We start from the raw sequence: 144,179 nt of genomic DNA on the forward strand, positions 1-144,179 counted from the left end.
ATGATATCTTGTACGATAAAAAAGGTAACTTCCCGTAAAAGGTACCTAGAGGCAACCTAAAATTTTATATAAGAAGAGGAGTTAGACAAGGGTACATTCCAATGAAAATCGTTCCCCCGAAGATTATGTTTCTTAAAAGTGAAATCGAGCAGGATACCAAGAAGCTAAATATGTCTTCTAGAAACTTCTTCAAAGGAAACAATATCTTCCCTTTGTGAAATTAAACACATTGAATCAAGGAATGAGACCTCCCTTATTTGACGTTTTGTGTTGTCGATGTCGTTAATAATCTATTTTCTTCATTATTAATTTTAGAATATGTAGGATAAGTTCTTCAATAATTGATATACAATTATATTATGTTATAGTATGTTCAAAGAGGGGAAGGGAGAGAAAATAATAGTAATAATACGCAAAATCAACCTTTCATATGTTTCATATTTGAATGTTTATTATTGTTTTATTTAAATTATGTTGTCTTTTTATGTGTTTTTAACCCTATTACAAAATGTTTATCATCTTTCAATTGTATTTTTTTTTTGTTACAGCGCGAGACCTATGATATTAATAAGTGTTTTCAACGAAACATGAAATTTACTGTTGTTCAGGGGAACACTCGTTCAATGAATGGAAGACTAACTTTTTTAACGTTGAACGCTAAAAATGGGAGTTTGACGTTCTGTTTCACTAATTCTCACGGCATCTACTCTTAAAATTGAAATCCCTTGCAGGATCAATGTTTCAACTCAATAACAATAAAAAATTAGTGCCTTTCAATAAGAACTTCAGAACTTCATAAGAAATTTCTTCTAAAATTAACGGTTGCCAAAACCCAACAGCAATTTTTATGTTTTGAAAAGTATGTCATCAGTTCATAAAATATAATAGTTATTATTATCTTTTATATGAAAATATAGCGTTTTAAATAAGTTAAAATGTTCACTTCATAACAATTGAATTCAAAGATCATAACATAGCAGTGGCATAATTTATATTTTGTTAATTGTGTCAAAAAGCTAAACATGAGTTACGGGGCTCTAAACATAAAAGGGAGCTCTATCTAGCTGTAGACCCGTAATAACATGTTTATTTAAATTGTTTTTTTTTTAAAATATAATTATGTAGATTTTTAAAAACTAGCAGTGAAATAATAAAGTTTTATGCAAAAGAATGTATCTCAGTTATTTAAATGAAAAAATTTATTATGTATGTTAAAAAAAAAACTTTTAAAATATTGAACTCGACCTGCAACAATTTTGAAAATCATGAATCCAGCCCAATCCGAGGGTCAAAAGTCAACCTTGCGTATTGATATTTAATACGGATAAGTTTTTAGAGTACTTAATTTAGGATTTTTTCATATTTACATTGTAAATTTTGAGCCTTCGAAAAATATGCTAGCCTCATTTTTCTCTTTCCGGAAATTCCATTAATTCAAAATCTGTCTAAAGCAAAAACAAAAACTTTTAAACTAGTACTGGAAAATAACTTATTTTTTACTCTAAATCCAGGGTACAAGATCCATCGTGCATGTACTAGAGGTACCTGTTCTTTGAGTTTATCCCTCCCCTAATATATATGGTTTTACAGTATTATCTTGGGTTTTATGGGTTTAGTTTAGAAAATGTATTGAATCTTGAGTTTTTCAAATATAATGTGCTGATGAAGAATAATTACTATGTTCTTTTACCACTAATATATTACAAATTAGTTATTTGATTCAAGCGTATATAGGAGATGCAGTTTTATGTTTTATATTACATACAAGTAGACTTTTTCAAATGAATATGGTTTAAAACGTTTGAAAATTCAATGAAACGTTTTGAAATTAAAGTGATACTATGGGCACAGTGCCATCACACGTTTCAGACATTTAGTGTTTGAAATCCTGTTAATATAAAACATTCGTGGATATTTCTAAATCGATTCATGTAATATATATAATTTTTCATCGACAGTATAAAAACTTGACAAATATGTCGAAAAATTGAAATAATTGAAGTAGTAATTGGTACAGACTTTTTTTTTTTTTTTTTTTTTTTGTAGACTTTTTCAAAAAAAAAATTGGGGAAAACCCAGTAGGTACATAAATAATTTAATTTAAAAAATATTGAATAATAAATGAAACTTTTAACTGATTTGAATTGAGTTATTAAAATTTTAACATCAGATTTTCTGAGGCTAAAATATTTTCGGACTTCAAATCTTTAAAAGTAGGACTATATCTTGCCCATTTATATAGTTATTTCAGCGAAGAAGTTGAACACTTAACTGGAACGAATGCTATGATGTTGCGTTAAAATTTTGCTGGAGTTTGGCTAATACCAAATGCTTATAAATCCTAACATATGAAATTAGCTTATGTTAAAATCTTTATTACCAATCAAACTTAAAAAATAAAAGGATGAATTCTCATTCGTAACTCCCTATTTGCACCAAATAAATCAAATTCAATTGATTTATTCACTTAATAAAATTCTAGCAAGCTAAAAATGTTTAGATAGTTCCAAATTCATTCAAACTATGTCTCTTCCTAAAATAAAAACTGATTATCAACTGTAAAATTTTATTAAAGTAAGCTTTTATAAAAGAATATACCTCAAATTATAAATTCCGTCAATTTATTTTTTCTACATTATGAATTGAACGCTGTACGGAAACCCATAAAATTGGAATGTTTACATGCCTCGTATTACTGAATTAAGACACATTTTAATATCTGTGGCCTGTTATATGATTTTTGGGAATGAAATAAATTACTGCTCGAACCCTTGACATTTAAAATAGCAATTGAAATTATTATATATCTATTTTATTATGCATTTTTGAAACAATTTACAGAAAATATAAAAGAGAATGCTTATCTCAAAGGTAGAAGTTAACACCACGATTACCTATTAATAGGGTTGTGGGAATCTTTTTTTGTGCAAGCGCGCCCACAAATACAACTTCAACTATCTGGTTCCTCTGTTTTCTTTCGGACATAAACAAACCTTTATTCATAAATAATAATTGATGGCCGATGGTTAATTTTGTACATACTTATAAGATGTCTAAATTATTATTTTTTTAACGTTACAACTTATCTGAAAATTTACTACATATAGAATCTTTCCTTCACCAAAATATAGCTTTACTTAGTACTATTTAATCAAAATAATATTATCCAGAAAATGTCTCAATGTTAGTTATAATTTATTGTATGATACAAATAGTATTAAATATTAATTGTCATAATATAAAACTTTGGTATGCGAGTATAGAGAAGCACAATTAAGATTATTTCATGATACAAATAAAACAGGTGAAGTATATATTAATGGAGAATAGTAGAAAGGCCGAAGAATTATCAAAATAGTCTAAATGATTTAGTATCAAGGGTATTAATTCAAATACAAAGTCATGTGGATTCAATGTATATCGAAGACGTATAAGCTGTAAGAGATTTTGGAACACGAGCCAAGAAAGATTGTGTAGACAGTCTGGTTTCCAATTTCTTCATAAGAATGTGAAAGGTTGCTTTCCAAAAAGCGTCGAATGCACAAGATGTGGTAAGATAGGCCACTATGCAAGAGTATACAGGTGTCTAAAAGAAAGCTCTATTTCGATCAACTCTATAAAAAATTTAAATTGAATAAATTACCCATGGATGTATTGAATGTCCATTGAAATTACTTCAAAAATATAATAGTTACATATGACAGTGGTGCAATTGTATCTGCCGCTGGATCAAGAGTTCTAAGTAAATATCGATTCCAACCCAATTAATGGAATATCGTTTAGAATATATCTTTAACTTAACTTATTTATTTATTTACACATGCAGGAAGAGGAATTGTTGTATATTATTAATATATAACATCCCTATAAATTATATTATTTTATAAATGTATATTATATTCTGTAAATTTATGAAAGACAAAATATATTGTTAGTTAGAGAACATACAACCCATCATTGCAGGAAGTGTACTCGTAACTTTTTTGTGACCACTGACCATAAAGGATGAATAAATAACTTTGGTACCACATCTAAAGAATAGAAATGAGGCAATTAAGTAACAAATTATTTTTAAAATATTACTATTATTTACGTGTTGACAATTAAATGATAACGAAACATTCATTCCGTTTGGTGATCAACAATTCCCTCAATTTCTTAGTACTTATTTTGGACCTCCTTTTCATATTGATGATATTCCTCATACTAAAGACTCTCTCAGCATCACAATTGACAATATTTTGTATACAAGGTTGTCACTTGTTGACACTTCCTTTAGTTTTCTGTAGCCAGGATTCTTTTGAAACACTTCTTTTAACTTGGTCTTGAATGGCTCATCCTTCAAATCTTGAGTCCGATTTTCTACTATGGTTAGGCTGGTAAGAAGAGATAATCTTTCCTCAAGTGGAGTTATTGCCAAAGGTTTTTGACAAAAAATTTCCTGTATCAATACGACTTCTTATCTTAAGGAATAATTATTAATTATTTCATGTGCTCTTCTGGTTGTTGCCAAATCATCATCAAGGCTGTTTAAATACTCTCTGAAGATGTCGAAGTGATGGTAGTAGTACTCCGATGTTAGAAACCTTTAAAAAAGGCACGTTCTCTTCGGCATGATGAGGATGCACGTGAGTGAGCAGTAAGGGGAAGTTGCTTTGCTGATGATTAGTACAATACTGAGGAAAAGTTGTTTAGGAGATGCAAGCGTACAAATGTGTTTTATTCCTTTTTTTATATAATCTCTTTCAACCAATCAAATTTGTTCTTTTTCAACGATTCCAACAACCCTACCTATTAAATCATGAGCAAAACAGAAGAAAGAGCACATGCAACAATCAGTTTTCTTATTATTATAAGGATTTTCTTTTTATAATCATGAATCACATAAGAAATAAATAAAGGAGGAAGGATCAAATAAAAAAATTACATAAATAAACATTTTAGTTTAAAATTATCTCCCTCAAAAAAAAAAAAAAAAAAAAAAAAAAAAAAGACAACAACTACCTAATCAGTATAAAAATTAATATACATGAAACACAACTAAATAAAATCCCTCAACATACAGAAGAATCAAGCAAGTATTTTAAAAAACTGAAACAATATCAAATAAGAATAAAGAAGTAGAAGGATCAATTCACCATTTAAAGTACCAACAGTCTCCATTGTAAGACTATTACTTTTAAAAGAGAAGGCAGCATACTTTACAATAGATTTTTGATTTTTTCAAAAAAATATTCTCTGAGATTATAACAGCGCTTTCTTCTTCAGCAACTAATGGTTCATAAAAAAATAGGGCCAGCCTAGATTTGAAACTGCTCTGTAAATTTTTTGTCGTCATAAAAAAATAGTAAGAATCTTTCTATTTTTTATCCGAAAATTTCGAGACATTTAAAATATTTCTAAAATTTGCACATATCACAGTAACATTACTCTTAAAATCTCTCGAATAAAATATTTTCAAATGCTATGGTGTAGCAGGTATGTGGTTCTTAGCAGTCTTAAAAAGCACAAGAAAAAATATACCCTCTCTAAAATACCGAACCAGGGTATTCTAGAAGGTCATGAAGAGTCCAAATAGATTTATGTATAGTCAGACTTTCTAGGCAGCTCTGATCCTACTATTGAAAAAATGTTTCTTTGCTTTTTTTTTGATGAATTACATCTATGGTAGTGTTTGACTCATACGTTGGTGTTCCATACCATCAATCACGATGAGCAGCATTCCATGAAGATGAGATTTTCTTAACTGATCCGTTTTATAAAATAGTACCCATCATCAGAATCATGTATAGGGGAGTACAACTATATATTGAGCTTAGAACAAGATAATTAATAATGAAAAATGACTCTATGATAATAATTATTATAATCCAAAATATTTCTGAAATCTGATGCGTCAAATAAAAAATGAGATCAAATTTAGATTATACATTTAAAAATAAATTATAACCTTGGCTTCAATTCATTGGTGCACATTTTTACACTGTTATTGTTCCTGTGAGTTAATGATTAATTAGTAGCATATATAAAGATTCAATTCTTGGACAAGTCTGAAACGGATTCAACCTAAAATTGTTTTTAATAAACACTATATATCTCTCTAAATAGAGGAGAGGAGGGATAAAATCATATGCAATTTCAATCCCATTTTCCGTATCCAACCTTAAAAAGTTCAGAAATATAAAAAAATGATTTATTAGACAAAACATTTGGAGTGTCATTGAATTCAATTTCAAAGGTCCTTGATGATAATATCATACACTCTGGAAATTATTTTTTAATGGCAAGTTCTGTGTGTATTCTATCTTTCTTCACATCGGCGTCTGCAGGATTAAATATATATGTTTATTTTTTATTAAAATTTAAATATATTAAACATAACACAAAAAAATATTTGTGAAATTGGAGAGATATATTTTAAGCCTGACACATTAAGGCCGTAAAAAGTTGATTTATTGATTTCTCGAGGAGGTAGTATAGAATAACCCATAATTGTGAAGATATTCGTTTGATTTTAATTTTAGCGGATACAAGAAATGGAACATTGGAAATGAAGATTTCTAAGACGACTTAAGGTGCTTGGGACTGAGCCTCTGATATTATTAGGAACGCCGTACAGTTGAGATAACTCATGTGGTTTCTTTATTCTCATGTGTTTGCTCTTCAAGGATCAAAACTAATGTTAATTTTTTTAGTATATCTTCTTCATCTCTACTTAAAATCCTTTTTGGCTCACCAAAACTCATAATATCGCATTTTTTAAAATTTCAATTCCACAAGGCATTCACTCACACTCTTTATATTATTCTCTTGTCTTCAAATTTTCTCTTTTATTTAAACTATAAAAAAATGATTATTTGCGTTTAAAGTTACAGAAAACTACTAAGAAGGATTTATGTATATTATGTCCGAGGAACAATAATAACTAGAAGGGGTAAGATTTTTGTTAAAAACATATTTACTCATATCATTATAATGCATTATTTACCTGCAAGTCTTTTTTTTTAAATAAAATTAAAAAAATAAAGCTATTATATGTAGAAAAGTATATTTGGAAGATAGAAAAATATTTAATGACAATGTAGTACATCCAAATTTACATCATTTAATAATGATATTCGACACTTTTTATTTATTCAGTAAAAAAAAAATACCTTACTCAATAACCTTAAAAATATAATGAAGATCAAAAAGTTATGAAAATCGAAAGTATCAATTCATGACAAATTTAGCTATTTGATGAAGTTTATTAATTGTATTGCTACTTAATTTAATAATAAATGTATAAAAAGATATATAGATACCTACAATCTACATGTATCTGTGTACGTATTGAGATTTTGTATAAGTGGCAAGAAATATCAATCGTATATGATGAAAAACCAATCTTTTTATATGTTGTACCTATACTTATATTTGATAAATTATTTCATTTTTTTCGAAAAGTAATTTTTGACTTATAACATGTATAATTAAGAACTTCCATCAAATCCCAAAATGTACATAGCATATACTTGTATGCGTATTGGAAAATGTACAAGCAATTTTATTGTGTTTAACCGAACCAAATAAAATTTGGTGTGTCAAATCAACTATTATTGAAAAACTGAAAAAGGAAGTTTCAGACCTGTGAATCAATCCAACTCTGAGTTTTGAGTTCTTTTTATTATATGTCGAGAAAATTGTATTTAAGACCTTTGCGTTTTGGATTGTAGATTGTAAAATTTTTATTCATAATATTTTACTTTAAATATCTCAAACATAATATTCTCTGATTTTGATTAAAATTTTATCAGAACAAGATAAAACAAATATCTTACTGTTGAAAAATAGAATATAGTAGATGATGGTCTATGGGCTTGGGAAATATGTGAAATTTCATTTTTTTATATTTAAATATAGTATTATTTCCAATTAAATGTCTTATGGAGGTGTAACGCTTATAAAGTTAAGCAAATCTTCTAATTTTAAAACAAATTCACGTTTAATATTCATTCTGATAAATTGTTATTGTTTTAATTTATTTGTTACCGATAACCAATAGTTTAATTAAAATATTGTTTGTTTTAATATAACAAAACCCATAAATAATCAAATAAAGTTACCATTTTAATGACTAAACAATTTTCAGCTTATCTTGCAGATTGATGATATTATGTAAGCATTACTCATTTATAAATTAGTAAACATAGAATTTTATTTATGTGAAAAAATTAAATATTTTATATTGCTTATAAGCGCCTTCAATCTTCAAATTATGGTTACTAAATTGTTGAGTTATTAGGTTGGTAGCTTAGTTTCACTGTTTATTTTTTTGTTTTATTGATACAGCAAATGGTTTCGTTAAAACATTGGTTTTGGTTAAGAAAATAATTTTACAAATAACCATTTATGTAAATGAATATTAGAAATGTATTGGTTTAATATCCCAAGATTTGTATAATTCTATAAGCATTACACCTCTAAAAACCATTAAATTTGAAATTTTATTTAAAATTTTATAGGTACGAACAAATTAAAGTTCTCATATCGTCCAAGTCCATCGATCTTCCAATCTATAGTTTTTTTTCTTTCTAAGGAGAAATATTGATTTTTCACTTGTTTTGATACAATTTTCTTTGTTCAAGCTAAGAGGATATGAAGTTTGAGATATTTAAGGCAAAAAATGTGGTCGACGTCAACCATATTGTTTATAACATAACTTACATATCTCAATAGTTATTAAATGATTTATTATATCCAACCATGTGTACATGTTTTATTAACTACAATCCTAAACACAAAGGTATTTATGCTTTCGATTTTGATGAAATTCATCATGAAAAGAATCTCAGAACTTAGAATTGGATTGAGTGACATATCTAACATTTTATTTGTGAGTTTCCCAAAAATCGATTATGTGACTAACCAAACTTTAATCAAATTGGACGAAATCATAAAATTGAGTGTAAATTTTCCATGAAATGACCCATATAAAATGATGAAAATTGTGTGTATTTTGGGCATGTTGAAAATGGAAAACAAAAATCAACATGTAACCCTGACAATTTGAAAAATGTTTTGGAGGAGATCAGCTTAGCTGTAATGACTTTTCATTAGATCAGCTACAATTAGCAGTGACAAGGAAAGAGGGGGAGAAAGACATAAACAAGACATTGCAAGAATTACTACGATTTCGATCCTCAATAATATTCAGAGTCCAACAAAAACTTACAATTATTACTCCGAAACATATCATCAAGGTTATTATCCATCTTTTATGACCCAACACGATTGTTCAATAAGGTTTTGAATATAATTGAAAGGGAGGTTCACTACTCAGGAGTTAAATAACAATGACAACAGCGGAGAAATATAAATTACATTCTTCAGACTACAAAAAAACAAAAAAATAAAATACGACAGCAAAAACATACACACGATTCAGATCACTACTCATATATATATTGGGGACCTGGGGCTAAAACATACAAAGTGGGAAAAATAAAAAAATATGTTTAATAACTTTTTAGGGGTAACAATTGATGAAGATTTTGTTTTTCAATTTTTTTTTGAGAAAATTCAATATTTTTTTTTATATTTCAGAAGCTATAATATGCTAGCTGCAATGTGCTATGAATATATTCACTACAAAACCATGCTATGTATCTTCAACAATCCTATCTGAAATGCAATGTTTTATTCATTCAGAGAAATTGTTACTATTTTACACTGATTATTAGCTACAGTGGTGTGGAGTCCATATTATTACCTTATAACAAATATTACTATAACAATGTTTTACTTCAATAGCTACATATACTAGTATACACTAACATTTTTAGTAGATTTAGTATTTTTTAGTTTAATAAAATAGCTTCATATCTTTAAAATATAAACTTTATTACACAATTCAAATCGAATAGCACATTTTAGCGCTAATTTTAAGATTTATTTCCGGAAAATATGTACTGGTTAATCTATTTTATAAATTTTTAATAAAAAACTTATAATTTAGTAATTAGATCATGTTAAAGATGATAGCAAAAATTTCATACTCCTAGCTTCAATATTGACAATGATATAGTTACCCAAATAATAAAAGTTAAATATCTCATTTCAAGTTTTTGTCCAGATAGTATGTTTTCGCACTGAGTCAAAGATATATACATAAAAAAAGAAAAAGAGAGAGCTATTGCAAAACTAATCTAATTAAAAAATATATATTAAAGTAGTTTTCATAAAAAAAAAAAAATAATAATACAATTAGTTATATGTTAAAAGTTGAATGAAGCTACTACAGAGACTCTAAGGAAAAAGGAGACGAATATATCAATGGAGAAACATTATCACATTGAATTCTGATAGGTTAAAAAATGTCATTTCTTGTTATCAAGGCTTAGTGAATGAAGGGCTGGTGGTAATTTTTTTTTTTTTTGAGAAGTGCTGAATATTTGTTTTAAATTTTCTGACTTTCCGACTTTAGTGTGAAGTTACTTTTTAATTTTTTCCAAAAAATAATAAAATAATATATATATATGTATTTTTTAAATATTTTATTCTTTTAATAATTTTCTAAAATAGGTCAAGCCTTTTTTGATTCCCTTTTCCTAGACTGTGTCAAAAAGTCCTTTTTAAAGAAGTTATATTTATTTTTTAAAAAAGGACTTAATTTTACTGTTTTTTTTACAGTAACTGCGTAAATCATCCAAAATTTCTGACTCAAATCATAAATATAATTTATATACATTTATTTGTTTCATAATTACTTTAACCGTCTTGTCTCCTTTCTCCTTAATGTGGGTTAACGAAAGTACTTACAAACTCATTCAGCACACATATTTCTCCCTTTTTATTATTATTATTGCACTTCACATCATAATATTTTTTGGAAAATTAAAATGTTACCACATAATAATAAAAAGGAAGAATAAATGCGTGCTAAATTGCGTGTAACCACTTTATTTGAACCCACCTTTAGAGTCTCTTTAGGTATTTACTAATATTATCATAGTTAATATCAATTGGTTATATGCTTCGTTTTTCTTTTTTTGTTGAACTGGGGTGAATATCAGTATCGATTGAGCAGTTAATTTCATGACTCTGAATCCTATTTCTTGGTGCAGAGGACGATTTGTGTTCTGTCATTACATCATGTGATGATGAAAATACGTCTGTTGTTGTTATTGCCGTCATTGTATTACTTGTAGCGATTAAGTCAGACACAAAAGAGGGAGGCGTGCAGCATGGACAATTCAACAGACCAGAAAGCCCTATTATAAATGAATTAAAATAACTAAAGGTAGAAGTATTTATCATTTTTAATTTTTACCATAAATACCGTGCAACCAGCGGTGTGAATTCGATCCAGCTCGATTCATGTAAGGAAGTATATAGTTGGATCTATCAGAACTATTTGAGTGATTTAACGTTACGTTATTATTAAAAGAAGAAGATGCAGCAACAGCTGCAGCCACTGCAAAAGAATGATCAATTGTGTCACGAGAATTCAAGATTGTATTTGGTTTTATATGTGCCAAAAGAGTTGATGCTGCATTTGTGAAGATACTGTTATTGTTAAGTGTTGAAGTATTTATTTTTGGTTCAAATGTACTTTCATGGTGCATTATTGAAGCCATAGAAAAAATATTTTTTGGAGATTGTACAGGACTTCTTGAAGATGTGAATATTGAATTTTGATTATTTCCATCACTATTTTAGTAAATTAAAATATAATCAGTAGGATATTAGATCAATTTAATAAATATATCTATAAAACAATTAATTTTGAAGTATTTTAATTATATATGAGTCTAGTATTTTTTATGTAAACATTTTAGCATGAAAAACCATTCTGAACGCAAAAATTCGTTTGACAATAAAAAATCTATAGGAGATTTTTATATTCAATAAATTTACCTACGATACTGTTTCATTATTTTAAATTTTGGATTCACCATTGTATCTCAGTTACAAAAATGGAGTGTGTTCATAATGTTATAATAAATATCCAATAAGTTATTTTCAGAAAACTTCTTAAATCCAGTAAAATATAGTTATGAATGTTAAAGTAAAATACTTAAATAAGTTAATTATATCTAACTTTTAATATATGTATTATTTTAAAATCAAAATCAAAGAGAATCATTCCAAATCTTCTCGAAGTAATATCAACAACATCTTCGTAGTGGAAAGTTACAAAATACTGATATAAATGCACATCATTAATATCTCATATTTATAGAGATATCACGATATATTTACACTTTAGATTACGAGTGTTAGAAGAGACAGATAACCTAAAATCAAACTTCGTACCCGACAAAATTAGAAGTTGTGAAGGTTCTAAGTATTTATTAACTCCTTAAATGTGGCTTTAGTATCAAAACAGTGTTTATATGACGGTGAGATACAACGATTTCCATTATTTTATCCACATTTCCGACAATTGGCCTTCCAGAACGTGGTGGATCTTTTACACCAAAATTACACGAATAGAATCAATGAAACCAAAATTACTCGTGATTGGCTGTTACAGTATCACAGCCATAAGCAATCGGACTAACCAAGGTAACTTGAAAGATAAGGTATGTCTATAACATACATGGGGCTCCTTTTCGAATTATTGTACCGTACCGACTGCTGGGCAAGCTAAATAGAAGGATTGCTTTTGTGATATCAGAGCTGATGTGAAAATTTATATAATATTAATATAAATAATGCATTTAATCGCAATCATAGTAATTAGATAAGATTATTATTATTAAAATTTCGTATATATCCATTTAAATAGTGACTGGTTATGGATTCCTCCAATAAATCTTGGATTTGTGCAGTTGATATTTGTGACTCACCTAATAATATGGGTTACCAGATTTCCTTTAGGAATGTTCAAAGGAGAAAGATTTGGAAAATAGCTTTGCCATCAAAAAGGTTACTTTGGAAAGAAAACCAGAATTTGTGCAAATCATTTTGAGGAAAGCAATAAGAAGCTAAAACCTATTTTCTCAAGGTGATGAAAGGAGGACTTGAAAAAATATTCACTAAGGTTCATATTAAACTCATTGTCCGCGGGAAGAATCTGGTAGATTGAATGAAGAGGATATTAGTCAGGGAATGGTACAAAAGTTCTCTCTTCAAGAGGTTACACATATATTTAGTCAAGCGGCCTTCTTCTGGCTCCTTGTGTATCAACTATAAAAAGGTAGATTCGAAATTTTAAAACAATATATCATTATTGAAATTGCATCTCAACAATTTGAATCAAAATTTAAATCCTAAAGTAGTATTTTATCTTTCAGCCATTTTATTTGATATAAATTATAGTTATAATTTATTGTTTGTTAATGACGTTTTGGCTTGAAATGTTTGAATTAAATATGATGTGCCTTGCAACGATCATCCTCAGAATCCTTTTGACAAAACTCTGATAGGAAATATTCAATTCCTAATATTTTAAAGCTAAATTAAGGTATATATTTTAAGACTTTTTGGTCATTATATCTTGAGGCCAAAGTAGACCGTAGTCCTAAAATCTGAGAGGCCATTGTATAAATTGGATTCCGCTACAGATACTTTTTTTTTTAGTATTCCACAAGTTAATTTTAAGTTAAGGACTCCTCTTGGACTTGATTTTATTATAAGGCATCCTATACTTAGCAACATAATTATTCGTCCTGGTCAATGAAGAGTTGCCTATCCATGCTGAAGAATAATATTTACTAACTCAAATAAATTTGCTTCAAATTCGAAATACATTTTTTTATTATAATAAATTAAACTTATTGCATTTAAAAATTAACAAACAGTACAAATTATTTAGAGCACTGAAGATATTCTGATAATAAAGCATTCTGCTTAATTGCTAGTTTCTTTTAATTCTTTTGATTTATTATATTGATATCCAATTCTTTTTATGTTCTCATCAATTTTATCGTTTACCTCAGAGAGGTTTTTTTTTTTGGTATAAAATTCAAAATTTTACATGCTATACTTGGAACATTTTTGTTAAAGTATGATTCTCTACACATTCTGCTTCGGCAATGCCTGAAGCATTAGTATCATGTTTAAATATATTCAAAAATACTATTGTTAGTTAAGTTGTTTGAGATGAAGTTATTTGATTGAATCTTTTAAATTTGAAAAAGTTTCAAAAACAATAACAAGTTAGAAATACAAGATTTAATGGACGGGTAAGTCCACCTCTATCAATCTATATCGGCCAAAGTATTTTTTTCCTCATAAGAGGTAAAATAGAACAAATCTACATGAAATTCTCATTTTTTATGAGTGAACATATTTTGCATTATTTGTAAGAAACTACTTGACATAATGAGTGACTTACATATTCCGAACAGAATAAATAATAGCTGCTTCTTTTGAGTTGTTAAGTCATTGCAAGAAAGTTATATTTTTTAATCGGTAAACAATGTTTACGGAAATTGCTTCTATAATTGCGTTTATTTTCTAATATCAAAGGAAAAACATATTTTTTACAGCTTCTAAAGGAATATCTATTTTAATAACATTCTTTAATCTTATGTTCTTTTCTGCATCTAAGTACTACCTTACGGTCAAATCTATGTTGGTGCCACATCTTCTTTTAAAAAGGCCAAATAGAGCTTCAATGGGGTCATAATTTATTTGTATTAAAAGAACATGGTTGAACTCGACCTCATTTAGTAAGTCTTGAGACATCAAATATAGTCAAGTTGATGTTTTTTAAAACTTCTTGCTTTGTCTCCGTGTCTTTCCCCTTCATCAAGCCAGCAAGATAAATCTTTTAAAAGGTGACCCGAAGAGAAACCCATGGTAATTGTTTTTTTCATTAATTTATCTTGGTAAATTCGTTCGTGGGGATCATGTATTATAATCATCTACTACGTCCAAATAATTCCAATAGTATTTTTCATTTATCGATGTGGTGTACCTCCTCTGTGAAGGATCTTTTGGAAGGAGGGATAATAGTTTTGTCAGGAAACAAAGTGCTTTTTTTAATGTTCATCCAAATGAGGATTGAGCCTTTGGATACCTATATTAAATTATTTTTTTCCATCTTCAACATTGATTTCAGTTGAATTTTTAGAAACAAAATCGGAAATAGACAAGGAATTCCAATAGGCATAATTCAAATACCTTTTATTTCAAGTTACCTAGAAACTATATATCTAATTTAATTAATTTTTTTTATTATTTCATTATTTTGATGATTTGGTAGAGATAAAAATTATGCCACGTGACTTATCAATATAAGAGGGACAATTATGTATAAAAGAATAATACAAATTGTAAATATTTACATTCGTCGTTTATGCTCTACTTGCCATATCTGCTGGGTTTTGAATATCCAACCATGCATTTTGCAAACAATTAGCTACATAATGTTTCCATCTTGCTTGATCAGACTGTAACCAAACACCATACTATACTCGAATCAGTCCATGTACGCAATTTTACTGGAAAAGGTATCAGATCTAAAAAATGCTGAACAATTTAGGATGCTAATAATGTGACCTCTAACTCTATCCTTATATACTAAATTGCTTTAAAGGTAACTAACAAAGAAATGGAACCCGATATAATCCGGATTCGAAACATGATAATTTGCTACAACCTTAAATATTTTATTCGTACCATTGCAAAATATTCAAAACTGGCTTTAATACTGTCATCAAAGTTTTCCCCAACATAATGTAGCACCCTTAAATTTTTCAAAGATAAATATAAATACAATTTGACAAAATTTCCGGACATCTCTTTGAGTAACAAAAAATGTCAATTGTATTCCCTTGTTGACCGAGATATATCATCTACTCCAGTATTTTGAGTAGAGCCTCATGAATTTTCAATTTAAGTGCTTTAACTGGTCTCAAAGCCTACCTTTGATGTCTTAAAGAGGGGTGGTCAGATTTGAAAGAGCTGATCAGTATTGAGCTCTCCCAACTCCAGAGTAACTTCCGAAGATACCCGCTAAAATTGATTTGAGATATTTTCTGATTATCCATTTTTTATTTGTTCCTGAAACTTTGCTAAGGACAAACAAGTTGAAAGGAATGATATAAATATCTTGGTAAAAATACTTAGTAATATACAATATTAAATGAATAATTCAAATCACACTTGATTTACATTAAATTGAAAAAAACCTATGCAATTTTGATGATTTCAAAAAATTTCTTGGATTAATATTTTTCGTATTGCTTTTCACAGGGGCGCACTTCTGAAATGAGAGTTTGATTATAGTCTAATAAAAAATGTAATTTGAGAATTATAGAATGAGAGACGATCGCGGGATAGAGATGTATCAAATAGGATTTGACCATGTACATGGCAGCTTCAACACCTTCAATCCAAACGATTGATTAATTTGCATTGGTCATTGAATCAAAATCGACAATCATCGATTGATTGAATGGATAGCCACTCTTCTTTAAACACTAATTATGTTTCTAATTGATCTATTAAGCGGTTGTAAATATTGTTGTTACAACAGTTCTAATAGCGGTTCGAGACATTTTTTAAAACATCCCCATAATTTAATGAATAAATTATTAATTAATCAACCCTTAATCACTACAATTTGTGGCAAATAATTAAATATTATATCATTTAAGATTCATGCACCTGGTGGGGACGAATAATTGGTGTACGCCGAATACACAACAGTAAAATATCTGCCAAGGTTGCAAATGAATTTGATCAACAAAATCCTTCTTGGTTTTTAATAAAGACACCTTAAGGATGATTAATTCTCAAAAACTAAGCCTTTAGCTTCAAAGCACATGTACATTCCTCTTCTGAAAGCAGAACAGGCCTTCTTGACAAAGCTGGTAGACATATTGTACCAGGTTGTACTAACTGAGGCCTTTACAGACACCAAATTTTGATGAAGTTTAGCAAAGGCAAACTTCAAGGGTGTTCAGGGTTGGTGAAGACACAGGCCAAACATAATTCGACCAAAACCCCTCTTAGCTCAGCTTCTTTTAGAGAACACGGCTCTCAGATTTCTTCGTGAATTTGTTCCACATCTTCAAATACCGTTCTACCCTCTTTTTGTGCTGTTCTGAGCTTAAAAATTTAATTATTGTCTTCGTAAGAGACTCGACGCTCAAGTCCTTGTCTAAAAGATTCCTCATTGTTTTAGGTGACATCCTATAGTCTCGAGCAAATTTGCATACACTTGTGGAAGGGTTGGTTTCAATTGATGTTTTCATTTCAGTAATTTTTGAAGGTGTTCTTTCTGTTCGAGGCTGTCCAGGGTCTGGGATATCCTTAAAATTAGGCCCCTTTTCGTCCAGTCTCTTCTTGATCCTGCATTTAGTGCTTCTGTGTAATCCAAATGTCCTTGTAATAATCTTGTTTTCCTCTTGGTCTACAGCCAAGATCCGCCCCCAAAGGAGACAGAATAAAAGAAAAAAATATTTTTTACGCAAAATTAATTAAAATTTCATCCCACCTCTTAACTTTCTGCGACAATTAATAACAAAGTTATAGTGCACCAAAGTCGTGCGCCATCTGCTCGTCCCACCAAGTAGCATAAATGAGAATCATAATTGATATGATGCTTAATGAAGCATTATCAAATATATTTCATATTATCTTCGGCAAAGTGTCCATTACGGTTAAGCAGTAATTTAGCAATGTGTCTCTTCGGCAATGTGTTCATTCTGTATACTGACTTTTGGCAATAAGGTTTTCGGCAAAGTTTCACAGTGTCATCGATGTACATATGCTTGGAACAGGTAACGAATTACTTGTACCTGCCCCACGAACTGAGAGTTAGTGACATGTGTTCTCACTATAATGAAAAAAATATATATCATAAGCCTTACAACATGCATGCATCTTGTTTAATGTCTATAAATTAGCCTTTCAACGTCGGGCGAAGAAGAATGTGAAGCTTGTGAAATGCTGAAATATGTACCTCATCAAATGGAAGACGATAAATGCTTGGATACATGTGAGACATGGAACAACAAAATGACACATTTGCAGCTGGTCGCAGTTGCACAGAAAGCCTACAAAACTGATGGAACCACTGAAAGTAAAGTTGTGAGATGTATTGAAATACAGAAAATATGTTACCACGTTTACCAGGCTTCAAGACAGCTAGTTTTACAAAGCATTTGTGTATTTTTACCATACCTTTCTCCAATTGAGATATGTTGCAAAGACACAAGACTGTCATTGTGCTTTGGAATTAAGCAAAGATTGGCAATAAACGCGAAGCTATTGCCTCCTCATTTGAGGTGGCATTTGATGGAGACGAAGACTGTTGTACTATCGGCAATTGTTCTGGAGAGTATAATAACTATTTACATGGCTGATTGCTACAGTCGATGATCCTGCTACCTACATCTGTTGAAACAGTCAGACTTAAATTTCTCAAGGGAGGACATAAATTAATGAGGGCATACAATTGTCACGCCAAAGTAGAGGGCGCTATGAAAAAGAAAGTGAATGTAAATCAAGGATTTCATAAAATTTGTAAATTCAACTTGAACAGAAACTATTACTCACACACATGCAGATTCCTAACAGTTTGATGAACAATAAAGTATGACTAAGCTGAAGAAAATCTGCCCTTTCAAGCTGGAAGACATTTGCATAGCCCAATTTAGTAGATACAGCAGGACTGTATTTTACTAGACTCATAACGAAGATACTAACTTTAAAGAGTATAGCTATTTGATGGCTAGGACTACCTCATCCAGGACTATGGGATATACAAAACCAAGAGGTGTTTCTACTTCAAAAAACAAAACATACTTCGAACCTATTGCCCTGGATATCTGACAATTACAAACAATCCTTAAATCTTTTGGGAATTATCTAAATGAAAATGATAACTAGTTTGTTTGCTTTAAAAACTGCTATGACTTTATTTTAGGAATACGTTTCTGTTATTTCTGTTCAATATGGCTGTGCATATAATTTTGTGTTGTATTTACATTTTTTTATAAATAGTACACAATATTTCGCATAAAATATATATAAATTTGTCTTTATCTATAAGTAATCATTGGAATCTTTAATTAAGCAAATACAGGACAAATATATATAATAGGAATAATCATATTGTGATTCAAGCTAAGATCTGCTCATATAGCCTACAAACTCCATTTTACAGTTTATTTCAGCTTAATGTATTATTATCTTTGAACAAGCTAGTGATCGGACAAAATATATAGATTGACTTAGTAGCTAATTAGTGGGGATATACTCAAGTTACTTTCTTTACTAATAAACAAGTTCATAATTGATTTAAAAACACTTTAAAACCCAAAATATTTCGTGACCTACAAAGCTTGGTTCGGGAAATTATCCTTTTTCTATAACATATACAAGATGAGGGATGTAAATATTGCCTAAAGTGAACTGAGCGTCAATTTAAAAAATATATATAAATGGTGGTAAGAGGAAAATGTGAATGTTCTAATTAATTATCCATCTCTATTTCGACAATTCTAATTTATCATCGGGCATGGAGCACCAGAGTTTACAGTAATTTCTATAAGTAATTGTGGGGCCTCTCAAAGTAACCATATTTCTTATGACATTTTCTGGGATTTTTAAGTTCACTTGAATTTAGCCAATGTTCACATCTTTATTCATGTTATGTTGTTATTTTATGCCTTGATAGATCTAAATAAAAGACAAAAAATATATTATAGTTTGTAGATACATGTTTCGCAAATAATCTTTATTTTTTTAAGGTTTTTATTACAGTATACTCCTAATATGATCGGAAGAATAGCATTACAAAAAACATAAATCAACATTGTAAGATAAATACAACAATAAAAATAATTAATTGATTAAATCACAACAAGGATATGATAATGGCAAGGTTAATAAAAATTCAAGGTTAGACCATCATGTAATTGGGATTACTAGAATGCTCAATTTGATGTTTGAATTGTGAATGAGAATGCAGCAAATCTTGCAGATTATTAATCCATCAATGCCTGCCTGCACAAAGTGAAACTATTAACTAGTCGGGGGAGAGTTAATTTTTCCAAGACTAAAAGATAGCTTTCATATAACTCCTTTGTTAGCATTATTAAAAATGGCAGGGGTATGAGATAGTCTTTGAATATGTATTGTAAATACATATTCAGTCTTATGAATGAAATTGATATCACTCATGGATGTGTTAGAGATGAGTCATTTTTTTGTTACGTATATTAAGGATACATCAGGTATCCTTCATATCGCAGAATACAATATTGATTTGAATTTAGTAGGAATAAATTAAGAAGTTACTGCAAAGTGGCTCGGAATAGAAAATGATAACTCCCACGGTTCCTTACTAGGTCTTTTATTTGACTATTCTTGCTCTATATCGAATTCATCAGTATACAACGATTCCATTATAAACCTTGAAGTGATGATCTACAAGATAAAAAGTGACTTTAACGATAATTTATGTAAAAGAGTATCCTAACAATGAATGATCCACCCATTAGAAGAGATGAGAGCTAATGAGTGAGACAAATATCTTCCTCCAAAGGCACGAGATCCCTGAATCCCTGAACATCAAGGTGTACTCCTAGGAATTACACTGAGACGATATTAATTCATTGAAACAATGAGTGGATAAACCAGACCTACCCAATCACTAAATTCAAATTCTTCCCTCTTATACGCATACCGTATTTTTATCCCAAGAGGTGTCGTGGCGATTCATATTCCTATTCACTAAAGAAAAAAAATCCTTCTTTGATGTAAACTTAGGTAATAATTTTCCATCGATAACATAATTTATCCCTACAAGTGGCAGCTCACTGATAAGTGAACTACTTTTTCTTTTACATACTCAACCGAATTGAACATTTGTTTTTGCGCATTAAAAAAAGGAGACTATATCTAAGACTAAAAGGAGTAACTATATCTAATGAAACGGCATGACAGCTAAGCTGCTCTCCTCCAAAACATTTTTCATATTTGTAGGGTTAAGATATTGATCTTCGGTTCCTTTTTTTAACATGCCCCTAATACTTACGATTAGCATAACTGGGAATTACTAGTGCTACCTGTATTGTATCAAGATACAATATTTAGGTATTGAATGATATTATTATGATATGTCAATACTTGAAACACCCGATTTATGTACAAAGACTGAAAATGGAAATGATCTTAACGATTTGTTAACGTATGAGTTTGATTATTGTCTATTGATATATCTGATAGTTGATAGCTATTGAACAAATATAATTGGGTGTCATGTCCTAACTATTAGATGCAGGAGTATTTTATTCAAATTATTGGGATTAATAGGAAAGTGAGAAAAGAGAAAAGTTGGAACTTTTGTCAAGACATATAATTTATGGTGATTCCAAGGGAGCATTCTCTGTATCCATTCATCCTTCGTCTTCCAAGGAATTCATATTTTCCAATTTGATATCCGTACAATTTGGAACAAGCCGTCTCATCTTCTCTTCAATTTCAAGTTACACTAAGTCAAGGGACTCTGTGTTTCTCAATCGCTAGATCTCATGTCCTTTAATGCAAGAAGTTTTTATTATGCAGATTTCCCTTAGCATCAAAATCTCTCATAGTTACTTATCACCTCACAAATCATCGCCTTTATGCTCATGAATACATCCATTGCCCCCATCTTCAATGGAACCATCACATACTTCTAGCACTAATATAAAAACTTGGAAGTTTCATAAAGCAACATAATAATGAGATTAAAGACCCAAATAGGAGCGGAAGAGTTCTCATCCTCTATCCACAGGTCCTTCATTGAAATTCTTTAGTCCGTCCCTCCTTCAGTCAACTTGATTAATTTGGATGCGCTTTTTATAGCGAAACTCTATATAGCGAGTTTTCTTTTACCTGGTTGTTTTGAACTTTACTGTTCTATTATAAATAGTAGTTATGTCGTATGTAGAAATTGAAAATAATTAGTCGATTCTCTATCATTCTCTATGGTCGAGTGAGCCCTTACTTCATATTAATTCTTAGAAGAAGATACTTAATTCAATGGACAACGGGCAATGACTTAGTGAACTTCTTGGATAGTATAGTGTAGGTGGGTGACCTATGTGGCTTTTTCAACTTGACAATGTAATCAGCATCAAAAACAATGGGGTATTGATCTATGAGGGGCATCTTCTTCATTACCTGGTTCTTAATATAACATGATGGATTAGAGAGGACAAGATCTAATGTGTTTCCTTTGATGTGTGTAGATTCAGTGATGTATTGGTGGGAGAAGGAGCCAAGGAAAGCCTGGATAAGTAGATTTGCTGAGTTTGGAATAAGGTGTCAGATTTGTCCAGTCAACTGCAGGAATATTGAAACCTCTGCACATTATGATTGAGTTATTAATTTCCTTGATGAAAGAAGAGAGCAAAAAGGTCATTTTTGTTATTAGAGTCGGGGGATCTATTAACACACATGTATTTCAAATTTTGAAGCAACACACTTGTGAATGAGTTTCAATTCTGCCCCAAAAATTCATATGTTATATCAAACAAAAATATCATTGAAGTGCTCCTTTAAGCTTATGCCTTGTATGTATATAATTTGAATTGCTGCTACAACATGGAAAATAAATTCAATCAGAAATTTGAAGGAATACTTGCTACATTTATTTTTTTTTTTTTTGCTCTAATTCGGAATGATTTCATATTTAGTGAGAATATGAAGTTTACGAATCATTCCTATCTTCGCTTTATTTTTATTAGATAATTTTTTGAAAAATATTAGTCATTTAAAAAAATACAATATTATTTCGTTAATTTTTCTCAAAAGTTATCAATTATATTAGAGAAGAAGTTGTGAATGTTATTTCAACAAATTGAAATAATAATAATTATTATTATAAGCATATTTTATTATCATTTACCTTTATTTATCCTTTATGATTTATTATTGAATATTCAAAATACATTTGATCCTATCACCACATCCAACAAAATTGAATAGGTAAATGATAAAAGGCTTCTTCTTGATAATAGATGGGACCTAAGATGTGAATAGCTAATTGATGACAACAGTGCTTTAATTGAACATTTAATTTCTATATTTTAAAGTGATATAAAGTGTAAAGCCTTTTTTAATCTACATTAAGAGCATGGCATTGACTTTGATCTTACACGTATCAAACATTTCAATCATAACCGATGAAGTGTCATTATGATCAAAGATGCAAAACCAAGTTAAATAGTTTAAAATTGATTTGTGTAACATATTAAATTCAAAACCTACATTGAATTATTCACTTCTTCGCTTAAATATAAATTGAAATACTTTTATTTAGAAAGAAAGAATAAATTAATTTTGATCCCTATTTTGTTTATTTTTAACTTGGAGTTGGTTATAACTTAGTATAATTAAAAGTAATTAACGTTTTTGTAATGGATTTTTAAAATCAAAGGGATTTATAATAACTACTTTATTAATACATGTATAACAGTAATGATCATTGTACAACTTGTTCTTCATTCCAATGATATTGAATATATTTGTTTGCCTCAATACACTATAAACCAAAATTACAAGCTGAAAGTAAATGTTAAAACTTGTAAAATTGAAGCACATGATATATTGAACAATTTTGTTAATTTATTGAATTAGAGTTCTTCGTTAATGATAGCATTACAATTTTTTGAAAAGCCCTGAACAAAAAAATATTTGTTAAGGATGGAAATATCATTAAAATCATCCTAAACTAATTCTCGTCGACAAGGCATCAAGTGGTTCAATTAGCACTGCTATTATCGATTAGCCTCAAAGTCCATTTTTTTATCCATATTGAAAAAGAAGTTTGAATTTCTTGACATTCTTTGGTTCATAGGGATGAACAGAAAGTTTTTAAAAAAGAGAGGGAAAATTCAAAATCAAAGTCCCAATATTAATATAATGCTTTTGATTCATAATTAACAAGAATGACCTCATTCGCTGTTCTTTATCATCAATTATATGTAATATAAAAATAAGTTTCTCAGCATTTGTTGGAGTAAGTAATCAAAAGTTAAAATGTAGTTTTTAAAAGCAGAAAAGATTTGAATCTTCTTTGTTCTTAAGAATTTATCTTCAAGCTTGACAGAAAAAAAAAATGCAAACGTTTAATTGAAGATGTACTGAAGTGAGATGCAAGGGAAGGATAAAGACAAAGCATGATTCTCAGGAAGGTGATCTACCAAGTGTTAAATGACCATTGTTATGCCCCAGCACCAAACAAGATTAAGGTCAAAAAATTGTACAACAGATGAAAATGTATACCCCCTACCCATTAGAAACTAAAAGGTCTATAATTTGTGAAGAGGTTCAAGAACTTGGCAAAGAAGCCTCAACAAGTATTGGAACCTACAAAAACCTTTCTCAAATAGTGAGACGCTTGAGAAAGGATAATATGGCTCCACCATCTTCTACGACGAGACATGGTTTTGTAGTTCTAATAGATTTTACTATCACCACTTCAGGGGAGCAAATTATATTATTTGATTCTGTAGTAGAAGATACAAATAGAATGTAAATCTTTGGAACATGTAAAATCTTGATACTAATGAATACATACCCTGATTGGTTCATTGATGGTACCTTTAAAGTTAGTCCCTCAATATTTTAATGACTATTTACGGTTCCTTTGTTGATAATAAACACTGTTATTCCATGCCTGTATAGACTCCTTCTTAACAAATCACAGGAGAGTTACAGGGAACTTTGGGAGGGACTACGGACAAATGCTACTTTAATCCTCCAATTCGATTAATGGACTTCGAACAAACAGCCATAGCATCTCAAGGAGCATTCCCTCATATAAAAATTGTTGGGTGTTTTTTTTTCATTTTTTTTCATTTCGCTTTCATTTTCGACAGTCGCTTCGAAGGCATATTGAAATTTCCGCCTAACGGATTAAATATATTAATGAGGAAGAGTTCATATTTTGACTAAATGCTTGCTTTTTTTTGGAAAATATAAATGAAGCATTCAATACCTTAACAAATGCATTGCCTGAAAATTTCACAGTCGTATCAGATTATTTTGAGGACACAAATATTGGTAGATGAATAGAGAGCACTCAAAAAATCCTTCAACATCTTCCATCACAATGGAACATGATGGAGAGAGTTAGTAACAGTCTACCAAGGACTAACAATTCGGTAGAGGCCTAACGCATGGCCTTTCAATCCTCTTTGCATTGTCAGCACCCAAATAAATGGAAATTAATAAAAAGTATAACTAAAGATAAGGGATGTACGAAGTAATTTTACAGCAAGTTCTTCCTGCCAAAACTCAATTGGCTAGAAAAACTTTTTTAATAAAATATGAATTTTGAATTAAGTATATAAATTCTTATTAAACTTTATTTTATTTGGTAAATATTTTAAATGTGAAACTTAATAATATATAATAGTCCTTATAAACTCAAAAAGTGTGCATTAACTAAGTCTACTGTATTAATGTCATATTTTATTAAGAGCGTTGCCAAGAAAACTTGAGTTATTAAACAGAAGACTGTCGTAGCTAATCCTTAATCCTTGAGCATGAGAATATGAAGAGGTATTATTACATTCCAAATTACAGCTTACATTATTGTACTTTTTCAGATATAATTCAAATATAAATATAATGAAGAAAAAAAAATCCAAGAAACTTGATTAGTACTACAGTAATAATAAAAAAAGAAGTGACATTTGTCATTTCAATATATCGATACAAATTTCAGGAATTACTCATTAAATCATATTTTGAACGTAAAAATTAAATTTTAAGGATATAAATAAAAAATGGCTGTTTTGTCAAACCCATTTTGTAAATAAAGTTATAACAAAAAGATTTACGTGAAGAAGAAGACAAATAAACTACTCGGAAATGAAATTTATCATGATGACTTGGCTTATGATTTGATATCTATGATAATTATGTTCATAGATAATCAAATACCAATGAATTGATAATATATTGTCTTTGATTGAATGATTAAAACAATTTTTAGGAGCTATTGTAGAATAAGGATTTCATTTCTGATTTCATTATTTGATTTGATTCATGTAACTCATTTGAAACATAAGCCTCCCTCATTCCTCACCACTATCACTCTAAGGAATTGCAAATGATCGTCTTGTTTGACTTTGACTTATATTGAACATAAGTCTCCCTCATTCTTCATCACTATGAGGAATTGCATGTGATCCTCTTATTTGACTTTGACTCTTATACTTCATTACAACGTCGAAGAACACCAAGGGGTTCAAATTTATCATTGCTTTTAGTAAAATTAAGACATTGTCGTGATTGTAAATTGGAATGCAGAGTCAAAGACTCAGAGGAGAGGTTCTTTTTGGAGTTATTGGATAACAAGTGATCCCCGAAACGGATGTACTTCAATTTACTATCAAAAATATTAATTCCTTAAATCCTGAAACATGGATTAGATGACGAGTATGGATAAAACCGACGACAAAGTTAAAAATATGTAGATGTTCATGTAAAAATATAATTTGAAAGTTTCTCATGAAATGACGGCATTAGTCATCATTGGTATTATTTGGTTCTAATATGAATTATTAAGTCCTCGTCAAACGATCTTAGCTGTAAAAAAAACCCACCCAAATAAATTTTGATATAAAAACTTCGCAATATCGAGCCTCGCTGAAAAAATCTTGGTTAAAAGCAAGTAGGTAAATCCCAATAGGTTCTGGAAATTATCCTCCAATTAGAATCGTAATATTAATTTGTTATATATTTTTTCTTTAAATGGCCGGCAACAATAATCTAGATTTTAATACTTTTATGATTAATTTTATTTCATTTACTTAGGAGTTTATTTTTAAATGAAATTTTAATGACCGTAAAAAGACAGAATTTTCAGAGCTCAAGTAAACCTTAGGATTCAAATTAATTGAGACACATATATAAAAGGATAACTGTACTTCCAACTGAAAACGGTTGTTCTCTCCTTGGGCTGATTGTATCTTTCATCCGTAAAAAAATTATGATAAAAAAAAACAAAAAAAAGTTTGGAAAAACATACCATACAACTTAATATTCACCCTTCTCCGGGATTTTCAAGACTAGAAAAAATACAGATCTGCGATAAACTCATTATTTTCAAATTTTATATCTTCTTAGATTCATGCTCTGTGCTTAATCCATAAAGGTGAAAATGGGTGGTCTAAAAAAAGTTATAAGGGGCGATATTGTTAATATTTTTTAATATTATGTGAATACTGATCTGTATTCATATGTTTAGAGATGTATTTATGTTATTAATCAAAAATCGTCTTGAAGACACTTTGGACGTTTTGGCTTGTATTTCGTAAAGCACTTCACTGACATAAAGTAAATGCATATGATAGCTATCGACTTATGCAACTACTTTAATTTAAAAAAAATTGTTATGTTAAAGAAAAGTATTTTTGAAATTTACAATATTTTCTGACCTTAAGATTAGAGTGATTTTATATGGGCTTGGATAATGCGAGAGTTTCAATTTTTTCATAAATAACGTTTTATAATAAACTGTTATATTTAATGGTTTTTAAAGGTGCGATGTTTATAAAGTTAAAAAGTATCTTCAATCTAAAAATTATTCTGCATAAATTGGTTAATAATTAAGAGGGTACTTTAGTTTGATTGATGTTTTTTATTTGATGACTTACACTTATAACTCCACAACAAATACTGAAAGTTACTCTTTTTATTTTACGCAGTTGGGATTATTTAATATTGTTCTATCTTCAAGAATAAAACAATAACAATTATATCTTGGGTAAATAAAAAAATCTTTTGATGTAGTAATTACAAAAAGAGCACGATCTTAAAATTTCATATTTTTTTAACCCCTGGAAGAGTTCATATATATATATATATATCTTAACTCTTATGTAGTGAAGTGTATATATTGTGATATATCTATAGAAATAATAGTCATCGTTCCCCTTAAGGCAGCCAAATATCCCAGCTTGAAAATTAAGTGTTGGATGTCACTGATGAATGAGAATATTATGAAAACGTATTGGGGTAGGAGACTTGGTCTAAGACAAGACTACAGAACATACTGCATTTAGATTTCTCCGAGAAGTTTAATAATTGGAATTTTTTGAAGGAAAAAGCCGTTTATATCATAGTATTAGTAATCGATATAACTGTACTATAATTAGTCGTTGAAGCAACAGATCCCTCTGTGGTTTGGAGTCGACTGCGAAGCGTACTTGGGGAAACCAAACTAGATTGACATAAAACAATAGTTGTTTTTCAGTGAAAGGACGGAAACAGCATTCAAGGTCATACTTAGGGATATGAATATGGGTAAAAGGAAGTTGAGACGAAAAAATCTCTACAAGAGAAGGTTATAATTTTCAAAATACGGAGGATTAAGTTTTAATAAGTTGTAAAAAATAGTTGTAAAGTGTATCCTGAACGAAGAGAGGAAGTTTGAAAAGGATAAATCTGGAGGGACAGTTTCTTAAATGTTTTGGCTATGACTAACATCGGCACAAGAAAACAGACTTTTCCAAATAAAAAAAGTATGTGCCTCTTTCCAAATGCATTGAAGAAATTATGAAAAAAGCGTCAGTGAGTAAAGGGTATGAATTATGAATTAATTACACACTTACAGTTATGCATTTTACCTCGTTAGTCAAATTAAATTCGAAGGAGTTGATAATTGATTATCCTGCGTTAATTATATGTGTTGTGATGAAATTGTTATTGAAGATCTAAATAATATGAAGAAAGGGTTCATGAAGATCATAATTGTAGTCAAAATGTCGATCAGAGTGAATGAAATTGATAATGTACATCTTATATCGGATTCCTTCGATAAACCATACACATTTCATGATGCAATTTATCGTTTCACCTTATAAGTATTTCAAATGTTTCTGAGAGAGGAGCTTCAATTTCCTTCACGAGAAATCAATTTCGTTAATATAAACCAAATAAAGTTTTTGGGTGAGGCTTCAGGAGTAATGGTCCGTTTTAGAGTTGTAGAAAATCTGACCTAATGGTATGCTAAAAAAAGAAATTGAAAATCAACATGGTAATCCTAATAATTGGAAAAATCTTTTGCAGAAGAACAGCTTAGTTATCATGACGTAATTATTAATAAATAGGCAAGCAGCAAAAAAATTAAGAAAGTAAACTAGTACTTATTTTTTTATTTTAGGATATAATAAAAATTTGCTAATTACCTTTCACTGTAATGTAATCTCTGTTCTATTAAAATACTTACAAACAATAGGTCTCAATCTAGTTACTGACAATCGTTTGATAGAATCAACAAGGGTAGATTTAAAGAAGGACATTTTAACAGTAATTTATCTACTAACCGATCCGTTTCATAGATATCCACGGAATCGAAGTCTGCTGACCTAACGGAAATACTAGGTAATTTGCATTAAACACTGGTTTCTTACAAAATAAAAATATGTAAGAAAATTTTGGATGTCTATTTAACCTCCTTCTACAGTCAGTTTACAAGAGAAACTAATGATAGGATGATATATCTCTCACTCCCTGATTCTCGAAGTTTTCCAATCTCCCCACAAATTAAGTTCCAGAAAATTCTTTGAATTAGTTGCTAACTCCCCTTCAAGTCTTTTAAAATTTGATCTGTGCAATAGATTTAGGGAAAGCGCTTCAGGATTTAGACAACACTTGGGTTGTAATTAGCATGTTTATTACGATAAACCAAATGGAATTGTCAACCTAAAAAAAGGAATATAAAGTTTTGTAAAATCCTTCAAACTAGTTTATATCAATTTATTAGAGATTTATCCGCAAGAAAGCACATAAAACATTGTCAAACATGCACAGAGTACGTATATCTAAGGTAATTTAAAATGACTTACAACGGCTAGCGTTCCTTTTTAAATTATTGTACCGTACTAACTACTGCTCAAGCTAAATAGAAAGATGCTTTGTGACGTCAGAGCCGGTATGAAAAGTATAAAACTAAACCACGAAGCGTTCTTATATGGATCTGCATCCACCCAGCCTTGCCCTTCCTAGGAGCGCATATGCTTGCCATTAGGAAGATATCCAATCCACACGACTTTTATACCTCTCTCCGACTTCATGTTGAAGCCTCTTTCTGCCAAACTCAATGGATCTCTCCTCCTTTAATGGAAGGATCCTGCATTGTGGAAATACGACAAGATCTGAGACCATTGCAATCATTTTCTTTATGCTAATAAATAGATACATTCCATTAGAAATTCTACGGAATGGTTGTAAACTTCTTAAATATGAAATAAGCCTCTCCCTAAAAAGACAGAATACTTGACTGAAACAGAGAGTGTTCTCATTCTCCATGCAGAGCTCATTTATTGAAATTTTTTGTCCATTCCTCTATATTTGAATTTTGTCTTCAACAAAAGTTCTAAAACTAACCTTCCGATATCCTATTATAAACCGATGCAAGTTTTGGCCATTTGCGTTATGAAGTGAAAAAATGTAAGTTTTACGGTTTTTGGTGGTACTTTGGGGGGGGTTAACTCAAATTTCCGACTGAATTTATCTGTGAGTCTTGTTTTTCTTTTATGTCCTGAAATAACACTATACATTAGCGTAAGTTTTGTCATGTACCTTATGGGTGAAATTAACAGTAAATTTAACTTTTTTGGGTGACTTTTTTTTTTGCGGGGGGTCAGACTGACAACCAAAAATTCAATGTTCTTGGTTACATAATTGATTTCAGGGGGGCAACCTTCTGTACCTTATGGGGTAAAATATTCCAAGGTAGGCTCTTGGACTATAAGGACAACAAAGATTGGAAATATGCGTGATGATGAAAATTGAACCAAGTTATAAAAAAAATTTCCTATTGAAATAAGATTAAATTCAAAATTTTAAAAAAAATATCGAATCATCAAAATTCTTAATTCTATTATTAATCTTAAGCTTAAAATAATACACCTATTTTTATATAGGTTTCCAGTTAAAAAATTGATATCACCACGGCCCTGACTAAGAAACGTAAGCTATCTTTGATAATAATTAAAAGTATAAATATAATAATTGAAATATATATCTTTTTACACTTATCAATAATTTTACTAGAATAAATAAAAAATAGGATCAAATAAAGGAAGTGTGTATTTATAGCTGAGGTATAAATTATGCTTAAGATTTTTAACCAAATACAGCATATTTTCAGTTGGAGATGTTTAGTACATCTTCCAAAAAGAGACTGCACAAACAAAATAATGTCTGGTCTATTTTTTATTTTTTCATGATTGACATAAAAATGTGATCAATTTTTCCAATTTTTGAATTCGATATCCCTAGAATTAATGAAATAAAAGTATGTGAAAAGTTTAAAAAAAAATTCAAATTCAAAGGTATCAATTAACTTTATCAGATGTGGCTCTACATTGTCCATTAAGTGATGCCAATATCTTCAGTATTTATTCGATTGCAAAGGAGTTATTCGAATAATAGTTCGAGAGAATGCTGGGAAGGGTTCCCCCCACAAGATACAGAAGGTTTCAGCCCTGTAATTATGTTCCCTAGAGCATTGAAATGAATTTTCTTAATGTCTCTACAATTCACTTGTTATTGTAGATGGTGCTCTGAGTTACACATAAGAGATGAAGGACTATACTGGGGATCTACAGCTAGGTGGATGGTATAAGGTATATACTTCACTTTAAACTTATGCCTCAGTGTTAAGTTTCAATCAGAGCCTTATAATAGGAGAGTCTACACATTCTACAGCTGATTCAGTAAACATTTTTAAAACCATAGTTTAAAAGAATAAAAGTCATTGCTTATTAATAAAAATAATTTTTCTGTCTGAAAAATAATTCCAGAGTATTTTTGATGTAGTGCAATAATTAGTAACCATTTATTGGTGTTTTTGAAACTAACCAAAAGTATGATACTTGATACTCCAGGAGGAGACATGATACAGGTTAGGAGAAGATATGGTACTGGGTAGGAGAAGATATGTTACAACAGGAGGAACTATGTAAAAACTGTAATTTATTATATTTAAACATTTATTTTACTTTTTATTACAGTTTGTCAGCTTTATATTTTATAGTTAACAAGTATGCTCACTCTTCCCTACTATATTACAGGAATTTTCAAAAATATAAAATATCCTAGTTAAACATATGTAAATCTGAACTAAATTATCATTAATTGCATATACATATAAATATATTTCATAGTATCTTTTAAAGTGAGAAATATTTATCGTATCATGAACCCCAGTTGTATATTTAATATTTATTTATATTACCAGCAATATATAAGCAATATAAATTTAATTAATTACTTACTTATTGGTTATAAATATATCTTTCTCTGTTTTTTTCAAATCGTCTAAAATGTTATGTGTTTTACCATTTTTTTCTTTGAGTCGTTCTGTTTTACGCCATTTTGCTCTTCGGTTTTGAAACCAAACCTTTAGTGATATTGGTAATAAATAAAATTGATCTAGAGTCTATAATTTTAGGAAATTAAACATAAACTCATTTGGGTTTGAAATTACATGAGGTTGACCTCTCATTTTAAAGCATTACCACACAAATATCATGCGTATGCACCCATTATATTTCTAAGAACTTTGTATAAGATATTCATCAAACCCCAAAAACTTTTCCTGTCAAAATAAAGAGGCTCTGTAATTTAATATATTTCTTGTTCGGCGGAGAGAAAATGCTACGTTATAAATTTATATACTTCCAAAAGTTTAATTTTCAAATTTTTTTTAATGCAATTTTTAATCCTAGAAACAAGACAGATATCAAATAAGAAAAACCTTTTTCATTTTGATGGATGGGTTGCTGAGACTTACAGATTATGATATGCTATTTAATAGAAGTAAATTGCCTTGCACGTATACGTGTACATGCATGGGAGATGTGGTCTCATCAGGTGGATTACAACATGTTTCATGAGTGTACATATATATTCGTATACCATTTAGGAAAGAATTAATAGACAACTTATTTTTAAGAAACTTTGCATACTATAATTTTCAAACCTCAACAATTCTATGTTTCTAAATAAAGATACCCTGTGATTTAAAATCTGTCTTGTCTGTAGCAGTAAAAACATCATCATAAATGAAATTTGTGGACCACAAAAATTGCTGAGATGGCGTTTTCTCTTCTTAAAACAAGATACAATTTAAATTACGGAGACACTTTATATTGAAAAGGAGAGCTATCCAGGTTTGAAAATTATAGTATGCAAAGTTTCTTAAAAATAAATTTGTACACGTGTAGTAGATGTAGTAACCGGCCTATAGTTAAACACTAACCTTGTAGAAAAAATAGATGAGTTTCCACATATATCGGACTTGTTCACGTAAATAACGTGTTTGGGAATGTTACATTTATTAATAAGGACTATACATATAATTATCTTAAAACTTCAACAATTTTCCCTTCCAAAATAAAGAGACTTTGTGATTTAAAAGTTGTCATGTTTGTAAAAGTGAAAATTATTTTCTTCCATACAAGAAAATTTTTTATATCACAGAACCTTTTTTTTTAAAAAGGACAAACATTGAGGTTTGATGATTATAGTATACAAAGTTCTGAGAATGATAATGTTATAAAATTTAAAAACTTTTTTTCCAGTATACATAAAATTTAGATCCATAAAATAAATTATTTTCATGTATTAAAAGAATCAAATACTACAAGAAAATTTAAAAAATGTCCTCTTATTATAACAATTGTACTAAATTTGACCACCATTATAATTTTTCTTCATAAAAAAATAATGACTACTACAATCAATCTTTTTAAACCTATGTAAAATAATTTAACATGTTTCCATATGTTGAGATACGTAAAGGAATATATAAGCAGTTTTACCTGTACTCTAGCTTCAGTAAGACATATTTTTATTGCTAAATCTTCACGTGTAAAAACATCAGGATAATGTGAAGAGGAAAATGCCTTTTCTAGCTCTTCTAATTGTTGTATGGAAAATGTTGTCCGATTTCGACGCTGTTTTCTTCTAAGAAATGAATCATCGTGCATATCAGTAATTGACCGATAGGCCATGGTATTGTCTATGAAATAAATAATTTATAAAGGAAAAATATTTTCATCACTAATCTTTATTTAAAAAAATATATTAGTAGTAAGGATTTGAATATTAGCTGAACTTCGGTGAACGTGAACTAAAAAAATAATTATATTTTCAGTAAAAGTAAAACATAAATACCCTTATTAATTATTCTTCCCTTTTTTTTAAATTCTAACGTATCAGCAAGCAAAGAGCAATTTAGTTTACAGTGATCTATGTTGTATGTTACCATATTTTTGTATAATACCATTTCAGGCTTAGTTTTTGCGCTCACCGCAGTTTATCACATATTATCACCTCTAATTATTAGAGATGTTTAAAATGTTTTAGTTCCAGCAAGCGTCAATTTCTCAGAAAGTATGTCAGGTGACAAATTCTCTAATATTACTCATTGAGTGTTTTTTGTAAATTATTCCTTAATACATTTCAGACTTAAAATTTCATCAGCAGATAATGAAAATATCTTTTCATATCTGATACGAATACTGCAGGCTTCAAGCATTTTGTATATATTAATATGAATAAATATCATACCCTCCGTGAGACTGCTTTTTTTTTGTGCTGTCTAAAATACAACACAATACAGTCGCCGATCTTCAGGTATTTTTCATATCTCTAGTCGTAATTAATTGAATCTGAGGTAATGTTGTCATGAGAAGAAATATATAAATATTCATTTTTACATAAATATAAAATTTTAGAATCCTCAATTTCTCAAACCGTGAGACAATTATCTAAGTACTTTAATTAAAGGAATAAAAAATATCATTTTGGAAACATAAGTTATTGTGATAATGTTTGATTTTGCTGTCCAATATACTATAAATTAGAGATATGATCCATTTTGTAATCATCTAAGCTAATTAAACAAAGTTTGTCTGTTGAGGAATCCTTTTTAATAATATCTTAGAGATACGGGACCTCTTGATGTTAGAAATAACAATGTAGCAAAGATCATGTGTAGCTGAAACTGAGCGCTTCATATTAAAAAGAAAAGAAAAATATAGTACATATCAATATAATTAAACAAAGTTTGTCTTAATTTTTGTCTGTTTATTGACGCCCAACAATTCCAAGTAACAGAGGTTACTCCCGTTAGTATTAAATCATTAGGAAGAGGTATAATTTGCCATTTCAAATGAAGCAATGTTGATTTTTATGCAATTTTGTTTCATTAAATTTTCATCTTGTGTATGTATGAAACTTAATTTTACTATTTAGTTAGGTTGATATAATTTTTTGGGAAAGTCCTTCATGTTTCACAAAACTTTGCATTATTCTTTCTTTTGATGTAAAGTAGTTGTGAAACAAATCCAGGTCGACAACTGGAAATTTCTGACCTTGGGCCTTATAATTGCTCATAGCAAATTTCAACTTCGTCGGAAACCGAAAAAATTAATCGGTGTATTTCAAAGAGACCAAGATACCTATAGGAGATGTGTGACTAAAACATATTATTATAGGTTCTAACTATCCTTCATTATTTTCTTAGTCTTTATGTTCTTCAATCCTATCTGTGAGGGGAGAAAATAAAAAGATAGCTAGGACTGAAAGACCGATATATCATTCTTTAGGACTGTTGAAAGGTAAAAAGGATTACAATCATTAAAAAAGACTAAAAGGGCTGGAAAAAAAGATTGATTAGGCAATCAGTCCCAGTACTGATCCAACACTATCTGTGGGTAAAAAAAGTAAATACTTTCTCTTGTAGTTCTTCTTCTTTATTTCCACAATCCAATTTTGATAATGTCCTTTTGAACATCTACATCTATTCCTCCAATTCTTCTCTTTTAAATATAATGTGCTGTGTGTCATTCACACTCATTGATACATTGTTATCTTATAGATCAAGTAGTCACACTGATCTAAGATATGAAGCGAACACTCAAAATGAGTCACCGACAAACAGATAAACTTTGCTTATATATATATATTAGGACTTCATTGATTACAATTGTATAAAATATTGAAATAATTTCCTGTTAATGTAACTCTAAAGTAGCATTCCTCAACACTTTTCATTGAGCACACCTTTGAAAGTGCCTAAAATCACAAGGGACTCCTGCATAAAGTATGATTAAAAATGACACTGCATAGTCTAAATATAAATGTCCTCTTATTTTGACGAGACAGTAATGCACGATTCATGATACGAACTGTAAATAATAAAACTAAAAAATATTAGCTTTAATCTTTCTAAAAAAACATGTTTAGAAGGTGTTTCACAACCTTGTTTTGCCGGCCAATTGATAGAGCAAAAGTACAGGATGCAGTTAAGTTAAAATTACAGGGGGAAGATACTCACACAAATAAACTTCAATTGAGAGAAAAAGGTATGCCGCCTACCATCAAAGAGAAACGTGAGCCTGATGCAACTTATGCAAATTCCGTATCTTGCTAAAGATGGATGAGAGGCAAACACGTAGCTTCTAGTCCTAAGTCACTCCCATTTCTTGTTTTTATTTTATTTTTATGTATTGTAGGCTCTAAAAACTCAATTCGCCAATATAATTTGTCGAGAAGGTAACTCAATAGACTCAGTGCTAATTGAAGCCACTGGGTACTCTTTTTTCTATCATATCCAAAACCTGTCTAATTCATGTTACCAGATCTCATTTTAATCTTCTTTGATATCCATCAAAACATCTTTTGTTGAATGTTACCTGTCCCTTGCTCTCTACTGTGCATTTGAGCTTCAAGGATCCAGTCAAATGGTGCATAACCCTCAGATGGAATATATTGATTAAATCAAATTTTCAGGTACTGGTCTGTGGGCTCAGAAAGTTTGCTGCTCTTTTTTTATCAATAATAATTTTATACTTTCAAAATTTTGACACGTCAGGGAGCAAAGAGATCTATTGTTGATTGTGATATCTGTCAGGAAATATGTCATCTCTCTAAGTTACCAAATTTTTATGAAATTTTCTCAGGCAAGCTTTTTACGATCACTCCTATTTAGCCAATATTCGCATCCCTAATTAAAAAGATGTTTATTGTTTAAAGACAGCATTCATTATAGTTGAAAATGTTTTAAATCCTAAATTATCTATACATAAAAAGATCTAGACTGGATGTTATCAGAGTTGTACCAATTGTTATATTCAAGTAAATTTGACATATAAACAGTTATGTAAATATGAGCTAAAATGCGGTTAGTGGGAATTTTAGAAGACCTTACAATCATTTTATCAATAGAGTCTGCTTTTAAATAGCCTCGGGTCATGGGAGGAATAGTAATAAGCCCGTCTTCTTCCAAATTTCTAGTAAGTATTAATCCTTGATTTTTTCTCTACTACCTCAGATTAAGGTTCCAAGATTCTACATTCGTAAAAAAAAATAAAAGGAAAAATTAACGTGATCCTTACAGAAATGGATTTGTTTTGGACTTGTAGTGAAGACTGTACATTTAATTATAGAATACCGCATCCACTTTCATCTATGTTAGTAAATGGATTCCTCACAACCAATTTCCTTCCCACTTGCTCGATACTTGAATCTTCTCGACCGATACTATGGATCCGTTTGAGTATCAGAAATACCAAAGTTTTTTTGTTTTTTTTCAATTTCCCTTCTTATAAGCTAAGTGCTGAAGGCCTCCTATGCAACATAAAAGGGGTTGTGTTGCCCCATATAAGTTTAACATAATTCCTTTAATAGTGGCAATTATATTCGCTGTAATAAAAATATACCGAATAAACGTTCAGGAAGGTCCCTATCTTTCCTGGCGGGGTAATTCTATATTGATCAAATTGCTCATAAAATTGACAACTTCCTCACAGCTAAAAATAGAAGAACCTCAGACAGTATGATTCTCCCAATGGAAGACATACCCTTCCAGTAAGTCTCAGTTGTATTTATACCACAAGTCACTATCAATGGAACATTTTTTAAAGATTTTGGGCTATTTTTGAGGTTTCACTCTTTTACGAGGCAGATGACTCCTACTAATAGATCAGTAATATTTCTGCTTGCTTATGCACAACAAACTGCACGAGATTCAGGAAAAGATTATAATTTATAAAAGTCCAAAGCTAGAGTATTTGTTGTTAGTTTTGAAGACTAATAGTTTTTATTAACTTAAACTTTTCAGATTAAAAGATCTTATCTTTTTTTTAAGCTTGACAAGTTAATATTTTGTATAAATTAACTATTTAATCTTTTTTTATAAAAATCTTTATTTTTTGCCGCCTTCAAGCCAAAATCTAGATCAAAATTAGAACAGTAATACAATCATTTAGAGGGATCCTATTTTTTAAATTTACAATTTAAGTTTGTTTAAACTATGTAATTAGTGGTAAGTCTCAGAAATGGTTCTAGGACACATTGCCAAGAACCTTATTACCAAAAGCCACTTTCCCAAATGGACAGTTTACAAAGGACCACTTTGCCGAATAAATTAATAAATATATTTGATGATATTCATGCTCCAATACTAGGTAATCATGATTTCTATTCATGTTACTCCAAAATTAAGATATAAAATGTTAAATTGTTATGTTTATTATCAAAACAGCTTTTGAATATCCTCATTATTAAATGAATCAATTAATTATTAATTAATAGACACTTAATTATTGTAATTTGGGACAAATAATTAATCATTTTATCTTTTTATTTTGGAGTAACATGAATAATGACAAATATATTTATCATAAGGCAAAGTGGTCCTTCAGCAAATTGTCACTTCGGCTAAGTGTCCGTTCGGCACAATATCCGTTCGACAAATTTTCTTTCGGCAATAAGGTTTCCAGTAATGTGTCTGCACACTATCAGAAACATACAACTAACTTAATAGTATAGATACATAACTTTGAATTAGTGTTACCCCCAACTCTAATATTCCAACTTTGCATCAACGTCCGGGACTGTAACTGTTTTGGCATCACGGAAGATCTTTGATATCCTAACCGGCGAACAAATATAGGTCACATTGTATGTAATATGTGTTTTCTTGTCTATTTATAAATCGATTATGTGTTTTCTATTAGACTCAAAATCATTTTTAGGACATTGACTGTCTTTTTATGAAAATCAGCTTCTCTAAATCTTCTTTCCCTGATGTACTCTATTTCTCTTATGTCTTTAAATGAGCAAAAGCTATGGAGCTAACATTAAAAGTAAAGACATACAACATCTTTATGATTGCTTAGAGTGAACTTTTAAAATGTTTTCATGTTAGCATTACATATCTAATATATCAATTTTACCTAGACAGCAGCAATTTCTAATTGAAAAATAATCTATAAAATTTCAAAAAAAGGAAAAAGCTAGGTACACCCATTGGATCCCATAGGTGAGGTCAAATAGTTGTAATGTAGTTGTTAGGGCAGAACTAAAAAAATGATGCCATTTTGAAAATATTTATAGTTTAACTTCATCTTAAAAATCTTACCTACATTTTGATACTAAATTTAATTATGTTTAAGGTTACCATTTTGTGCAGAAGTAAATTTAAAAAAAATAGAAATTCTGATCAGTTTTTTAATATGAAGAATTTCTTGTGTTCTATTTTATATCGAAAAAAAAAAAAGAACAACACTTTAATCCACGAAACAACTAAATCTCGGAAGGGACATAAAAGAAACAATTAGTTATATAAATTAGCTGAAACTTAAATTGTTTAATATCCCATAGTATGGGCTACAATTAAGTGCTTAAAATAAAATTTTAAATTTTTTGAAACTGAGAGTTATGTATTTAAAATAAAAATAAACCCATTTGTTCCCACACCCCATTTTATTACACCCTAAGCTAGAAAACGAAGTTTCCGTGGAGCTTTTACAATAATACAGTTTAGAATAACATTATATTTCCTATTGTACTAGAAATTGGGGTTGATTTGAAATGTTCCCTGTGGGTGTTTTGATGGGAAAAAATTTGCCAGGTATTAGGGAGTTTTTTTGAGGCCTTTCAATGAGTTCTTACCTCTTATATTAATTTCAAAAGTCTTGACTTCATTAGAATTTTTGTACTCATGCGTTCATTATCAACGTGAAAGTCTATTTATGCTGTAGTGAAGCTGAAGTCTTCTGCATTTTATGACTGTCATGTTGTTTTACCATTTTTTATTTATTTGAGTAAGAGATCTCATATTTTCATGCTCGATTAATTCCTCTAGTGTTCTATTCTTACATAATTATCAATGATATATTCTACCAATCGGTTCAGTGCTGAGTTCAAAAGGGATCACCGATATGAATATTCTGCAGATGATCATGGCTAGGCATTGCAGGTTATAAACCAACCCTAAGTCTTCGGGCAAGTGCATAAAAACTATTTTTTATTACTTCTAGAGGCTTGTTATCCTGCTGCATTCCTTTTTGTGTCTTATGTAAAATTTAAATCCCCGACGATAGTAAGGTATCTTATTAGTGTTGATTGTACCTATAAACTAAATGAAAATATCTTGGTTTGGCCCATAGTTAGCATGGCCTATAGTTTTTGGTTTTTGTTTTTTTTTGCCTAGTAAGTCGATTTCAATAATAACATAGTATTCATCATTATCAAGGCTAACGAGAGTTGAGTTAATAGCTTTTTTGTGTGTATTTTTGCTGTAAATATATAAGATATGTACCTGATACCAATCATAGCAATAATTTCTAGACATTATATATATTTACTAGTTTGAATACTTTTTCTTATTTTTCAGGTTGCTTTACATTGCAAAATACGATTTGATATTGTGTTTCTTCATCATTAAAATTATTTTCATATGAAGAAGACTACCTGTATCTTTTGATAATTTTTAACATTTGCGACTTTTGGCTCCTAGAGTACGAGCTCTCATGGAATTATGTTAGAAGAAAAGTGGACGGAGAAGGTGTTACGTGGTTGTAGGTGATTTTTTAAATATTTATATTCATGTATTCCGGTCATTTTAATAAAAAGAAGCGAATGAGATGAGTGTGTATTTGGAGTATTTATTATATGATGGTTGAAAGAAGCGACAAGTTATCACAACCATGACTACTTTTACAATTTTGGATGTAGTGTAGAGATTCGACAGGTCTGGAGATATTACGGTCTGGATTCGATAAGGAGAGTTCCTAAGAATATTCTACATATAGTTTTTCAGTATATGATCAACTGGGTGACAATGAGAAAAAGGAAGTAACTTAAATCTTCCGTGAACTTAAGAGCTCTATCTCCCTTATCTGCCTAAACTAAGAACCAAAAAATCGAATCCAAGAGAATCTATTGAGGTCTTCCTGGCATAGACAAATAACCTAATCTGTCTCATGAAACTGTCAGGCACAATCAATTCGCTACAACTGGCTTTCATTTCATGAATTTCCGAAATGGAACACTAGAATGAAGTCAATATCCAGGATCCTGAAGATGGTGAAGAACCAGTTGGCTGAATGGAAAAAACGCTGATAAGTGGAGAGATAAGCCTGGGTTACAAGGAATAGACTACAGAGTCTTTGGTTTAGTCGTAAGGGCAGGGTAGAAAGTTCCCATTAAAGGAAATATACTTCATATAGGGCGAAGAAGGGGGCATGGGGCAGACCTGATGGAAGTCAAATTTGAATAATGCAGCATAATTAAACGATTCAGGGATGTTGTCAGCACCAGCAACGTCCCAAATAGTGTGCAAAGTAATCTTATCCTAAATGTACAATGAAACGTTGAGAGTAGGATTGTCTACTCCCTCATCAATACAGGGAGCATAAAAACCATAGTCAGGTCAGTTGTAGTGGAAGAAATTACCTGTCTATCGAAAAAACGAAAATTATGACAATTGACAGTGCTCTTATCGTATGTGTAGGGAACAAGATATTAATGTATAGAGGAAAGGTCGTATGATATGAGATGGATAGTATATGAGAGGTTTGTTGATGGAGTTGACGTTGTGTTGCGTATATATATTTTGAAGAGTTTGCGTGTTGATTTAGTTAGAAGAGAAGTGTCTCTGGGCTCTAATCATGCAACCAGTGCAGTTTGATTGATCCTAAATCGAAGAGGAACGAAAGTGGGTCATTGTTAATGGAAAAGAACTGGGAAAGAGTTTTACTCGACGATACGCATGCCACGTACGTATGTGCCAGTTTTATTACTTAAGCTCAATTTTTTCATGAGCTATCAGTTTTGATCATATTATTTTGCTATTTTCCTTTCCAAAGTATCATTACCTTCAAACTTACATTTAAATAAATTATAATACTGATGATCGTCAAAATTAACAACATGAATATTTTTCATAATTATCTTCTATATTTTCAATTTTTCTATTATCAACAGATAAATTTTAATCTTATATGGATATAAAATAAATATTCTCAGCCTTAAATTTTTTGCTTTATTTGACTAAATCATCCATTTTTATTCTTTGTGCAATAATACTAATTTGAATGTTTCATTTAAGTTCTTATTGCTTTACATCTTGCTAAGTTTGTTACTGGGTTAACGGTATATTAATATATCAGAAATATCAAAAGTACAAACTTATTTCAAGTTTTCAAGAAAAATATGACCTTAAGCGGAACCATTAGGGTGCAGAAAATTTAAAATTACTTCATTGCTTCATCACTCCAGATGGGTTTTCAAGGAAGTCCCTATTGGCCATTCTATCTTACTGTTACGTAACTTGGAAGTAATCCAGTGTAGGTGAGTGATTTCTTATGAAACACCTATCAACTATATTCAAAAAATTCAATTATCGATTCGGCTGCATCGCTCTATTTTGGAGCTTTGAGTAATGTATTAGTCTCACGCATACACGTACAAAATTCCCAGTTACTCTGCAATGCTTGTAATGCTGCATCACCTTTAAAAAAATTATATTCAGATTTGCAGTCTACCTACGTATCAAAACAAAACTTCATATTCCAAGAGACTCTGTCACTTTTAACATGATTAGTTGGGGGACATGCTGAATTTTAGCAATATGAAATTCCACATCGTACCTTGCCAGATTTTAGAAGTATCTACAGTGTTGTTATTGACCAGTGTAGTAGTATACGAAGTTATCGATCATTTTAATAATTTCGAAAATACGACCTTTAAATATGTAATTAGGTGGAACCGGAACAGATGTACTGTGATGATATCATGACAATTATAGTTGGCGATAATATAAAATGAGAAATTACGGAGACTGTAACTTTTTCCATATTAAAAGACCCGGGGTATAATTTTAAGTAAAGTCTTCTATGTTAACAAATTCACCTTCGTTATTTAACCAAAAAAGAGATATATATATATTTTCAAGAAAAATAAAAATTTATTATTATGCTAAATTTTATAATTTTCAATTATATGCCAAAATGAAAATAATTCTATTGAGATTTCATTCTTTTTTTTTTTTTTTTTTTTTTTTTTTTTTTTTACATAAAAGATTATTAAGAAAAACAAAGTTTAGCGATTAGAAAAAGGGAAAACAGTTGTTGCGTGTGGTCCTTTTTCTTCTTTTTTTTATTATTTAATAGGTCGTCGTGGTGTTAATTCTACCTTTGAAGGTAGCATTATCGCCTATCTTTGGGATCAATTGTTTTAAAAATAAGTAATCAATTAAATATAAATATAATCAGCACTAATGATATTTAAAATGTAAAAAGTATATTCTTTATAGCAGTAATTCATTTTCTCCCCCAAAAATTAAATAAAAGACAGCTTAAATTAACATGGGTGTTAATTCAGTATCACCAATAGTCTCGGTCCCACCTTATCCTCGCACTTTTAGAAAAATCCTATTTATACTCATATAATTTGAGTAGATTAAAGTTAGAGCGAAAATTGGCGGAATGAAACTTGCGGATTGGCTAGGTGTTTTTTAACATGGCTTTTTGATGCAAAGTATAAACTGGTTTCCATACAAGCCAATTATATTCAGTTTTTGCTTTATGGATTTTTTGAAAGTGAATGTTCTCTCGTAGATATAAAAGACAGTAAGGATGATTATATTAACTCATTTATGTATTCAGTAATATTACCGTATTTTTTTTTTCTTGGTCTTCATCATGATTGCTAATTTTGTTATATTTTTCCATTCACTTCAATTTCCTTTATGATACATCATTGTAACTTTAATAATCATTATTATTTCATATGCTTTCAAATATTCATCATTAAATCAACAATTTTCTATACTAGTTTAAAAAACAACTGCAAGAAGACTGATAGTTTATAAAAAATACTTTAGTATTTAAGGTTAAAAATGTTAGAACTTCATCTGATCGATGAGTTTAGGATCAATTGTAGTCCTTTTAGTGTTTTGTGTTCAAAGGGGTTATTTACAGTTTCTATAATTTTGTTTTTCCTCTCAGTGGGGACATTTTCATCAAGAAAAGTGGAAGCTTTTTATTCCTCTGTCATATACCAAAGATGATTTGATATTTTTTTACAAGCATTTGTTATTATTTTTTCATCTATTCAATTGTATTTTATTAAACTCTATAAAATGTGAAAGTCGAGACAATTTTTTACTCTTTTTGTGTTCCAAGACCTTAATATATACCTCAACTGCAAAGCAGTATATGTCTCTCAGCCACTGTCTATTTAAACATATTTTTAAAAATTGCAATCTTCCTAGAGTGAATAAGTTTTGCCATTTATCTGCTCGGTAGCAACGTCCTTGTTATTTTAGACTTTATTCCTGAATTTGGTACTCTAGCAATAAAAATTATTTGTCAATTCAATTAATTGTTTTTATTATCACTTTAGCAATTCTGGGAACTATTTCGCTGTTATCTTCAGCTCTTAAAATAATTGTTTATTCAATTTACTCGAATTTGCTTTAAATTTTTTAAAGATTTGAATACTTAGTCTTGATGAAGATGGAAATTAGATAGAAAAAATTGACTCAAAAACAATCTAAAAAAATGATGACCACAAAAAGGAAAATTGTTCATTTCTGTTCAATTAATATACAACTTCAATTTTTACGTCCCATATTCGAGGAAGTCGTATAAAAATACATCCACAACACCTGATATGACACTCCCCCATCTATAATAATTAAATCGCCATCAGTTGAAGTATTTTCCCTTGCATCTTAGGCGATTTTGATATACTAAGAAGCTGATCAAATCATTTTCTAGAAGCTAAGATTGAAAGTGTGTCTACAAATTCTTAAATTACTACCTCCTTTTTTACGTGATTTTGTATTTTTAATTTATCTACCGTCTATGTATATAGATAGTTGGATTATATATCGATAGTTTATTTTAGAATATAAAGTATTATTACACGAACAAAAATATTTAATAAACTATGTTGTCTTAATGAAAACGTATTACTTAATTAGATACGATTATATAATTGTATAAATCATCTAAGGATTTAACATTTGTAGAGCGCAAGGGGGTAGCAAAATCTGGAAATACATCAATATTATTGATTTAAAATTTATCAGTGAATTTTATACACTGAGTCAATCTTTCATATTCATTATTATTTTATTTTTTTTCAAATATTAACCCAAGATGGAAGAGTGGTTTAAAATACCACATGATGTTAACATAGAAATTGTAACCACGGCAAATATTATACATAGCTTTATAATATGATGAAGTTTATATTAATTTAGCAACATAGTTTCTTGTTAAAAATAATGTTTTTCACCCAAACAGTTTCATTGATTGAAGCTTATGTTCCACCAGTTAGTTTTATAACTCTTTGTCTTTCCCAATGAGTTATACTATTATCTCGAGTTGAATTATGCTCCGTCACTCAACGTCATGTACCGTATATGTCCTAAGTCTTTGTACACTTTTTATACAGATAAATCGTTTAAATTGCACGAAAATATCATAGAAAGGGTGAAATAACAAAAAAAAACGGGTTCCTTTTTGGTGTTTTTGAAGAAATAAACTCAGGTTTAGGTTTTTTAGGAGTTCCAAAATACAGAAATGAAAAAACTTCTTCACAAAATCGTTGCACGCATTAAAGCCAGTGATAATCCCCCCCGTGTTTGCACATAGCTTTGGGATCAGATAATATCCATTTTAATGGACTTGTCTCGGAGTCTACAGACTTATATCGGATTCGGTGAAGTCTTAGCTTAGATCCATCCTGACTTGTACTCGAGGATTGAGGACTTGTACTCAGAACAAATATATGCTATGCCTTTCTGAGGATCTTTGTGCGACTGAGATGACAAGAATGATGTATTAAATGTATATGCATTGGAAGAGGTCAGTTCGTATGTAAATTTATGTTAAGTGAATAAAGAGATAATTATGGTCTCAGAGCGTTATAACAGACAATTTATTCAGTTTTTGTTCTTTGAAATTGATGATACAACTCGGACAAGATAGTAGGAAGACATGGAGGCATAATAACGTAGAGTAGTCTTGGAATCTTTAAAATAACTTGAACTGGGAAACGATGGACTCGACTAGAACTAAGGATATTAGATCCAAATTAAGGAGTGTTCTGTTAAAAGTGCTTTGGTCATTTGAGGATTTGTGTGATTAAAGTCAAGAAAAACATCATTATCTTCTCTACTCTCATTGTATTTTAAAAGCGACTTATATGTTTATGTTAATGAATAACACAAGTTTGAGTTAGTAAGATAATACCATTGGACATATGTTTTATTTATTAACAAAAGTGGAACTGAAATCATCAAGCAAACAACTATAATGAAATGTTTATATATTTATTATTCATATATTTTACTAATAAAAATTAAATATTTGAAAGATATTAGACACCAACTATTTATTCAAGAGTTTAATTGGACAATTTCGTTATTCGTCTTTTTGTAGGTGGATTGTTGTTTTTTCCGTATTTCTACATGGAGCTCAACACGCTTATCTTGCGTTAAAATATTTTTAATTTATTTAATCATTTGTTTTGCAACAAAAGAGAACGATAAACATTCCCAAAACAGAAAAGAAAAACAATTTCTTTAATTTCTTATTAATCCAAAAAATTGAAGAAATCATCATCAAAGAGAGGATTAGGATTGATGTTTTTTTCTAGTGATTTCAAATATATTCTTTGTTTTGGTCGTCTTGTTTTGCATCAATTTGATTTCTTTGACTGGCATATTTCTAAATCTTATAATAATTTTAATTTAAAACAAATTTAAGTTGCAAGGAACTAGGTTGTATTTTAGTCTATTTCCTTAAAATTCTCACTGTATTCTTGGTTGTTTAAATTGGACCTCTTGCAAAGTAATCAGAGTATAATACAGAATGAAAGGACGGTGTTAGGTCCATTTATCCCACATTTATATTACTTTTATAAGCAAGAAAACAAAACTTGAAACTAAATTGGGTGTTAGAGTTCAATTTGAGCTTTACCTGAATTTCTGGAAAACCTGTGTAAACTACGTCCAGATAAAGAACACTTGTCCAAATTGGAGCAACCTTATATACAAAAATATTTTACCATTTTAGTAAAACTCTAAAAATATCTTATATGAACAAATACAGAAAAGGAACTTCGTTGATTAACAATCTGTAATCACAATTGAAGAATAAATAACACACTCTTTCCTGGATCAGCACTTAGTTGCCTCAGATGGAAGATTTTAATTTAATACTGCTTTTGTATTTCAAAATTCCAATAACGATCTCTTGTCGCCTCTAAGTAATTCTTTCCCTATGATATAACCTAATTGACTTGGTACAATATTTCTCCCAGTTGTATATACATCTGCTGATTGATGTACTTTAAGAAAGGAGAAATAGAAATAAATAACGTGCAATGCATACTTCCAACTGAAGTTTTTATTATTGTTCAATAGGCAGTGGCAGGGAGTATTTATTTACGTCTCTCGTCATAGCCTCCACTTACAATGCAACATGTTTCGTGACAAGTGCCATATATTTAGACTGCTATTTGATTAGTCCCTTTGTTTTATATAAACCTTATGTATTGTCATAATAGAATGAAACAGGCTGCATTACGTAGGTACTCAAATGACTCGAATCTTCGAAGTTGTATATCTTGAGCATTGAATTCATACTTCCAATGAATATCAAGTCAAGTTATGATAACAATAACAAATGACTCAGAGGCTCTTTCAACAAATTTTTTAATTTATTTTTCTAGTATGATACAATGACATATGAATTTTATAACTCTATATATTTATTCTATCCAATCTAGAATGAAAATCCGGCTCCAACTTTAAGTACATGTAAAAAAAAATATTAATATAAATTCCTTTTTCAATCTTTAATTCAATCAAAATATTTAATTATTGAATAAATGTAAATACATATTTAATGACAATAGGAATTGTTCCAAAAATATTTATTCGAAACTTATGTTATTATTTTGTTTTATTAATTGCACTAAGTATGGTTGAGCTAAAATCTAAAGCAAGTTTTCAGGCACTCAAAGATTTCATGTGTCTAATATTTCTTAATGTATTATGCTAATGCATGTTTGTTAATCCATGAGTTTTGTCCAATATAAATAATACAACATGTCTAATGATTTATAATTGATAATGGAGATTTAATTGATTTAACTTTCCTCTATTCAAACCGTTGTTGTGTTTGTATATTTTTCTTTTATCTTAATATATGTCATATTAGTGAAAGGCAGATCATTAGTCCGCTCATGTATTCCTGAGCACGCTCACGCTCATTTACAAATTTTATGAGCATCCTCCCGCTCTATTAAAAATGAGTGATGCTTATTGTTTAGCTCATATAGGTGTATTTGAATTTGACAACTCTTTATTATTGCAAATAAAATAACATATTGCAAGTTCAAGTGTGCCATACTATTTGTGACAACCATAAATTATTTAATAGCATATATTAAGCCAAATGATTGGTTTAATTAAAATAGGTGTGTCAAGAAATTTTTATTGCCTTGGGCACGACAAGTTTGTACACTATTGTCTTAGGGGACATGTTTTTCCGAGGTTTCGTGCACTATCTTCGAGTGGAGCATCATAATTAGCTCGAGTTGCTATACAGTTTTCTCAAGTTTTTGAACTTATGCTTTGGTGAAATTTTGAGATCTTATGTTAATTTACAACATAAAAATATTAGAAAATCGTATTTCAGATAGGAAAATTCGTTTACGAGTTATCTTCGAAAGGTATATCCACAAAAGAAGGATCTAGAGGTGTCTCTGAGGGAATCGATATCTGAGTTTTCTTAGTGTGGCCAGCAACATGAGAGGCAAACTCGTCAACCAATATAGCAGAGAGTCACAGATACTTCACGGGGGAAAATATTCTAGCTTATCTTAAGACATAACTTGAACGGTCTATTCTTCTTACCTTTAAAATTTTTTATCCCTGAAATTTTTTGATGTTTCCTCATATGAGGTAAAAACAGAAAAAGAAATCAAATTTACATAAATGAGCGAAAATTCAAGTGATTTTATTGCTCTTATAAAATGATGAGGGCACTTCCACTTACTATTTAAAACAATGGACACACTCCCACTCTCGATCAAGACTTTGGAGCGGCACTCAATGCTTTGGTATTATATCTGCTAAGAAGAATTTTGCTATTTTTTCCACTTCGTCAATTTTTCTTTTTTTCCCTTCCCAATTTTTCCTCTGCCATTTTTTTCTGACACCCCAAAATTCACACTATTTTCATTAATACATAAGGGAGTCGAAAACTTTTAACTTGATCATCCATCTCAACTGATGCTCGAATTTACAATTCTGAGTTCCACAAAAATATAAACAATGTACTGTTGCATGACAAAAGTTCCGAAAAAATATACAGGAAGCATAAATATTTTGATGACATTCTTTCATTGAGTCGTTTCATATAATTAAAAAAAAAGTATTTATAAATTTTTTTCAAATTAATTTTAAATTCCTTTAAGGAGAAATATATTATTCCTATATCCGTAAATAGAATAGGTATAATATATTTAAAAATACTTATATTCGAATTTTATTTGTTTAATTAACATCTCAAGACTCCAAATGAGGTAACTGACAATGAATAAGTATCACAGTTTGCTTGATTGGTGTATATTCCCATGCTCTCATAACTACTTCTACTAAAAATTCTTCAAATCGTCTGTTTTACAATGTCATCTTTTGGTTTAAGTTTTATTAGCATACCCACTGGTCATATTTTCTACAACTCTATTGATAATTATATTTAAGTCCTATCTACCAAATAGAATCTTAAAAAATTATGTGACAAGACAGTTGAAATATTAATGAAACAAAAAATCATGTTCCTCATATCTTAGAATTAATTTATTATAATTCTAAAAAAGATTCTCTCAAAAGAATAGAATAAAAATTACTTGAGATGGGTCTTTTATAGAGCACGAGGATATTATGGCTGGAATCTTTCTCTACAAAAATATCTTGGACTAGTGTAATATTTGTATTTAATATGCCCTAACCAATATATGTCTGATGTCTACTACTATTTTACGATTAGAGACGTAAAAATTATGTAAATCCTCATGGGGGTAATTTTAAAATAGTTTATGTTTTAAGCCTGCAATGCATTAGTGCTTACATACCTTATGACACATGTAAAAAAAATTTAATTTTTATAAAATCTTTTGAATTTCATATTCAATCATAATAATACGTTACAAGTTGATCACGAATATGTAATGAACTTTTTTATATCAAATCTGGTTTTCGGGAATTTTCTAAAGAATTTATAGATTTGAGTGAACTTTTGAAAATGGAAAAAAAATCGATAATTCAAAGAAAAAATAAGTTTTTCCGTTGCAAATTTGCTTAATTAAAATATGTGCTTATATTTTTTATATTTGATGATCTAATCCAGAGAAAATGAAATTTAAATGTTAAAAACTACTTTATTTTAAGGGTTCTGTTTGAATAAGAATAACGGCTTGTGGTTTTTTAAACTATACATTGTTTTTCCCTAGGATTTGGATAATCATATATATATATATAAGTACTTATATTAAATAAACATAAAATTTTGAAATGAATTAACTAGTTTTTTCCTGAGTTATCGATTTTTTTATTTTCAAAAGTTGGTTCAATACTATAAACAGGGTAATAACACTAAAAATTCAAATCAAAAATTTTGAAAACCAGATTTGATACAAAACAAATTATTACAGATTATTTATCAACGTGTCAAGTTCTACAAAAACTGAATATGGAGTTCAAAAGATATCTTTTAGTTAACTTGTGTTATTCTTTCCCATTTTGAAAATTCAAACGTATTAGCGGGCAAGAATTACAATAGTTTATAGTGATCTGAAGTTTAAAGGGGTAAAATGGATTTTTCAAAATTATTTTATGTTTGTCTATAATAAACTCAACTGTAACATGGGGTTGGCTAAATTCAGGTGAGTGTTATTTAAAAAAAAAAAGCTTATGTTTCCAAATGCTCGTACTAATTATTCCTATCTATTTTGAAAAATTCAGATGGCAAGGTGCACAATTGCTTATAGTGATCTCTAGGGGTGTGGAAATTTTCAAAATTATCCTGAGTATACATTATTTATAAAAAATATAAGTCGGTAACCTGCAATATATTACTCCTATATCCATAAATAGAATAGGTATAATATATTTTAAAATACTTATATTCGAATTTTATTTGTTTAATTAACATCTCTAGACTCCAAATGAGGTAACTGACAATAAATAAGTACCACAGTTTGCTTGATTTGTGTCTATTCCCTTGCTCTCATAGCTACTTCTACTGATTTTAATCTTTTTAATTGTTTGTCTCTATTTTGAAAATAGTATCTTAAATTTAACACTATATACTTTTTCTATCAATAACACAAACATTTATTAACCCTTGCCTTTCACTATTAATAAGTAAAAAAATAAATTAATTTCGATCAATTTCTAAGCTTTTTTTAAAATTTTGGATAAATGAGTCAAAAATTTGAATTATCAACAGTAATTATAGTTTGTTCATTTTTATGTAACTATTCTGTCTTTGTTGGGGATCGATTCGAAATGTAATAACAAATTCTCTAAATTTAGAGTTATTTGTAATTAAATCTTCTTTATAATTTTTAAAATTTAGTATAATTAATTTATTAAATAATTAATTACTTCACGTTACAAAAAAAAATATTTTTCCCTAAAATAGTAAAACTTTAAATTCAAGCACATAAATAACATTTTCATATTTCTATTAAAATTTGATTTATAGAGTTTTTTTTAAACCATATTGATAAAAAATTTCTTATATAAATGAACGATTATAATTTGTATATAATTATTTTTAGCAATAGACATTTATAAATCAAGACACTACACATAGATTTACTTGATTTTATAATTCTTTAAAGAAAACATAAAAAAAGTAATCATTATTTGAAAGAAGTATATTTGCCATAATTATTCACTATTTAATGTTTATATACCTTAGAAAACAGCCTCAAATTAACAACAATTGTATGGAAGAAAGATAAGATTAATTTTTCAGAAATATATATCAAATACACAAAAATTAATATGATATTAGAAAAGTTAAGACTTTAAACATTGAAGAAAAATAATTATTGACGAGGGAAAGATAATTTTAGCTTACAGGGTTGTGTAGAAATTAATGGAAATTCAATTGACTGGATTCTTGGTTGTTCAGTTGTTCCTTCAGTTGTTGATAACGAGTAAGGTGATGAGTTATGATAATAAAACATAATCTAAAAGTAAGTTTTTCTTAAAACTATTGACTCATAATTAATTCATACATAATTATGTTCATGAATTTAAATACTCAAATATTTTTTTCTTCAAAATTTAGCAAAAAATAATTATTTTTTTAAGCATAAATTACTTACAAACAATATTACACTTGGTTAGCACACTTGAGTCGAATAAAAAAATGTTTTGTTATCAAATAGATGACTATCCAAAATGTATTAAAAAAAGAAAGGCGGCAAACGGCGGCATTTTCTCTCTTTTCTGCGGCGCATGAATTATATTTCTATCATTTATTTTTTAAACCAACAAATATTAATGAAGACAAAAACTCACACATGAATATCTTTGATTTAGATATAATGCATAATTAAAAGAGCTTGACCAAATTAAATAATCAAAAGTTTATTTTTCATTACGACAATTCCGCTATATAAGCTCCTCCTTCAACTCCTCCCATATTATTATATATTTATAAAACTTTTATATTTGTATTTCTTATATTGTAACTTATTCATATTTTTACTCATGGATTTGAAATTTCTAGAATATAAATGAGTATATATATAACCCTTTGTAAGTGAACTGGATTTTTCTTTTATCCTAAATTTTATTAAATTGCTTCATATTGTTTAGATGGATTTTATAAACGGAAATTTTAGTATGCTCCTAAAACATCCGTCAGAATGTTGTATTTTTTTCAATTTTAGGTATAAGCTTTGGTATTAAAATAAAATTTGCTGCTAATAAATATAAATTGCTCAACTAATACAAAATAAAATATTACATTTTTGACACATAAAATTTGTTAAAAATAATATATAAGATTTATTTTAATTGATATTTACGAGTGAAAAATGAATTAAATACATTTGAAAATATAAAAAAATTAAATAACGTAATTTTGAGTCAATGTCCACTATGTATCACATAAAAAACCATTTAATATTTGTGGTAACATTTTACCCGTGACCGGAAGTTATGCCCTGGAAAGTTCTGCCAAGGGAAGTTTCGCCCTCATACATATATTATAGCTATAGCTGATAATATTGTAGAGAAAAACGCGTGCAAGGAGAAGGGGGGAAAAAAACATATGGTATCATTGTTTAAAATACTGATGTGATTATCATCTGCCTGCTTTATTATGATTTTTGAGGGTATAATGAATGTATTTATTAGCAAAATGTTTAATGAAGATATACTACGTATAATTGACTTCGACGTTTTTATCCGTTACAGTAGATTTGAAAACGTCACACTCCATGAAATTGTAATTCATTATGAACCTTATTCTCAGAATAATAGCTAATGAAACGACAAAGTAGAGTATTTGAAATATATTTGCAGCTCAAAGTTTAAAAAAGAGGGCTTTAATGAAATATAATATACATATTAAAAAATAAACCATTAAACATTTAAGTTAAATATACAAAATTAAACAATTAAAATCATATAACTATTAATAATAATAAATTATAAATAAAGAATATTGAAATAATAGATTAATCCAGATAATTTTGTCTTGTTCTAACATCGGAATTCAGTTAAATATTTCATAACTTTAGGTTGCAATACACAAGCGAGACGTGGAGTTTAATCAAAAAGATAATCACCCCTCTTCTTCATGTGGAAGTTGCTATATACAATTGTGCACAGGATAGATATATCTCTACCGATGAGATCTAACTAATTATTAATAATAAAGTAAATGTCAAAATCATAAAATTAGACAATAAATATATTAATAAAAAAATGTTAGAAATAAATTCATCGTAAAGATTTAGAGCAAAAGCTAATTATGTAGTAATGTCCGGCGATATTACTCCTTATTAAGAGCATCAAAAAATATTTCCCCCCCGTTATTTAGGTATGTTTATATAACAACATAATATTATCATGAAGGATATACATAATTGTTAATTATAATGCAACACCCAATGTAACTACCCTCGTTGTTGTGACCATTTAAACAGTTGTTTTTGCCTTTTATGAGTTTTCTGAACACCATTTCTTGGAGCCCATCAACCATAGCTAAGCCTTAAGTGATAAAAAAGTAATATTTAATGACTATGTAATATTGCAAAACCTAATTATCATACCCAAGTCTTAAAACGAAGTAAGGAGTCTCAGACAAACTTGTTGCAAACCATCCAAAGCTACTACCCCCGTTGTTGTGACCATTTAAGCAGTTGTTTTTGCCCTTTACTAAGTTGTGTATCATAATTCTTGATATGTTTAGCTAAAATAGAATCATATTTTATGGTTAGATTTAAAAAAAAATTGAATACTTACTGTGAGATAGTACAAAATTCAGAGTTCCATTTCGATATTCGTAAATACTTTTTACTGATAACTTGATCGTCATTTGGTGTGGATGACTCAAATCATTTTATATGTATTTCTATAAATGACATCAGTAACAACATCCTCCATTAATTTAATGATGGTTCCTCGGGAAGGGATATGTTTACCCTTGTATTTCTCCATAAATTTTTTGAAAGTAGATGATTAGCAATGGATAAGGTTATATTACATACAATAAGCATCCTTGTGAAATCAGAGTTAAAGTCTGACTTGATGTATTCATCGTTAAATTGATTTTATAGATGAATATCCATACTCTAGTTATGAGATGAGGATAATGAGTGGCGTGTAATTCTAGACAGGGGACTAAAGGCACATTTATATCGACAAATCTGACAAACCATCTGTTTCTCATCCGGTAAGTATTTTCCAAATTCCTAGGCCTCCATTTTCAGAAATCCAGACAGAAGGTGACGTTATTTTAGGCATTTTATTCAGTTCTCTATCGACTATCCCCATCTAATATTATTATATTAATATTGAATAATAAAGGCAGGAATGATAACGTTCATGATTGATAGAAGAAGATGTATATTATTTAATCAATGATGCCATAAGTATTTCTTCTCTTCTCCTCGCACGCTTTTCTATTCTTACCAAAATTATCACCCTTAATTATAGCTGAGGTTGATAATTTTGGTAAAAATACAAAAGCGTGCGAGGAGAAGAGAAGAAATACTTATGACATCCTTGATTAAATAATATACATCTTCTATCAAGAACGTTATCATTCCCGCCTTTATTATTCAATATTAATATAATATTAGATGCTGATAGTCGATAGACAACTGAATAAAATGCCTGAAATAACGTCGCCCTTTGTCTGGATTTCTGAAAATGGAGGCCCAGGAATTTGGAAAATACTGACCGGATGAGAAACAGATGCCTTGTCAGATTTATCGATATAAATGTGCCTTTAGTCCCTTGTCTAGAATTACACGCCACTCATTATCCTCATCTTATTACAAGAGTATGGATATCCATCTATAAAATTAAGTTAACGATGAATACATTAAGTCAGACTGTAACTTTGATCTCACAAAGATGTTTATTGCATGTAATATAACCTTATCCATTGCTAATCATCCTACGTTCAAAAAATTTATAGAGAAATACATGGGTAAATTCTTCCCTTCCCGAGGGACTATCATTAATTAATGGAGGATGTTGGTAATGCTGTGTCATTTATAGAAATACCCCCATTGTAAATTGTGAAATTAAGATAATTTTCAGCATGTTTAGAGTCATCCACACCAAATTACGAAATGGAACTCTGAATTTTGTACCATCTAACAGTAAATATTCATTTAAAAAAAAATATTATTATACAATATGATTCTATTTTAGCTAAAATTATCAAGAATTATGATACACAACTCATTAAACGGCAAAAACAAGTGCTTAAATGGTGCAACGGGAGTAGTAGCTTTGGATGGTTTGCAACTAGTTTGTCTGACATTAGTTTCTCCTCTTAAAGACTTGGTTATAATAATTAGGTTTTACATGGTCAATTAATATTACTTTTTTATCACTTAAGGATTAGCTATGGTTGATAAGTTCCAAGAAAATGTGTTCAGAAAGCTCATAAAAGGCAAAAACAATTGCTTAAATGGTCACAACAACGGGGGTAGTTACATTGGGTGTAGCATTATAATTAGCAATTGAGCGTATCCTTTATGATAATATTATGCAGTTAAACAAGCATAAATAAGGGGGGGGGGGGGAATATTTTTTTCATGCCCTTAATAAAGATAAATATCGCCAGACATTACTACATAATTAGCTTTTGCACTAAATCTTTACGATGGATTTAATTCTAACTTTTTTTTATATTAGTATATTTATTGTCTAATTTTATGATTTTGACATTTACTTTACAATTAATAATCCGTTGAGATATATCTATCATATGCACAATTGTATATAGCAACTTCCACATGAAGAAAAAGGAGTGATAATCTTTTTCATTAAACTCAACGTCTGGATTGTGTTTTGCAACCTAAAGTTATGAAATTTTTAACTAAATTCCGCTGTAAGAACAAGAATATATTATTGGGATTAATCTATTATTTCTGTATTAACATTTTGTATTCATAATTTATTGTTGTTATTAGTTATATGATTATAATTGTTTAATTTTGTATATTTAACTTAAATGTATGATGGTTAATTTTTTAGTATATAGATTATATTTAATTTAAGCCTTCTATTTTAAACTTGGAACTTCAAATATATTTCGAAATGCTTTATTTTATAGTTTCATTAGTTATTACTTTGAGAATATGGTTTATAATGAATTACAATTTCATGGAGTGTGACGTTTTCAAATCTACTGTAACGGATAAAAAACGTCTAAGTCAATTATACGTGGTATATCTTCATTAAACATTTTACTAATAAATACTTTCGTTATACCCTCAAAATCATAATAAAGCAGGCAGCTGTTAATCACATCAGTATTTTAAACAATAATACCATAAGTCTTTCTCCCCTTTCTCCTTGCATGCCTTTTTCTCTACAGAATTATCAACTTTAATTATAGCATAAATGTATCTTCCACATATAATTTAATGTCTTTCTTTACTTCAACTTGAAGTCCTTTGTAATTAATTATAAAAATTATGTCATTTTACTAATCATTATGAAATCATTGTTGTTTTTTATTACAATGAATTCAAACCGGAATTTTTACGGTTGTACTTAAGCAAAGGGAAAAGAGGAAGAAGGAACACAAATAAATAATTTTGAATGAACATAGACATAATAAGTATTATTACAGGGAGGACTTTAACTTTAAATGTTCTTAGTCTTTTATTCATTTTAACATATACTGTGAGTATTTGTAAGAATTTATTAATTGTTAATAACTTTTTGGCTTGAAATGTTTAAATTGAACAGGATGAAACTTGCAACGATCATTATCAGAATCCCTTTGACTTATTCCTGCTAAGAAATATAAAATATTCAATTTCTAATATTTGGTACTTTTTTTCAGCTTTTCTAGTCATCATATCTCAAGACGGATTAAGATCAGGGTCAACCGTAGCCTAAGCTTCCAGAGGCAATTGGATAACGCAACAGAGACGTTTTTGAGTATACCGGAAGGGTTTTTTGTATATTAATATAAGGTCGTGCGTGGGAAAAACTCTGACTAAGTCATCTAGCATTTTTAATTTTTTTTTTTTTTTGCAGATCATAACGCGAGTTCTATTTAAGCGGTTCTATAACTGGATTCTACAAACTAATAAAAAAAAGCATATAAAAATAAATCATTTCATTAATAAACAAAACTGCATTTGAGTAGAAAAAAGTGAATAAAAATCAATACATTTTCCTAATAGGAGTCCAATATAACCGACGCAATTACATTTCAAGGCCTAACGATGCAATGATATTTGGATTTAAATCCTACATGACACATTTTAAGAAAATGAATTAGTTCTGAACAAATTTTAAAACTATATTGATTGTCCGAGATAGGTGAAGAAAGAGGAGAGAAAGATTGAATGTGTTGTCTCATGGAGCCCACATTAAGGCGAGCACTCTTGTTGGGACTTTTTATGTAAGCCGAAGATGAAGGAGTTGAGAGGCTCTACAATCCGAGTTTTTTGTGTGACTTGACACATACCCTTGCCCCCTCCTGGATGAAGACGAACAGGACGTACACATATGCCAGTTACTTAGTTTTGTCTATGAGAAGCACGTCCTCAGGATCTTACGCAAACCACCTGTCGTGGATTCCACCAAGATCTTCTCATCCTAAAAGAGTTGATCATACAAAAATATATATTAGGGATAAGACGGTATGCCAGGCCCTCGGTTACGTACGAACCGTGTTCGAACCTTCACGGTACAAGGTTCAGTAAGGTTTAATATTAAAAATATATTTTTTAATAGAATTAAGGTATTTTTTCAATATTTTAATCATTAATAGTTTATTTTCTGTATAAATAAATTATTCTTAAATATAGTTTACTTCTCTAAAAGAAGATTGATATAAATATACACGGTTTATATAATACTATTAATAATGAATTTATAATTTTTTTGTAAAATAATAAGCTTGTCTATATTTTCCAGTAATAAATAAAGACAAACTAGCAGTTATAATATCATCAGCTTTGGAAGCAATTATTTCGATTGTACCTGTAGTTGTGGAACAATACTTACAGATGGTTATATTTAGTCCGCCACTTTTTCCCCATGTTCGCCATCTTTACACGGAAATCCAAAGTGGTCCCAAACTGCAGACTTGTAAGTACAAGATGGAGTTATATTCAACTCTACATCAAATTTTCTATCCAAAACTATTGGTTGGTCGATGATGCTTAAATGAAATCTTAAAAAAAAGTACAGATTACTTCGAATTAACTAAGAACAAAGAAGTTTTGTAATAGTGGTTGTCTAAATATTTAATTTGTAATTGATATTTATGTCACAAAGTATATATTAGATTTTGAAAAAAAAAAAATAATAATAATAATAACTGGTTTATTTATGTTTATATTATGTATAATATATAAACCAAATAAAGAATGATAAATAAATAAAAATAGCTAAAATTTTATAATACCAAAATATTATGTAAAGTAAGTATATATACGTACTGCACCGATGGTAAAAGCGTACCAACCCGCGATACAACTCCGTACAGTACCAGTCCTAATACATATATATATATATATAGCTCAAATATGTGTACACTCACGATAGATAGACAAGTAGTTACACTATACTTATTTCTTAAAGAATTTAAGAATAATGACATTTGCAACTCTAAATGAACTCTTAATACTTGCATGTGAGTCTACCCATAGATTACTCAACATTTGGATATACTCTAGCCATGCAACCTCGTTATTAATTTCTTTAAAAATAAATAATAAACAATTCTTATTAACCCACTTCCTCCTAACGTGTCAAAAAGTGCAAGAAAATTAAGTTTCTTTGTTCTCAAATTGTGTCGTTAAGAAATAAGATATGTAATTACTTTATTTATAAAGTACTAATCCATAATATTTTCCCCAACAAAACGGGGAAAAAAATCAAAATTAATGCAGTTTTGGAGTCAGAAGAGATCTTTAAGTCTTGTTAAAAATCTAAAGTTATATTTTTCACAATGGCTGAGCAGAGGTGCACTATACTTTGATAATTGGATATGTAATGACTATAATAATTTTACTTTTTCTAAATTTATTATATATTATAAAATTTTCCTTAAAATTTCAATAAATAATTGGTGATAGGTTTTTCTAAATATACAATTGCATTGTTATTTGTGCAAAAAGCTACTCTAGGGGTATATATTAACATTTTTAACATTCCTTAGTTTTCTTACAACAAGTGAAATATTATATATTTTAGAAGATAAGGAAACTTTGTTTGTTGTTTACATTCAACCTCCTGATGTTAATGAACTAATGGATGAATATTCTGGTGATGAAGATGTTTTTTCAGCTTCTAACCTGAATAAAAATCAGTTGATGGCTGAAGCTGAGATTGAAAATCCCAACGAGGATGATTTGCCTCCTATATCAAAAAACTTTTGGCGAACGTTGAACTAAAAATGTTAATCATCTCAGTAACGAAAAATATTTCCCGTCATTTGATACCTCTGTTCATGAAAAAATTCCTCAACGAAGTCTTTTTGGGTTTTCTTTTCGGATGATTTAATGCGTTTGATAATCACAGGAAGTGATTCATACTGTTTATATAAAAATTTGTCCTTAAATCTAATTTGGATGGAAGAGTTTAAGGTTTTCATTGGAATCTTAATAATCTCTGGATACAATAAACTACCTACCAAGCTAATGCACTGGTCAAACTGTGAGGATGTGCCAAATTTAGCATCTAGCAATTTAATGCAATGAGACAGATTCGAATACATCATGAAAGTTTTGCATTTCAAATCAAAAAATGATCTCGTAAAAGCAGATAAATTGTCAAAAATTCGCCCTCTTGTCGAACACTTTAAAAAAAAAATGCGTAAACATTTTATCCCGACAAAATATTTGTCCTATGATGAATCTATGGTTCAATATTATGACCAACATGTATGCAAACAGGCTACACAAAATAAGCTAATATGATTCGGATTTAAAATATGGTGCTAAAACTCTGATTCCGGATATTCTGTTGACTTCGAACCTAACCAAGGTAAATTTAGAATTGAAAATCAAGATTTTTTATGGAAAAACGCTTCAACTGTTCTACACCTCCTGAATGGACTTAGTATTGATAAAAAAAAAATCCCCACATCACATTATGTTTGATAATATGATCTCTACTCTGCCCCATGTCGTTTGTGTAAATACTTTCAATTACAAAAGAATTTGCTAAAATGGAGAGAGGATAGATGGAAATGGTTACATCATGCTCGAGGAACAACAACATCCATGTGATGCAGTGGCAAAATAACTCTGTCGTCACAATTAAATCGAAAATCTATAGAATAGAGTAAGTAAATGGACCCGATACTAAAAAAAGTTCTTACAAGTTCCTATCTCTAAAAGTATTTTAGAGCATCATAAATATATGGGGGTTACAGACCTCATGAACCAAAATATCAATGCCTACCGAATTGGTATTCCAGGAAAAAAATGCTGCTGACTTATATTTACTTGACTTATAGATCCTCAATAAATAATGCTTGGCAAGTACTCAAAAAGGGCGGTAATACGATGTGGTAATTAAATTTCAGGCGAGATATTTCTATGTCATACATCAAAAAGTATGGTCAACCCCCAAAAGCAGCCGGAAAACAAAAGCCAAATAAGCATGGGCCGACAGAATACCAATATGACGGCATTGGTCATTATTCCAGGAAAGTTTCAAACGGAAAAAAAGGCAATGCAAAGGGAAGGAATGTACATCGAACACAACAACTGAATGATCAAAGGTCAATGTAGGCCTTCGTATTCCATTCTTTGGAAAATTTCAGATTCAATAGCTATATAGAATAATTTTTATATATATTATGTTATGTGCATTATTTACATGTCAGGAAAGATTGAGAAATATCATAATAAATACAGTATTATTAAAATGTTCATATTAACTCCTAAGGTCTACATTTGGACACAAGCCATATCTTGGGCAATAGTGATGCCTCTTTAAAAAAATTCCAATTTTAATATCTTCTGATAACAGACAATAAGTAATAAAATTTTGATAATTATATTGCAAAAAAAAAAAAAAAAAAAAAAAAAAAAAAAAAAAAAAAAAAAAATCTGATTAAATGGATTACTTAACATCTTCATAGACACAACCCATGCAATCTTATTATTAGAACTTTCAAATAAATAATAAATAATTCTTCTACTAAATAACAATTGTAAAAGAGAAGAATTTATTATTGTTAAAAAGGGATAAATCATGAACCCGGAGATAGGTACTTATCCGATCGTCCGTTGAAAACCCTCATTTGTGATCCCAATCAATAATGGAATTGTGGTTCGTCTAGGGAAAGATTTCTCGTAAAAATTTTATTTTGCGAGGTTAAACTTGAAAGAGTATAATATCAGCAATTATAAAATATGATTCAATTCATCGAAGAAAGAGCTATTTTTTTATACAAGATTTTATTTTATTCCTTAGATCTAACTTTTAATTGCAGATCACCATTATTAGTGTGTATGGAAAAAAATCTTTTATTAAAACACATCGAAGGAGACGGTTTTAGAGGGTATGCCCATAAATAGTTATGAGATTGTCAGTTCCTTCGTAGATCATCATATTTCTCTTGGATTTGATGAACCTGTTTTCATTTATAGATAAATTCCCGTTAAGTAATTCTTGTCTAACCTCTTGTATTTGGATTTGATATCCCTTTAGTAATTGATTAGAAGTGTTGAAAATAGTGTTTCTGATTTGATTTCCCTAGATGACTATATTTATGAGCTTCATTTTAGAAGAATTTATTATCATGGATACCTCTTGCAACCCTGTATATATATATAGAAAGGATATCTGCTTGAATATATACATTTAACCTAAGGAGCTTTAAACTTAAATTATGGAGTAAGAACCTAAGTGTGGATTATTCAACATTTAAAGCATGAATTAGTCCATATTTTGTCTCTTTTAATGCAACAAATCGTTATTATACTCAAACTGAAGACACGCCATATAATGAAATTGGATTGATATTTGTTTGATTTTAAATTTTACTGTGACAGAAAATTCAATTTTTAATATCAGAAATGTATTTATTACATTATATATAGATATGAATACTATAAATCTAATTGGAATAACTCATGATTACACTTATCAGTCACTGTAGAGTAATTCACCTATAAAGTAACATGTTATCATAAACTTTTAATTTCTTGTTCAGTTCTAAAACTATTATTTTTGTTGGAAAATTCTATCATGTATTACTCGGAAATTATTGATAGTTTTGCATCTGAAATTAATTGAGCTAGATCGGACGTTGTTCGACTGAAGCTGTTTATTCGAATAATTGCATCTTGGTTTGGTGAAGTCCTCATACTTAGTCTTCAAAAAAGCAAATAGATTTTAAACTTCGCCACATGTATTTATTTGCTAAATTATTACGCTAAAATCTAATAACTGGGCAACCTAAAATGAATTAACACTCGTTGTCAATCATTAATACAATAAAAAGATAGTAATAATTAATTATCTTCTCAAAAAGATATTTATAATTTCACTAATTTTGTGTGTTGTGCAATATACCTTAATCGGATTTTGTTATGTACAGAAATTGAACTTCATCTTCCATCCAATCTTCTATTAATTTTAGTAGATACACAATTGATATCTAATTTTTGTTTGAGCTCCTACAAATTTCCAAAATCATCTTCTCCCAAAAACTTTTGCTCCCTTAATTATATTTCATCACTTTTCCGTTTACGCATCACCTCAGCCATTGATATTATGCATGTCTTATATTTAACTGTCACTTCTATTTTTAATCCTAAATATGGTATAGTACTTTTTGTAGAGATACGTCTTTTTAGTTCTCCATTTGTGCATTTAGTTTCTTTTTTAAAATCATCAAAAAATCTTTAAAAAGAAGATACAAAATAACTTTTTTTGAGCTATCGGTGGATTTACCACCGATATATAAAAATAATAACTGTATATAAACACTCATCAGATATCACTAAAATAAGTATATGGTAGGTTTGTTACAAAAAAAATCAGATTCAATATTATCCTTATAAATCAGTTTTATCTAATAGATAATGGTAAAAAACATTTTGATACAAAAGTCATGTCTGTAGCTCCAATATTAAAGAAGTTATCACCAATTTATTATCGAAATTTCATCCCTTTTTTTCTTAATCTTTATATAATAATCTACACCAAAATTTGTGATCTAATATTATATTTCAATAAAACAACAAAACTTTCTTAAACATCAAAAGAATTGAATGAAATTTTTATTAACTACAGACTACAGTATTGTGCAAAGGATATTATTTTTAAATATGTACAATTTAAAAAAAATAGTAATATTAAGACAAACTACCTTCATATGGCGTGGTAATAAAGATTGACTTACTTCGCATCAAAAAATTGCTCGGAAAGATACCAGATAAATAAATACTTTAACACCCCCATTTTGCAACCCATCCATGATTTTGAAGGCTATCTTGAGGCGACTTATTTCTAGCGAATGGTGCAATTAAACAACGTATTTAAAAAAATTAAAGTGGTTGAAAGATTAAGAATTTATCTAAATTAAATATAAATGACGTCAAATAGATTTCCCTTATTTATATAATAAAAATCCAGCATTTCTATGGGGATCTCCAAAACACTGCTAGCCTTCCGTGCACGCCTCCTCCAAGTTTTTTTTCAGACCGTAATTTGGTTTTTTATAACATAACTACCATTTTTTTTTACCAGGTATCTAATTTATTGCATTACCTGATTTCTATTTATTAAGAATTTCAATGTTTGATGTTGGAATATTATGAAAAGAAGTTCTTATTTTATTATCATTGTATTGTTTTACTAGTATGGAAACAAGGAACCTCTCAATTTGAAACCTTATTTCTTGTCTAGGAAGAATAATCATTTTCTTTGCAAAATAATACTCATTCATAACTAATTGACAAGAAAAGAATATATTTATATTACTAATTTAATCAAAACATAAAGGCGTTGCATGATTTTAAAAGTAAATAGTTCATCCAGATGATAATTAATCCATTGTCTACCTCACAAATAGCAGATAATCTAGAGAAAATTGCTTTACCCCGACCTCCCATTATTCCAGAAGATGCAGCACATCGATCATTTATAATATGGAAACCACTCTGGGAAAAAGAAATAATATATTCCAAGTATCAGGATTTTGGGGTTTTTGTTCTCCAGAATTCTTACAAATCTTGTACCTTTTTTGTTACTTCAGTGGGGGACAAAAATTTTTGAGTGATAGATAAGTCTATAATCTTCATTGATAGATAGTCCATCCCATTGTGATGGGTAATTAAGAACTTTATGATACTTTGGCAAACTATTCAAATCTTTACAGTCATTTAATACTTGAATGCCATTCAATAGTCAATAGTTAAATGGGTAAATTTGTATTAAAATGACAAAGAACAGTCCCATTAGAATTAGCGAGAACATCCTTGACGTGATCCATTTCTTCATTTTGCTCAAAGTTCCGCAAAAAAGTATTCATTTTAGAAAAAAAACCTTGAAGTGGAATCATGGTATGTTTAATATCAGGTCAAAAATCTGATAACTGATTTGACAGGTCCATAAAAGAATGTAAATCAGTTAATTTTTTTGATTTCAGAAAATTCATAACAGCACTAACTTTAGTTGGATCAGGTCTTGTACCCTAAGTGTGAAATAATATATCTAGCAAGTTTCATAGTCTCGACAAGTTAAAAGCTATCCCCAAATTTTGTATCGTGCAAAAAATCACAAATCCTTGAAAGAAGTTCATCATAGTCTCTTACAAATATGAGAATATAATCTACTAATTTTTTGACACCAGGAATGCCTTAGTGTGCTTATTCGTTCTATAACATAATTCATCACCAATACTGATAAGACCCATAGGAGCTCAATTATAACGATAACTAACAAATTCATCAATAAAAGGAGTTCAAGGTTTGGATTCTTCATATTATGGAATTTGCCAATATCCATGTTTACAGTCAAATACAGCAAAACCCTTTTTATGAGAAGGAATATATGCAATCATTTCCTTGGGAGTAGGGAACGATGTATAGGACAACCTACATATTTTTTGAGTTCAAGAAGGTTTATCACTTCTTTTTACATTGTCGCTATGTTTCAGAACGAAGGATACTGGAAAACACTACACCACCACACCTTAACAAAAACCATTGGGATGGACCGAAAGCTTTGTGGAATAATCTTTAAACTCTGAGCTATCTTCCAACCAAGTAGTATTTTATCATTTAGAGACGTACTTGTGCTTTGATGGGTTCATTGGTAGAGTCGATCGGAAATCCACAAGAACCTGGACTTTGCAGTGCATCAAACAAGTTGGAAAGGTCGAATGAAAACCTAGTTCAGTACACAGAATGATGATGTGCCCATTTCGGGTTTATCAATCAAATATCATGTCCTGTCTCATCAAAATAGAAATGGAGAAATTAAACACTTTTAAAAAAGTACAGTAAAATCAAGTGTTGTTTTTACACTCTCCATAATTTCAGCAACTTTCACAACACTAAGATTTATAATAAATCTATTTACTATTGTACTATGAACTAGCAACAATCAGATAAAGGAAGTAAACACAAGTATCACTCCATGTCAAGCATGGGCATAGGCAGGAATTACTCTGATATCAATCGTAACTATACTATTAAGGTTGGCTCACTAATGGTCGCAAATAAGTTTGCTCCTATACCTTTTTTATGTTGTTTTTTCCCTCACCGATGTATGTTTGGGTATATTTAGAGCAACTTCTTATTTTTTTATGTAGTAAAATGAAGGGGGAGGATGAGAATAGAAAAATGAAGAATACTTCATAAGAAGAAGTATATGTGCGACTTCCAACCCGTGGTATAGACAATATAGGAAAATGCTAAGTGTGCTGCTCATTCAGAGAGGGGCCATAATGAGTCTGAAGAAAAAATGGTGAGGCCGAACCTAATCCGACTTTCGGGTTGGGCACAATTTTTCCAAAATGACAGTTGGGCCAAGTTGGGCCCATAACACCTGGACCAGGTGGTGCTTCAATTATTAATTGAAAGGCCAATCAGGTTTCATTTTTTATTTTCTGGAGAGCCCTCTATTTAGTTTTTAATGGCTTTGCTGATTTTTTCAAAGCCCTGTAAATCTCTTCTGTGAGCTCATCTCTCATATAACCACTGTAATAATAGTTTGTCTATAGAGTTGACCTCTCCAAAAAGGTGGGTTCGGTTTATGCTTTGTTTTTTTAATTTTTTTTAGAGACAACAATGCAAGACGATGGGAAGGGGGGGGGGGATACTTACTTTGTGATATGCCAAAATTAGCTCCGAATCACATGTCTATATTTTCGGCTACAATCCAACCTGAATGCACTGCTCCAACCAATAAAGTACTGCATTTCTTAGTATCAAAACAATAAGTGCTTATCAACACTAAACATATACGAGTCCAGTTGGAATATCTATAATATTTTTTGTAACAATTGTCAACAGTTTTCGTTTTGAACATAGTTCAACTTTATATTTTACATCGGCTATTGATCTTACATCTTTTAATTATCTATTATATTATTAGAAGTTTTCATTGTTTCTCAGAATATAATAAATGTCCAAGACAAATAATATATTCAGCTTTGTGTGAGAGTATTGAATATACATATTGTTGGCTAATATGGCGCCAAATTTATTCGGATCAAAATAACACACAAATGAAATTTTTAAATAAAAGAAGCAAAAGTAGGTAGAAGTAACAAATGTCATCCCTCCCCTTCTTTTTTATTTTTCAACTGGCTTTGCCTGGTGCTTACAAATGAATAACTAAATCTAACTAGCTCCAAGATAAAGCTATAAAATCGACTGGAATTATATGTTCAAAGACTTGCAACTGCGAATTGTAACTTAAAACTAATGATTTCAATTTGATATTATAATCATAAATTCTCCACGGCTTGCTAGGTCAATTCATCATTTTACAAAGTAGGGTATTCTAACTTAGGTGAGATTGTAATTTTCTATGTATTCATTCATTTATAATTAAAATAACTAAATATATGATTAAAATCGGGACCCCACCCCTTAGAGAGAGAAAAAAACAGGGCACGTTGCTACAAAACTACAAATTTTGTGGTTAGAAATGAAAATAGACATAAAGTCAAGCCAGTACAAGAATGATATAAATACTAGGTTATGCTGTCATGCTATCAGGATTCCCATAATTTTCAGTTTGATACACTGTACTTACTCCTGGCCAAGACAAACAATTTTTGACGTCATAGAGTGTAACAGAGGTACTCTAATTGTGCCAGCCAAGGAAGGCGATATATAGCTACTCTCATAGCGTTATGGTATATTCGACCAAATTATGCAGACAAGAAAAAAATTTTAATTTTTGAAAAAAAGAAAAAAAAGTCAATTTCCCCCCCCCAAAAAAAATATATCTCTCTTTATATATAATCCTACAAACGCCCCTGGTACCTCTATTTGGAGACATTATTATTTTTCACAATGTGAAATAGAGGACGCAGAAGCTTATGGTGGAGCCAAACTTAGTTAACACAAAAATGTTTTTGAAATACTACTAAGTTTAGATGTACTTTGCAAACATTAACCCATTAAGACCTAATGTTTAACCTTCTTTCCAAATTCGAACAGTTCCTTCTTTTGAAATGTTAATTTTTTTTAATGAAAAATAAATATTTAAGTCTCAAAACTAGCACATAATAGCTCTGGCTATTATTGAACAATTAAGTATTTACATGCTAAAATATATTACAAAAAAATTATAGTAGAAACTCTTTTAATTGTTGTCGAAACAAGAAAATTTTTATAAAGCCTCTTTCATATCGAAATGATTCTCAAAAAATTGTATATATATCCCTTTGTTATTTTTCTATTGTATTAAAATAAAATATAAGTATATAAAAAAAACAAGCAAAAAATGTCAATACAATACGTTCAAAATTAGAGGCGCGCCATTTTTGAACTTTTTCTTATGAATGTAGCTACATATATTAATATTTAGAGTGCTTCCTGTGTACAAATTTTGATATATAAATAAGGTATTATCTTGATTATCATGAGCGCCCTTAACAAAAACAAAAGTTCAAATAAATTAAATATTGATGGAGATATTACTTTTTTTAAATATCTACATTTTCGTCTAAATGAGCTATAACTCCTTGTGTACATGGGCGCCATAAGTACAGATCCGATAATTCCCTTTTTTTTTATAGCTATTTCAGTGAATAAATATGAGGGTATTCCAATCGTTATGAATTCTCATCTCTTGCAATTTAACTACCAAAATCTTGATCCAATTTTTATTACTTCGTTTATTCTGTTTATTCATCTTGTGATGTCTGAAAATGATCTTTTCCGCCAAATGAAAGCCTCTTCGTACAACTTGGACAACAAAAATGATCCCATTATGATAACTGGTCCATAGACTACATATTGTGTAGTTATACATTTCATAGAAAGTAATCTATGTACTAGGTAATTGAAAATTGTACACACAAAATTAGATCCATAATTTTTGATATACACATAAAACTGTATTATAGCCATTATAAAAAATAATAATTATACTCATGATCAAGGAAAAAGATGTAGTAATCTTCCGAAAAAATAGTCCAAAAGCTACCCCTTATAGACAATAAGAAAATGTGAGTCAAAATGAACGCCCTTCATATTTTTCCTGTTCATTTTTCACTTATTTCTTTCGTCGTTCAAAAAATGAATGGAAAAAGTGAAAGCCTTTCGTTTTTTCGTTCAATGTCCAACCTGGATTAACATTGAGTTATTCAATTCCACTTGGAAGAATGGAGAATCATCACATTTCCCCGTAGGCAAGGATGTCACCTCAGAGGAATCTTCCTTCCATGGAGCAGTTTGCATTCATACGTACCATGTCACGGTCCATAACATCCAGGATGTGTGTTGGCTCTAAAATTACTTTCCTCTTTTTGTCTCTTCGTTTTAGCCTGTTTGAAATAAATAAAAGCGACATGAGGTCTTTGTATGACAGTCCAATGGTTGAGAAGATCTCAAAGGTATGACAAAAGTGGCAAACAGAACACAACGAAAAGTCAGGATCCAATCCTATTTTGATTCAGGAATGATAAAGATTCTTCGGGATGATTTCTCACTCCTAATTGATGGTGATATTAATTATTTTATATTACATACGCAACGTCAAGCTCATTCCTATAACATTTATAAATATTCTTCAATAATACCTTGGGTAATGACAATGTTAATTTCATTTCGGATAGAATACTTTCTTTACGACATATAACTCTTCGACATTTCCCTTCATTCCTATTAACCTTCTAAGAAAAATCATGGTTGCTTAGTTATTTTTTCACAAAATTAAGACAAACTATTAACTATTTCAGAACATTATGACATAATGCCCTACTACTTAGATTTCCAAAAGAATTGTGTAAGATGAGTGTTTAGCAATTACTAAAATTGATTTGAATGGGTATAAATACTTGTCTATTAGTAAATGACATTCCTTAATTTCTTAACTTATTTTTGAATATTCAAATATTTAACCAAATTTTTGATTCTTCAGCATTAATTTCTGATTAGATTTAACAATTAATTATACTATGCAACAGAATGAATGTCTTGGAGAGGTCTCGGGCTAAAATTCACATTGATTTTAGTTTTTTAAGCCGTAGAACACAAAAATCTCCATTAAAACTTTTAACCTTAACAGTTTTGGACTTTAAAGTCACTTTTAAATCAAGTTTTCTGGGTACAACTATCACTCAGTGCCATATTTCTACATGAAAGAACTATATCGATGAAAATAAAAGTAAATAAAAAATTGATACAAACATTTCAGGGTTTGAAAAATGAATTATCTACCACTTGATCTTTATTACAGTTAACACATATGTATATAATCACCAAAAATCGATTAAAATTAAGAGCCTTACTTCATGGCTAATATCTTTTTTATTTTTTCTTCAAATGCTTTATATATAGCTGAAGTTATAAAATAGATCTTAAATTTCAATTTTTTTTTAAATTGCCTTTAAAAAAAGGTCAATTTTTGTTAAATTTAGTCCATGTAGTTTTGAATATTTATTAAGAAATTTAATAAAATAAGTGGCTTAGGTTCCGTGAATATAGATTATAATAAGAAATTGAATTGATTGTAAGTTTATAACTAATAAGATATACTAATATAATTAATATTTAGATTTAAGGGGATTAAAACAAGTTTATAGATGCTTCATATTGAAATTAATGGATAGACACTTTTAAGCAATTAAATTTTCCCGGAATATTATTGAAATCTATATTCCTGCAATCTAACCAGCTTATTCTATTAAATTTCTTAATAAATATTAAAAAAAAGATATAAGCTTCTCAGTAATTTTACTCATTTTTTGGTTTTTTTATACATTTTTATATGTTTTTATAGGATAAAGTAATAATTAATTCATTTTCATATGCTGCAATGTTTATATTAAATTGTTATTTACTTTTATTTTCATCTATATAGTTTTTTTATGTCGAAATATGGAACTGAATCGTAGTTATATCTTAAAACTTGATTTTCAAAAATGGTTTTGAAGGCCAAACTTACAAAAGTTGAAAGTTTTAATGGTCATATTCGTGTTTTACTGCTTAACTAACATTAATAAATGTTGGTTTCATCCACTGTTGCCACTCGTAAGGAATTTAATCTGTCGTAAGGATAAGTTATATTATTCAAGGAAAGGAATTTCCTACGCTTATTTCTAAGTAGGGATATTTTATCTCTACAGTTTTTATTTGTAACTATGAAGGCTTACACCACAAAACCTCGTCGTGTAAACAGACTTCATTAATCATAACATTACTATGAGAAGGAAGAGTTTGAATTGAGGGGCTTGCTAGTTTTGTTTATCTGTAATTTATATCGATATGTTCTTTATCCACCCATTGTTTCAATGTATTCATATCTTTTCATTTTATCATCCTAGGAATACGCTTTGCTGCTTAGGGATATCGACCCATCAGAGCAAGATCTTTGTCTCACTCATTGGCTCTCATCTCCTTTAACGGGTGGATCATTCATTGTGGAGATACGTTTTAAGATAAATTCCCGATATTGTGACTTCCAATCTTGTAGATCATCACTTCAAAAATACATTAGTCGCTCAAGGTTTTTTATGGATACTCTAATACTGATGAATTTCTATACAGAGCAAGAATAATCAAAGAATATACCATGATAGGAAGCCAGGGGGTTATTTTCTTCTATTCAGAGCTACTTTATTGAAAATCTTGAATATATTAATCATAAATTCACCTCTAATTCGTATTCTACTCTTTTCAAGGGGCCATGGTGTGTCCTTAATATACATAACAAACAAATTACTCATCTTTAACACACTGATAAGTACAGTTCTCGGGATTTGTTTTCTATTATAATGTATTGAGTAAGAATAAGGCTTACTTTGAAATTCTTATGTTACAAAGAACAGATCCTTTTTAACATTGACAAAAAAAAGAAGAAGATTGGAATGAATTCTAGAGATAATTCTAACAGGTGGTAAAATTAAAGTAAGTCGTCAGTTTTATTTTTTAATGGATTTTACTTGGAAGTATTTAATTGACAATATGAACAACAGTTATTGTTACAAATGACCCAGTCCACAAAGACAAGAGCTTGCTCTGTTTGAATGATGGCTTCATTTTCACTTGATATTTTAGCAGACACAATGGCTTCAGAGCCGTATCTTCCGTGCTTAAATGGAGATATATTTTGGAAGATATGCTATGAACAGCAACAGGCATCAAATAACGTTGTTTTAAGTGTGTTCCCCTTCCCCTGTGGGTTTATCTTGTATTATCGAAATCTCTTCATTTGTCAATACTCTCACAGACACAATCACCATACTGAAAAAGGAGTGAGCAAACCCTTGAATAATTAAAAGGTACTTCGTCGTCTAAGAAGCCAGGAACTTTTGGAATCTTCGTCCTGGAGAAAAGAATGAAGTGATCTGGGGAAATTTGTGGAATCAGTTTCATAGCACACACCCTCATTAAGGACTGTATTTTATTCTTTTTTCCAGAAAAGAAGTCTTCCGTCTTCCTTCCACTTAGAATTCCGTGATATTTATCAATATAATTTAAATATTTGAATATAAAAATATTATAGTTTCTGTTTATATAAGACCGAGCGTCATTTAAATATTTGAGAAATTATTTTTTTGCTTCATCCATAAACAAATTTATTAATGACGTAATGTATGCTTAGGGAAATGTAGGGATTTTTAGTGAGAGCCCTGGTTTCATCCTGCAGGCCAAAATGATGTTGCATGGTGTTCTTTTTGTTAGTGAGATATCTATATAAAATATAATGTTGTTGAAATTAAAGAATTTATCATTAAGTTATTGATTAATATATACTTGTATACGCTGTGTAAATGCTTTAACTAATTTATTATTGGTTTACTTTCCAGATTCAAAATTATTTTCTGTGGTGTAAAAATCATTTTCATATTGGGGTGGGAGGATAAGAGATATTAGGGTCTTTATTTCCTTTAAATGGGGATTCGTAGCCTTAAGCCCGAATTACTATTAAAATAGCTGATTTACTCCGACTAGAAATAACTATTGATGAGGGACATATTTCAATACCGTTTGTCTCTTCCTTGTTCAATTGTGCAATTTCTTCCAAACAAGAAGAAATGGGGCCTTTGTAATCAAGACTTCAAATACAGACAACACTCGGTGTTAAAATCAACATTCAAATAATAGTTACTCCTTCAGAACCCATTTTTTACCAATAAATATTTTAACTAATCAAAAACTTTTTACTTTTATAAAAATAAAAGCAAATTGTTTATTTGATTTGTAATGACCTTATGACTTTAATCACCAATATATGTAATTTTAACTCTCAAATGTATTTAGTATAATAATATAAATAACTTTTGTAAAGTTAAATTTAACGGTAATTTAGTTTTGAATATTAAACTTCAATTATTGTCACATTAATGTATTTCTTTGAAATATAATGTTACTTATGTATTTTGTTAATTGAAAATTGCAAACAAAAAAAGGATAGTCTACTTTGAACTTCGGACAAACCACAAAAAAGGAAAATAAGTACATTTTTAATAAATCTACATTATAACAAATATTTGAGACGGATGTCTCGAAATTAGATTATAAAAATATAAATTATTTTTAATAACAAATCAAATATAAATTGAAAAACTAGAAATTATGGCCAGGATGATCTGTTATGCAATAAATCCATAAACTTTTCTGTAGTATATGATATAATTCACCTAATGTATTTTATTTAAGCAAACGTAGTTATAATTTATTTATTACATATTTGTTTTATGATATTTATTAAGACAATATTCAAAGAATGGAAAGATGAAGATTCCTTGAGATGGAGAATTCGTTGGATGTTTTTGAAATACAAAGAAGGTAATGCACCAGAAGTTAGCATATACATATAGTTCTTTAATAAAAATAAGATTTGATCTTGACTTTCTATGAAGTTTTCTTTGTCACTTTTCTCAGAGTTTTGAGCTGTCCCAAATTATTGGACTGTAATGCAAAGACCTCATCTCGCTTTTATTTATTTCATACAACTCAGACGATAAAAAAATATGAGAGACAAGAAGAGAAAAGTGTTTCTAAAGCAAACACATATCCTGGATGTTATGGACCTACAAATGTTACGTACGAATCTCATCTAGTCCGGGAAGGAAGATTCCTCTGAGGTAACATCCTTGTTGAGGGGAAAATTCTTCATTCTTCCGAGTGGAATTGAATTATTATTTTTGAATTGTTACTTATTTTAATGGAATCATATAATGACAGGATTTATATCAGAATAGCTTCAAATCTACTCTTTACTCAATATTGGAACAATACTAGAGAGACAAAGAAGAAGAAGTGATGCATAACTCTTAGAGTAAGTGGAAGTCGCCCCTTCACTTATTATTATAAATTATTTTAATTTTTCTATTTTCTTCCACCTTCGTTTTACTACATAAAAATTGAAAGGTTGCGTTAGATATACACAAACATCGGTCAGAGAAAACCCGTACTCTACAAACAGAGGATAGGGGCAAACTTCTTTGCACCCTATAGTGAACTGACCTTTACTCCAAAACAGTTATACTCATTGAGTGACTATTAAAAAGCCTACAATGAAGTAAAACATTGTAGGAAAGGCGTTATGGTATAACCTTATATTTCTATCAACCTTGATTCCCACTACACTATAGTACTTGAAAAAGATATGTAGAAATTTTATAAAATGTTAGATCTCCCAAAATATTGGGATAAAAAAATAGAGAGATCCTTACTACATATTTATGACGACAAAAAATTTACTACACGGTTTCAAATATCGACTTGCCTTTTTTTTACAATGCTCTATATAAGAACTCTGGAAAAACTTTTAACTCCTCTATACACTACAGAGACTCAATTTCCGAGTAATTATATTATGAAGTTAAATGGCAGGAATTGAACTATTAATTTTAAATACAAAAACATTTAACATTTCCATTTCATCAGTAAGAGACAAGTCAACTTTACTGTGTAAAAACCATAATAATTTATATTAATAATTGGGATCGTCCAAAAGAAATATCTGAATGGCTATTATACCCATAATTGTATTTAAGTGCGATTAATCAAATGTTAGAAACAGAAAATAGACCCGAAATCATTTGGTTGTTAGGCAAATAAGTCAATCATACTAACTCCTATTTATCTCTTAATTACTACCACACTATAATGTCATATTATTTGTCTACTATTTTTAAAATGAATTACGCACATATCTATTAATAATACTAAAATTCTACATATTATTGTATTCAATACTGTATTGTAATATTTTATTATAAGGATAGCTATACATTTCTATTTCGATATGATAGCCAAAATTTCTCCATAGAAATAATAAATGTGGCCAATATATATATGTAAATATACAACGCCTACGAGGAATCAACAAACAATTGTATTCCTGCCCTTCTTTGACAATGACATCAACAGCTGACAAAAAGAAATACATTCTTTTACATTCAGAAGGCACCCTTCTGAAGTGGTCACCCATCAGGGGAAATCATTGCCTAACACACTTTTGAATTTTTAATCAAATGGAAATGCAATAAAATAAATTTTAAATATGTGTTTCGATACTACAGCCTCAAATACTCGTTATATTAGAACCCCTTGTATCACAATTCGGTCGAAAATCTAACGTGCTCTTTTAAGGTCTGCATCTTTTCATCATTATAAGATAATTTTGAGTGATTGTATTTACTGCATTAAAAATTGAACAATTAAAGTTTCCTAAAGTTTCTCTATTCAAACGATTCCAAAAGAATTGGAAATGTATATATAATAATAAGAAAAAGAATAACTCCAAAATTGACGAATCTGTGTATAATGAAGATGGAAATAATTTTTTTTCGTCCTACAAAGCTATTACATTAGACACAATCATATCAAATATATTGTAATTTAGGAATAATTAAAAGGTATGGTTCACCATCCATAAAGCTAGACAAATTGTAATGTACTCCATGTCACCGCTACGGCTCAACATATGAGAAGCCATCGTTTCAATACATTATCGAAAACAACTCTAGCAAACCTCGAGAATGAGAATTCTCTATTTACAATAAATCACTTAAATCTAATTATGGTGTTTTAAAAAAAAGATATAAGCCCATCGCGAAAAAATGAATATTTTCAGAAAGCAATGTAAATTAATAACAATATCAATACAGTTACTGACTCTGTTGAGTGAGCAATGAGGGTCGTTTAGGATTTTTCATCCGCTTCTATAACCTAAAAAACTATCAAAAATCCTTTGCAAGGAGTAAAGAATGTTCTAATAAAGCATGCAAATAACGAAATTATTGAAAAAAAGATTAATCATTTTTGTTATTATGACTTTTTGAATGGAAACAGTATATAATGATTTTAATTTTTACATTTTGTTAAAGCTTATTCAATCAAGAGATTTAATTTGATAATAAACATGACTAGTTTTGCGTTAATCTATATTTTGATCTTACAATTATACTCTTTTATAAGAAATTGTCAAATTGTTTTTTAAGGTTTTTTTTTTTTTTTTTTTTAATGTTCCTTAAGGTATAAAAACTTACTGCTAAATTAGTTTATTAATCTTTGAGTTAACTCTAAGGTGTGCTAGTTTAGTTTTAGAAAATACTATATTTCCATATTATTTATTTATCGATAATATCTTCTAATTAAATTTATGGAACCAACATTCATCTGAAATATAGTTTCACTGACTTTGTTTGAAGATCATTTCTGCCTATGATTGTTAGTTATCTTGGATCCTGTTGATATTGCATTTTTAGAGATTTTTTTTTAATATTTTGATTGAATAAAAGAATTATGTAAAATATCCAATTGAACATAAAACTTTTTGTAAGTCGATATGAGTAAAATAATTTAATTTTCCTGTAATTGAACGAAGGTCAATTTATATTTGCTAGTTGTATTCTACGGCCGTTTGATTTTTTTATTATTCCGAATGGGTATATTTTTATTGGAAAATAACACTTTTATGGTCGACTAAGCTAATCTGCTAGACATGCAATATTAAAAAATTTTATGGTTCTTATGTCCTTTTCCCTCTCAGCTTCAAGATTTTCTGCTTTATGCTTTCTTTTTCATCTTCTCCAACAAAAGTTGATTACATATTTTAATATCTTCTCCAGAGATGGTTTTCATTGAAGATAAATTTTCAGACTCTGATTCTGTTTAATGATCTTGATTTATCTTATTTTTCTTAACTTACATCATCATCACATGACTTCCCGTATTTCATATTAAAATTTTTGTTATCCTGGTTCTGTATAAAAATCAAAGATGAAATTAACATTATCGGTTGGTATATTAATCAAACAATTTGAATAATGTTTTGGAAAAGAGCAGCATTATATGTTTATTAAACTAGCTGCAAGCAGCAAATAGATCAACTAAATAAACCAAAATAAATATAATAAACATTGAATCTCCCTTTCAAAATAAATAAGTTCTAGGATTTAAAATGTTTCTTGTATTAGGGAGATAATATGTTTTGTTAGTCATTTTTGTGCTTTCAAAATGTCATATATACATTCTACCCACTACGCCATGATAGATGTGATAACCTACCTTTTAACTTTAATGTATACTTGATGTTATTAGGTATTTTAAACGATTACAAAAAAGAATAGATTTAAAGAAAATAATAAACATTATTTTGTTGTGTCTTTTCTCCTAATTTAAATTATGCTAATATTAACAAAGTTTATTTGACAGTGACGAAGTAATTGTTAATGTCAGCAATATAAAATGAATATCAACATCAAATGATAGATAAAATATTTTAGTATGTAGACAAATTTCTAAAAATAAAATACCTTAAAAATGATAGAAATATATACCTAATACTATTTCAATTTTGGAACTTATAAATAAACTTCCTCGCCTTCAAAAAAAAAAAAAAATTTAAGCGCCTTCTATGTTGCTAAAATACCAAAATGTTATATTTTTTGCTAAATATAGATATTATTTAAGTATGTTACAAAAGAAAAAGTGCTGTAACTGTTTTTCTCCACCATAATTTTCCTGTTGTACAAACAGCTGATCGATAAGAAGTTTTGTGACGTATAAAATACCCTATATATATTTGTTAAATACATAAATTTGATAATTTTCTCTTATATACATTACAAAATTTACTTTAATAATGTTCCAGAGAGTTTAAACTATATTGAAAAGTTCAAGAAAAAGTTGCAATATACAGCTTCATTTAATAACTTAAATTACCTCCGAATTGCCTTCGACGTTTTGGCCCAAAAATGACCCTTGTAATTAATAGATAACTTTTTTTTAAAACTTAAGGAAGCTCGAACATTTTTCTATTCATTATTGAAAAAAATATAAATACTGATAGACCGAATCAGTTTTTATGAAATGAAGGATATTGTAGTCATTAATAAATGGAAGATGTATGAACTACAAATTTGTATGGGAATTTGGACAAACAATTACTCTTTGCAGTTGACAGAAAAACTTTAAAAACACTTAAGGAAGCTGGAATATTTGTATTTCATTGGTGAAGAGAATATAAAAGTTGATAGAGGAAAAACAGTTTTTATGAGATGAAAAAGCTTGTAGCGGCTAATAAATAATTAGGCTATTATTTATTTTCAACGTTTTGGGCAATTAATAGATATTTTTTTAAATATAATAAAGTATAATTATAATATAATATAATTTTTATATTCATTAGTGAGAAAATGTAGAAATTGATAGAGGGAATAAGTTTTTATGCGATGAAGAAGTTATTAGGCACTAATAAATTATGAGAAGAGTGCTTTTTGAGTTATATTCATTCCTTCCGGTATCTAAACCTCACACCTAGGAAAATGTAGGTAATGCCAATGGATTTTAATAATTGAGGTATTTATGCAGGGCCAGCACGTACGCATAGGCAATATTGACAAATGTGAAGGGCGCATTACTTTTAGGGGGCACAGAAATTGGGAAGGAAATAAAGTCCACTATTCTTTAAAGTGGTTGGTTTTATTTGGCTACAAGAAGTTTTTTCCCCTTCAATTATTTTACTCGCATGCTTAGCTTGTTTTGACTTTTTTTTATAGATATGAAGCACGTAAAATTATGTCACTGATTTAATACAGTTTTTCTTTCAGGAAGGACAGTTTCTGAAGAATTGAGCTATGGTATTCATTCCCAGAGTTCGCACGATTTGTTCTCGCCTGTATAGTAGATGTAGTGTTACTCTGTATTTTAAGTATGCCTGTTTTGACGTCAGCAGTGGGTAAAACACCATTCTATTCATTAAGTTATTTATTTGTTTATAAGCAATTGCATTGATCGTATGTCTGAAAAAAGATAACAGACGACCTCTTTTGATTCCTTCCTTCAATTTGTAGTTGGATACATTAAATTCCTTTGATAAAGGGAACATATTCTCCACTGGCCTGAAGATCTACTTTAGTAACTTGTATGACAACCAAATCTCCACTTAGTTTTGAGTTGGAGACCGTAAGGACGTTGTTTATTCTCTCCGACTTGAAGTCACACTTGATTTTCCTAGATAGGGATATCTTGACCTCTGGATTGTCGTCGATTGTTACATTTTCAGCAATTATTCGCAAGTAAGTTCTTAACAGCTCTTCTGATGGAACAAGATTCTTCCAGGTCATGATTTTGGGCTGCATTGTAGATTTCCCTCGGTACGCTCTAATGTATATTTTGTTCCAGGGATGGTGGTCGTGCAAATGCGTTACATCATCCAGGCAAGCTGATGCATCCACTGTACTGGGCCAAATTGGATAATGTTAAAACGTCCCAAACTATCTGATGCTTAAAGGAGAAAAAAAGAAGTGGAGGGAAACCCCACAAAGACAGAGGTACATTTACAGTAATGGTTATGCTATAATAGTTTTGTCCTGCTATAGGAAAAGTATTAACTAATTGAGAGCTTAATCCCCATATAGCCTTGCTAATCAATAACTAACTGCATTAGTTTATGGAAACAGATACTTTCCCTTGCAGTAATACCTAACTGAAGTGTATTTATAGTTTTATACGTTCTGTCACTGTACATATATTCCTACATTATATTCAGATAAACATTAAATGATATAAATTAAAACCTAAAACAAACTCTACATAAAAATATATGTATATATAACATAACTTTAGGTTTTATTTCGATCTTCTCATTTTTGTATTTTCCACCTTCGTATTTGCTTGCCTAGTGTCTACTTACTTCTCTTTTGAAATGCTCTGATGAGATTCTTCAGTCCCACCCTTGAAAATCATCATGTTACCTCCACTTTTGCAACAAAATCTAGCAATGTCATAGCAAAACTAACCACTCCTCTTGTTGCTTCCATTTTTACAACCTGGCTATCAAGTGGGCCTTCCCCTGCTTCAATCGACCCAGCTAACTGGCAATAATCTTTAATGGATAACGTACGAACAAAATTGGTTCAAAATGGTTCATTTAAAATAAGAAGCAGCTTCTTATTCCCTAAACACTATGGGCAAACGTGTCAACATGACTATTTTAACCGACTGTTTGTCAATGGTGAAAAAGTGAGAAAAATTTGGATAATGTACACTAAAAACGAGGAAAACTTATACTGCTTTTGCTATAAAAATTTTACAACATGTTAGGCCTTAGAGGTCCGCCTTGCACAAGGGCTCACAATTGACAAAACAGAGATAGAACTTGCAGAGGCAAATAAAAGAAGGAGGCGTTATGTTTTACGTCGATTGGTGACAATAATTCAGTCGTTAGTGGTCAGAAACATGGCTTTTAGGGATTCCACAGACACATTGAACAATCCAAGTAATGGGAATTTTCGGAAAGAAGTTGAGCTATTGGCAAAATTTGATCCTATAATAAAGCAGCCTATCAGTAGGGTGGAAAGTGGAGCTGGCAGTCATGTAAATCACCTCCGCAAAATAATCCAAAAAGATCAGATTGAATTAATCATTTGTAAAATAATTGTGCAAATTGTATACGAGGTCAAAATGTTCAAAAATTACTTAATCATTTTGTATTGCACCCCTGATCTGAGTCATAAAGAACAGCTCACTGGCAAAAGAAGATCTACCCCAAGTTAAGGAGATTTCTTGGGCTTTATTGTTTCAGTGGAGTCGACAGGAGAACATTTGTCATCTCGAATCCTGAAAAAGCTAGATGAAGATTGCAGAAGCAAAGTTGCTTCGGTTCCAGGAATTTATGGAGATAGTTTAGTATCTTTATTTTTTCTGTCTCCATATAGTGTGTTTTCGGACTATATGGAGACAGTAGATTATTTCAATAGAACAACTAGTTGGAATTCATTGTCATATTAGCTTGCCATATGAATTTATGTAAGATGTTTGCCCTCAGACTACATAAAGAGGACTTACAGCAGAAGGAGGGAGGTGAGAGAAGTGAAAAGTTGTATTTGCGTGGAAATACATTTAATTCATGGACATTTGGATGGATCGCTCCTACGGGGCAATCGGATTTATGGATCTTTATCCATCCATCCTGCCCGTTCCTAGGAATATCCTATTCACACGTCTTCTGATACTCTCTTGAAGAGATCTCGACTTAAGGCAAGATCCTTTGAACAAGTGCTTCACTTGTCGGTGGATCTTGTATCCTTTAATGGAAGGATCGTTGATTGTGCAAGTGCCTCTTTATGCCAAGATCTATGACAGTGACTTTGGTTCTCATTAATTATTGTCACTATACATAAATTCCTCCAGTTCCTCTACGGAATCATCGTATACTTATTTATTACTACTGAGTCTCTTTTGTCATTGGAAAGCAAGTGCAAGATAAATATAGACTCGTAAAGGTGATGTGCTTTTCTTTTCTTGATATTTTGGTCTTGAATGCATATTCTATTCAGATATTACATATAAATAGTTATTTAGAACTGGGTATTTCCACAATAAGAAAAGTTTCATTTCTCATCCATAGCTCCTTCGTTGATACTCTTGAATGCTGTTCCTTCCAAAGTCGACTGTTTTTTCGTCCCTTATTCTAAAAAAACATTTAATTGTTAAGAATCCTTCAGTTTCCATGATGTATATAATGCAGAAATCCCTTGGAAAAAAGTAGAAGTCAATATCAGACTCTCAATGAATATGCACCCTTTTTCTCGGTACTTTTGTCTGCAATACATATTAAATTTTGCTGCTATCTAAATAAATAGATTTTGAGAATTATTGAGTCCTAAGTAATTATGTGTTAAAAAATTATTAGTGACCTCTTAACTTCTGTAGACTTGCAATTTTGAAACTTAGTTTTTAGTCTTAATCATCTTTAAAAAAAACTTATTTGCTTATCAACATATTGGAATATCACCACCATGAAGAGTATGGATCTCCACACTAATAAAAACTATTAATAAATGTCTCCCATAACAGTTCTTATATTTAATTAATATTTATTTTAAAAATACTCATTAATACAGATAGTATAATAATAATTAATACAATTTATATTTATATTTAATCCTGCTTTTCTTTGATTTATACCTATATTATTATAAAAATGTATTATTATTTTAAGATCTGTCTAAAACAATTTTTTTTTACTAAATCCTTTATTTAACGAAACAAAATGCAACCATAACATTCGCAATCTTTTATTTTGAAAAACTTTATGATGGAAGGAGCTATGTATCCGGATATATAAAATACTAGATTGGCTTGAGATTCTATTCTTCAATATGAAAATTACAATAAGAAAAACTGAAAATAAATATATGAATTTTGAACAATTGGATCCGTCCTTACAAATTATATGATGTTTTTATTTTCACATTCATGATTATTTTTTGATTTTCATTTAATATAATTAAGTTTCTAATTTTTTTATCTAAACGTATATACTAGGGGGTAACCGTTTTTCGGAAATCTGATTGTCTGTTATGTATTGATGAAAAAGATATACTTGAAAAGGTTTAGTCTTCCAATACCATTTTTGTAATCTCTATTCATTTGAAAATAACATATGTCTTTCCACAACGATTCCCTAAATATAATTGATTTAGTACCTCTTCCTCCAACACAATTTCGTGACCTTCCTTCCCAGAAGCACCTACACCTCCTGTTCTTCATGATACTACTACGCCTATAGAGTTCACGACTGGGAAGAAAGGATCCGTGAACGTATGAAATATATATATTTATTTACTTTAAAATTTCTATTGTGTTACTATTTGATTTAATATATATGCATAATTCGTAATAATAAAAAGATACCATTTAAAAATCCGGGTCCGATAAATCAATTTTAACAAAAAAAAAAAAAAAAAAAAAAATCAGCTAATTAGAAATATCATAGTCAGAAATCACCTCGACGGAGAAACTTTGGGAATCTCACGGGGAAATTTAGGGAAGCCTTGTGGACACCTGAGGCAGTGTGAAGGTCCTTATGATACAGTTTCACAGTTCTTATTGCTAAGATTGTTATGTTAAGTATGCAGTTTGACATGAAAGTCTATCAAAAGGTATGAACAAAATGATTTACATCTTATTAAGTCTGCTCTAGTGGGTGTTCATTAAAAGAAACTCTGCTTGACAGTAATCCATAGCAAGGCATCTTCGGATGGAGACGAATTCTAATGGAATATGAGACACAGGATAGAAATTCACTCGAGAAAAACTTGCTTTTTTTGTACTCGATCGACTGTTATTAATCTTTTTACCATATATTTAAGCCTCTTCATATTTGCTTCAGCTAAACCATTTGATTGGGGATTGTGAGGTGATAAACATCTCCACTCAACTCCTCATTCATCTAAAAAGTTCTGAAATTCTTTCGTAGAAAAATGTATGCCTCCATCTGACTCTAACTACTCAGGTATACCATAGTCAACAAAATATCTTTCAATTACTTCTTTCATAATTCTTGATGTTTACAACTTTTTTTGTAGTAGTATAGTGCTGGGAATCTTGAGTATCGATATACACAGATCAAAAATTATTTCCTTTCTCCTTAAATATATCAACTGAAACTGATTGAAATCCTCTAAGCACGTTTGGACCTTGTATGTGAGGTAAACTTGGTAATAAGCTTTCACATTCCTTGCATTTTTTTATCATATTTTCAATTTCAGAATTAATTCCGAGCCAATAAAAGGTACTTCTTGCTCGTTGTTTTGTTCTAACTATTCCTTGATGGGATACGTATAAATTTTGTTAAATGCTCTTTTTTGCTTCCTTTGGAATTACGTTTCCTCTATTACCCACTTTTATCAATCCTTCGAATATAGATAATTCATTTCGTAAATTCCAATAAATCTTTATTTCCAGTGGTAATTTTCTAAGATTTTTCCCATATCCGTTGAAAACATATTTTACAAGTTTTGAATACTCTTTTAATTTTTCTAATCTTTTGTCTTTTATTTGTCCACTATTTATTAGATCTTCAATAATAGTTCTTATTAATACACGTCTTTTTCCCAAACTGTACCAATATCTTTTAACACATCTTCACTTACAGGTTTCCAATATGGGCTTCTCGAAAGTGCATCAACAACTACAAAAAAATTTCCCGGCTTCCATTTTACTGTAAGATTATACTTCATTTGAGTCCTTTCTTTTATTTCTATATATGGCAGATTCTCTATATCGTGTAACGTTTTCTTATTCATTATACTAACTATAGCTTGATGGTATGTTTCTATTACAAAGGGATTCACATCTTTTAAATATAAATTAAGCTTCTTTGTGGACCAAAAAATAAACATAATTTCAATAGTAGTCATGCCATAATTTTCTTCCGATTTAGTCAAAGATTCTTTAATTATCTTCAACCTAATTCTATTTTCCATTCTCATCCATCTGCTTCAATGCATAAACCAAACCCTTTTTCTTCGCTGCATTAGTCTCCAATACAGTCATTCTTCCTGGAAGAAATTGACACTTCTGAGGAAGTTCCCCATACATTTCTTTACGATTTTAAAAGCTTGTTCCTGCTTTCTTGTCCATACAAAACTTTTTGCTACATAATAATGGACGTAATAGTATAGTAAATTTCGGAATATCTTTAGAAACCCCATCCATCTGATTGACCATCCCCAAAACTGAACATAAGTCAGAGATGTTCGATAGAGTAGGGAACTTTTCTAACACTTTTGTCTTTTTAGGATCGATGTTGATACCTTCTTCTCCAACAATAGATTCAACTTCTTTTTTGGCAAATTCAAAATTGTATTTTTTCAATGAAATTCCAAATTGTTTACTGATACTTAACATTTTTTCAACCCTCATTACATGATTCTTGAATTTTTTGTCGTATATCAAAATATCGTCTACCAGATTTTTCGTGTAATTAAGGCTACCGTAGTCTTGGTACATAATATGATTAAAAACATCAATCGTTGCATTTAATTCCATCGACCATATTTTGAGCATATATCTTCCCCAAGGTGTAATAAACTTTGTTAATTCTTGACTATCACGATACAATGGTATCTACCAATCTCTCTCAATCACGTCAAAAATGGTGAAGTATTTATTACTCAATATATAATGGGACTAATATCCTTAGGACTTGTCATTGGATTTATTGGTCTTCTTACACATTTATTTAACTTTATGAGATCGACAGTAATTCTTATGCCTCCATTTTTCTTTCCAACTTCGACTACAGGGTGACACCATTCTGTTGGTTTTTTCCCATTTGTGTAATAATACATTTTTTACCATTTTTTTTGCAGGAATCTTTTATCCATTCACCTTACCAATATCTATAGCATCCCGCTTCATCCAACGATATGAATATCATTGTACAAGGTAATCAATAGGTAATATTTTCAATTTTTTACAGCTTTTCCATGAGAGTAGCATTCCAACATTTTCACTAACAACCGTGATTTCTTCTTCCACTTCTTCTAATTCATAGCTGATGTTATGACTAATCTTCCCTCATATCGTGAACAAACTTCCGGTTGCTTCACTAATATAGTTAATTTTATATTCTTTCAAAATCTTTTGATTAATACTCATCCTTTGAAGGAATTTTTGATCGGTTATAGTAATTTCACATCCTGAATCCGGTACGGCCTGGTAACTCCCCCATTATAATTCCATCTTTTTTTTTTATTCTTACCTGAACCATGAGATTTTTTTCAAAATTTCTCAATCGTCTTACTGTAACTTTGTTATTTTTCATTTTTGTTAAAAGAATCTTCTTTCTTACACATTCTTCAGTACGCAAAATTGCCTATTTTCTTACAAATTCTACATTATTTTCCAAAAGAATGGCACTGTCTTCTAAGATGATTCTTTGGACAGAATATGCATTCTACTGTTTCCTTCTTATCCCAATGGGTTTTTTTTTATTGTATTCTTCCATATTGAACTATTATCCTTTGTCTATAGGAATTCTTCTTTAAATAATGAAATATAGCACTTTGAGAACGTGTATAGGTGTTTGAGCTAAGGAATAACGCATTTTTAGCTTTTTTCGAGGCATTAAATATTCGGATCTCACGCCTGTCTTTTACTATCTTGTTAACAACTATTTTGCATAAACGTATGAAATCCTTTTTTATCAGTTTCTTCACCTCGATATATATCGATGATTTTTTGAAGTGTGCTTTCAATCTTTGGAATGATCATAAGCTCAATTCTTGTTTTTTCTTTCCGAAGTCCAACAATTAATTTTGCCTTAATATTTTCTTCTATACCATCCCGAATATAAGAAAGTTGTACTACATTTTTATTTGTTCTTTAATTAAACCATCTGACCTAGGAAATATTTTTAATTCCATATGTACAATATATTTATATTCGAAGAGCAATTGGTATTCGAACTCGCATACATTGATTTCAGGAAAAATAACTTCTTTTAAACGCGTTGTCCACTAGGATATGATGTTTCATTAATTCGCCGAATAAAATTAACTTTAAAGGGTTAGAATTAAAAGAAATAAAATACAAATACAATCTTCAATCTATTTAGATAATATGCATATCAAGGTTAATAGAATTACAAGGTTAGACCATGATGTAATCGGGCTAGCTAGAATTTTCAATTTGATGTATTGTACTGACTGCTAGGCAAGAAATACATATGTTGACCAAAAACACGTAGTCAATCATATTCTATGACATCACTATTGTTATAATTTTCAATTTGATATATCGTATTGGCTGCTTGTCGTACACGCGTTATGGTATAACCTTGTATATCTATTAACCTTGTTGCTAATATAATGTATAAAAACGAAAGAACTATCACAATTGCATAAGAATGGAACACTACGTCAACATTTGACGGAGGGTTATTAATGTACTCATTCCTTTATATTTTATAGTATTAATTAGTTAATTGAAATTCAACCATTTTTTTAACAAACTATTATGTAGCAATTCATGAACCTAGAATTTTCCGTTCCAGTAAAACAAAGAATGTGAGTTGACACATATAAAATATACAATCATGAAATGGATAAAATGATAATTATTTGGTATTGTATTGGTCTAAAAAAAGTCAAATACGATAAATATTTTTATTAATAATATTACAACTACTTAGATAAAAAAAAAGAATATTTAATCTTTGAGGTCTATAAACATATGGAACGGTACCCTCATCGTTGGGCTTAATAACATTTTACAGAAAAAATGAAGTGGCAGGTCAATATGTACAAGCTATTTTTTTTTCTTCAGTACATGATTGTCTCTCCTATATTATTAAGTCAAGTTGTATAAGGCCGCCCGCACGATTTCAGTTGGGGGGGATTAGTTGTTTAGTTTTCCCCCCACCTTTTTTTTTTTTTTTTTTGATTACAAACTTTAATTTCCCCCACTATATTCCCAATTTAAACTTTTTTTGCAAAAAAATAATTTTATTTATCAAGACAATTTTTCCCCCGGGGGGGGTCTACAGCACCATCTGCAGACACCCATGTTGGATACAGTGTATATCCAATAAGTAATCAAACTTTTCATATTGAAATAATAACATTTTTCCTGTAAAATACAGGATCAGGATAAGGCTTATTGTTTCGACATATTTCAACCTAATCCCATAACAAAAAATTTACTAAAAAATTAATTTAAGTTGGTTATTTTATAGAATAGATTTAGGGACCGATTGCTGAAGGAATATGCCCATAATGTTATTATTTATACCTGAGAAGGTAATAGAGTCTTTCATATCAAAATAAAATACTTAAATAGGTTGATTTTGTATTGCAGTGATAATCAGAGATGGGAAAAAGTCCTTATATTGCATGTCTAAGTATTTTCTTAATGCTATATTCACAAATACATGTCCTCCAATCTTTTTATCGAGTCTTAGTCGAGTTTTCAGATTTCTTTCAAGCAAATTTCAGACATTTCAAGTCCATGGTTATAATATAGTATTTATAATGTTAAGGCTTTTCTTGAGTTGAGTATAAATTAGTTTTCGAGTGCAAGTCGAGTTACTTGTCTTTTATTTTGAGATCAAGTCAAGTTGCAAGGCCTTCAAAATATGAAGTCAAGTTTAAGTCGAGTCGCAATTCTCGAGTCCTATTCCCCATCTCTATTTCTAAATTTTGGACATCCATAGGTTTTGTTATGGTGGGTTCAAAGTTGGATTTTCTACGTTAGGTCAAGTTGTTGAGAGTTGTCCTTCAATTAAATTCATTTATTAATTTTACTTTACTGATTTGTTTGATAATGTTATTGTTTCACTTTTATGACATCACAAATAAAATAAAATAAAAAGAATGAAGAAAAAAAATAGTGGCAATAAGTAAGAAGTACGAATCTACATCTTAAGATTATGGACAAGATGTAATTTACAAATTCAATCTTATGAGTAGTTTTCTTTGACATATATTATGTTTGTAATACATAAAAATAAATAATAAGTTATACTACATTCATTATTAATCTATTAGTCAATTGTATTGAAATACAATATGAAATCTTAAGTGAATTAAATTTTAGCTGATTAGGATGGGTTTAATCATGAAAATTGATACTGTTAATAATGTATATGGAAGTTAAGTTATTATTAGAAATAAGGGATTAATATTTAACTATTAACGAAGGTTGAGTGTTGACTTTTGAATTTTCAACAAGTACAAGTTTCAATTTTTGGAAGAAAAAATATGCTTCAAATTTGATTTATTATAACAAACAACTATTTTTTAATCGCTAAATCTATTATACATCATATGTTTCCTTACCATTTGTGATTACATATCAAAATGAGCACATTATATTATTAAATGTGATTTCTTTCCATTATTTTATTTAAATTTGTTTATATGTTATATTTTATATATATATATATATAATTAATAGTATATAACAAATATGTTCTTGACTACTTTAATTTAACTTGATGCTATTAATGGATGAATTATTAAAGGAGTAACTGAGATAATTGCACAATTAATTGATAAAATTAAAACATCAAAATATTGAAAAATTAGAGAAAACTATCAAAAAAAATTTTTTATATTTTTTAGTTAATATGGAGATTATGAAATAAAAGGAAAAAAAAATAGTATGTATAAAACAAGTAATTTTTTAACAATTTATCAGCTAAGATAGGCACAAAATTATTAAAATAATTTAATACAAATATATTAAAATTTATATGTTTTTAACTTTCGAAACTGAAGCTAATTACACTTAGAATCACATGAAATATAAAATCAGTTTTTATGTTGAGGATTTTCATCTTCAATATAAGTTAAATTTCAGATAACTTCTTCCATGAAAACACCACCCTAAAAGAAAGCCTAGTTGGGAATGAAATTTTAAGCAGGGAAAAATTATTGAGATGAAAGTACAGGAAAGAAAAAAAAGAAGAGAACTAAGAATTAATTTATTGATGATGACTAGAGTTGTCGAAAATGAAATTCCATGCGCGTAAAGAAATGGCCTTCCTAATTATATTAAGAATATGGTAATAATGCAAAATAATAGGTCTTCTGTCTTAGATTTGAACCTAAAAGTATAGTATCCTGATTTACTTTATTTCGATGAGATTGGCGCTCATTCTTTTAAGGATGACTAGAATCTTGTGACTACATGACTTCCGAAACATATTATTAAATAAATCTTAACTTTATATATTTTATATTTTTTAAAATACTAAAAGGTTATAGAATTAGTTTAATGAAATAATTAAGATTTAAAATCTGTTATGTTAATTGTGTCAGAAATATGTATAACATTTTGATATCCATTACATTTTATACATAATTTTTTCGTTTATATTGAACGTACAACTAGATGTCCAAAGTTTATATGTTTTATTAGTTCTTTTGAACCATATGAATTATTTTGTTCAGCTGATATCTTGTCCGAAGAAGGAAGTTATTTTTTATCTGAGAGGACAAAAGTCCTCACTCTCTAACACGAAAACCTTGAGTAGTTTAAGGGCACATAGAGATTCAGTGTTTAAACATCCTATACTACAATTTTGAATGGAGGCGTCGATATCACCTTTGGATATATAAGGTCACGGATTTTTAGACGCAAATTAAAGACTCGCGCTTTTAATTTCTCCTTTTTTTTTTTCTTTCTGGTTAGGTGTTAGGTGCTTTGTTTTATTATTTTATTATACTTTTCTCATACGTAACAACGAGATTTGGTATTATTCCTCATTTGTATTGAATCCTTAATTATTCAATCCATATCACGAATATTCAAATAATCGTGAAGCCAATTTTGTCGAGCCTGAAATTAAAAGAAGGTTTTAAAAAAAATTGATGGCATTTGATTGAACTTACTCCATAATTTATTTTTTGAACGATTATTATATTAATGATAATAATTAATAAAAGAAACAATGATTTGGTCATCGTTATATAATACATATACCTAATGAATTTAAAATCATTTTTCCAATCTTTTTTCATAACGCCACCCTGTTGTTCTATACCAAATTCTTGCAGTGGATATAAAATGCACCAAAGGATCCTACTGTGTGTCTAAACTGGTTCCCTTATGATGGATGTTAAAAAGTTCCTGGTTTAGATCAATTCCTAGGCAAGCTGGGGGAGTCTATGCACCTTCTATGAATCTATTTAGTTTCCAAAAATATTTTTTTTCCTGGCAGAAAAATTCCATTTTTTCCCCTGTTTTTTAATTGCTCAGATGAGGTTGCACTGATTAAGTTTAATAAACATTATAGTATTACTACACTCCATCTGACCTAGGAATTGTCTTTTATGTGCATATAAATTAAGTATATTTCTTTCTGTAGGAACGACCTTGTATCGAACCTACGCACATTTAGTTCAAGATAATAATTTATTTTAAAATATTAAAAATGTAGCGCCTGAATATCTTTCGACTTCACAAAAAGGTTTGTTTTAACCATTTACCTCAATATCGATAATTTCTAGATAATGAACGGGTATATGTAGGGTGCTAAGCATTTTCGCCTTAAACTATTTTGTCTCACAATATTTCACATAAAACAATTAAATATTCATTAATGCCATAGGTTTTGCTATATAGACATGATGGATTATTCATATTGAAAAATACTCTGTGATTGACATACAGGCATATTATTATGCAGGATCAATTATTTTCACTTCGATATGATACTAAATGTCTCAAAAGAAGTTGCTATTGGCTGTGGTCTGTCAGATGAAGGAATTTATCTTTATTTGAAAACAATAAATCCTTGAGATTAATCCTCCTCACCTTTTAATTAATTAAAGTAGAATTGTAAAAGTAATTACTCTTTTCAAACTAACTAAAAGCTTTTATTGACAAAAGACATATGTCTTTGGATTTGAAGATTGCGATATGATCAGAAGATTGATCATATCTAACCAAAATAAGTTCAGATATATATTAAATGATTTCTTAGGTGAAGTAATTTGATCATTAAATACAATTTCAAAGGCCTTTGATGGTGATCGTCATACGAAGTTGAAACTATAATGAAATGACAACTTTTGTTTGGTATTATTTTCTTTCTCCTGGAAATTGAAAGATGAATAAAAATCAAGTCGAACCAATCAATCATTCTTAATCATGCCCAAAGTGTTATATTTTATGATATTGTTAATATTGAGGAATTTACTTCCAATGGTAAATAAGGCTTATTTTAAAAGAAAAATATAGACTAAATAAATTCAGAATTCATTGTATTGTACTATTAAATGGGATTTCTGACGACATATCCATATACATTGTATACCCTCACTCATAATTAATTTGGATGTCATCTGGGAAATGTATTTGTAAAATAGCTACATCAATTCAAAAATATAAATTACCAATTTTAAAAATACTCGTTATGGAATTTGCATAGAAGTTTGATTGCCCTTTTTATTTTTTAACTTTTTATTTACTTTATGAACCATTACCTCATTCTTTGTTGTCCAACTAATGTACATTTGATTTTGACACTCCACATAAGAGTCATTTCTATTATTTTAGTCACTTGCAATAAAATTTATGGCAGATACTTATTTGATTCGATTTGGAGGTCAATAAAGTGTTTCTGATCATTTGAGAATCATAAGTGATTCAGTGAGCTACATTTTTTTCCCCTTGAAAATAAGAAATATTAATTATATTCCTATTTATCGCTTTAGAAAAGGAACTTTAATTAAACTTTTGAAATTCAGCAACATAACATTAAAATTGAAACTTCTGAATCCCTTTAGAAATAGAGAATGCCCTTAAAAAAAGTAATTTTTTAATGGCTATATATGTAAAAAAAAAAAAAACGCTCTTTGATGACTGAAACTCTACAAACATAATTTTTGCATAAAAATAGAACAAAAGATCGAATTAACAGTCCACCTAAAAATAGGACACCCTAGTACATAAATTAAATAAGAATTTAGAAGAAGTTGACTCTTTTTTGTAGCCTTTGACATATTTATATGACTTTGAACCTATACTTGATTAACTTAAAATATCATACATCAATTGCTTTAAGTATTAAAAATCTTTAATGATAAGACATACGAGAGTTTCTTCTTATTATATTACTTTGAAAATAGATTTAAAAACACCTATTTATAGTTCAAAAAGTAATTTTCTGAGTATTATGTGAGTTTCAGCCGCCGATTTTTTTCAAATCAAGTGTAGTCACTTGAAAAATTTGACAAAAATTGATTTTGTTCATTTTCAACAGTCCTTCCCCCCTTCATCAAATATCTGATTAGAAATAAATATAACCATTTTAAACCTAAAATTGGGAGTGCCAATAATGGTAAGATGATAATAATCTATAAATATCAACGAATATCAAAAGTAAAACTTATTGTCAGTTCTTATTGGATATTCAACAGTATCAATTTCTTAAACAATCAAGTATAAACTCTATAAAAATAATCTTAATATGATAAATCAAATAGGAAAGTACTGAATATTTATTGAGCTCCTTATAAGTGATAATATAAAAATATTCTGGTAAAATAATAAATAAATGTAAATTATTTAAGTATTTTTACTACATAATTGTAAGTAAAAATCTTAATATGAGAAATCAAATAGGAAAGTATTGAATATCTATTGAGCTCCTTATAAGTAAGGGTGATAATTTTAGTAAGAATAGAAAAGCGTGCGATGAGAAAGGAATAAAAACGCATGGCATCATTGATTGAATAATATAACTAAAATATTCTTCTATCAAAAACGTTATCTTTCCCGCCATTGTTATTCAATATTAATATATAATAGTCGATAGAGAACTGAATAAAATGCCTAAAATAACGTCGCCTACTGTTTGGATTTCTGAAAATGGAGGCCCAGGAATTTGAAAATACATATCGGATGAGAAACAGATGGCTTGTCGGATTTGTCGATATAAATGTGCTTTTAGTCTCCTGTCTAGAATTACACGCCACTCATTATCCTCATCTCATATCAAAAGCATGGATATTCATCTAAAAAATCAAATTAATGATGAATACATCAAGTCAGACTTTGACCTTGATCTCACAAAGATGTTTATTGCATGTAATATACCCTTATCCATTGCTAATCATCCGACGTTCAAAAAATTTATGGAGAAATACACGGGTAAACCCCTCCCTTCCCGAGGAACCATCATTATATTAATGGAAGATGTTGGTAACGATGTCATCTCCAAAATCAAAGAAAAAGTCGAAGAGAAGGATATTTTTGTTGCTGTCGATGAGACAAAAGATAATCAGGAGCGATCAATCACTCCTTTATTGATTGGTCCTGTGGACGGCTATTTCTTGGGTCGTCCATATCTCATCAACGTGATTGACATTAAACGTGCTAATGCCAAGAACATAATAAATTTTGTTGTCGAGAGTATTCAAATTACTCTTGGAACCAACTTTAATGCTATTCGCCTAAAGGTGTTTATTAGGGATGGAGCTTCTTATTGCAAAAAAGCTGGTGAAGACCTTAAAAGATACTACCCTCAGTTGAAACATATTATCTGCGTGGCTCATGGGCTCCATAACGTTGCTGAACATGCTCGTAAAGAGTTCCCCAGAACAAATGAATTAATATCCGAAATCAAAAAAATATATTTTTTAACGCTGGACTAAGAAAACGTAGATTCGCTGCTTCTTACAAAATTCGCTTACCCCCAGCTCCAGTCATTACACGCTAGGAAACTTGGTTAAAAGCAGCAGATTACTATTTCAAGCACTTCATAGTAATCAGGGAATATTTAAGTAGCCTCCCTGAAAAAATGCCTTCTAAAATTAAAGTAAAAGAGATTATTTGACGAATATATATTTGAAGAGTTGACCACTATTCATATTAATTTCAATCAAATTTCTGGGGACATCACAGCTTTAGAAGGATGATTAACCTTACTTGTCAGCATTACCAGAGTTGAACTGCTAGGAAATTATATTAAGCTAGAGCCATTCCGATCTAAATTGACCAATTTCCTATCAGAAAATCCAACTTACAATGAATTACGAGACCTAGCCTGTGTTGAAGATTCAATTTATAGAAATACCCCCATTGTAAATTGTGAAGTTGAGAGAATTTTCAGCATGTTTAGAGTCATCCACACCAAATGACGATCGAGTTATCAGTAAAAAGTATAAAATATTTACGGATTTCGAAATGGAACACTGAATTTTGTACTATCTAACAGTAAGTATTCATACTTTTAAATCTAATCATTAAATTTGATTCTATTATAGCTAAAAATATAAAGAATTGTGATACACCACTCATAAAAGGCAAAAACAACGACTTAAATGGTCACAACTACGGGGGTAGTAGCTTTGGATGGTTCGCAACTAGTTTGTCTAACACTAGTTTCTTCACTTAAAGACTTGGGTATGATCATTAGGTTTTCCAATATTACATAGTCAATAAATATTACTTTTTTGTCACTTAAGGATTAGCTATATTTTTGATTAAACCCCACGTCTGGCTTGTGTTTTGCAACCTAAAGTTATGACATATTGAACGGAATTCCGATGTTAGAACAAGAAAATATTATTTGGATCAATCTATTATTTCAATATTCGGTGTTTATAATTTATTGTTATTATTATTTATATGATTCTAATTGTTTAATTTTGTATATTTAACATAAATGTATGATGGTTTATTTTTTAGTATGTAGATTATATTTAATTTAAACCTTCAATTTTAAACTTGGAACTTCAAATATATTTCGAAATACTCTTACTTTGTCGTTTTATTAGTTATTATTATGCTGAGAATATGGTTCATAATGAATTACAATTTCATAGAATGTGACGTTTTCAAATCCACTGTAACGGATAAAAACCGTCTAAGTCAATTATACGTAGTATATCTTTATTAAACATTTTGCTAATAAATACTTTCGTTATACCCTCGAAAATCATAATACAGCAGGCAAATGATAATCACATCAGTATTTAAACAATAATACCATATGTCTTTCTCCCCCCCCCCTTCTCCTCGCACGCGTTTTTCTCTACAATATTATCAACTTTACTTATAAGTGATAATATTAAAATATTCTGGTAAAATAATAAATAAATGTAAATTATTCAAGTAGGTTGGCCGGAATTATTCATTTCATAGTACTTAAAAGATTCTTTTGGATCCAAAAGTTGCTCTAAAATTCAATTGGCTAATTTCTATGAATTAACAGAATAAATTAAATTAAGTACATAATGTTACCAATAGTTTTGAATAGGTGTATATTTGTGTAATATATATTAAATAAATATCAATAATTAAAAAAAAAGAATTAACTGCCCCCCTCGCCTAATCGCAGTAAAGATGGACTCAAAGATAATTACAATAAAAATAAAAAGAAATGCGAACTAGGTTGTGAGTAAGCACTTGAATGAACGCACCTTCATTCTTTTATTAATTTTTATTATCACTACGGCATCACAAAGTCAATGGAGTTTGAAAGTAAAGTAGTGTTGTCAAAGATTAAGGAAGAACTTGTCAAAAAGGATATTTTTCTTGCCTTCAACGAAACTACGGACCCGGAGCATGAGGACTTGGATTTGGAACCAGAAAAACCTGGAGCATGAGCACTCGAACTTGATCTGCAGAATGAAAAGGTAATTATTTATAGAATATGAAGATGATCTATAATTAAGATGCAAAAAATAAATAATGAGATTATGAATATAGGAAGCTAGGGGCATAATATTAAAAATATAACTTAATACTTGGTTTCTTATATTGATAATACTATGTAGGTTTTATTGATGATAACCTCGACGAATGACACCCAATATGGATTTGGACATTTCAGGAAATCTTTTTCATATCCGACATAAAATTCGAAACATGAGGATTTGATTCTGTTATATTCTTTGAATATAACTTCAAATTATTTCGTGAATACTTATGTTGTTGAAATTCGAATTTTCTAAAAGATTGGATCCCAAAACCACAAAGGTGGCATGATAAAATCTGGAAGCCTTATATGAGTATAAAATATTTTTTTGTATTAGTTGTATTAGTCAGATAGTGTGGAAGCTAGTTCTATCAAAACCATTGATAAACGAAAAATTAACTTTGAGTTTCACTATCAATTCTTAAGATCCTCGCTCATTAACTGCAAATGATTAATTTTTGTTAGATTATTTTTATTAGTAAACAGTCGAATGAAAACACAAATAGTGAAAATCAAAGAAAAAAATACTAAATTTATATTTTCTAACATATAGACTAGTAATTCTTTTTTTGAATATATTAAGATGTTAATATATTCAGAACATTTTAAAGAAATCGTCTCACTTAGTTACATTTCCGAGGATTAAATTAGAGATTTTCGAAAGAATTACATTATTACATTTTCCATACTTATTTTCATTGTAATGCTAACAGTGAGAAAATTTATATATATATTATCTTATAAAATATTGTATTATGTTGTCAATAATAATAAGTCAAATACTAATATTTTGTTTATTTCTAAATTTTGAATAATTTATTTTTTTCAATCAAATAATATATTATCTATATTGAGGTGTATGTATATACTCGTAAATAATTATATTTTGTATTTTAATTTATATAGTTCAATTTAGTTATATATATAAAGAGTGGGGAAATTTGAACTAACAGTCCATATTATATACATTAATTTCCATAGTTATAAGATTGAATTATGTAAATCAAAACCAAACATGTCGCCTATTTACTGTTAAAATTGAGCCAAAATATTTTGTTAACATGCCCAGGAATGTGGAAAATACTTATCGGATGAGAAACAGATGGTTTGTCGGATTTATCGATATAAATGTACCTTTAGTCCCCTGTCTAGAATTCCACGCCACTCATTATTCTCATCTCAAATCAAGAGCATGGATATTCATCTAAACAATCAAGTTAATGATGAATACATCAAGTCAGACTTTAACTCTGATCTCACAAAGATGATTATTGCATGTAATATAACCTTATCCATTGCTAATCATCTATGTTCAAAAAAATTTATGAGAAATACACGGGTAAACTTATCCCTTCCCGAGGAACCATCATGAAATTAATGAAGGATGTTGGTACTGATGTCATTTATAGAAATACATATAAAAATGTTTTGAGTCATCTTCACCAAATGACGATCGAGTTATCAGTAAAAAGTATAAAATATTTACTGATTTCGAAATGGAACACTGAATTTTGCACTATCTAACAGTAAGTATTCAATTTTTTTTAAATCTAACCCTAAAATATGATTCTATTTTAGACAAAATTATCAAGAATTATGATACACAACTCATTCAATGGCAAAAAAAAAGTGCTTAAATGGTCACAACAACGGGAGTAGTAGCTTTGGATGATTCGCAACTAGTTTGTCTGAGACTAGTATCTTCACTTAAAGACTTGGGTATGATAATTAGGTTTTCCAATATTACATAGTCAATGAATATTACTTTTTTTTATCACTTAAAGCTTAGCTATGGTTGATAGGCTCCAAGAAATGGTGTTCAGAATACTCATAAAAGGCAAAAACAACTGCGGACTAAATGGTCACAACAACGGGGGTAGTTACATTGGGTGTAGCATTATAATTAGCAATTGTTTATTTCCTTCATGATAATAGTATGTTGCTATAGAAGCATAAATAATGGGGAAAATATCTTTTTTGATGCTCTTAATAAGGAGTAATATCGCCGGACATTACTACATAATTAGCTTTTGCTCTAAATCTTTAAGATGGATTTATTTCAAACATTTTTATTATTAGTATATTTATTGTCTAATTTTAGGATTTTGACATTTACATTATTATTAATAATTAGTTAGATCTCATCGGTAGAGATATATTTATCCTGTGCACAATTGTATATAGCAACTTCCACATGAAGAAGAGGGGTGATTATCTTTTTTGATTAAACTCCACGTCTCGCTTGTGTTTTGCAACCTAAAGTTATGACATATTTAACTGGATTCCGGTGTCAGAACAAGAAGATATTATTTGGATTAATCTATTGTTTCAATATTCTGTATTTATAATTTATTGTTACTACTTATATTATTCCAATTGTTTAATTTTGTATATTTAACATAAATGTATGATGGTATATTTTTTATTATGTAGATTATATTTAATTAAAGCCTTCTTTTTTAAACTTGGAACTTCTAATATATTTCGAAATATTCTACTTTGTCGTTTCATTAGCTATTATTTTGAGAATAAGGTTCATAATGAATTACAATTTCATGGAGTGTGATGTTTTAAAATCTACTGTAACGGATAAAAAACGTCTAAGTCAATTAGACGTAGTATATCTTGATTAAACATTTTGCTAATAAATACTTTCGTTATACCCTCAAAAATCATAATAAAGCAGGCATATCGTAATCATATCAGTATTTTAAACAATCACACCATAAGTCTTAAAGTGTTCCTTTTTTTGAGAGAACCAATGGTTGAAAATATTTGTAAAATTGTAATGAATGAATTTTTCCCAATTACAGACGGAAGAACACAGTTTGTAATTGAATTAAAGTGACATATGTGTGATGAATTGGGAGTTAATAAAACAGAAACTCCAGTGTACCAATCTTATAACAACCTTGTAAAAAGATTAAATTGGGGAAATAAGTCGATATATTTTAACAGTAATGGTCTAAGATTATATCCCCTAAATGCGTAAATGCCTGGGGGGAGCCTGAGCTCAAGTAAGGTTCCTAGTAATACCAAGGTTAGGTTATTATCTTATTTCTAATTAACTGGAACATATTCAGTAGTATCTGCAATAATAAAAAGTATATTACAAAAGAATGCATTTACATCAGTTCATGAATTGGTTAAGGGTTAGGTAAAGTTAGAGTGAAACAGTGAGAGAGGCATTTCAAGAAATGAAGAGGCTTGTAATAAGAAGGTTAGGCAACAAAATATTAGTGTTGGAAATAATATCCTTTGTGGGTACCACTAACTGACAATAATCAGAATTAGTTATTTATTATCATGGGCTTTTCAAGTTTTTAAGTGCAATTAAGGACATAAAATCTCAAATTTAAAGCAAACAAAGTTTCCGAGACAATGACTAAGTATAGAAAAAGTGCTACAGCGAGAATAAATATTTCTAAAAGAAAATACTTTTTAACCCATTAAGGATATATCTACTTTTTACTTTTTTCTGATACAATATTAATTTTGGCGAATATAATTACATTTTTTCTTTCTTCGTTTATGTCTTTATACTGTTATTGACCAGTTTTTTGCTTTTGTTTTAATGGATTCGATCAGTTTTTAAGTCAGTTTGTAATAATTTGGAGAAGGAAAACGTTTCTATAAAAAGGATAAATGTAATTTATATATTTTCTTACAACTTAAATTGGAAAATAAATATGTCATTTTAAATTTTAAACATAATTAGGAGATACTAAGGTAAAACAATGAAATATTTTTTTGGTTTGATTTGTTTTCTTCTTACATTTATTTCCAAAGTAATTTTTCACGTAGATATATCCATGGTCCGGCTGTTTTTACATAAAAAAATAACGATTTGTGAATATATAATAGTAACTTAAATAGTAATATAATTATATATATTCTAAACTGGTAGGCTTAGCACTACTAAATAAATTTGCAAAAAAAAAAAATTAAAATATGCAAAAAAAAACCCAAATTTGTCTCAATTGACAAAAGTATGATCTCATATTTCGGAAAACATTTTACCAAGCAATATATATGAGGTGCCGATAGAATTTGGTTTCAAAATGTGGGCAATGTGTTCATCTTCATTCTTTGCATTTATATCTGGGTATTCAAACATTCGATAGCGAGGAAATATTGTTTTAAAATTTATTGTGGAAGCAAAACTTCCCCCAAATAAGACATAATATTTTTTTTTGACAACTACTTTACTATCATTTATTTTATGGAAATACTATTATCTAAAGGATGTTTAGTATCAGGTACATGTAAGGACAGACATACAGAAATGTCCTATAGCAAGAAAATACTACATAAAAAAGAAAGAAAGAGATAAATATGATTTTCGTTTATCAGACAACATTATGGTTCTTCGTTTGAAATATAAGAAAGAGTTCCATATTGCACACATTTTTTGGAGATTTTTCTGCAAAGAAATGTCAAAGATAGGACGGGGAAAAAATACATAGATATCCCTGAACCTGATTGTATCAAAAACTGTAACCCGCACATGTGTTATGTTTATACGATGGATAGGAATATGTGAACATATCGAGTAAGAATGCGTCTTACAAAAATCGTGGTGACCAATATTTTCCTATATAGTGTCATTGTCAGTCAAGAAAAGCTTATCAATTAATGAAAATAAAAAGAATAAAATTGAAATAATTAATTAAATAAATCTATAGAAACAATTATTTCAAAAGTTAAGGAACACCAAATTTGCAAGACATGCATCTACCATCAAACCAGACTTACCTTTTCGGATTTGACAGAAAAGATTACTGGATAAGTCACACACAGAAAGCAAAAGTTTGCAAGGAATACAATGGGAAAAATCACTTTATTTGATAAATGTGAAGTTGGCTTGCTTCGAAAATGCTTTAAAAATGTTAGATTCAATAGAAAAATAAAGTAAAAAAACTTATATAAATTGGTTTTAATATTTGTTGTATTTAGTTTATGTAAACATTTATCTGTATCTGTGTATGAAAGTATAGTTTATAAACTACCAAAATAAACATTTGTTAAGAAAATAAATTTTTCTCTTTAATATTTTTTATGTCTATACGGCCGATGCGTAGATAAGTAGTGACTGCAATATATGCATTTTATATTAATGTCAATTAGGGGATTTTCTGGTGCTTATAATCTGTTCTTCTTTTCTTTTTTGTGTATTTTAAGAGTCAGTAATAAATTAGCACTTCTTTTGAGGTGTCTAGGGACACTACACTGGTGACCCCGACTAAACAAATTACGACGGTGGATAGTATTCCTCATGACTGTAAAGTTAGTTAACTTAGTCACGTGTCAGTGAAACTTCCATCTTTTACTTCCTTTGGGCCGATAGGATACTTCCTTCGTATTGAAGCTCAATTTGAGTTGGCTAAAATAACTCAGGAAAGGACAACATTTAATTATCTTTGAGTGCAATTCCAAAGTCTTGGATTGTTCTTTAAACAAGTGCCTGAACTCAGAACAGACTTACTCGGACTTAAAAGTACTTTTAACAAGACTTTGTGTAGGTTCAAAGCAAACGTTTACCAACGAGCTTGTGAACCTTATTTCAAACAGGGACAACATCTCTGTTTGTGAAATGGAATCAAAGGCATAGGATCTAATTAATAAAATATTCAAGGACGGAACGGATTTTAAGGATATCCTTGTAAAACATATGGTTTTTAATTGTATTCCCACATCATCGCATCAACACCTCACACAAGGCTTTAGTGGATTATCATATGAGGAATTTATAAGATATGCAAGAACTGAGGAGGATGTAAGTACTCTCAAACTTACTTGTTATATGGAAGAGGAGCGTGATGAGGTTAAAGGAATAAATATTATCAAAAGGAATACTGAACAACATCCTCGTTTTAAGTGTAACAATAAGCCGCATGCCTGAGTCAATTACTCTAATAAAGATTCTTCTACTTCTTTTTCTTCTTCCTTCACGAATAATAATAATTTGTGTATTTGTCATAAGAGATTCTACAAGAGGTCATATCAATGTATTTCTCCCAATATTTGTTTTGATATTTCAAATTCAAATACAAAAACTAATAAGGTGTCAGGATTTCCCGACGCAAAATGATCCATTAAAGAGTATTAGTTGTAAAAACACTAGAAATATTTTCCCGAATTTATATATAAATCAAAAATTTATCAGACTTACATTCAAAGTACAAATTATTTAAAATACAGTCCTACATTACTGATTTCTTCACTAAAGCAGAGAATCCTATTATATTTTTAGTTAATACTGGTGCTAAACGCTCTTTGATACCTTTTTCCAAATACATGCGGATTATAGATTCTAAGGTTAGATTATTAGCAGCGAATAAGCAAGCCCTGAAAAGTTCTGTTTGCTCTGATCAAAGAATTAAGTTACCCAATTTGGGAACATATGCTTAGAATTTTATCGTATCAGATATAACGTTTGGGGTATTGGGATATGATTTTCTTAAGCATCATAATTTTTTAGTAGATACTTATAACAATAAATTAACTAAAAAGGTGTACCAGGTAAATATTATTTCATTTCAAACAGATTGTGCTGCATCTAGAAAGATCGTGTTTAAGCACACTGATATAAACAGAAATAATTATTTGGTGATTGTTTACGCAGTTTATACCATTCTTTCGAAAAAACCTCTGCGATTCCCCGTTTTCTATAGACCTAGACAATTTACACCTCAAAAAGAGAAATTGATAACTTGTTAAAAACATGGATTATAGAGTCTTCAAACTCTTGCTGGCATTCCCCCTCCATTTTGTAAAGAAGCAAAATTGTGAATGGCCCCTCGTTGGCGATTACAGATTAATTAATAATATTACCAAAACTGACAGGTACCTAATACCATCTATCATGACATTCAGTGAAAAAAATGGTAGGTCATCCTTCTTCAGTAAATTAGATTTGCTGTTAAGCCTATTATAAAGTACTCATGCTCGAACAGGACAAAGAAAAAACTGCTATAGCAACACCTTGTGGTTTTTTCCAGTATGCTAGGATTCCCTTTGGGCTTAAAAATGCCAAAAGTTCTTTTAAGAGAATGATAGATAAGGTTATAGGTAGCATTCATGGATGCTTTGCTTACGTAGATGATATCCTCTTATATTCGCAGAACATAAAAATAACATCACAAACTGATTGAAACTATTCTGAAGGCTTGGGAAACTTATAAACTAGGTTATAATTTAAAGAAAAGTCAATTTTGAAAGAATGATATTGAATTTCTGGGATTCACAATCTCAAATAGGGGGAATACGACCCAATGAGTAACACTTAACTTTTTTTAAATAGTTTGGCAGACCAACTAATTTTAAAAGAATGAACTAGTTGATTGGGATAGCAAATTATTAAGGAAGATTCATCCCCAATCTTGGAAAACTATTACGCTCCTTTTATCATACACTTAAAAATAAGAAAAAACCTTCACCCATATCCTAGCCACTGGTTTAGAGAAGGCTTACTTAGACTTTAAAAGCGGGTTGGACAATGTAACCACTCTCGCTAAGTATGTTCCAAATGAAGAATTAAGACTTTGTGTGGATACTTCCGACTATGGAATGGTTGCAGTGCTCAGACAAGGTAAAGGTGGTAAATTTCGACCATTAGCTTTTTAAAGTCAGGCTTTGAATGATAGAGAAGTGAAAGAGGTGATTTTGCTTGTGAGCTTCTGGCAGTACGAGAAGCTATAAGATGTTTTGATTATGTTATTGAAGGCAGGAGTGTTTCTTGCTAAACTGATCATAACCCACTGGTGGTGGCCCAATTCACTAAGACCCAAAAGGCCAATCAAGTATTATCGGTATTTTATAGAGCTGAGCGGGAAAAAAAAACATGAAACCTGCCCATATTTCAGGTAAAAATAATGTACCTGGCGATTTTATATCACAAATTAATTTGCTTGAGTTAAATTTATGGACTAGGAGCTGTAGCAGAGAGAGCAATTTGATGAAAAGGTGCAAGCTGCTTATCCCATGGAAAAATGGGTTGAAATTGATGGGCACAATATCCTTGTGATGTTAGAACCAAGATTGCGAGGCCTGTGGTGCCCAAAAATTTAGTTCCCCAATTAGTAAAAACGTTCCACAATGAGTCACATTAGGGGATGAAAAACACATTAAGAAAAATTCAAGACCAGTATTTTTGGACTCCTATGTCTTCATAAGTCGTTGTGACGTTTGCAGCAAATCAAAGAAAATGGGATTAGCCTATTTACCGTTTGAAAAAATCAAATCCCCCCCCCCCTTTTTCAATTCAAATTATTCCCCTGCAAGATTGGTTTTTGGAGAGGATATTCGATCGTCTGGTTCACTACTACATCATGAGAAGAGTCATCCTAAACAAATAAATACCGACCGTAACATCAGCAATACCAAGACAAATATTTCCAATTCTGCTTATAAAAAATTAATGAACGCTACTCATGTATATGTCTTGAATCTCCCTATTAAGTCTTTCTTTTTACCTTACTTTAGTGCACCTTATAAAGCCATTCGGAGGTTTAGAAAAAGTTTTATTATGGAGGGGAATCGTAAAACAAAATCTATTTCATTATATAACCTTAATCCAAGAAATAGTCGAATGGGGAAATTTGTAGTAACTGCAATATATTATGCATTTACATTAATATCAATAAGGGAATTTTCTGGTGTTTATAATCTGTTCTTCTTTTCTTCTTTGTCTATCTCTTATTATTGTATTTAGAAGTTATCATTCATTTCAAAATTTAACATACAGTATTTAGGAGCATTAAAGCAGCTTTCTGTCGTTAAAAATTTAATAGACATTTAACTCTAAACTAACGGGAAGATAATGGTGCAAATCGGGTATCTCAATTTTCATTTATATATTCTCTTTCCAACAAATTTCAACATCTTAATAAATAAAGAAGTGGGAAATCTCTACAATAAACGGAGATGAGGAGGAAGATAAATCAAGAAAATTTATATAAAGTTAAAATCAATAAACATTTTAATGAAAATGACAATTAAAAGAAAACGAACTCGATGAAGGATATACGTAGGAGGAACAAAAAGAAACAGAGAATAAAGAAGATTTGTCTGATGAAATGAAAATATCTGTTGAAAAAAGAAACAGAGAGTATTGAAGATTTGCCTGATAAAATGCAAAATCTTTTGAAAAAGAAGAAAAAGTAACAGAGAAAAATGAGGATTTCCCTAATGAAATGCAAATATCTGTTAAAAAGAAAAAGAAGTCAAAGAAAATTAATCAAGTGCCATCTTTGACAAAATAGTAGCATTGCTGGACATGAAAACAAGCCTGAAATGATTGAAACAAAATCAAACACTCTATATGCACAAAAAAAGTGCAAGTAGGCAAAAATAGAAAAAAATGCAGCTGGGAAAAGAATTTGATGAAGAAGAGAAATAGTTTGATAATATTAATACACATAAAGCTATTATTGATATTGAATGTTCACTATTAAATAAATACGAGGGTGAGAAAAATAGTTTTGGTAGAAATAAGTAACTTAGAATTAAATGAAGTTACTTGTATTATTTCTCTTAGTGCAGTGGGTTTTTCAAATCAATTCAGAAGAGATTATAATGGAACGAATGAACTCCTTTATTATTTTTGAAGACACCTATGGGTGCAAGCTAAAAGTTTCTTTATTTCTTTAATGGACAATTCATGAAATTTTTGGAGCTGTTTCATTGTTGTTGTTGTGTGGGTGAAGATTTGTCCCAAAATCTTAGAGTAACACTGTACGACGAAAAAATCAAATATATCTACATAGAGTTAAATGAACTTATGGTGTTATGTGGGTATGGCAAGAACAACAAAAAGAAAAGACAAGTAATGGTTGGCCTCGAATTATTGGGAGGCTGGATGGTAAAGGATTGTTTACTAAGTTCTCTGGTGATGAACATTCAAGGCCCGAATGACTAAATACCTTAATATAACAAGAAGAAGAACTTAAAGAAATCTGGAATGCAGTTAATAAATTGGCTATAAAGTATGATATCATGAAGAATGTCAGAATGGTGTTCACAATACAATATTGGAAGTTGAAAAGATTAAAACAATTATAATGGTGTTAACAAGTATTTCTGAATAGGTCGAAAAATGGATAAGAGGTGTTCAAAATGGAAAGACTGGAAAATTGACGCCGAGTTTGTTTTCAATTCAGCATGTGAAGAAGATATTGGGCATGCGGGAAATGATAAATCATGATGGATTAAACAGTGTAGTTGAAAGTTAGAGGATTGGAAACTTTTACTCTTTACCTGTTCAACTTAAGGGGACGGCGAATGGAGTAGACATGGCAATTCGATTACCTGTGCATAATAAATATTATCAGTAAAGGGAACTCCCGATGACAGTAGAATAATGGGTTTGAATGTCATATCATTCACCAATTGGTTAATATTGGGTGATAAGTGATATTAAAGATATATATAAAGAAATATAGAAAGATGAATTGGTGGATTGTAATCATTCTGAAGATATTCGTCTGTGTCCAGATGTGAAGTTGTTTAAAATTTGACAAAAATTATGTTTGCCATGATTGACTCATGGAAAAATTTAAATTAGTCAGGGGACTATGTGACATAATGTTACATAAGTTGGACAACATATTTGTTTCTTAAATCAATGATTGAAAAGTATTGTTGATGTACAGAAGGCACAATGGATCAAAGACTCGTGTGTAAGTGCTTCAATTTTCCAACAAAGCGTCAAGAAGTACTTGGAAATTGATAATGGATTATAACATCTATTAATAAATAAAATGTTAGAATTGAAGATTATTTTATTGGAGCAACATCAAGTCGAGAACTATGGAAGCAATGATTTTGGATGAAGTGAAAAATGTGATTGTAAATTTGGATGTACATGAGTTGGATCTCTAAATATGGACAATCAAGCTTTAAAAAAAAAATTAAAATTATTAGTGGAACTCTACAAGCCAGTCTCAAATGAATAAGTTGAAAATTATGAAGAGATTTGCTCCAATGAAAAAAAAAATGCTTCAGGATTTACGGTATAGTTGGTATCGATACTTTCTGAAATTATTATAATTTCAGGATTCATTTGTATATTGCTGTATAAGATACAAGCCAGTAGGCCTGTAGAGGAGTGAGGCTGAATCCTGATGGACTGTGAAGAAATAAAAAAAAAAGGCGACGCCGTCTTTTCCTCAACGGAAAAACATCTGTAGTGTCATTCAGGATCGTCCCAATCAGGATTATTGATATTATATTGTTGTTTATATCTTTCTTACATTAATTTTATTTGTATATATATAATATCAATTTAATTTCAGCAATACGGGAATGTATGTCTATAATTGTATATTATTAATGATTGTAAGTATATGTATGATAACTACTGTCAATGGGGCTGGTTTATCGCTAAGTGAGAGGTTTTTGTATCATCCTTTCATGAATCATATGTAGAATGAAAGCCCTATTATCGTGTGCGCGTATTGTGTATCACATGATGAATATGATCTGGAATAATCTAGAATGTAATAAGTAAGGCAGCACTAAACCCAAACTTTATAAATACTTCAGTCCATGTCCATGTTAAGGTAATCAACATATTATCTGCAAAATACTATAATATACAGTGCATCGCACAACTACAGGAAACTCCTCACTTTATTCACCCAGACCTATGTAAATCCTAAGTACCTAACAAACATCCCATTGTTAGTAGTCTCCAACGTAATTTATATCCAAAGATTGAATACTTCTTAGACATTTGTTAATATATATCATTTTTTAGATATAAGTAACTTTGTAGTAGCCTTTTCCACTATTGCAATTCCCTGGAATAGAAAAGAACACTACAACATGAAAGACCCAGATGTATTGGAGATACTTCAAGTCTTCAGGAGCTAAATTTAGAAAGATGATAGGCGATGCTAACTATTAACTCAGGTACTAATGAAGAACTGAGAAACGAAATGTTGAAAGCAAAAGAATACTCTCTTGATAATATTTTGGAAATTATACAGAGATACCAATCTGTTGAAGCAACAAAACTTAAATATACAGCTGGATAACTTTTCTATATTAGAAGAATTTTGATAAAACTAAAAAGACAACACCAACGCATGTAAAAAAAATGGGAAAATATTTTTTCTACATCGAAACCACCAGATAAAAAGGATAATTTGTTTCAGATATTGATCAAATTACCACAAATCCAACAAATGCAATATTGACAGGGAAATTAAATGCAAGAATGTGGAAAAAATGGTCACATTACCAAAATATTACAAAGCTCATATCAAGGAAAATCATGACAGAAAACCATCTTGGCTAACTTCATTTCATCAAAACCTTAGAATTACAGCAGAAATCACATTTTATAATCTGGATAGTCGTGTAAATTTTTAATTTGACATTCTACCCGATTCGGGAAACACTGCACCCCTGCTATCATGTGACTTAGTGAAAAAAAATTGCCTTCATTTAAATAGATCATATACCCCTACAGTTTATAATGCATCTAAGCGACAAATGAAATTCGTTGGTGTTACGGATATTAACCATTCATACTTTAAAAATCATTCATACATCAAAGCAGCTGTGATTGACGATTTAGAAAGAGAAATATTAGTTGATTGGTAGACCTTACTAAAATTAAATATTCTTCATTATTCATTCATTCATTCTTCCACTTCCAGTGGAACTGGTCGAATGGAGTGGTGATTCACTCCAGTAGAATCTCCAGTAGATATGTATTTGGAAAAACGTATGAACCATTCAGCAGACCCTTCAATAAAGAGCGTAAGACATCTAAATATTCAGGCAAAATTACCCCCACCAAATTGAAGAAAATATCAAACACGCAGACTTCCTGAAATTGATTATGACCTGGGATAATTGTGTGAACTTGAATCCTTTGGAGGAAAAGACCAGAGAAGAGTAGAGTGCAATATTATGTACGTGTTGCTCGCCTGGATGATTTATCAAAGTACGTCATTTGGTGGAAATTCAACCTAGTACTATCAAAACATTGGAGGAAGTAATTCAAAATTTGGGTAAACATTTAAAAGATAAAAAGCATATTGCGGGAACAAGATATAAATTAGTCAGATGAAAACAAGCCAATCTGATTGCCAACATAAAGAAATCGTCTATGTTGTTAAGAATATTGGTCAGGAGGATATTTTTTTATCACAGCATGCGTGTATGGGATTAGGAATTATACACATATACTTCTTTAGACACTTTAAGGAAGAATTGATTAGTAAATCTTTGGTAAAGGCAAGTATTAAACGTCATCAAACTCTAGATTTTAATATATCAGAGAAAATCAAAATGGATCTTTTACAAGACTTGATAGCCAAATTTTCAGATGAATTTACCTGGGATAAAAAACTTAAGACGATGAAATTCCCTCTGATGAAAGTAGAGCTTTTTGATTTTGCAAAGCTATTTTTTCCTCATGGATCAAGAAAAATTCAATTTTGCTTCAGAGATCAAGTTAAAACACGCCAGGAAATGGGGAAGAAAGACGTATAAAGAAGATCGACGATGAGGTGACAGAATGGTGTCATCCAATTGCTATTGTAATAAAACCTACTGGAAAAATACGGTTAACAATAGATCTTACTAAATTAAATTCTCAAGTAAAGAGATTAGTTCACCCGATGAAGACATCTAAAGAGGTTGTTTCGGAAATTAACCAAAATCAAGTTACTTTACAAAATATGATGCAGTAAATGGATATTGGCAAATGCAATGGAAAGGAAAGACCATAAAGTAATTGGATACATTTGTTCGAGAACTTACATTATGAAAATGTGTTTTAAGGTTAAAATTATTATTAATAAGTTTATATAGACTAAGTGATGTATATTTAATTAGCATATGTAAAGGGGGTGTTGTGTATGTAAAATTTATATGGTACCCCTAACGTGGGAACATTATTAAAGCATCTAGTTAGTACTTATCTAACTTTAACAGACTCAACAAATTGTATGCAAATAAAAGCGATATAATTAATATCGCAACTCGTTGGCCTGTATTAAAGCGTTAAAAGAAAGTAGTTCATCGAGGCAGCTAGACTGTAAAAGCTCAGTGTACCCGCGTTACCATTTTTTCTTATAAGATGTCGCTATTGAATTAACATTCTTACGTCACAATTCCATACATCATGTATAGAATTGTGACGTAAGCATAACATGACGTACGATGTATTTTATTAATCTCATTCAAATATAATTTAAATTATGATCCATTCAATTCTACTTACTTCATTCTTTAATAATTACGGGCATTTAATTTTATAATAGTTTCATTGGAAAAAAATATATATAATACCAGTCACATATCTGTAAGGGAATATATTCTTAGCTACATTTCATTGGTAGAAATTTTGTGTTCCCATATGTAATCTTTCATTATTATATTTTGAATATGTTTATGAAAAAATCAAGTTTTTATTTCTTATTTACTTAATATTTATGTCAATTTATTAATATAGAATAAAATTCCATTACAACCACTTTAAATAAGTAAAATTGGAGATCAACATCGGAGCAATTCCAGCCTATATATTCTTGCTATATTAGGAGTTTAATTAGGGTTTATTTCCTTCCTCTCACGGCTGCTTGCTGTTGATCTAATGAAACGTCATGGCAGCTAAGCTGCTCTCCTCCAAACATTTTTCGAACTGTTATGATTATTATGTTCAGTTTCGAGATCCTTTATTTTTATATACCGGCTGAAATGTCTTATGCATGACTTTTTTATGTGTTGCTAATTAAATTTTCACTCTTTTGGCTGTGAATTTTAAATTTAAAAAAAAATCATTCAGAGTGTTTTTACACAGTAAATTTTATATCTGAGTGTCAATCAGAGTTTCTATCATGGTTGTGGATGACTTAATTCGAAGATCCTTCTGGAATGGTGGAAATATTCTCAACTGTGTTGTATTGGTCCGTTTTTATTCGGGTTAGTCTTAAGAATGGTCCTTAGGACTGCCAAAAATACAACTTATTAAAAAAGAAGACATAAAGTGAGGTTATGTAATTAAGGGTAAAACTTCATAGGTTTTTAAGACTATGTTGGACCGGAATGAGACTCAACTAGACGGAACTGCAGTTTTTAGTACTAAATAAGTATCAAAACAACACTAGCTCTTAGTTTAGATTTAAATAATATTACCTACCTGTACGTTGAAATAAAGAAACCAAAAACTAACGTGGTCACTGATACGATTTAAAAAATGTTTTAGATGAGAGCATGTTAGTAAAACATATATGGGGTTTTTGCTCATGCCATTATATAAGTTTAAAAATTATCTTTAGCAAATTTACATCCAAAAGTATTCTCCAACAAAAGCTTAACTTTATTCATCATTTACTACCGAACATTCCCGGAAAAAATGGTCTGTGGTCCTAGTATTCCATATATAAGGCATTTCGTCACTGTTGTGGCAGTTAAGATAATTTCATTGAAGTGAAGTGCACTAATTTGGATATGTTAAGCAAAAATTGCATCATCTCGAGGCTCAAAGCGTGTTTCTACCATGCTCTGCTGTCTCAATCCACGGGATGCCCAGTATTTTGCATTTCCTCAGAAAAATTTGGTGGTCCAATGTGTTTGGATTTCAGTCTGCAGGAGAAAAGATCCAATTATTAGTAAGAATGCTAAGATTTGTGATACGCATTTTACATCCAATGATTTTGTTCGGAATCTTCAAGCTGAGTTTCTTGACTTAAAGGCTGGGAAGAAATTAAAAAGTGATGCAATCCCCTCATTCCATATTCTCTTTGCTTCTTCCAGTTCAGATGCGCCCAAATTCTCCAGAGATATTCGTAAGGAAACTGGCCAACGAAAGAGCTTGTGAAACAACTATTGGAAGCAAGTAAGGTCCAGGAAACTAGTATGCACTCGGAAACAGAGACTGATAATGCAGGGCTCATAGAAATTTGTGATAAATCACTGAGTTCCAACAATAACCTTTGATTAAGGGGAAAGCACTCAGATTCATATTTACAAATTCGATAAAGGAGTCCAGTATAAAGAAGCTTTGTTTTGGGAGCGCAAATGCAAAAAATTGAGAAAGAACTTTCTTTGACAAAAAGGGAATTAAGTCGGTACAAAACCAAGTGCAAGTTACTAAACTCATAGAAGTTAAACAAAATTTAATAAAAACCACCTTAGAAAAGAGCCACTCCAAAATCCAAGTAAGAATAGATCCCTTGAAGAATTTCAATCGAAAATTTAAAGACCTTTATCCAAATCTAGGAAAAAAGACATGTGACTTTGGATTTTATAAAGAAATGTGTATCCCTTCGATTTCATTGGTTTCTCAGGGCAGTCTTACAATCCCCTTGTGTGAGCTTTTAAAATTTTGTCATTGTCCGGAAGAACATTTCAATGCTTTTCATTGTAACCATGCAGACGCAATTGATAAGAACCCAAACGTATTTGAAAAGCTGCATGATTATCTAATTGAATTATATCCTAACTGACCTAAAGAAATCATCATTTGAAAACAAGAACAAGAATTAGAGTAAATAACCTTAATAAAAAGCTCAAACTGAAGAACACAAGTGCTAATCTGAGAAAACTTAGACAGATGTGTCAATTTACAAATTAATATTTATTATTCGTGTATGTATGTAAAAAAAATATATATGCTATAATTTTAACATATTGCTATTCTTTTATTCACCACTCTGATATCATGTAATAAAATGGCAAATTATATAGTATAAATAAAACATAGTAATATAAGCTTACATAAAGATAGTTCATTATTATTAATATGCAAATTTATGTTAATCTTTTTAAATAATTAGTTATGAAATAGATTTTACTATTCTACAAAGTATCGTCAAGTTTTATAACAATCGAAATGAGTGTTGGAAAGAATTTACTTTTATAGATATTACTATAAATATAAGGTAAATATTTTTGCTTTTTATACTTTTTGGCATGGTCCTAAGTTTACCATTTTCTACAATAAATGAATTTTAATTAAATTTTCCTTCTTGTCTTGATAGTGAAAAACAAGTTCTAGGATGTTACGCCCCGGTCAGTTTCGCCCTGGGAAGTTTCGCCCTGTTCAAGTTTCGCCCTGATACATCTATAATAGCATAAATGTATCATCCACATATAATTTAAGATTTAAAATGAGTCTGCCCCCCCAATTGAAGACATTTAATGCATTTTTGTATTCATTAGGGTAAAATGAGAGCATTTAATTCAATTTGATTGCATTTTAAAATAGCACATATCAAACATCAATGTTGCACCTTTTTATAAAGAATTCGAACCAACTTCTTTAAAACCCGTTATACTTCTGATGTGAGAAAAGAAGAAGAAAGTCTACAAACAAATAAATAATCATGAGATGAAGTCTTAATTTATCATATCGTGCCGAAGCTTGCTGATGGGAGGCGTTTCGGGAAGGACCTCTACCAATAAGGAGCACAACCGATCTGGCACCAGGAATCGCATCCTCAACTTCTTAGTGAACCAATAGATCTCCATCAGTGATCCGATCAATGACTCAGATTGGTCAACAGGGCCTCTACAACAGATCCGGTTGTACAATTTCTACGTGTTACAGCTTAAGCAGGGCTTCTTGATGCTATTAGGAAGCACTAATCCAGTAGGTCCTTGGGCCTCTTCTTGTCGCTCAAGCAGGATGTATCTCTCTTAGGACGAGAAGATCTCCGTCGAAGCCAAGCTGTCTCATGAACGACAGGTGGCTTTCGTAGGATCCCAAGGACGTGTTTTTCATAGACAAAACTAAGTAACTGGTATTGTGCACGTCCTGTTTGTCCTCATCCAGGAGGAGGGGAGGGGGGATCAAGCCAAAGCTCGGATGGTTGAGCCTCTCAACTCTTACAGCTGCAGCTTGAATAAAAGGTACCAACAAGAGTGCTCACCTTAATGTGGGCTCTCTCTCAATCTTCCTCTACTCTTTCTTCACCTATTTCGGGCAATAAATATAGTTTTGAAATTGGTTCAGAACTCATTCATTTTCATAAAATGCGTCATGTAGGATTTAAATCCAAACATATCTTTTCATTCCATTGTTAGGTCTTGAAAGGTAATTCCATCGTTTACATTGGACTCCTATAAGTAAAATTTATTGATTTTTATTTGTTTTTTTAACTCAAATAGAGTTTTGTTTATTAGTAAACTTATTTAATTATAAATGCTTGTTTTTGTTAGTTCGTACAATCCAGTTATAAAATCATTTAAATAGAAGTCGCGTAAGGAAAAAAGAGTCAAAAATGCTAGATGACTTAGTCAGAGGTGTGGAGTTGGATTCGAATATTTTTGATCAAATATGTATAACTACGCCGAGTCGAAGTCATTAAATTTCTTAAAATTATTGATGTAAGAGTCTTAATGAATAAAATGGATACTTCTGTTAAAATCGTAATAAAGCTTGTTTTCATTTTCATTGCTCTACAATTGCAAAAGTAATACGTATGCAGGTATAGTTATTATCTTTTCATTTATCAACTATTGTTGAAGTTTCTTCATTTTTTTTGCATCATCTTTGGATGAGTCTTTGGAGCATCTTGACAGGCTTATTGTATAACTGACGTTTACGCCTGATGGTATGAAGATATTTTTGAAATCTGCAGTCAAAACATGGTTTTTTTTTACTTTTATATTTTCAGTAGTAATGAATTCAGCTATTTGGGGATCCTCTTCCACTGTCTAGCCAATTATTTAGTTGGTATAGTAAAATTATAACTGTATAAAGTACTTCAATTTAAGGCAGTCAATTATTTGCTTCGGAGCTCACAAATTCAATATTTGTTTTGTATTGTTATTGACTATAAGTTAGACATATGTTGTACAGCACCACCCTAAAGTGGAGTACATTTCAAATACATTTTTAATAATAACCAAACAATCTGGTTAGTTCATGTTTACAAGTGGAGTAAAAGATATGGTATAAACGAGAAGAGGTGGTCTAAAGCTTGTGGATGACGGCAAACCACATCTATAGAGTAGCTTATAAAACATCTCACAAAAATTATGGGAAATGCCAGCGAGATGGTTGAAAAGGTTGAGTTCACATTATTATGGAAAATGAAACTCTCATTATAGTAAAGAGGGATGGGAAATTTAAAGAATATATATATTATGTATATTATTTATTCTGTTATTTATGTTGAACCAAATAATAATATACCCAATCTATCTAATAGCAATAAAAGACTCAAGAACATGTAAAATTAAAGTCGTCCCTGTAGCAACAGCAATTCAATCAAAACATTGGTGTAATAGAAATAACTACCCTAAGGGAAATTGGTATACTGAAAGAGGGTTTCCATGATCCCCCCCCCCTCTTTCGATCCAGTACTGATAGTTCATTTTCAAAGATTATGCAAAAAAAAACAACATAAAATATGCGATTTTATATTTATATTATATTCTAACGAGGTATTATTCGTCCCAGTACAAAATCTTAGTCTTAGTTATGAATAGAATGAATAATTCTGGTCAATATCGTAAAAACCCTTTCCTTCCTCTTCTTGACAGATTTATGAGGGGTTTCCCAAGCACGACCATATTTCAATTTATAAAATCCATTGCGGTATACTCAAAAATGTTTCTGTTTCGTTATTCAATAGCCACTGGAAGCTTAGGGCTACGGTCGATCCTGATCGTAATCCGTCTTGAGATTTGATGACAAAAAAAAAAGCTGAAAAAAGGTACCTTGATTTAGCTGCAAAATATTGGAAATTGAATATTTTATATTTCTTAGTAGGAATAACTCAAAGGGATTCTGATGATGATCGTTACAAGTCTCATCCTATTTTATTTAAACATTTCATGCCAAAAAGTGTTTAACAAGCAACAAAATATTACAAATACTCACAGTATATGTTAAAAAGTGAAACAACTTCCTGAGTAAAAGACTAAGAACATGAAAAATTAAAGTACTCCCTCTAGCCATACTTAGTATGTCTATGTTCATTCAAAATTATTTATTTTTGTTCCTTCTTCCTCTTTTCCCTCAGCTTAAGTACACCGGTAAAAAACGGTTCGAATTCATTATAATAAGAAACAACAATTATTTCATATTAATTACTCAAATGCTATAGTTTAATAATTAATTACAAAGGGCATTAAGTTGAAGTAAAGGAAGACCTTAAATTATATGCGGAAGATATATTTATGGTATAATCAAAGTTGATAATCTTGTAAAGAAAAAAGCGGGGGGAAGACTTATGGTATTATTGTTTAAAATACTGATGTGATTATCTTTATTATGATTTTGAGGGTATAACGGAAGTATTTATTATCAAAATCTTTAATAAGGATATACTACGTGTAATTGACTTAGACGTTTTTTATCCGTTACAGTAGATTTGAAAACGTCACACTCCATGAAATTGCAATTTATTATGAACCATATTCTCAGAATAGTAACTAATGAAACGACAAAGTAGAGTATTTCGAAATATATTAGAAGTTCCAAGTTTAAAAAAGAAGTCTTAAATTAAATATAATTTTCATACTAAAAACTAAACCATCGTATATTTATGTTAAATATACAAAATTAAACAATTTGAATCATATAAACTATAATAACAATAAATTATAAATACAGAATATTGAAATAATAGATTAAACCAAATAATATTTTATTGTTCTGACATCGGAATTCAGTCCTAACTTTACGTTACAAAATACAAACCAGACATAGAGTTGAATCAAAAAGATTATCATTACTAGAGTTGTTGGAATCGTTGAAAAAGAACGAATTTGATTGGTTGAAAAAGATTACATAAAGAAGGAACAAAATACGTTGGTATCCTTGCATCTTCTAAACAAATTATCCTCAGTATTGTACTATTCATCCGCAAAGCAAGTTCCCCTTACTGCTCTCTCACCTGCATCATCATCATGCCGAAAAAAATGTGTCTTTTTTCATGGGTTTCTAGCAACGCAGGTGGAATTATGATTTGCAAAATTAAAGTATATCTTGCATATGTTGTATAACAATATACTATCATCATGAAGAATAAACATAATTGCTAATTATAATGCTACACCCAATGCAACTACCCCCCTTGTTGTGACCATTTAAATAGTTGATTTTGCTATTTATGAGTTTTCTGAACGACATTTCCTGGAGCTTATCAACAATAACTAATCCTTAAGTGATAAAAAAGTCATATTAAGTGACTATGTAATATTGAAAAACCTACTCATCATACCCAAGTCTTTAAATGAAGAAACTAGTGTCAGACAAACTAGTTGCAAACCGTCCAAAGCTACTAACCCCATTGTTGTGACCATTTAAGCAGTTTATTTTTGACATTTAATGAGTTGTGTATCATAATTCTTGATAATTTTAGCTAAAATAGAATCATGTTTTATTATTAAATTGAAAAAAAAATTGAATACTTACTGTTAGATGGTACAAAATTCAGAGTTCTATTTCGAAATTAGTAAATGTTTTATATTTTTTACTGATAACTTTAATCGTAATTTGGTGTGGATGACTCTTAACATAGTGAAAATAATCTCAACTTCACAATTTACAATGGAGGTATTTCTATAAATTACATCATTACCAAATATACAATAATTTAATAAGGGCAATAGATAAGGTATTTTACATGCAATAAGCATCTTTGTGAGATCAGAGTTAAAGTCTGACTTGATGTATTCATCATTAACTTGATTTTTTAGATGACTATCCATGCTCTTGATATGAGATGAGGATAATGAGTGGCGTTTAATTCTAAACGGTGGACTAAAGGCACATTCATATCAACAAATCCAACAAGCCAGCTGTTTCTCGTCCGGAAAGTATTTCCAAATTCCTTGGCCTCCATTTCTAGAAATCCAGAAAGAAGGAGACGTTAATTTAAGCATTTAATTCAGTTCTCTGTCGACGATCCTTATACTAATATTGAATAATAATAATTGATAATGTTCTTGATAGAGGAAGAGGATTAATATTTTTGTCAATGATACTATACGTATTTCTTCCCTTGTCGTTGGACGCTTTTGTATTCTTATCAAAATTATCAACCTTAGCTATAATACATGTATGAGGGTGAAACTTCTGCAGGATGAAATTTCTCTAGGATTAAACTTCTGCAGGATGAAACTTCTTAGGGCAGAACTTCCCGGGGCGAAACTGTACAGAGCGTTACTTCCGGTCACGAAAAAAATACAAGCGTAGAATTTCCTTGCTGCCTCACCTATATATATAGTCACTTTGAGTCCAATCCCACTTGTAAGGTCCTTAAGGGGAAGATAAAATCGACCCCTTGTGATGGCATTGAGGTTATTTTTCCTTTTTTTTTTTAAATTATTCCGTTATATAATAAATTATTATATAACTAAGTTAAAAGATATATATATTCGTATTAGATTATATTATAATAAAAATAGGAATATTTTTAGAATAATATATGCAATAATCATAATAAATATATCATATATCTAATTTGGCTTAATAAACCATCGACATTTTTATGAAAAAATCCGAAAACCGAGATTTAAGGGCCGGTCCCAAGATCCAACAGTCCTAGAGACAGCCCTTAAGATTGGACTTGAGTGGACTGAATAAATAAGGACCCACACAACACTAATTAACTTCTTAGAATAAATTTCATCCCATCCTCATCCCCGTATATATCAGAAACCGAACATCTCCTGTTGAAAATAATATAACTTGTATCTTTTATTTTGTCTAATTCTAAAATAACTTAATGTCTTTCCATCATTAATTAATGAAAATTGATCAAAGCAAAGGAAAAGCACAACAAAATTCAAAATTTGGCACTCTATTTACTCATTGTTTTTAATATATTTAAATTTTATGAATGTAGCTTATGTATGATATTCATTTTCTGATAATACCTAATCTTTTACATTATTATAATTACATATGCCAAATCCAGTCTCTTATTTTATTCAATTATAATTGTAGTGTCTGAAAGAGGGGGTATGGTTTGATATTGACCAAATCAACATATCTATTTTATCACTAGTTGAAAGGCATTTATCATTTTTTAAATTATCTTTAGTAACTATATTTTATTTAATAAGTAAAAAAAATCTATTATAATGAGATATATATGAGATAAGGATATCTCAGATAAAATAATAACAACGCAAAATATAATTTTTAAAATATACACAGATATTTAATATATATTTATTTAAAAATAGATTATTTTTATTTCGTAATTTAAGGCTGTGTTTTTTTTTTGTATGTTTACCTCAAATACATTATCTGTTAATGCAATAGACTACCAGCATATGCACTTCACATCTTTCACCATAGCGTTTTTTCATAATCATTAAATCTTGATGAAATATTTTCCCTTGTTCATTAATTACATCAACCATATTATCAGAAAAGCTTGTTAGATGGCTATGAAGGAAATTAATTTTGATACTCATCTAATATCCCGTGGCTCTGTGGTTCGCCATCAATCTTTTTATTAACTCTTTGTAGACAGTTGCTTTGTGGTTCTCCAGAAAGTTATTCACTACATCATTGAAAGAAATCCAAGCATTTTTTTATTAGTCATTTTACTGCAAATTCTTTATGTATTCTTATACATACTTTTTACTAACATATTTGTCAATTATTTTATTTAAAAAATCCAAAATATAACCCAAGATGTCTATATAAAGTAAACACTTCTGGGATGTGTCCGACAATGTGTAACTTATCCTAAACATGGAACATTTTTCTACAATTTAAGCTATGATATTCCTTATAGATGATGAATAAGTTATAAGGGTCTAAAGAAGACTGTGGGTTTTCACCATATTTCGAGTTCAGAACAAGGTACTTAATATTTTTACTCATTAAAAACATTTTTAAATAGTTCTATTAATCTTACTTTTAATTTGGTGATTGTTTTAAGGGTAAAAACGACTCTGACCAATAATAGTGCTGAATTACTATAATCACAGATATTTCAGAAGCCAGATGAATGAGAAAAAAACTGAGTTCAATTTTGGATTCTGCCATCAAAGATAAATTGGATATTGGTTTCAATTCATTTGTACAAAATTTGCCAATGCAATTGTTCCCCTATGTTACCTTTGAAATAATATAAGTATTTGAAACTAATGTTTTGTCCGACATATTTAGTGCGAATGAATTATATAAGATAGCGTTTCTATGACCTACTTCTTATGGACAATAAATAATGATAAAACTGATACTCTTTCTCGTACCAACTGATCTTTTTCTTTTTTCCTTAAACTCAATTTTTTTAAACTGACCCCCCTTCCCCTCACTAATTGATTCCGGCATCTTAATATCATTTTAGAAAGAGGTCATAATTATATATGTAATACAATAATTTTTAGATATAAATTTATATCATCCTCCACATCTGACGTCATTGGAAAATAAACAACGGCGTATTTATATTTTTTAAGCAAATGATAAAGATAATAAAGTTATATGTGACTTTAATTCATCTATTTGAAAGTATATTTCTAGGAATTGTAAAACATGTCTGGCTAGAGGACCTAATTATTTCAATAAAAAAAAAGAAAAATGAATCTTTAATCATTTCATAAAGCTATGTAAAAATAATCTATTCTGTCAAATGTTCTCAATTTTTAAAAACTTATAATCCATGTTCTGAAATCCTCAATATTGAATTACAACCATAATAATAATTTATGAATCACCATCAAAATAAGGCGTGAAATATTTAGTGCTTAACAAAAGAGCGGGAGCGTTAGACTTCAATAAAATGTCTACAATATTATAAGTACTATTGGCAGATGTAGTGTTATCATCTTTAAGGTAGTGCCACAATTTTATATTTATAAGTAATTCAATTTTTTTGAGTTTATTGTTATGGAAGAAAGTACTCTTGAATTGGCGAAATGCTTAGCTAATACTTCATTTACTAATATTGAGGATGAAACCTATGATTTATCGCCCAAGCCGATGAATACTACATCCCATCAGAAATTAAAAGATAAAATACAAGGATTCAGGTGAGAAAAATGAAACAGGTACAAATGTAAATAAAAGCCATTTTTATAAAGTATTTTATCAGAATTGAGAAATTAATGTTGTCTCAAATATAATTGTTGGATAAGGCATTCCCACATATGTATTTTTGATATGAAAATATTCATTTGATCATATATTTCACGATTCAAATAAGCATATAATAAGAACATAAAAATTGACAAGGAAGATTAATTTCATTATACTAATTATTTAGGGTCTTTTGTTTTTCGAAAAAGGAATATTCTGAGATAGAATATGTTTTTATATTAACTGCCTAATTTAATATTTTATGTGATAAAAATATGAATTCTGTGTATATGAAGCGATTGCCCCAAAACGGTAAAAATATATTTTAAAGTATTCGAATTTTATTAAAATTGTTTCATAAATGATTTTCATAATATTAATACATTAATTATTTTTGTCAAAATTGGTCCGCATTCCAAACAATACCTTTACTATTTTTATTTTCCAAAACGGACTAAGTTATTATAAAAAAGAAAACGTTTTCCCACTATAACACATTTAGGCTTAACCAAAACTGATTACAGAATTTTGATCGAGAAACGGTTTCTTCAATAATCAAAAGCGTAAAGTAAAACAAATCGAAGTTTTTGCATATAACGACATTTCGAAGAGTTTGAGAAAAGTGACTAACATTTCTTCTCACTTCTTAAATTTTTTTTTGAGAAATTATTATTTTCTGTCTACTTAATAAGGCAACGACGACAGACAACATCTATCTTTCTCTTGATACAATTAATAAAAATTTAAAAACTATTTCTATTGGAGCCCTCAGATTTATTTGCAATAGAAGAAAATATTAATATTTTTACAATTTTTTGTAAATTTACAAGATTTGTGAATTAAATACTCTTGACTCATAATTTTTATGAATATTATATTTTTTTTCATCATAGAATGTGAATATTTAATACATATAAGGTTAATAGAAATACAAGGTTGTTCCATAACGCGTGTTTGACTTCCACCATGTTTTTATGTTTGATGACATAGTAGATGAGTGGTTGCATGTTTTGTCAAAATCTATTTTTATTTCCCAGTAGTCGGTACAATACATTAAATGGAAAATTATAGCAATAGTGACGTCATATACTATGAGTGGCTGCGTGTCTTGTCCAAATCTGTCTGTCTTGCCCAGCAGTTCGTACAATACATCAGATTGAAAATTCTAGCAAGCCCAATTACATGATGGTCTAACCGTGTATTTCTACTAACCTTCATTCATATATGATGATATCTAGATGCTCCTTATTTTGTATGGTATATTGAAATCCATTTCGATTTATTATATAGCCTATATTTTTTCCACATGATATTAGAATTGCAATTAATTTCAAATTAGTTAATTTAGATTTATTCGATCAATTGTTGGAATCTTATATTATTTCAAAAGATTAGGGAGAATGATCTTGTCGTTATTTTTTATTTATACACTATGTAAACAATTTCATAATTTAAGAAAATAAAGTGTATCAAGAAAAGTGATGATTATGATTCCCCTTAAAAAAAAAATATATATAATTCCATAGACACCCTGCCCCAATAGTAGCTATGTATAATTTGCCATATGAGTTTACTTTATATTTTTTTATCATTTTCAATTCATAATATGTAGGTTAAGCTGCTTAAAATTAGAATTAGACAACTGACCAAAATAGCAGAAGATAGAATACATTGTATGTTTATCAAAAAAAAAAGAAAAAAAGATGTCATTTTAAGGTAATAAGTTGCTTTTATTACTACATCATGTTCAATGAAGGGAAAATGAGCCCAATCGGCGTGTAAAAGTTAAGTAATTCTTTCGAAGACATCAAAAAACAATGTGGTAGCTATGAAAACTTATTTGCTGTCGACGTAACTCTATGAATATCTCTAGAATATGTTTTTTCCAATTTTTCCTTTTCCTTATGTCGGTCGAGGTTGAAAGGGGATAAAAAAGTTAGTCGTGATGTCTCGCTCCCGCCCTCTCCTTGCGTACTCCCGAATGCTCCACCCCAATTATTAGTAAATAAAAAACTAAGTTTTGCAATTAAAAACTGAAAAACATTGGTGTGTGCTCTTTCTTATTTTTGTTCATTATTTAATAGGCCGTACTTCTCCCTCAAAAGTGAACTACTATCTTTCTTGTGATTTTTAAAAGTATATAATAAAATAGATATATACGAGTTCAAATATAATTATAATATTTTCAATGTGCTAATGCTTTTTTAAATGTAGAGGGTTCTCCTCTTTGTAGGAGTAATTAATTTTCTCCCTCCCAAATCATATAACAGGTAGCTGATATTAATGGGTCCTAATTCAGAAATACCATAAGTATCGCTCCAGCCTTCTCCTCGCGCTCTTATAAAAATCTCATGCCTACCTATAAGATACCATATTTTTATGACATTCTTTCAGACGTCACCACAATTACGAGAATATTTCGATCCCTAGTTTGAGAAGGTTGGATATTGTTTATAATAGGTTTCGTTGATTCTTATTGTGAAACTCCATGTAATATTATTCTATTGTCTATATTGAACCTAAGAGAAAAGGAAAATAAAGAATTAAAAGAATGTTGGCCAATGAGAATAAAATAGTAACTTGATCTTGGACAAATGACAATGAGAATCTTCTCTTTTATCTTTTATCTGAATCAGCATTACCCGTCGGGTTTATTCTGCTCATGTTTTTTGCTACTGCCTGTTTGTTTGCTTGGAGTTGGTTCTAGGACCTAATCGGAAATTGTAGCTGAGAGTTGAGGGTTGACGTATGAATAGACTTCTCTTCGCTCCTCGTTGTCTCAAGTATGGAATGTGAGGAAATGATTGACGGAGTGGATCCAACTTGTTCAAGAAAGAGCTTTTCCAACTCATCGGGTCCCAGTAGCATCTGTAAAAAAGGGATCCCTTGCAAAGCGTAAATCCTTGCAAGATGCATTCTATGCTAATTTGATAATTGGGGCGTGGGGCTTGGGGCACTTTGTAGTGTGTTGTATTTCTCATTGCTAATGTCTTAATGTCGTATTGTCGTAATGTCGTAATGTCTCATTGATGAATGTCTCTTTGTCTCTTTTCTCAATTTTAGGCGTACCCGGTCTCTTAACGCCCCTAGTCCCATACATCAATTTGGGCCATGTGGAAGAATTTTAAAGAACTCTGCTATGGTGATGACAATCCAGGACCCGGCTTCGCAACGGCTCACATGGTATAAGCCTCCTTTGAGTGTCCTCGTAATTAAAAAAGTACGCGACGCTTCAGTTATCCGTCCTTTTATTCAACTTGTGAGGTATCTCTGTCACGAGAAAAAAATGGTGGTGTATGTTGAGTCCACAGTTCTTCAAGATCCGCTTCTTACCAAACATTCAGGCTTTGGCCTGATTTCTTCAAGTTTAATGACATTCAATGAGTTGAAAGATGATCTCACTGATAAAATTGATTTCATTATATGTTGGAGGAGATGGGACACTTCTCTATGCCTCTTCCCTCTTTCAAAAATCTGTACCTCCAGTAATGGCATTTCATCTGGGTTCTCTTGGCTTTCTTACTCCCTTTGAAGTCCAAGAATTCCAAGAACAGATCTCTGATGTCTTGAAAGGTATTTTTTACTAAGTACATGTTTAATGTTTCTCTCATACCAGTATATATATATATATATATCTAGAAAAAGAAATAGATATTTTCATTATAAAAGAACATTATTGTTTGTGTGGGGTAATCTATTCTCGTCAAAAAAAAATAAAATCGTTTTAAGCGTCTTGTGTGTTTAAATTTTTATAATAGTTGGGTTAATTGTCATATCAGATTTATTCACTTATTGTAAACGTAGCAGTGTGTGTTTGGTTTTTGTAAAATAAATTAATCTGACTTGAGTATTTATAAATGTAAAATCAACATTAGCTTTTGATACTGCTAGTAAGATGTTGGACATAACGTAAACTGTCTTTTAATTAAAGAATATACATTTTAGCATTAAAAGTTATTTATAATACTAATAGATGTATGTTTATTTGTTGTTATCCTTGTCATCCTTATCTTTATTTCGTTTAGAATTGTGTGTTAGAAAATCAGTTAAATGCAAATTAAAAAAGTAATTAACTTTATTATCAGCATATATCCAATTTCAATCCAACAGATAATTTGCCATTCTATTTTCATATAGTAATACGAAGTTATAATATTTTTCCATCTTTGTCTGAGAAATATTATGATAGTAATTTATCAGGTTATATATTTTATTAAATACTTTATTACATGTATATTTAGTTGTTTTTTTTAGTGAGATCTATGTAAACATATCATATTAAACATAGAAAGTAATACTATAGTAAATATACAATTTATATGAGTATACACAAAAATTATGTGGAATAAAGAGAGAATGAAAAGGATTTTTTTTCGCGTGTTGGTGATTATTGGTTTATTTTGTGCAATTTAGCAATTTATTTCCTTACTTAATTGAAATTTATTACTCTAAATTTCCTTCTTAGTTTTGTAGATTTTTTTTTATCAAACATCTTTCGTTTATCTAATACATTCTAAAACGTAGTTCATGTTTCAGGAAACGCTGCTTTAACGTTAAGAAGTAGGCTAAGATGTATTGTGATTTCTTCATCGAATAATACGTCCAATACCACCAATTCCTCAACTGATTATGAAAACGAAAATAATAGTTCAACCACAAACCTATTAGTCTTAAATGAAGTAGTTATTGATCGAGGAGCATCTCCATATCTATCTAATATAGATTTATATTTAGATGGAAAACTGATAACCTCTGTTCAAGGGGATGGATTAATTATTTCCACTCCAACAGGTTCTACAGCTTATGCTGTAGCTGCTGGAGCATCTATGATACACCCTTCTGTTCCTGCTATCATGGTTACACCGATTTGTCCCCACTCACTTTCATTTCGTCCTATAGTACTACCTGCTGGTGTAGAACTCAAAGTTCGTGTTTCTCCAGGAAGTCGTAGTACTGCCTGGATGTCATTTGATGGACGTGGTCGTCAGGAACTTGGTCATGGAGATAGTCTCAGAGTCACAACATCTATATATCCTGTACCATCTATTTGTGCCCGTGATCAAATTTCTGATTGGTTTGCTAGCCTCGCTGAATGTCTTCAATGGAATGTAAGGAAAAAACAGAGGGTGTTTGATGATGAATCAGTTGAAGAGAATGACGATGACGAAGTCTTGGATTCCTAATTATAGTACATTAGGTTGTACAACATCACATCTACACTGGATTGTATATAATACAATTATTTAATTGAATATATATATAAATAGGTTTTTTTTTTTCATATGTGTTTCAGTTAAGATTATATAAGTAATGGTGCATAATGTTTTATCATAATATAATGTAGGATAAGTTTTCATTGTTCACCTTATTATAATTATAAAATATCAACTAAAATCAATGAGTTTGTCTCCTATTTAAATGTAAGGGTAAATGGACGAATAAATTAAACTAAACGGCGTCCTTTTTTATTTTTATAATTTTCTTTTTAGTTCTCATTTCTTATAAATATATTAAACCATACCTATTTGCTTTTGAGAACTATTTATATTCCTTCGGATACATAAAATTGTAATAATCTGTTGACAAGATAATAATTTCATTATGTCATGTATTTATATATTGTTACTTTCAATTAGTAAATGAATTTATTAGAAAAGCAATGTTTTAGCTATTAATAAGTTGACTTTTGATACCTTTCATTTTGAATGTTTTTATCACAATTATATAACTATTATTGAACTTTTGAATTTCAAGTATTCGAGTGAATATATAAGAAAAAATGGAAGTCTTCATTTAAAAATTGCTCAACCGATTTATTGAACAAATAAGTTATACTGAAAGTTTATTACTTAATATCTCATTCCACTAATATATATATTTTTTTTAATTACAATCGAAGTCGATTAAAGACCAATATCACGTTTTTATCTTATTCTAAATATCTTATAACTTGATAACATATAGTGGGCATTTACTTTTTCTTTCTTGAGTTTTTAACTATGGATAGTGATTGTCGAAGAAGTTAGCTACTTATTTTATAATAAGAAGTTATAAGTATAATAATTTTGTTCATATTAAAGGGAACCGCGCATGCTCAAACAGGTTGGCTTACTGTTGAAAGAGTTATTTAAAATATGTCGTATAGCGGCTTTTTCTAGTTGCCAATCTCAAGAGGGTTTTTTATTTTCCAAAACTCATTTACTATGACGCCGATATTAAAAGCTTGGTGGAAGTCAAACATCACTTGTACATGCGTTATGGTATAACCTTGTATTTCTATTAGCCTTTTAACACATCAACCCAAAAGGAAACTAGAATAATTTTTCTCAAAATCGAACATTGATTAAATTTTCTAACAAATTTTAGTTCGTTTCGACGAACACATGATTCTGATTAATCCTTTGGAGGTATCGCTAATTGTACTTAAAGTAGCCAAAATTCACCCCCATATTTATAGAATTAGGAAATTAATAAATTATATTTCTAAGCAAGTAAATGTAGCTATTTACTTCCTTGTTCTATTGGGCCACATTAAATCAGGTAGATAAAATTGAGTAATATCTCTTTGAAATATTGTCTGTCATTTTATAAATATAAATGATTGAACCTTTATAAGTATATGATTCATATATTTTTCATAAAAAAAAAAATAGTTTTTCAACTAAAACCCAACATGTAGGAGACATTGAAAAAATTCATTGCAACCAGTAACGTTAAACATAATATCTAACTCAAATATCGACTCAATGTTAAATACTTTAAATCCCTATGAAAATTAGAGCAAATAATTAAAAAAAAACCCGTGAGAATTTGATTAATTGAGTACAAGAGCAATTTAATTTATTAATGCGTAAAAAGGACATAAATAATAATTATATTATTTTTAGAGTGAACAATTCACATTAGTATCCGGGTCGGAGGCCTTAGGTCCCTCCCTAATTGCAAAAATAGCCACTGAATTTGCATAGTCGTGCCTCTAGAATACTTATCGGTTGGACTGTTAAACCCCTACCGAAATTAGTATGACCTATTGGAACGGAACGGTAAAATCTCATTTTTAGCCTTTATCGTTCAGAAAAAAAATTCGATTCTGTTCAGTATTCCGTTCAAAACCTTGCTAATATGACGTCATGACAGCTAAGCTGCTCTACTACCAAACATTCTTCAAATTGCCAGGATTACCTAATTGATTTTTAGGTCTATTTTATTTTACATACCGGCAGGGCATGTTTTATTAGGTATGCCGATAACTTTTAATATACACCCATGAATATTATAAGTACTGATGAAAATCATAGATTTTTCTGAAGAGAAAACACATCTTTTGTTTGTAAATTATTTTCCCAAGGACACAAGCATCGGTGTTTGAATTTGTCTTACTGTAGTGCGTCTCTATTGTTGAAGGAGTGTCAAACAACTTCGGTTTTGTGCATTTGTTCTTTGAAAGGCAGCTATTGGGTGTTCTATCTCAATGATTGATACCCTTCCTTGGAGATTTGATGATTCCTGGTAAGAATATTTTGATATTTACCTTTTAAAAATGAGTGTTTCTTCTAATGGAAATACAACGTCTAACTCGAATCATTTACAAGCATTGAACAAGAATTTGGATGCGAAAGCTAATAAAAATAGGCTTATTATAAATCTGAAATCTTTAGACGATGGCCAATTGCCTAATAGGCCTACTTATAACGACGTAGAAAACATTGTATTTAAAATCCTCAAGCTTGAGCAAAGAAAGAATCGTGGAATTCGGATTTGTCTAGGTTATAAGAATATGATAATTTTGGGGCTAAAAGATGCTATCAATTTTGGAGTGGTGTTAGCTCATGTAAAAGATGATTTTGTCATAAGAAGAGGGGAAGGAAACTTAAAAGGATTAAAGAATTCTAAGGGCCCAGCAAAGCGACAAGGAGGGAAATCCTAGTGTTTTTGAGGAGAATGTATTTGTACACTCACCTCATGAAGATATTTCCTCGAATAATATTGGAGAAGCTATTAAGAAGTTTGAAAATCTAGCCGTCCCGACAAAAGAGTGTTGTTTCCAGGATGGAAGACTTAAAAAACTTTATGATAAAGGTCACTTCGATATTTGTATATAAAAAAAAAACTGTTAAAATATCAACAAGAAACATGTCAGGATATTCCTCTAAGAGGTCCACTCCAGACTTGAGGCTGTCGCCCAATGGCAAGGAAACTCCGCTCAAATTTAAAAAAAATCAAGATCAGGGCGTGTCTCCTAATTTAGATATTGGGTTGGAGCTCCGATAAAGTTGTGAAAAGATCATAATAGTAATAAGGGCTAGTGTAATCATTTATTTTATGTATTGTTTTTTAACATGATACATTTTAATAGGCTTCAAAAGCAGTCAAATTAAATGCCGCAAATCTCAACATCCGTAGATAATATTATCCAGATGACATCAAAAGGAATATGGGTATGAAAAGAATAGTTTTATAAAACACCAGAGGAGGAGGAACAGAGAACTAGACATGCTAGAATGAAAAGGATTCTCTCTCTACAACGTAATATGCTTACAGGAAATACTATCTAATGTGTATTCCTCTTGCTTAAGTTCATGTATGCATTCCCTTCGATTTTGAAATGTACTTCAATGGATGCAACCCACTTCGAAGGATAATCACTTATTAAAGAATACTCCAATGAGAGTGAGTGGCAACAAATCATAATATCGTCCATTGTATTTCAATTTAATATCGCAAACGTATTTGGACCTAATGTAAAATCATCCCCCCTTTTTTCAATCAATAATATAAAAAAGGGATTCTTTCCTCTTAATTTTAATTGGCCACCTCAATGTTGATATTAGACCATACGTAAAACTGCTATGCTCAGAAAATTAATTCATCAATTGAATCTAGTTCACATTATTAAGAAATTATATAATTATAATGATATGTTCTCTTAGAGGAAGGTGAAGCAGTCATCAAGGATCGATCTTGCTTTGATATCTCCATGCTTATGCTCTTATACTAAAAAAGCGTCCTACCAATTCGAATCTTCTTTTGACCACAAGATATTAAATTTAGAAATTTTTCTCAGCTCCTGCGAACAAAACTTTTAGGATTCTTAATTGGCTCATTTCTTTAGAAGAATTTAAAATAAAATTAAATAGTAGATTGGAAATTTCCTGCAATCATACTTTATCCTGTAATAGATTATTAAGTGTCTTCAATATAATCATTCCGGACACAACTCTAACTTTTATTGGTGGCAGGAGTAAAATTGTTAAACAATTAGAGGAAGACATAGATGAAATCATGAATAAAGGATCCTTATTTGTCCGTATGCTAACTTCGGAAACTATGAATACATTCGGGATTGCCGAAATTGCCGAAAAAAAGATGAAGACAAAAGTTGATGTAGAAATAAATCATTATAAGAGATTAAAACATGTATCGATGAAAAAAAGAATTTCTGCTAAAAGAATGGAAAAAATTATAGTAAATAATAAAGTAATTACAAATCCAAAATCAATTCGCAAAGTGTTTCAGGATAATTATCAAGGAATATTGGGATGCTGTAGAAGTGGATTTCCTGGACTAAAAAAAGTGGCATCTTGTTCTATCTTTACATACAATAATATATTGGATTATATTAATTAATTTTACCCAGATGACAAAGCTTCTGAACCTGACAATATAAAAGGAAAAATATATACCCTATGTAATAAGTATTTTACCTATTTACTTAGGTTTGGATTTGAGATAGAAAATATAAGTATACTCACCTCACTAGAGGCCATTGACAATGCTTAATGAATCATACAAAATCTTAGCAGATGTTTTATCTAAACAAATCAAGCCTATACTTAACAAAAAAAATTCAGATTGTTTTTTTTAAAAGACATATTGACGATATTTAACGAAATATTCAGGAAATTATTAATTACGTTAAAATTGGAGCAATCATTGACATTGACTTCAGCAATGCTTTTGACTCTGTAAGTCATAATTTTATCCTACGTGCTGTAAAGAAATACATTCCAAGAAATAACTTCCAAGAAGTATTTTTAATCCAATGCGTACTCACCTATTTAATGGAAATTCTACTATAGTGATTGATGGATTACAGAGTAACCATATAGTCATAGGAAAAAGCTGTTGACAAGGATGTCCCGTATCACCGTTACTATTTGTGTGCTGCAATGAAACTATTAAGTTATACACTTATACGGAAATATAGAGATTTTGGCGTTTCCATAGGAAATAAAAAGCATTTGGTTGATCTTTAGGCAGATGACCTTGTACTGATGGCAGAGGGAAATTCGGATAGATAAGTAGTGAAAAGGAATTTGAAGAATGTTTTGGAGGAGAAAAAGAATAATAAGTAATGGTGCAAATCTTGCGTATTTTTTAGCTAGCCTGTTTATTTTTTTGGAATTGAGAATCTGAAGAATGTATTTTCTTTACCTACATCCTTTCCTAAATAAATTCAATTATATTCCAAACCTGATTGAACATTCGTTTGTGCTCATAAAAGACAGTGTGTAATCCTGAGGATTTATTATGGAGTTATAATTGTATGTCCTTTTTGGACTAAGAGTAGAATTGGAGATCGACATCTTAGTCATTCTAGTAAATGTCCTACTTTATATCCTTTTTTCCCCCTTCTTTGTTACATCTGATTGGAGCTGCTCTAAGGAAACATCTTGAGCATTATTATTTCTCTCCTCTAAAATATTCTTCAAATTGTCAGGGTTACCATGTTAATTTCGGAAAAAGTGTGTGCTGCCAAGAAGAGTACTTTCATATATATAATTTCACATTTGATATAATTTAATTTTTAATATATTATTTAGATTAGAACAAATTATATGAATAAAATTAGTTTTACAAATTATATGAATAAAATTAGTTTTACAAATTATATGAATAAAATTAGTTTTACAAATTATATGAATAAAATTAGTTTTACAAATTATATGAATAAAATTAGTTTTACAAATTATATGAATAAAATTAGTTTTAAAAATTATATGAATAAAATTAGTTTTACAAATTATATGAATAAAATTAGTTTTACAAATTATATGAATAAAATTAGTTTTACAAATTATATGAATAAAATTAGTTTTACAAATTAATAAAATATAATATAATAAATCAATTTATTATGATGAAATACTCTTTTCAGGGACACCAATAGGAAGTGTACAATAGTCTACAAATCGAGAACCATTTCATTTCGAAAAAGATTGGAGCTGAATAATTTTTCTTTTGATGGTGCTTTTGTTACCTAAGGTTATTTTCTTGCTGTCCAAGCGTATTATATCATTGGTACATGTGGTAATATTTTTGCCCCATGATGCTTAAGAGTATTGGTGTTGCCTTTTTAAGGAGATTAATCAACCCGTGTCCTTCTTTACACTTTGTATTCATGATTCCCTCTATAGCCACCTCTGAGCCAGGAAGCATTTTCTCAATGAACGTTTCAACAAATATTCTTGGACTGGACATGTTTAAGTAATTATCCATTTTATTGTCATGGTTGCAGATGAATTCGTAAAATGATTGAGCATATAAACAGGATAGAAGAAGTAGGTCAGATGGTGTTGAGAATCCACCTCTGTTCATCATTTCGGAGAATTTATTTAGTTAAACTTTTCCTAATACGAGTCTGTGGTGAAACGGTTGTTGTCAGGAGGAGAGTCTAAAAAAACTAAGGATGCCCTGTTTGATGCACAATCAACCTTTTTACACTATGAAAATGCAATATATCCAACGAAGAACTATAAAACGTTGCTCTCTCCATTGGAATGTTTTGTCTGCCAATCATCGTAATCCACTAATTCCCCATTCATCCAAAAATATTGCAAGCTATCGAAGATATGCCAAAGGTAAGTCGCGTTTTTTAGAAATAGGCTCTCTAAGTTTTTTCACCTTCCTTAATCCAGGTTGCGTCGTTTTGACATTGAATATGTTCCAGTAATTTCTACAAACTCAACAAACTCAGAATTCTCACTAGAGTAGAATTTGAGAGCTCCATTCGTTGATTCATGAAAAATTGAATCTGTTAACTTTACATACATCTTCTAGATTACAGTAGGATTTAGTAATTTTAAAGAAAGTTTGTGCGCTAATTCTACTTTAAAAATTTGATACCATATAATGAATTTATCAGATGTGGCAAAGTTGGACGCAGAAGTGGTGGTGCAGAGATGTAAATATTTGGGCACAACAAACAGTATTTTTGTTGAAAGAAGATATACAAATTTTGAAAGTTATATTCCGGATCAATTAAGAGATAAACTTTCTTCGATTCGTCTTGCAGATGAGAGATTGCAGTTTTTAAAAATTTTCCTCATAGACACTATGTGTAGAATTTTCTATTTACTGTATGTCTGTCCACCGACAATGCAATAACAGTAAATCTAATTTTCCAGAGAGACTTCATATTAAGTTATACTGATGAAACAAGAATCCAGCAGTCAAGTTTGCCACAAGAGCATACCAAGTCCATATACTTTCTCCAGCTTCTTGATCATAAATGGAATAACTTTTTTTGTGGTCTGATTGTTTTCAAGTCCAAAAAATTTTCACAAATTCTAACCTTTGTAGCGGGTAAATTTCGTCTATGAGCCATATAATTCTATCAACTTTTTAAAGTATTTATTCTTGACATGAGGTAGCTAATAGTAGAATGGGGAAGCCCGATTTCTATATTTAAAGCATAGCATATAGTCTTCATTTACCTTGGTGATGGAAGTGTGAAGACGTTTAAAGCTATGAGTAATTGTAAAGACTAGGATTGATATTTTACCAGATTAAAACTATAGAGAGAGTCATAGGAAAATATTTCTTCTGTTTGGGCGATTTAAAGGCAAGATTTGTTTGTTGTACGGTAAATGCCAATTTATAAGACTGATATTCATTCATCTCTGCTAAGTTGACAAACTGATAGAGTTCATCACAAATTTTTTTGGAGATATCCACTTCTCGATAAACTTCGTTCGATCCCGGAAAAACTGCCACATTGAGGGCTTGTGTTATCGGTTTTATTTTCCTGTGAAATTTTTGGCAATGAGATACAGAGTTAGTTTTCAGTTGTATATGATTTTGGAACACTTTAAAGGAGAGGTCATCTTCCACTTCGAGGCTGTTTACAATAGCTAAGCTCAAACTGAATGGAATATTTTGAGTAGAGAAACCTTTTGAGTTTTAACAAAATGAATCCAGAGGGCCATGATTCAGAAGATAACTTGTCATAGAGATGTTTAGCTGTCGAAACAATCTCTTCATTAAACATTTCTTTATCGAATGCTTCATATATACTATTTTGAAGCTGTATTCTTTGACTTCTGTTGGATGCTCTCTTTGATCTGGATGTTAATGGTGTTTATGAAAGATAACTTCGGAGAGTTGGCCCTTTAGATGCTATATCCTCCTTTTTTAGGCGTATGAAAGATTAAAAAAATATACTAAAATACTAATACTGCTATAAAATGAAATATTTAACAAAAAGAACATAGTAAACAAGAGTATAGCAATGATTTTAGTAATAAATGGTAGAGTACTCTCCCTTCCTGGCATCTTCTATCAACAGATAGGGCAATTATGTCATTTGCTATGAAGTATTGACTGTATAAATTAGAGCTTTTGTTGGTGGCTAATATTTTGTATCTCTTGATCTTCTTCCCTCCTTCCCCTCTTCTCCTTCTGATTTAAAATGATCTTAAAAATTTAAAATTATTTTTCAACAGATTAGTTTATGAATTATATGAATATTTTATGCCAATTTTTAATTTAAGGTAGACTAATATTATTTACGTTGTAACTTTGAACGACATCATTTTCTTAATATTAGGTAAGGTTTCATGATAAAAACCTATGATACAGCGAAGAAATCAATAATATATTAACAATAAGTGGATATTATGTAGAAAACATGTAATGTTCGTGGGAAAACATAAACCAACAATAAGATCTTAACTTTTCATTTATCTTGAATATAATCAATATAGAGTGCAATCTAATTATCTTACTATCATAACCGAATATGATGTCTTGAATTAGTATCTTTTGAATAGTGATATTGACTATTCTTTCTAGAGATATATATTTACAGAGTGCGACAATTACATTCTCTGCACCATTAATTTTTTTTAACGATAATTAAGGTTTCAGGTGACATCTCAAATAATGTTCAGATATATTTCTTGTTTTTCTGAGTCAATGTTTTGATTTATCAAAATCGGACAAAAAATGAGTGAACAGGAATAAAAAAAGGAAAAGGATTTCTGATCTTCTCGATACGGATGTTGACCTGCAAAGAATTTCAGGCATTGTCGGCGTGACCATGGAACATCAGAATGACCAAGGAGAATGGAAAAGGAGTCCAAAGAAAGGTAGGAAGTGGAGAAATGGGTTGAAGCGAGATGAAACTTTTCTCAAGTACCTGGAGGCCAAGATCAAGAAAGATCCAACACCATCAATGTCCCACTTGTCTGACGACCTTAATGTGGATGAGATCACCATCAGGAGGGCAGTTCATGATGACCTCACCCTTAAAAGCTTTGTCTGGACTCCAAGACTTCTCCTCGACGACAGGATGAAGGACTTTAGTATTGAGAGAGACAAAAAGTGCTTAATTACTTAAAGAGTCATCCGACGACTGTGAAGATCTTCACAATTGACCAGTGTTTGAGCTGCAGAAATGATAAAGACGCACATATCTTTACAAGAATCATTTTTCACTTGTCTTCCAATGGCAAAAAAGACGCTGTATTAATACAGAAATCAGAGGTGGGGTTTTTTCAGGTTATATAATTACAAACCGTGTATCTCGAAGTCCAACTTATCAACGGGATTGGTATAAATATGATTACGATGAGTGATTTCGGCGTTATAGACATCAAGGCCACTGAATAATTTCTATTACTGGAATAGTTTTCTTAGATTAGGAGACGAATCAGAGCTGACTTTCAAGAATTTCAAAGAAGGAGCCGTAAATGGAAGATGATAACTCTCTCTGCTGCTTATTAGGTATTTTAGTCGATTATTCTGTCGTTTTTGGAAATTCTTTAGTTCTTATATGTAGAAGTATAAGATGATTACGTAGAAAATTTGGAGGAATTTATGTACAAGGATAACTGATTAACGAGATCAGAAGTCCCAATCACAGACCTTGATAAGAAGAGACACCTGTATAATGAACCACCCTTTCATTAAAGGAGATGAGATCCACTTGCTCATGGGTAAGGGTGATAATTTTGGTAAGAATACAAAACCGCGCAAGGAGAAGAGAAGAAATACTTATGGCATCATTGATTAAATAATATACATCTTCTTCTATCAAGAACGTTATCATTCCCTCCTTTATTATTCAATATTAATATAATATTAGATGCTGATAGTCGATAGAGAACTCAATAAAATGACTAAAATAACGTGCCTTTTGTCTGGATTTCTGAAAATGGAGGGCCAGGAATTTGGAAAATACTTACCGGATGAGAAACAGATGGCTTGTCGGATTTATCGATATAAATATACCTTTAGTCCCCCGTCTAGAATTCCATGCCACTCATTATCCTCATCTCATAACAAAAGTATGGATATTCATCTATAAAATCAAGTTAGTGATGGTAACATCAAGTCAGACTTAAACTTTGATCTAATAAAGATGTTTATTGCATGTACTATAACCTTATCCATTGCTACTTATCCTACATTCAAAAAATTTATGGAGAAATACACGAGTACATTCTTCACTTCCCGAAGAACCATCATTAATTAATGTAGGATGTTGGTAATGGTGTCATTTATAGAAATACTGCCCTTGTTAATTGTGAAGTTAAGATAATTTTCAGCATGTTTAGAGTCATCCACGCCAAATTACGAAGTGGAACTCTGAATTTTATACCATCTAACAGTAAGTATTCATTTAAAAAAAAATCTAATCGTAAAATAAGATTTTATTTTAGCTAAAATTATCAAGAATTATGATACACAACTCATTAAATGGCAAAAACAAGTGCTTAAATGGTCACAACAACGGGAGTAGTAGCTTTGAATGGTTTGCAACCAGTTTGTCTGACATTAGTTTCTTCACTTAAAGACTTAGGTACGATCATTAGGGTTTTCAATATTACATAGTCAATAAATATTACTTTTTTATTACTTAAGGATTAGCTGTGATTGATAAGCCCCAAGAAATGGTGGTCAGAAAACTCATAAAAGGCAAAACAACTGCTTAGATGATCACAACAACGGGGGTAGTTACATTTGGTGTAGCATTATAATTAACAATTGTGCGTATCCTTCATGATAAGAGTATGCTTTTATACAAGTATAAATAACTGGGGAAAAATCTTTTTTGATGCTCTTAATAAGGAGTATTATCCCCGGACATTACTAAATAATTAGCTTTTGCTCTCAATCTTTAAGATGGATTTACTTCTAACATTTTTTTATTAGTATATTTATTGTCTAATTTTATGATTTTGACATTTACTTTATTATTGATAATTATTTAAATCTCACCCGTTGAGATATATCTATCCTGTGCACAATTGTATATAGCAACTTCCACATTAGGAAGAAAGGGTGATGATCTTTTTTATTAAACTCCACGTCTGGCTTTTGTTTAGCAACTTAAAGTTATGACATATTTAACTGAATTCATGTCAGAACAAGAAAATATTATTTAGATCAATCTATTATTTCAATATTCTGTATTTATATTTTATTGTTATTAGTTATATGATTATAATTGTTTAATTTTGTATATTTAACATATATGTATGATGGTTTATTTTTTAGTATGTAGATTATATTTAATTTAAGCCTTTTTTTTAAACTTGGAACTTCAAATATATTTCGAAATACTCTACTTTGTCGTTTCATCAGTTAATATTCTGAGAATATGGTTCATAATGAATTACAATTTCATGGAGTGTGACGTTTTAAATCTACTGTAACGGATAAAAAACGTCTAAGTCAATTATACGTGGTATATCTTCATTAAACATTTTGCTAATAAATACTTTCGTTATACCCTCAAAAATCATAATAAAATAGGCATATGTTAATCACATCAGTATTTTAACAATGATGCCATAAGTCTTTCACCCCCCCCCTCCCCCTCCCTTCTCCTTGTACGCCTTTTCTCAACAGAAATATCAAATTTACACATGAGTTATTGCCTTAAGAGTAAATTTGTGACGTCACTCAGTTCAGCAAATCAGAATCCATAATCTAAGAGACCTGCCTTTCCCTTCCACCACCTTGCCTCCCTCCTTCAGCTTACTGCTGAGTAATGGAATTTAAAGTCCTACCTACTAGGGTCTATGGGTTTTTTGACTAAAAAAAAGATTTTGTATGTCCCCCTCTTTCTATGTCTTAGGAGTATTACTGAAATAGACTTCACTCAATGTCTCTAATATAGTGTACTTCATATGTCGATATCTACTTTTATTAAGTCATCCATTTCAACTATCCTTCTCATCTACTCCGTGTTTCGCGACATTAGAAATCCATATTTCCGCAAATAAAGTGAGGAACATTCGTCTCCTGGGTTAGTCTCTAATCTAACCACACTGTCAATGCTCCTTTATTTAAAGAATTGGTGTCCCGAGTTCCTCTTCTCTGGATCCGTCTCAACAATATACCATTTGAAAATGACTTCATTCTATTAAAGACATCCAAAACCTTGGAATTGAATCTAACCATAGATCGTTTTTCTTCATAACTCCTGGAATTTAAAAAAAAGTCATTCTGAGGAAGTGTAACCTAATTACATATAGTGATCATGAATCAGTAATTGTCAACATTCCACTCTTAACATATAGTAAGCGTTTTAAGTGTAAAGAAGACTTAAGGAATTTCAAATACCGAGTGTACAAGGATTGCTTGAAGCAAACAACTTTTATTATTAAATGTAGTTCAAAACTTTCATAGTATGTATTGTTATGTAATTATTTAGTAAAACTAATACTTTATTGAAATTAAGCCAACAAAATTTAAGATTTAGAGTTTACTTGAACTTTTTTTTTTAGCAATAGGACCAGGGCACATCTTGCCATATGTCTGATGCTGTTGGCTTCATGAATTAAATTTTTTCTACTGAAATTGAAAAATTTAGATGCAACTAGGGACGGCATAGTCTTTAAAATTATGATTGCTTCTGCATTTTAAATCTAAGGAATGGAACATTCTCCATTTCTTAATAATCAAGTATACGAATAATTTTTTTTGATGGTTTGGAGAAGTTAGAAAAAAAAAAATTCCTTGAGGTGAAGAAAATATCAGATAATGCAGATGATTTGCATGCAATGTTGTTAAATAAAGCAAATTTGACTATTTTTAATACCTCCTCTGTCAATTTGAAATTGAAATTTCTCCAAAAGATGACGATTTTCACCTGAAAAATCAATGTTCGAGGTTACTTGGTAATTTAAAATCAAATAACTAATACAGTTACAATTGTTCAATTTAATTTTTTTTTATGATTGATGAAGCAATTTAACGGGACAAAAAGAACAGAAGATGAGCTTGTGATTTGTTAATGAAAAAATTAGACGAAAAGAAACAATAAAGGTATAGAATTGATTTAATTTCATCCATTTCCTTCTCAAACGAATCGTTTTCTTTTTTCACAATATAAAATTTTTCATATATACACAGTTTGGAAGGATTTACTTATTCATGGGGTCGGATTTTTTCCCCACCTCATTTAGTTGGTATGCATATTTAACAGCCCGTCCAAGTTCTTTTTAGTAAAGCTGAAATATATTATTCAAATTAGCATCCAAATCCAAAGAAATTCTGCTGATAATTTTATAATTATTTAAAAAAAGATTAACTGTATCAAAAAGCAGAAATATCCAATTTTCAGGAGAAAAATGATTTTCAATGGACGACTCAAAGTACAATTATAAAGCTCTTGATTTTAAAATTTCCGTTTTGAAGAATGTCCATCACAAACTAAGGCAACATTATCAAATCCCAGATTCTTTATCTTTTGGATAACTGCCATTGCAAACTGTTTAATGATTTTGGAGTTGATAATAACAACAAATATCATGGCAACGATGACACTGACATTATAGGTAACACTTTTAATCATAATTCTTCTGTAGGAGTGACAACAGCTTCTGATCTATAAAATTTTCTACCAACAAACTCGATTTGTCTTGAAGAATATACTTCATCAAAAATTATTGTTACTCTTGTTCTGAAGGAAGAAACTTCAGATATTTGCATCTAGAAAATTATTTCAATTTAAAGCTTAAGACCATTTTCACAAGTGTGAAATGTTTGGCAAACAAAAACAACTATCATATACAATTTGCCCATATCAAGAAGAACTACAGTTTTCCCATGCATACACTTTGCCAAAAACTGTATTGAGTACTGTCTCCTCTGTTTTGGATTGATACATTATTTAAATGTTCAGCTATATAATTAATAACTCTTTCGAAATCATCTCCTTCTTTTTTAATAGTATGGAGATAAATTTAAAAATATATACTTAAATTTGTCTTCAGCTATAGTTGTGCCTTGATTACATAATTTAAATTTTGAGTTATCAAATATTTGAAGGGATTGAAAAATTTTGGGAACTTTTTAATTAATCTAGCAAAAAAACAGACTATTTCGGTTTATTATAATAAGTTTATTTATCAGACGACAAACAACTAAAATCCAATTTGTGTTTTATATCAAATTAGCATGTTATTTTTTTTGTTGAAATATTTTCTAATCATTTTGAAATCTGTAATGATTACAGAAAAAATATTGGTGCAATAAAAGGCTTATAAACCGTTTGCCTTAGCTTCTAGTTACTATTGTTTTAAATAGCAACCGAACTTAAAAAAGTATTTCCCAGAGCTGGACTTGTTTTGAGTAATACGGGTTGAGCACCCTCAAATATATATGGAACTGCATAGTTCCTTAAGATACGGCGATAAAGAATAGCTTGTATTTTTCTAGAGGGGTTCGAATCTGTTCTTCCATATTTATATTCTTCTAGTCTAAAATGTTTGCTGCACAATCTTGAATTATTAATCGGTTCTTAAGTTTCCTATAAGTATGTATGTCAATAGAAACTTTTAGTATTAATTTGTTCAAACTTTACCTTGAATATCAGTGCAAGAAAAATAAGTAAATAGTAGCCTATGAAAAAAAAAGTTCTCCTTTGGATTGCCGGAGTAACATGACCTGCAGCTTTGGCCCACAACATGTAGCAGGCATTGTTGTCAATTAATTATGAATACTGAATTCTTGTCCAATAGCAATGAAATATAAATACACAATTTTAATTATTTTCAGAGCCAATTCTTCTTTTCTACTATCAGGCAGGTGATAGTAATATTTACCCCTCTCAACAGGAGACAGCAAATATATTATATATGCTCCAGTATAGATACAGAATATCTATACATAGTACTACACACATAAAATCCTCTTTTCATCGAAAAACCAGATCAATAAATCGCAAAACGCATAATTAATTCGTTTTAATTGGTATAAATACGGATAAATTGCCAATTCCAAACCCACAAATGTCAAATTTTTATCTCAAACATGTAGTGTCTCTAATTTTTAGGATTGATTACTCTTCATATATGAATCTATCTTTTTAATATGTGATCTTGAACTAATGGGGATTGCCCAAAGTTAATAGAGTAAAAATATTAAAGTTCAGATTATTTTTGAATAGCTTAGATTCTAAGCCTTTGATTGAGGTACATGTTGTAAATTTTTTTTTGTATATGTCACGATGGAGGCAAGAAAAACCATCATAGGCAATTTAATCAGCACCAGGAGAATTACTACGGACATCATGAAGGCCTTACACGTCAGCAAGACCATCTGAAAGGCTGTTAGAAGCACTATGATCGGTTGTTATACATTGGCAAGGATGACAACAGCATCAGAACAGTCACCAAGACCAAACACCCGGGATATGGGATATTTTTGGTGGTTGGCGTCAATTTAGAAAAAAATGCTTTCAATTTGGTTTTCCACTTCCGAGTACTTGATGTTATTGAACGAAAATAAGGTCCCATAGATCACCAAGAACCAAGTCCAACAACGCCACTTACGTATTTCAGTAGGACTGGGCTCCGGCCCATACTGCTAACTATTGTACAAGAGTGGATGGGTAGCATCAGAGCTCAGATCGGAATCCACGGGATTTGGTGGCAAAGTCTGCCACCCGAATATTGATGCTCTGAAGACATCTGTTAACCAGCAGTGGATAATTATAAAAAGGGACTACATTATCAATGTGTGCAAGGGTTGAGGAGAGGGTTGGTGGCTTATGGTACCTAGATTCATAATTAATATGCATTGTTGTATAGAAAATATTTGTAGTGAGAAGTTTTGTTGGTGTATAGTTTATGTAATGTTGGACATAGTTTGTTGTTGTAGAGTATTAGTATTAAATGCATATCATTGTTTATTGTTGAATCGTGTGGACTAAGAGAAAGGTATTGTAAGTGGTAAGTGGTTTTATTTCACTTATCAGTAATCTACAATATATACATATAAATATGTAATAGTGCTTCATTGGTTCATTAAGCGCTATTATTTAAATGTATATATTGTAGATTACTGATAAGTGAAATAAAACCACTAATTATGGTATACAACAATTTATTTAACTAATCTAACTATGGATAAATATCTGAGGCCCGACCGATTCGATGTGGATCCCAGTTCCTCAAGTGCAGACGAAGAATTGACACATTGGAGGCAGACTTTGGAAAGTTTTTAGAATCGTGTATGTGAAAATGAGAGTGATAAACTCGATGTGTTGAATAACTACGTGAATTATATATTGTAGATTACTGATAAATGAAATAAAACTACTAATTCTGGTATACAACAATTTATTTCACTAATCTAACAATGGATAAATATCTGAGGCCCGACCGATTCGATGTGGATCCCAGTTCCTCAAGTGCAGACGAAGAATGGACACATTTGAGGAGGTAGCCTTTCGAGAGTTTTTTTTTAACC

The 144,179-nt window shown here is 29.9% G+C and overlaps 2 protein-coding genes and 6 long non-coding RNA genes across 13 annotated transcripts; 5 read left to right on the plus strand and 3 right to left on the minus strand.

Moving 5' to 3' along the window:
• Window positions 1-3,791: 3,791 nt before the first annotated feature.
• Window positions 3,792-4,234, minus strand: LOC121127238 (uncharacterized). Its single transcript, XR_005867688.2, has 2 exons — window positions 4,094-4,234; window positions 3,792-4,031 (listed from the first exon to the last, which is right to left on the minus strand). It is a non-coding gene; the product is annotated as an uncharacterized lncRNA (long non-coding RNA).
• A 2,606-nt stretch (window positions 4,235-6,840) lies between these two features.
• On the plus strand, window positions 6,841-42,286 carry LOC139906735 (uncharacterized). The gene is made up of 2 exons (XR_011782556.1): window positions 6,841-6,934; window positions 40,646-42,286. It is a non-coding gene; the product is annotated as an uncharacterized lncRNA (long non-coding RNA).
• On the minus strand, window positions 10,534-59,207 carry LOC121126634 (uncharacterized). 3 transcript variants are annotated; one of them, XM_040721935.2, is made up of 5 exons: window positions 59,072-59,207; window positions 33,780-33,979; window positions 32,232-32,356; window positions 11,312-11,691; window positions 10,534-11,252 (listed from the first exon to the last, which is right to left on the minus strand). In XM_040721935.2, exons 2-5 carry the CDS (start codon window positions 33,969-33,971, stop codon window positions 11,008-11,010), a joined length of 942 nt encoding a protein of 313 aa, XP_040577869.1. In that variant the 5' UTR covers window positions 33,972-33,979; window positions 59,072-59,207; the 3' UTR covers window positions 10,534-11,007. The 3 variants fall into 3 exon arrangements, with proteins under 3 accessions (XP_040577869.1, XP_040577866.1, XP_040577868.1); XM_040721932.2 differs by lacking the exon at window positions 59,072-59,207 and adding an exon at window positions 52,428-52,655; XM_040721934.2 differs by lacking the exon at window positions 59,072-59,207 and adding an exon at window positions 52,428-52,655 and having other exon boundaries at window positions 10,876-11,252; window positions 11,321-11,691.
• A 37,683-nt stretch (window positions 59,208-96,890) lies between these two features.
• On the plus strand, window positions 96,891-99,668 carry LOC139906883 (uncharacterized). Its single transcript, XR_011783010.1, has 4 exons — window positions 96,891-97,115; window positions 97,257-98,703; window positions 98,756-98,896; window positions 98,962-99,668. It is a non-coding gene; the product is annotated as an uncharacterized lncRNA (long non-coding RNA).
• A 2,700-nt stretch (window positions 99,669-102,368) lies between these two features.
• Window positions 102,369-111,669, plus strand: LOC121126987 (uncharacterized). 3 transcript variants are annotated; one of them, XR_005867400.2, is made up of 4 exons: window positions 102,369-106,644; window positions 106,716-108,738; window positions 108,796-108,874; window positions 108,936-111,669. It is a non-coding gene; the product is annotated as an uncharacterized lncRNA (long non-coding RNA). The 3 variants fall into 3 exon arrangements; XR_005867401.2 differs by having other exon boundaries at window positions 106,721-108,738; XR_005867399.2 differs by having other exon boundaries at window positions 102,369-108,738.
• A 10,247-nt stretch (window positions 111,670-121,916) lies between these two features.
• LOC121126639 (NAD kinase-like) lies at window positions 121,917-127,992 on the plus strand. The gene is given in 4 exon segments (XM_040721948.2): window positions 121,917-122,146; window positions 125,256-125,618; window positions 125,620-125,765; window positions 126,729-127,992. Coding segments are annotated over 4 exon segments (1,299 nt in total). The 5' UTR covers window positions 121,917-122,003; the 3' UTR covers window positions 127,376-127,992.
• A 7,707-nt stretch (window positions 127,993-135,699) lies between these two features.
• On the plus strand, window positions 135,700-139,011 carry LOC139906664 (uncharacterized). 2 transcript variants are annotated; one of them, XR_011782366.1, is made up of 5 exons: window positions 135,700-137,198; window positions 137,254-137,787; window positions 137,836-138,084; window positions 138,137-138,276; window positions 138,339-139,011. It is a non-coding gene; the product is annotated as an uncharacterized lncRNA (long non-coding RNA). The 2 variants fall into 2 exon arrangements; XR_011782365.1 differs by having other exon boundaries at window positions 137,254-138,084.
• Window positions 139,012-141,807: 2,796 nt separating this feature from the next.
• Window positions 141,808-143,819, minus strand: LOC139906665 (uncharacterized). The gene is made up of 2 exons (XR_011782367.1): window positions 142,291-143,819; window positions 141,808-142,236 (listed from the first exon to the last, which is right to left on the minus strand). It is a non-coding gene; the product is annotated as an uncharacterized lncRNA (long non-coding RNA).
• Window positions 143,820-144,179: the final 360 nt, after the last annotated feature.

This window comes from Lepeophtheirus salmonis, chromosome 12 (assembly GCF_016086655.4).
Source record: "Lepeophtheirus salmonis chromosome 12, UVic_Lsal_1.4, whole genome shotgun sequence".
NCBI classification, from domain to species: domain Eukaryota; kingdom Metazoa; phylum Arthropoda; class Copepoda; order Siphonostomatoida; family Caligidae; genus Lepeophtheirus; species Lepeophtheirus salmonis.

Coding starts and splice junctions, on each gene's coding strand:
- LOC121126634 (XM_040721932.2), bottom strand. CDS start 52,536: ATGTTTTATTATCATAACTCATCACCTTACTCGTTATCAACAACTGAA. Junction 33,980..52,427: donor ATTAATTTCTACACAACCCT/GTAAGCTAAAAT, acceptor TTTATTTCATAG/ACAATACCATGGCCTATCGG. Junction 11,253..11,311: donor CTGGTTGCACGGTATTTATG/GTAAAAATTAAA, acceptor CATTTATAATAG/GGCTTTCTGGTCTGTTGAAT.